The sequence below is a fragment of the Calliopsis andreniformis genome, chromosome 9 (assembly GCF_051401765.1).
Source record: "Calliopsis andreniformis isolate RMS-2024a chromosome 9, iyCalAndr_principal, whole genome shotgun sequence".
NCBI lineage: Eukaryota > Metazoa > Arthropoda > Insecta > Hymenoptera > Andrenidae > Calliopsis > Calliopsis andreniformis.
The window spans coordinates 1,094,355-1,228,007 of record NC_135070.1 but is presented as its reverse complement, the minus strand read 5'-3'; the positions used below and the strand labels follow the sequence as shown (position 1 = coordinate 1,228,007).

Here is a 133,653-nt window from a genome sequence, read left to right as displayed (position 1 = left end):
GCATTTTTTCTCGAAATAGGAACTGGAACTGAGACCAGACTCGATTCGCGACGCGACCATCGGTGAATAAAAACGTTGCGAAGTACGATTGAAGAGTACGTGGGAGAAATTGCAATTTTTTCGTAGAGACAGAAAGGTTGAACATTCGCGAACATTCTCGTTCTAGTATGAATAAAAATATGCTCTCGCAAAAAATGGAGAATTCTTTCTTATTTCTACTCGAACGAGGTTCTCATTGATTTCAATTTTTGAAGACGAAAATGAAAATCTTCTCCTCGCACTCTTCGAACTTGAACGAGGATAAATGGTATACACAGAAAGGGACAAAGAGGAACGCACTTATTAGCTTTTGTCCGACTCCTCGATCAACGAACGTACGCGGTTTTTCTTCGAAAAGGGGAAAAGCGAGGATTTTTTCGTAATTAAAATTAATGCAAGTAAAGCTTAACAAACGACGCGGCGTATTATAATAACTCTCAGTCGTGCGCGATACGACGCGTTAGAAATAAAAGGAAGACATCGAAAGCTATAAAAGACGCGCTAAAATTTTTAACAACCAATTCGTGATCAAATTGCGAAAATAATGAAAAGGACTGAGAATTTTGGCAATCGTTTGAAACGCGCTCATTCTACGTTCAGCTTCGCTCGTGTATAAATAAGTATCCTAAATAATATATAATATTTAACGAGTATAACTCTCTCTATATAAATCCATATATGTGCGTGTTCGTATGTACGTACACCTATATATTTATGTGTGTGTATATATATATATTTATATAAAAAAGAGAAAAGACTAAACAGAAAAAAAAGGAGAATCTCGAAACGTGGCTACTACTCTTTTACTACCTTGATCGATCATTTCGTCGATTCGCTTTACCTTTTTTCTTCCCGAAGATTACGATCGTATTTATGGCTTGAATGATTCGCGCGAACTTGGACTGAGGCCTTGTTCTATTTCTCTCGCATCTCTCTAAAAAATACGCTTTCAATTGCCTCGTAGCAATTTTCGTACGATTAACTAATCATTAATAACTAATAGTGATAATAGTAGCAATAATGATAATAATAATAGTAGTGATAATAGTAATAATAATAGCATTAACCGCGCGGTATAGCTCGGGCCATTCTTTGGATCCTCTCGACACTTTCTTTTCTATTTTCTAGTTTTCATATTTTCCATCAAATGGCAATACTTTTTTCCCTCATTCTTCCTTTGTAAAGGGATATGGGTTCAAGAAGACTTTTAAGAGAACAAATTACGATGAGAGGATCCGACAGACGCCTTCGCCAGGAAGTGTGGGTGGCAGACATTTTACAAAATGGAAAACAAAAGAACTCGGCGAAACAACAACAATAATGTCATCGAAGCTTTTGAAAGATTCATTCGCACCGTACATCCATTTTTTTGCGATTTTCGAAAGAGTGTCGTTTTTGCTCGTACAAGGATCGACCGCATTTTGGTCGACTTTTTTTGTTTATAACGAAAAGAGGCTACTTGTGCTTTGTCAACAACGCGGATATTTTCTCGTGTACGGTCCCGCGGGCCCATTTCCCCCTCATATTCGCTATCGATCGTCCGTTTCACGTAATTTTTCCTTCTTCGCCAATTTCGATCTCTACGATCGATTTCGATTCGACTTCCCTCTCTTTTTTTTGGTATTTTTTTCATTAAGCGTTAAATAAGTACCGATTTCGCCGACCGAATTGACTCTCGTTCGTCGTCGACTTTGTACCTTTTTTTGACTAGAATTGAATTTCGAATGGAAGGTCGGGGCAACGAGGAGTTCACTGTTGCTGGTCTTATTCGTGAGGGCCCGCTGAACCGGAAGTGCGTCGGTATAATTTGCCCAAAAGGGGACTTCGACCAAACTCAATCGATACCATTAAATCTGTGCACGCACATTTTCGTCGCATCGTGCTAGGTTGCCGTTTTACCACCAATTGCCTCGCGGTTTCTCTCGATTACGTTCGATCATCATGGGTTCTTCCTCATCGGAGACGATAGAAACGCGACGAAAACGGGCGCCGGAAATTAACAATAATCTGCGCTGTGTGTGTGTGTATGTTACTCGGTAATTAAATCGTACATAAAGAGTCTCTGAATATCTGAAACGGATTCCAATTAATTTCTTTTTAGAATGTTCGACGTCGGTCGCGTCCCGTCTAACTCCATTGATCGTCCACCTTCTTTTGAAATATGTGCCAAATATACCTACATCCTTTTGTTTCGAATTTTAGGTCAACTCGAGGGAGTTGTGTTTTTGACATGAGAATTGTTTGCAGCCGAACGAGTGAGATGAATTTCAGTAATTTTTCGAATGGTGAAACGTTCGAGTGTTGTAAGGGAAGGAACACGGGAAATAACCGACGTCGCGTGAAATCCATAATTGAGACATCGCGAACAAACTGGAAACAATGCGTACACGTGAAACTGTGGAGATAAAAGCTCTGAGAGGATTACCCGTGGGATGAGGATACGGTGGGTGGGTTGCTTTGTAGGGATGGGTGGCGGGGTATTTTTGTATTGTATCGAAAGCAACGTCATAAGTGAAGGAACTGAACGCTGCACTTGAAAGACTAATGAAATACGGGGGAAACCCAAACGCGCGTCGCTCCGCGTCTCTCTTTTTCTCTGCCGTTTTTTTTCTTTCCCTCTAACCACGCGTTTCAATCGCATCTCTATCCGCTGTTTTCCCTCTCGAATGCGAGAAGCTTCGAGGTGAGATTTCCGAAAGAATATTGAATGTTACTCGGGGTGTCGCGACGCTCGTTCAGGCACCCTCCGATCCGCGTCCGAGTCCCACAGTCCTTCGTTTCATTTCCGTAGTGAGTGCCTCCGCGATTTATATCGAATAAAGGCGACGCTGGGCGCGGTCGCTGCCTGTCCTTACATAGAGTCGAGTACGTTTAATTAATAATTATGCGTGTGTATGCGTGTTACGGTTAACTGTTAATTAACTTGACTTGACAAACGGTTACGGTACTGTAATTAATTAATTAATTATTATCTGTTAGTTTAAATATGCGACTGACTGACTTGACTGACTGACTGGTTGGTTGGTTCCACCGTGCAATCGTTTATCCCTCTCGCTCGCACTCTCGCTCTCTCGATCCCTTTCTCTCTCACCTACTTGGAGTGTATACAACGTACACGTTGCCTAAACTACGGACACTTAGTACACTTATTAGCATATTTATTCTGTTAAATACTGAACGGTCAGTTTTGGAAAGGAATCGTATGAATGGAAGGAGTGGGGGTGTGAACGGTGATCGGAACAAGTGGAGGGAAATTGGGAGTTTGCTATCCCTTTTTTTTCTTCCGAAAGTGAATTTTTTTCAGAGGTTATAATTGACCACGCGTTCATATGGATCTCGAAAAAATTCTTAACTCGAAGGTCGTTTGGGAATCGTAACATTTGATCGTCGGGAGGGACAATCTGGGACGAAGGAAATGGCATACGAAATGAATCCGGTCCTTCCGGTCGTTCCACTACGCGATTGGCGACGGTGTACGACGAGACTGTAAACACTGAAAAAGACCACGTGCTTCCTGTATACTTACTTAGTTAACTGTTTACTGCGGTACACTGTAATTACTGCTCTACCATAGTACTACTAGTTGTGAGTTATATTTGAGAACGTTTGTTTAACTGTAACGGAAAACCCTGACGAAGGCACCCACTCAACGGATTATTGATGTTTTCCATCGTTTCTGCTCGAATTTTCAATCATTTTCGTAAGTCGACCAACCTACAATTTCGTAATTAATATCGTATTTACTCATCTACTTTTCAAGCGTTCAATGCGACGATCCTGTCTGCTCGAAAGTTAGCTTATTCATTTGTGTTTATTATTATAGTTCCCGATCACAGATTTTTGGACTCGGTCTTTCACCTCGGACACGCATACGGGGGGTCGATAAATGGGCTAGGGAAAAGAAAACACATTCTCGTAAACAAAAGATTGGAGAATATTCTGAAAAGAGTATCGATTCGTCGCGAGATCCATAAGATCCATGAGAAGATCTCGAGGGTCTCAGGGACGAATCAGCGCGGTGGGTTCGCACGCTCGTCGCCGTCGATTGTTTTACGGATTTGCGTGTTTCGATTGATGATGAAATTCACGGCACGTTACTACTCTAGAGCTAGAGTTTCTTCCAATGGTTTGCAAATAGACTTCACCTTCTCGTCTTTCCTCTCGCAGCCGTTTTGCCGAACGCGTTTACCAAAGTGCCTGAAGGTCGTCAAACAATCGACTTTCAATAAAAATTGGACAAATTTTGCTCGTCGATTCGATTAATCGAATTTAAACTCGTTAAAAATTTCACCAAATAGGTTGATCAATTTGACTCGACTTTTGTATCGAAACGATCACTTTTTTCTGCTCGTAGAAAAGAACGCAAGAGATAGTCATCCTCTGAACTCCGGGGATGGTATCGCAGCCTCCATTTCTCGTACTTGTGATACGATTATATTCGTTTACGCTCGTCAGAAACGCGTCGAGGTCCGAAGCGGGACGAACGACTCGATAACGGCGAACGGAAACCCACCGCATCACCAGCTATGCCTCTTCATTTATATAGTGGACATTGAAACAACTTATTCCGGTTTTTAATCACGGAGGCTCGGTCAGGGACACCGCGTGAAAACGCGAATGCCGCCGAGGCGCTCGCACTGCTAGACTGTCGGTTTTATCATATGCTGCGCACTTACGATACACACTGCTACGAATATCCACATACGTGTCTCGTCTATGCATCTCGATATCTCTATCCTCGCCTCGCTCTTTCTCAATGCATCTCTCTATATCTCTCTATCTCTCGCGGATCGATCTGAGCGCGCGACCGTACGTGGTATATTCGTCGTGAGATTATTTCATTAAAAAATTAAAACCCGATCGAAAACAAATCAACGGTTTTTGCTTGTAAAGCCGCGAATTTGAACAACGGCTCTCTCCTAACGCCGTTGCTAACTGCTTAGGATGAATTATTTACGTTGGTTTGATCGCGTGCGACAGGCTGCTGTCCTTCCTTTCGATAAGGAGGAGGAGGAGGTGTGATAGTCTGACTCGTTTCACGTCTGTACTACCGTTCGGTTGTTTTTCACTTCGTTTCGAACGTTGGGGTTCGTTTCGCGTGTGTCACACCTCGCAGCCTGTCCACGTCGTCTTGACATCCTTCGACGAAGAGCATGTCGCGTCACTTTCGGGTGTGTCGGTGTCGTGTCCGGGATGCATGCTGACGCCCGCGCCGAGACGCGAGCGTCGTCTCATCATCGGTTTTGCATCCAAACGTATGCCAAAGGCCGCGAATTTTGCTCATTTATATCTCTTTTGGATCAATTGTTTTTGGCTCAACTTTGACCGTGAATCCTCGTTCACTGCCGCTCGAAACGATTCCTCTCCGCTTGAAAAGCGACAACGGACCGGGGTGCGTTCTTTTCAAACGGATCGGTAGTAAACGTTTTCCGCAACGCATTTAGAACGTTATCGTTTGTAAAAAAGTTAATAAACCGTGTCTGGCCGAATCATTTTTCTGGATTTTCGTATCGTCTGAAAGTCAGCTGTTTCTCTGCATTTTTTTCGACAATTTACAAAATCAATTGGCTTTACATATCCGTAGCATGTGTAGTTAAGTGTAATTAAGTGTAGAGAGTGTGTAGAGATGTGTTATTTGTGTATGTGTGTGTGCTTGCGCGAGCGCAAGAATGTAGGAGACGCGCCGCGACGAGGACGGACGCGCACCTGTGTATTGAGAAGTGTGTGAGCGCGCGGGGTTGCACGCTCGAGAACCAGGGCAACTTTGCTTTGACATTGTGCGTTGACCGGGACCGCGAACCCTCCGCGGCGAGACGTTTCTCATCGACGCCACGGTCGGGAGCAGCAGTCCAGGCTTTGTCTTATTCTGTGTGTGCTTGTCTGTGATATTTGTCGCTGTGCACTGTTGTGAACTGTTTGCTCCTTGGCGAGAATACCAATTCCACCGCGCGCCACCCCAGGAGGCAGTGGCCACGCGGATTTTGCGTTTAATTCGTGAGGTCGAGTCGTATTTGTGAGTGTGTATGCGCTGGGAGTATACACCAGCGCATCCGGGCTATGGCATTTTTTTAGATTATTTAAACATTTAGCAAATTTACATGAAAGAGATTAAGATTATGGGTAGTAGTAAGGGCTGGTTTTGCAGAACACGTGCTCCCCTCTGCTCGTAGATTTTCACGTAGCGATCTATTCGTCGCTGCCTCTTCTGTCAGCCGTTCCACACTGCCAACTCTCGTCCACTCGCCGCGCTACTCTTCTCCTGCGATCAGTATCGAAGACTCTCTCCGCGGTGTGCGCGTCGAGAGAGTCGAGCTCGGACGACGAGTATTCGATTGCCGTCTCTACCATTTGGTGGTCTTTCGAGTCGGACGACTTTGGACTCTCATGGGACTTTGTTTTTCTTCTTGTCATCTTCCACTTGCTGGTCCCGATGAGCATTCGTTGTATCGTTGCGTCGACAGTGGTGTGTGCGTAGTGGGTTGAAAATCCGGCGAAGGTAGACGCACTGCGCCACCGGCCCGCTTACGAGTTACGGGCATATGTAAATCAATATATTTGTAAATTATTTTTTTGTGCTTTTTTTTGTCGGCGCGCCTTGGACGGCGCGCGCGCCATTTTTTTATTTATTTATTTACGTATTTACTTCGTTATCTTCGCTTATCATTCTTCGATTACAGAGCATACACTACTAGAGCTATTGTAACTTGCTTGTGTGTTTTGTTTAATTTTTTTCTTGTTAAAATAATTATGGTACACGTTCGCGGGGCACGGGCCGGCGCCTCGGGAATGATTCCTCCTTCTCGCGCGGGGATGTGATGTGTGCGGGGAGTTCAGTCGGCTGCCCCTTGTATTCTACCGATTTCGAATCGTTTTCGAATCCTTTCCCTTCTCTTCTCTTCAAATTTGTACCTTTCAATAAAAAAGCAACCCTCGGCGCACGGCAGGATGCACCGGTGAAAAGCTGTCGTCTCGGAATCGTTTCATGACCGTCGTGAGTGGTGCTGTTACTAATCACCGTGTGTCATGAATGATCTCGACGCTGTGCTGATGCTGTTGGTAGTGCTTATTTGTATTGTTGTTGTTGTTAAAAAAGTTTCTTTTTGCTTTGCTTTCTGCTGATAACGGCGATAGTGACGGTGAAAAGTGATGTTGCTTTTTCAGATCGAACGATTTTTTTTCTCTCATATCATCTCCGCTCCTATATTCGTGCACCATTGACTTTTGATGATTTTTTGTTTTGTGGTTTGTTTATTCTTTGTGTTGTTTGTTTGTTTTGTCGAGGGACCGTAGAAAATCTTTTGCTTCTTCGTTTGTTTTCTTGCAAGGAAGATTTCTCGTTTGCCCAATTTTCTTCACCAATTTTTTACATTGTTTTTCTTTTTAAGATTTTTTATTTAAAATTCTTCGCGGTTTGCGTTTCATCGAATAAAACCTGATCTCTGCCTAATCTCGATTACTCGCACATTCACGCTCTTTCATTCAACGCACCTTTCCGCCCGATTGGAATCTCAGCGGTCGTTCGAGTAATGTCTGACCTTTACTTTTTCGTTCTACTTGAAATTTCGAGCTCGATAAACGCACCGCGGCCACATTTACAAAACAAACGAATTGTTCGCGCCGAAAACGTTGAATACCTCCAGAAGAAACTATTGTCATGTCCTCCTACAAATATATCTCCCGAATATAGCCGAATCGCGTGTATATCCGAAAGACGAAATCTCGCCAAACGTTTTTGGTCCCTGTCCTAATTTGGAGGTCAGTCGGTGCCGGTGGTGCGAGTGTGTGAAGAATTGTGTTTTTAGGCTTACTTATCTATCCTACATCGTAGCTGTACAATCCATCGCAATGCTGTGTGTAGGTGAGCGTGTTTGTGTAGTTGTGTAGGTGTATCAGTGTCGAGAAAAAAAAACTTCCCGATCAGCGACGCCTATTTTGGAGAACGCTCTTATGCAGAGACCCCTTTGGTCAAGGACTTTCGTTCGTTTCGCGAAATAGAATCACGTGCTCGCTGTTAAATGTGGTTCGCGATATTGAGGATGGTTGCATAAGGGCGATCGCCAACGATCAGGCGTACACCGACGACGAACAGAAGCACTGGTTCGATAAAAACGATTATCGTTGGTTGCGTGAACGAGGTGTATGCACTCGTCCAGCTTTAGGTATTTACATAGAAACTAACCCTATTTCGCATTATGTACTCGTTTTAAGTTTACCAGTAAATTCTCAGTTTATGCTTGTGATATCAAGGTGTATTTACATACTACTTAATCCGAGGAAAAAACGCCCTGTAACGCAAAAACTTGTTATAATAAGAACGATCAATGATCGACTCGCGTGCGCTGTGCCAGAACTCGAGGAGCGCCGCATCCCTTGTCCAACTCCGAAGCTTTCCCTTTTGTTTCTTTTCAATTGTTGCTCTTGTACCGCGATTAAAAAAAGTTTGATTTGGACATTAAATTAGCATCGTTTTTGACACGATTTTGAGCGCGGTGGGTGTTCCAAGAGCCGTCGAAAAAATACAGCGTGTCGCTCGAGTTCCAGCTACCAGGCGAGTACAATCGTTAAATGTAGCTTTGACGATGAATCCTTTAGCAATCTTTTCTTCTCTCGTTCCAGATGGTGAAAAAGCCTGGCTACCCGGCGGCTTCTCGGCGCGTGTCTTTTACGTTCAACGAAGATGACGACGTTAGGCTACTTTCGTAATTGGCGAACAAAGGGGTTAACAAGGGGGATCCCCTGAAGAGGAACGGAGAAATTGGGACGTAACACGGGGGCTACTGAATTTTTGTTTCGCGGCCGCCCGAGAAATTAAATCTTTTCTCTCTTTTCAATTTCGGTCGAAACTTTGATATCTTCTTTTAATCAACTTTTTTTCTTTAAATGAAAACACGTGGGTCGTAAGGGATGGGTGAGGGTTGGTATAGAAAATTTGACTTGGTTACCTCGGGACAGAATGAGGAAAATCTTAGAACCAAATTAAACGTGAATGGGTTACTGGAATGAGGAAAATTCGTACGAGCCGGTCACGGAACGAAAAGTCTCGTCGAGAATCTCCGAAGGGGGCAACAACAACAACAACAACAACGTGGTCGACGTACGATGTCACGGGGAAGAAAAAATTCGGCACGCTACCATTCGTTTTCCGCACTCTTCAGTCCGCGATTGCCAGTTGAAGAAACGAAGAAATCGAACGTATCGTAGGTATTTTGTTTTCTTTTTTTTCTCAACGAACTACTTTTTTGCTGGCCATTTTTTATTTACTTTTGACATGGACTGCTTCTAACATCACCGTTTTTTTGCTTCATTTTCTTTTGAGCTTTCGCGTTACTTTTTAGAAATAACCGTACGTTTTGGTGTCCGTTTTATCTGGCCGAGAATCGAGTTCCGAGAAAGAAGCGCGTTTTTTGTCCCGAAGTACGTGTGGTTACGGTGAACGTATTTTCGTTTCATCTCGTCTGGTCTCGTCGAAAGAAACCCCATCGAAAGTACGGACTATCCATGAGTCGTTTTATAAAAGGTCGGAAAAAGGGGGAATATATCGGGGTCGAGAGAGATTGATGGGGTATTACAAAGAGGTATTTAGGGGTTAAGGGGGCTGGCCCGAGTCTCTAAAGTTCGCTCCACGGTCAAACCTACGGACTTTCTCTATTCTTCTTCTTCTCCTCATCCTCGTCATCCTCATCTTCGTATCATCTTTTTTCGTTTTTCCTAATTGATCCACCTCTGTTCTGTTTCTCCTTCTTCTTCTTCTTCTTTCGTCTTCTTCTTCTTCTTTCTAAGTATTGCGAGAACGTAACGGTATATTGCAAGTAAAAGTTCGAAACGACGCAAGTATTTTTACGCGTTCAGATATATACCCGGAAATAAAAAAATATTTCGCTTATAACGATCACAGGACCTCAGATTACCTGAAGCACGCCACTCTAAGGTTTCTCACTCGCGCTCCATTCTCGCATTCTCTCCTCCTTGATGCTCACGAAGCATTCCCTTTCTCGCAGATCCCCATTCGCAACTCTCGCGTGCCCGTCCACGTACGCGACAATCCCAAGGTCGTTTCATTCACCAAAAATCTCTGGCACATTCTCCCTCACTTGCTCTCGATTCTTCCTCTCGCGCTCTCGTTCTCTCTCTCTCGCTCTCGCTGGCACCAGCAAACGGGCACCCCTTTTTCTCTTGCGTTTTCTCGGTCGACGTGGCTTGAGGCCGCGTACAACTAGCCGGGCACGCGCTCCGCATTCACACGAATATCTCTTTCGCCTAATTTATCCTAGTCTCATAGACCCTATATTTATTATTTATAATATTTATATATATAATATATATAATATTTAGCATTTAGTTTTTTATTTCTCTCTCTCTGCATCTTCATTTTTCGTCTTCATCTTCTCATCAACTTCATCTTTTTTGCATTACTTCTGGCGTGCTTTCGCTCACGAAAAATGCTCGTACACTCTCACGATTTCTTCTTCGAAAATGTGCATGTGTACATTGGGGAGGGGTCCGCGGGGCCAGTTCCTTGGCCTCCGCCCCCTCTCTATCGTTTTTTCGTTTCTTTGTATCCATCGTACACTCCAGACTCTCTGTATGTATATATAATATATATAATATAACTGTTTGTAATAATTATATTTTGTTTGTCCGCTTACGAGCTAATAGTTTCCGTGCTGACGACCAGCACAAATTGCGCGCATTTCTTTTTATATTCTTACATCTCGAGTAAGTTTCGCGTACGTGTGTGTGCGTGTGTGTGTTTGTGCGTGTATGTAGTATGACGCGTGTGTAATTATTGTATATATGCATTTGTCGTTTGTGTCTTCTCTCTGTTCTCTGTGTACATGTATCACTAACGCAACGATCCGCGACCGACCAGAATATCGTGTCGACGGATCGTCAATCAGACCGTCGGTCTTTTGTGATTTCGTTCCGCGTTCGTCCGATAAACGGGAAGGGGATGCTGCATCGATCCGATTAGTTGATCCACCTGACCGCGTTTACGCACGTCTCAGACGTGTGTGACTGCCTTAAACGTTACGGGAGCTAAGATTAAGGGGGAACCTTAAGTCGGTTTGCAGGTGCGTATAATATACAGATAGTTTAGTTTCTCGAGCCTCCGGACCGCCCGCCAGGGTTCCTCGGGTCCTAGGCTCGACCCTCCCGGCTAGATCGGCTCCATCGGCTCGATTCCCTTGTACTAAAAGAACCATAGTACCTGCGCCACCCGAGAACGTCCCTAGACGCAGGGACGACCGGGGACGCGTCAGTTAGCAGTTTCCTTGGATAATGTTATGGCACGTCTCGGGGGTGACTCCGATCAGCGACGGCGGCAACGCGTCCTGAGAATTCTGAAAGAGCGACTCGACGAAGCAAAAGACGTCGCGCGAAAGAGAAAACCGTCGCTGCCGAGCGACAGGCTTTTCTGTTTCGGCGACTAGTGTCGTTCTAGGAACTCTGAATCCAGGACCGAAGTAGGAACAATATGATGAACGCGATAGATCGCGTGCTTTACTAGAGGCCATTGCCACCGTAGCTGTCGTCACGCACCGTCTAACGGATTTCTAGATACGTATGACGTATGTTCTCTCTCTCTACCATTTTTCTCCCTTGGGAGACAAAAGTCTCACAGTTGGGTCGACCACGCCGATCTCACGGACCGTTGCGCGTCGATAATAAAAGTAGTAGGTAGACCCCGGAAGCAGTGTCGCTTCTGAGGCCCTTCAGTTTTAAATAATTCACTCGTACTGCTGAGACATTAGTGATTTCGCGGGTGACCACACTTGGACGCCTGTTTCAGAATCGACGTAGAAAACGATAAACGTTCTAACGGTTTATCGTCGATGTACGTCGTTCTTTACACGCTGTCAGAGTTACCGATCATGTCGTCGGCTTTCCTCTTGACGCCGCGGTCTTCGGTGAGCTGCTGCTGCTGCTGTTGCTGCTGCTGGTGCTGTTGTTGTTGCTGCTGCTGCTGCTGCTGCTGCTGATGGTGATGAAGACCGATGCTAGACGATGCTTGCTGCTGCTGCTCGCCGAGAGACGCTGGTCGCTCGGTGGCTTGTAGCGATTGCTGGTTTAAGCGTTCAGCTTGCTGCTGCAGGCTCGTCTGCTCCGACGTCCAAGGGGTCCACTCGTCTCAGTAGTAACTGAATTTTCAGGGTTGCTGATTGTTCTGCTGGTTGACTACGTGCTGGAGAGTGAAACTCAAGGCGCGAGGATCACCGTGGAGCCTCAGGGCCTGCTCTAGCCGCTGCTCTTGCAGTCGCAGGGCTTCCCCTGTGGAACGGAAGTCGTTATGATTTGTTGTACATTTGGGGTTTGGTGGGAATTGTCTATTACTTTCATTTTTGAGCTTCAAGTAACATTACAGTAGCTTTTTTTAGATAGTTCATGTATTGACTGTTTTGTAATAATTAATGCTGTGGGACTTCTTGTCAGTATTGTAGCTTTTTTCATAAATACGTGTTCGTAAGGCAAAACAATGAAAATCATGTATTTATATTTTTGGGATATGGATATTTAAGATTTTGAATATTAGTTCTGTATTATGAATCCACATTTTTTTATGTTGTAATTTTGAAGGGACAAGTTCCTTTAATTTAATCCGCTTCTGCTAGAGATATAAATTTGATCTCGCTGACTTTAGTTAAAGTATAAACTTAATTTTGTTCAGAATGTAACTTATTTCGTATTGCTTCATAGCTATGAAATTAATGTTTGAAGTAAGTGCCACTATAGCGTTTTCCTTTAGACAATTGTTTCTTGGAGTCGATTTCTTATTTTTGAATACTGTGGAAATTAAATGTTACTACAGATAGCTAGCTCTAAATAATCTTGTAGGACGAAATACAACTATACAAGATGTTTGACAACAGGTGTCAGAAATTTTAAGGAGTGATTCTATGTGTGAAAATGGGATGAAAATGAAGAATAACGTAATTCAGTTTGTACACGTCGAATGTATCTGATCTGGGGCTTATTCTACTGCCTGCAGGCATTAGTTAGGACAGGCACAGCAAAGTCAGTAGAGTAAATCCCGAGTCAGACACATTTCACGCGTATTTTAAGAGTTTCCTGAATAAGTAACAAGTTGGAAACAAAGTCCAATTTCGTCTATCTTCATTTTTCTCTTATTTTAGCATGTAAAATCACTTCTTAAAATTTCTAACACCTATCGTCGAATACCCTGTATTAGTGGTGTTTTTAAAATCAGTATCCTGGTAGCAAAGATCATTATAATAGCTTTCCTCAGTGTTATATAATCAGTATTATAGGATCAAGTGTCAGTATAGTGATTGTCTCTAAGAAACCAAACGTTACTATAGCAGCTTGTTTCTAGAAATAGTATTTTAGAAGCATGTAGTACAATGATGGCTGTCTTATACACAATTACTGTTATAGGATTAAGTATTCTTATAGTTACCATTTCCTAAACAATATTCTAGTATCATTATAATCACTGTTGTAGAACGAAATGCTATCATAATTAATTTTCTCTAAATAATGTTCTAGAATCAAATACCACAATAATAATGATTCTTTTAGTATCAATATTGTGAAACCAAACGCCACTACAGTAGCTTTTGTATTTTTTTTTATCCGCCCAACAGCTGATCTGTGCATCTCATAACTGAGCTCAACTCCAACTTCATGTGCAGTCCCCTGATACTCAGAGTGCTAAAGACTGACTCGAGGAAAGCTTTTACATATTTCATTTTTTAACTGAACCCTTTTAAGGAACCGAACTCACCAAGGTCCGGTGGTAAGGTGTCTTGCTGAGACATCTGTTGGTTCGTGTGATGTCCAGGCATGCCGGAAGCGCTGCCTCCGTTATGCTGTCCCAAGTGATGCCTCACGTCTCCGCCAACCGCGGAACTTGCCGCTGCTGCTGCCGCCTGCGATACCTGTCGGCAATATTAATTCGTATAATCGTAAATCCAACTCTTACATTTCAAAAGTAGCAATTGTATAAGTGATCTAGAAGACAGTGAAATTTTTGCAGCAACTAAAGGGAGAAATTTGTACTTACAGCCAGTCTCAACGCGGCTTCGGCTTGAGAGCGCAGCAAGGCTTCTGCTTGATGCATTCTTAGCGTCTGTTCTGGTCCGGTTGCTTGCACTCCTTGTTGCTGCGGTCCTGTGGATCCTTGCGCTCCTCCGCTCATGTCACCATTGTTTCCCATCCTCATCGCCGCTGCCAGGGACGCCATGTCCACCGGCGACAGATTCGGCGACACCGAATTTTGCAAACCTGTCGATATAAAATAAGTGTTTCATTTTGAATGATACCATCCGTTATCTCTCGTGATTAGAAATAACTATGCGTTAACGTCGTTATAGACGGATTTGTTTGCGAGTTTGGATCGGGCACCCGGTCTATAGATAAGAGGAATGCTCGTCGCGGAAAAACAATAATAAGTGTACATGGAGCTTTATCGAAAGTAATTAGAACGAATCGGTTGTATCTGTTCTCTCGGACGAAATCGCACGCGTTTCGATAAGTGATATCGGCGTCCTTGAACGGACGCTCGCGAGTATCGCGACGATTCTGTTGTCCGATCGATTCGTGAAAACGGAGCCAGAGAAGAGAGAATTCTTACCCGCTGACACGGCGGCGGCCATCACTGCCATGCGTTGTTGTTGCGACTGCATCTCGTCGTGGTACTGTTGCGCAGAGCCCGGCTGACTTCCCGCCCGAAGCATCTCGCTGAGCTTGTTACCGCTTGGCCCCGGCGACGCCATATTGTTGTTATTGTTGTTGTTGTTGTTGTTGAGCAGACCGGTACCTGCGCAGAAGTCTGCTCTCGTTAGTACACTCGACGAAGGGCGACGAGATGGTGTGAAGTTGCGCTACTACTGGCTACGTACTATGATCTAACATCGGTTGAAAGTCGAGTATAAAACGGAACGAGAGTGAGCCGAGCGTTCGTACGACGAAATTACTCACACAAGAATTCGTAGATGCTTTATTTTACTCTCAGTTGTATCAAGTGTAAATAATGGTTTACTACAATATAACTGTCGCTGCTTTATCGAAGCTTGGGGTGGGTAAGTTGGCTTAATTTGTGTGTCTGTGCGTGTGTACTTCCATTTATGATACATTTTCAGCGAGCTCAGGTTACGAGAGAAAGGTCGCCGCTTCTTAAGATGTTACGTATAGCCGTTAACTTTAAAATATACGCTATAGTCACGGACACTCTAACGATCATTCCAGACGACCATTTTGCAAGAAGACGAGGAACAAGATCGGGGAGCGTACCAGGTTCACTACCGGCCGACGATAGTCTTCCGTTTCCACTGCTGCTGTCCGAGTGAGCCGATGGCGAAGGACACATCGGTGGTTGTTGCAAATTTTGAGGTCCGCCTGTTTGGCTTCCCAACACTCCCAAACCCGCACCTGGACACGAGAATCGCATATGTATCGTTATGAACATTGCTTCTTCTATCTGGTTGATGACGAGTCTAAAAGACTGTGGGTAACTTTCATACCTAAACTCGAGGACGCGAGAATTTCTCTCTCCCGCCTCTCGGCGGCCGCGCGGCTTAAAACATACTGCGCCGCGAACTGGTGTTTTGGGTCCATTCTCATGTGCTCCATATGACTCAACAAACCTTAACAGTAAAGCAGAGTGATCTCGATAGAGTTTTTAGGTCGATTTTATATGCTAAGATGAACGAACGAACGGAAAATTGATAATGTAAGATACTGGTCGAAACGAAACAAGTATAAGGTATGGTACGCGAGACCCGTAAGAACGAAAAAGTAAGGATATATTAATACATACATATTAGGACTAATGGTACTTTGCACGTTTGTTTCATTAGAAGGACTATACTTACCGCTCTCATGAGTGAAGACGGCTTGGCACACCGAGCACGGCCACATCCTGAGGCTTGTGCTAAGTTGACTGGTCTCAGGATGGCAGGCCAGGTGCTTCCTGAGACTACCCTCGTTGACGTAGTGTTTTCCGCACACTGGACACGGGTGGTTGGCGGTCCGTCGCTTCGCTAGGTAAACCCCGGCAACGGAGGTTGTGCAGTCAGCGGAGGGAACAATAGGGCGACACAATTTCAAGGTCAATGCTAAGCAGGATAAAGCTTCCCAAGGAACGAAAGCCACCCTCCTCCATCATCATATCATCATCATTATCATCATCATCATCATCATTATCATCACCATTTTCATCACCGTTATCATCATTATCATCCTTGTTCGTTCTTTCTTTTATTATCATTATCATCACCATCATCTTCATCATCATCACCACCATCATCCTCCACCTCCTCCTCCTTCTCCTCCTCCACCACCTTATTTCTCACGCATTCGCGTGTACACAGGCGCGTACGTACGTCAGCATTCCGGTCGACCTCGAAGGCGAAGGGAGAATCCTTGCAGACACGGATAGCCGAGGACCAGGAGAGCACTGACCTCGGACGCACCGCGCGCTGCCTCTGGCCGCTGCTGGTTCCCTTTCACGAGCGAGGTCGTCGGCCCAAAAACTAAGATGCACACGCACGTACGCGCGCGTTTCCACGCTTATAGACGCACAAAGAAAAGCTCGACGAATCTCTCTTTCTTTGACTTTTTTCTGCTTTCTGTCGCAGTTTTTTTCTCTTTTTCCTTTCACTCGGTATTTTTTTTTTTTTTTTTCGTTTTTCTTCCGCTTGTCTCCCTCCGTCTCTCCGTTTCTCTCTCACAGACCCTTTAAATCGCCGCTCCTGTCTCCGAAGAGATCTCTCAGAGATCATCTCGAATCATGCATTCGAACGACGGGTCGCCTACTTACTTACGTCTCTGTTCGGTCACTCTACGAACGACGTCAAGTCGACACTTGGTACGCACCATTTGCCGTTTTACTTGGAAGATGATGGAGGAATCGAGACGACGCGTTGGAAAAACGGAACACGCGGGCTTTCGCAAAGAGATTCTTTCTATGATTCTCGCGCACGGCCGCGCTTGTCGATTCTTCTTCTCTGTACGTCTATCTGTACTTTCTTTCTACTCTTTTTTTAAATCTTTATGTAACTATGCCCACACACTTGACAGAACACGCACAAAAGTCGAACGAGACACCCTTTGAAGCACCGGTTTTATATTAGCGAAGTAGTTACGCAAGTATTAGTCGGTGAGTGCGCTCTAAGTGTGCTACACCCCCTTTTCCGTTCTAGCGAACAGTACGAAGAAGTGACAGGACAATGTGTGCATATCGCCCGCGCCAAAGCAAGTTTCTTGGGTGGGGGATGTGAAACGTACTTAAAGACTATAAGGACGAACAACCCCTCGTTCGTGTCTCTCGACGAGCGGTCGTCGTTCCACTCTTCTCTTTCGCTCTCACCCTTTCTCACTCCCTCTCACACTCACTCCCCCTCTCTTTCTTTTTAGGCGTACTTGCAATTAAGGCACCCTCGTTACGTCTATCGCCGTTCTTTCTTTCTCCTTGAAGGAATCCCCGCAAGAAACCCCCTTTCGTTAGCTGTTAGGTGTTAGCCAGGTTGGACGGTATAGTCAGCAAAAGTAAGAGGCCACGAGGAGGAATCACTCTTCTTAACTCTATTATCTTTTATTCTATACGTCTACTATTTATTTGGCTTTAATAATATAGAATATTTCTATGCTATTTGTTCCTCTTCGCGGTGGCTCGAAGTCAAAGCCCAAGAGATTACCGATCGTTACGTCGATCGTGCGTTAGTAAACGGAAACAGTGTACCGGCATTAGTGTGTAAAGCATACTGGACAGAAGCAAGGAGAAAGAAAGAGCGACACGGACGAGATGCCGAGGGTGCTAGATTATCGGTAGATACTTACTGGCAACGCCGGAGGCATTCGGGTCCTTGTGGGTGTGTTTCATGTGCTCCATTAGAGCTTCGCCGCCGAGGAAGAGTTTGTGGCAGACAGGGCAGCTGGTTGCGTTCGGGCCGCCGATCAGGGCGGCGTGTTGCTGGAACACAACACGCTGTTGCAACTCCTTTTTTGGGGGCCGGAAGAAGAGGAACCGGAAGCAGGCACACGCGGCGCACCGGCAGAGAGCAGCCGACCCACAGAATACCACCACAGAGTCGCGAACCAGAAGCGCAGGACAGGCAGCGCACAGAACAGAACGATTGACCAGTGAGAGTTAGGGCACCGATTTGCCCCCGCCACCACGGACTGATTTCTTTTGCAAAGGGAATTCACCTCGAGTGTCTGGCAAAGGACTATCCGGACAGGTCGTCTTTTTCTCAGCTCTACGATCGTGACTTTGTTTCCTTGTCAAGGATTCTGGCAGTGAAGCTGAGGTGGTCGGGACTCGGGCTCAGGATCGATGGGAGACTTACTATTCGGAAGGTTGCAGGTGTTGCAGGACAATGATAGGGACGGAAGAACGTTTGAGGATGGGGAATGGAAGGAGAAAGCAAAGCCCAGACAGACGAATGTATGAAAGCGTGAGATCCAGAGGGCGATCGAAGGCAGAGGATATCTAAGAAATTATCTGTTTCGACAGCAAACCAAGAAATGTAACAACTTGTTTAAGTTATAACTCGTCTTCGATCAATCTCCTACGACCTCACCGATAAACGGGAACGCAAAGCATAGATTATCACAAACGACTAGCTACTACGACACAATTACGATGACCCCTGTTGTAGTCTCGATCATCGATTCGCGATTCTACGTTGCTTCATTTTTAGCTGATCTAATGCGCAGTCAACAGAGGTCATCCTTGGAATAGATAAACATGAAGTGATGAACGAAATTCGACGTCCTCATTGCAAGTATCTGTCTTCGTCATTCGCAGTGACCTCGTGTTAAGGAACAATTTCGCGCTCGTATAGTGGTTTGGATCGATTTCTTTTTTTTTTCAAGTGTTTCTCTTTCATCTGTTTCTCTCTCGCACACGCGAAGGTCGGTTGTACGCACACACGAGGCGGTAGGAGCACGCGGTGAGGAAAAACATGGTGGCCAACCTTGCTCGAAAGAGTGCTTAAAATGGAGAGAAAAAGAGGATGGAGAAGAAGGAAAGAAGGAGGAGACGATGGGGCGGAAGGACGGAAAGGCTAAAACGAGACCAGACGGCAATGACCCCAAAGTTTTGGGGTCTCGACTCGCCTCGTTCCTTTCTTCCTGCCCACTCCCCGCCCCCGATTTCGATGCAACGCATCCTTCTTCTCCTCCCTCTGCTTCTTCTTTCATTCCTCCTTGTCTTTTTTCGCATTCTTACTTTCCTTTTTCATTGCGCCGAGTCGTCCTTCTCTCCCTATCTCTCTCGTTCTTTCTTTCCCCCTTTCCCTACCTATCCTCGATACAACAACCCGTACCCTTCTTTCTTCCCGAACCTGGGACAACCGCGACCGAGTTGAGGCGATCAGCGAACGGAGGAGAGCCGAATCTCGGGTAGGACCAGCTTAAAATAGGACCAGACGTCGTCGACCTTAGTCAGCCAATTCCCTCTTCTTTCGATTCACTTTTCTTACATCCAAACTCCCCCTCTCCGTATCCCTCCCCTATCGCAAAGAATTTCGTTCGATTATTTGTCTCGAACTCTCTGTCTTGACTCTCTCGAACGTTCCTTTTTCTCGGTTCCATTTCGAGTCCCCAATAACTCTTCCGGGCCCACAGAGGCCCACGGTTGCAATAGGACCTTGAGGTTATCCCGTGCCTCTTTCTTTCTGTCACCAGAGCCTCTTCGTTTCAAGGCTCTGTTTCTTTTTTTGCGAGTAGCCTCGCTTTCGTCGCATCCTTCGCCCGCAAACTTCCTTGACCTCCCTCTTTTAGAGGGTCTTTGCCCTCATCGCAGCTTCTATTTTTTCCTCTTTCTTTGTTACGTGCTGCTAGTCGCGAACGCCCACGCACCTCGACCCCTGAGTTCTTTCTTCCTTGTCTTTTTGTTCTTGTTCTTTGAGGATAGGCGATATTCTTTCCAAGGCACGCCTCCTCCTGGTTGTTTTCGTCGAGCCAGAGGCATCGACGTCCTTCTCTGTTCCCGGACCTGGAGCAAGCTCGGGCCGGTTGATCCGACACCGCGGAGGAGACTCTGGCCGTCGACGTCTTCGGCGATGCTGCCGCTGCTGCTGCATGCAAGTTATTCTCGGAGGGAGGCTGCGGTCCGTAGGTTCGACGCCCTGACCTGGCCCAACTGGAAAAAACCGGTTTCTTCGTTGCGCTGTTCCTTTTTTGCCTGCATCCTCGCTTTTTGCACCGCGAATACCTCCGCTCTCCCCTTGCTCTCTCTCTTACTCCCTGGTCTCTTTCTTCTCTTCTCCATAGCTCTGTCGCGCTCTCTCAACTTTCGTCTCTCTATCTCCTCTCTCGGTGCATGCTACGTTCCAGAAAGAGAAAGGGAATGGATGCAGCGTGGGCGAATCCCGAAGGGACTTTATGATTCGCCGTGACCAGATTCATCTCTTGTGCTTAAGCTGGCTCCAAGAACCGCCTCTATTCCCAATTCCGCGCTTCCGGGTCCTTTCTCCTAGACTCCATGCGTTCCTCGGCCCCACATGGTATCACTGACCCTGACTGTGGGAGAATCTGAACGCTCCTGCGTGAGCTTCTCGCGCTGGCTCCCTCTTGTCACATAGATCTTCCTTGATCCTTTTCTGCGTGTACCCGATTTTTACCATTCGACTATCTGCTCGAATCTCCGCGGTGTCTTTAAGCAGGTTCGGACCAGGGAGTGGCGTAAAAAGGAAGTGGGTGTGAGCACGCGCTTAGCGATGCGTGACGATGGGCAAGATGGAGCCATTTTGTGCCCGCGGAAAAGGGACCATCTTTAATCGAGCTAAAGTTTTTCTCAGCGAAAGAAAACGTTTGCTTTCTGAGGCTCCAAAGCTTGATCGACTTCCCTGTCTGTATTTTTCGCCTTCGGAGAAGCGGTCACTGTTCGTCCGGATAAAACTTGAGCAAAAATTAACGCAGGGTCTGAACGGGCGTTCCTCTCCTCCGAGCAGATAAAATCCGAAGGCCATTCTCGCGGCGCAATTCTTTTCGCGTCATTTCTCTCTTTTTTTTCACCATCGCCGTCTCCTTTCCTTGGCTCTTTTAGCCACAACGAGGCCGCGAGCCTCGCCGGCAGACAACCTTCGCGCGAATACAGCGACGAATCAAGTCTGCCTGAGACGTTTGTATTTCTCTTTTACTCGTGGTTGCTCTCTCGAGAACGTACATTCTTTTTCGTAACGAATAATGTCTAATTCCATCCCTTTTTTATGTTGCTCGTGAAAAAGTGTTACTATTTCAGTGACTGGCTTCGTCTGTGTGCAAGCTGGTCCAAAGAGCGTGGAAAATTGAATGGAGTAGAAATAATCCGCGGCGGGACACGCGTGATTTCTTTCATTAAGACCACTGTTTGATTTCTCGCGCCTTTATCCCTCCCTTCCTCTTTCTCTCTCTCTCTCTCTCTCCCATCTCTCCCTCGCTCTTCGCCCCTCGAACTCTTTGTGCTACTTGTCGCGCATTATTCCGGTCCCTGGCGTTTTTTCGCGTATCACGCGCTGGTAATCCACGCGCTATGCGTGTCCAATCATCCCCGAGGCGCGAGAGGAAAAGGCGACCAGGGGAAAAAAGTAGCTACTGGGAAAGGATTGAGGCCGCGACTCTCCCCCCGCATGTTGTGCCAATAGCAGCCTGGACGAGGGACCCACTAACGCGCGTGTTCGTTCGTCGTAGGAGAGCGAAAAAACGATGGGGTATCGCACAATAGTCAGAAATCTCCCACCCCAACGGAATCGGCGCGGGAATGATTTCATTAGTACTCGACTGGCGATCGGGATAGTATGAGCTGTAGCTAGAGTGAGAGAGGAGGAAAGGGGCCCGCAGAGGCGGAGCCTGGGGAAAAAAATTAATATCGAAGGGGACGCGGGAGAAAAAAATGTCGGAAGGGTGTGAACGACGGAGAGAAACGAAGGACGTTGCTTTCGAACGTTGCTTATTAGTACGTCGCGTATTAAGAGCAGCGAAAAATGGAGATGCCGATCAGAGAGTATTCATTTACTCAGTCGAAAAAGAAGTTTTGGAAAAGCGGGTCCGATTTACGAGGCGTACCGTCACGAAAAGCTCTGTCCCACTTTTCTATTTTAACGCCGCGAAAGAGACGAAGAGCAAAGTCCTTCTGGAGTGCCGCCAGACGACGATGTTTGCCCAGGAGGGAGGTTCGCGCGGAGACGCGTGACCGGGGGGCAGAGGATTACTTTTAAACGAGGGGAAATCGTGTTTAATTGGGAAGCGCGACGGAGGGAAAAATCGCGTGCATCCGGGCTTCTGTTCGACTCACGCCGATCGAAGGACGACTCTTTGAGCTGCAGTTTGCGACGTCGTAAATAATGCGAGGCGTGACGTTTGTGCGGCGATAAGGTCGAGAAACACGGAATCGTTAGATAACGGAATCGTTAGAGGATGGAAGGGACGTAATTAATTAACGAATGCCAGATACCAGGCACGCGGGGCACGCGTGCCTTTCAAATTTTCCTCTGAATTTCGTCCAATTTCGGCTGGAAACTGATCGAAAGAGCAGCCGTGTCGCGGTTTGCCGATTATTATCATCATAGAAAATGAGAGAGAGGTGAAACTTTGCAAGCGAATTGAAATTACACCCGAAAGGAATTCCCATGGGCTCCGTCGTTATTGACCCGATCGTTTTACCTTTAATCGTTGCCATGGGTACTTGGAACACTGCGACAAAGAGAGACCAGCATGAAATGGAGATCAATTCACATTAATTCGAGGCAATTAAATATCGTTGAGAATCAGATGCAATTTCTTTTTTTTTTTTAATCTTTTTGTTCCAATAACCAACGTCCTTCGCTCGGCACAGAGAGTAACAGGAAGCGTTTCGTGTACGTAACTCGATCGACGGTGTTCGCGCGCGAATTTGGAGAATTCGAACAACTCGCGTCGCGATTTTTCTCCCTTTCGGAGAGATCGAAACGGTGTAAAACGAAGAAGGCAGTGCACGGTTTTTAGAACACAGAACGAATCCCCGTGGCGAGGAAAAATAAATCTAATGGCTAACGAGTTTTTACCGAGCTCCGCGCTTGGGCAATTAAGAAGAGGGTAGAGGGGCTCGATGGGAGAGCCCGGAGGTGAGTCGGAAGAAGGTCGAAGGTACGAGAAAGTACGCTAGCAGAAGGGGTTGTGTATCGTGTTGCACGACATTCAACCCTTGTATCGTTAAACTACAGATAAATACGGAGGCACCGCGCGCCACGCGAAACTGGGTAAGAAGCGGCGACGAAGCACCGAAGAAAAAACGACCACCCACGAATTAGCGCCGCTCCGATATTTTCCTCCTTTTCCGTGGAATTTCCTCCTTCCACTCTTTGTTATTTATCTACCAAATTGGATCGTGTAAAGAGTGTTCAAATCTATTGAATTATTTCAATTGGAGCAACAAATAAAAGAGTAGTTTCGTACAGTGGCGGATAAAAGAAAAGCTTAATAGATAAGCGCAATATTTACCAAAATGTGGCTTTTTATAGGAAAATGCTATTCACCATTTTTGAAACAGTAATTTCTTGTTATTTTTGCTCCGTTTTATATTTTTTTAAAAATAGGGTAGCAAGGCTTGACCACAAAATATAGCTGTGAGTTTTGCGAGAAAACAAGTTTAGAAGCTATTGGTTAAGCGAATTAAAAAACTACCACAATTTTACATGAAAAAGCTAAGGAATATCTACTTCATATTCAATGAAGAGATATGCCAGGAGAAATGTGTTACCAATATAAAATAAAGTATCTAAGTAAGTATTATGAAAGGTATTAATATTCTATATAAATGCCAATTTTTAAGTTTCTTTTGTCTGCCACTGTATGTACCGACCAATTGTTAGAAGATTCTCCAATTTTTCAAGTATGATACAATGAACCTTTAAATCGATGTCTATTATTTATCGGCGCGAAAGTTCTGAACGTATGTAAGGCCAGGCAGAATTCGAAGAAGCGTCAGACCGTTCGAGACAAAGGAAGGGGTAACAGTTCGTAAGACGCACGGAGGGAATTGCGCACGGGGAGGAGATGCGAATTTCTATGGCCGGCTACCGATCGTTCTCTATAATACATTTACGCTCCGACCTATTATAATATTGTGCTCGGAGTGTATTGTCTTTCTCAGTCGGGATAATGTTTCGCCGACACGCCAGGCCTCGACCCACAACGTATAACTCTTTCGTTTCCCCTTTCTGTGGCGCTTCCTTTGTCAACGTTCATCTCTCTCTCTCTCTCTCTCTCTTTCTCTCTCTTTCTCTTTTGCTTCTTCTCGTTCTCGTTGTTTTTTTGCCTTTTTAAACAACGATCCATTAGCTATCAGGGCGGCCGACGAGAAGGGACGGGGCTAGCAGATAGCCTGGAATAGCGAAAACAATTTCAAGAAATCTGCCCCGGCGAAAATTCGATTAGCCGCGCGCAAGATGGGCTCTACCTCCCTCTCCCCCTTCATTTGTTTCGTTTCGTTTTATTTTATTTCCACTGAGCGGACGGGACTCTGTTTCTGTCGCGCTGGCGGCTTTTAATTACTTCTCCGCGCGCTCAGGATCTTCTCGACGAGTTGTGTTTTCGCGTTCCATCTACTACTTCCTCTTCTTCTTCTTCTTCTTCTTCTTCTCCTCCTTCTTCTTTTTCTTCTGCTGCTGCTGCTTCTTCTACCCTTCCTCTGCTTCTTTTTATCTCCCTACTTGATCGCGCTACAAAGATGCGCTTGAAGCTCCTTTCAACTCGCACGTTTTTCTCTTCTCCTCGACGCGATGCGTCTCTCGTTATTCCATTAAACCTTTCTAAGTAGTAACTTTTTGGTCTGCTTTGTCGACGTAGGTGGAAGGTTGGATGCCTGGCAAGAACCCCGAGATTTATCAGGGTTTAAGGGGGAACAGAACGCCTCAGCCATGGATTAGCTTTCAATTAAAGGATCCTGATGAGCGGAGCGCCGAAAGAAGAATATTTATTACCCACGGCGCCGTCTTCGGATGCACCTGACTCCTCGTCGATTCTTCCTCCAAGACCTCGATCCCTCGTATGTAGCGGAGATTAATTAAATTTGACGTTATCATAGGCGACGTAATTAGACGAACGTTAACGCCGATCGTCATCGGAACACAGCCGGTCCGCGTGTTTATCGTCCTGCTAATGGATAATCCGTGAAGTTTTATCGCTTCCTCTTTTCGAGTATTCGAGAGAAAGAAAGGGGAGACGGTAGTTTACGACTGGTTACGCAACATGCCTGGTCTAATTGGCTGAGGTAAAAAGAAACCGATATGGGTTTTTCATCGCGGCGAAAGAAGCGCGAGAAGAGCGCGAGGAGAAACAAGAAGAAAGATCGAGTCACGGACGACTCGACAGATGCCTTCCCACGTTTTTTCGTCAAGACATGTGCCTGGCGCGGCGAAAGGGTTGAGAAATTCAGTTGGTTGGCCGAGCTCGAGCAAAAAAGCACCCCACGGTACAAGATTCCTCTGGTAATCGCTACGTGCCGCGATTCACCGTCAGGGGTGAATTCGATTAAGTCTCCGAGGGGACTATGAGCGATCTCTTTCCCAGATCGGCCGATTTTTTCCCTTCTGAGTACGGTCCGTGATTCGGACAGTGTTACTGGCTCTCCTCTCCCTTGACGCTAGTTTCAGGTTTGTACTCCATGGGGAAACGAGTCAATGAGCACCGATTGTCGCTACTCGTCCCCGTTGCTTCAAGCTCTCGAAGATCTTTGAGTCATCGTGGCTCGTGGCGTCTCGTAACGAACTGACTCCAACCATGTTCGTTCCTCCCTCGGTGATCTTAAGCGAGGTCGAGATACGCTGACCGATAGTACTAGTCGTCGTTGGTGTCGTGTCGTCATCGTCGTTGTTGCGGTCTAACGTTTATCAACGATTGGCAATGGGCGATCGAATGAAGGTGCGAAGGCTGGCCCGTATCGCTCTGCAAACTTCCATTGAAGTTCGAGGCGGCCGGTATCGGTGAGAAACCACAACCAAAGCAGTCCCAAGCGTTACGAAGAACCCAGCAGAACGATCTAAGCTACCGTTAGGATCTCTGTCCATTGTTACGATACACGAGCAGCACACGGGGACTGTTGTGTGCGAAGTTACGTGGTACTTGCGGATCGGGAGCGAAACTCTTTGCACGGTCTAACGCGGTGAACGTGCATACGTTCATTCACTACTCATTCCTTTTTTCTCATTTTTCTTTCACGTTTCCACGTTTCCACGATTCCATGAAAACCAAGAAAAGAAAGTAATGCTGTCCGAAGCGACCTTGAAATGTCGTACCGTGCACCGAGCTGTCCTCCCGTCAAGATACCGAGACACGGTTAGTTGCCGATTTTCTCGACGGTTCCTACTGTTTAGCGAAGCTATATCGCGAATGAGACCGAGAAGAGGCTGAAAAAGGAACCTATCATAGAGATGGAGTAAGTCGATAGATCGTCTAGATAAAAGCGTGACCCGCCACCATGTGTGCATTCAGAGAAACGCGTTCCGGTATCGCCGAAGGGAAAAATGTATAACATAGGCGTTTATCGTTCGATTAGAAGAGAGCGTTCAGCGGATTGATAATGTACACATATAGAGACATATGTACGAGTTATATCACACGTGTACAACCGTCTGATCAATACTAGACTCGATTCTCCGTGATCGTTCCGACCGTGGTTCGATTATTATCGTGTGCGAGCACCGCGTTAAATAGCCAAAATGCCTGTTGTTGTTGTTGTTGTTCTTGTTGTTGGTGGTGGTGGTGTTGTTGTTGGACGTCGGATTTGGTACATACATGACTGACCTTCGACGTGTGGGTACGAAGGCTGGATTCTGTGGCGAAGCCTTTGCCGCAGATGTTGCAATGGAATGGCCGGTTCTTCGCCCGTTCCACTTGAGCATCATGATTCCGAAGGTGTTGTTGCAAATTCGATAGCTGAATGAACGCCCGCCCACAGTCCGGTAGATGGCACTTGTACGGTCGTTCACCTGCAATCAGAAAATCGTCCCGTGCCTTGTCAACAAATTGTCGAATTTGTGTGTTCTTTCATTTACACAATGAACGAACTTATAAATATGTACTCAATTTGTTCCAAAGATACTTTCGTATTCTCTGAAACTGTCAAATGGGCACGTTTTGTGTTCCATGGGGCATCAATGGTTTATGATATATCACGAATTTCTTAACAAAAAGAACTATAAAAATCACAAATTTTGAAAAAATTTTATATTGTACTCCTTTGTATTTCTTTATAATTATTGACTCTGTTGTACGTATTCTGGTACATGCTTTACAGGTCTAATTCGCTAAGACTTTGAGACACTATTCACCTTTCTTCATACACGCCTTTTATACTCAACATACACACTCTCACGCACACATACACATTCTACTACATGTTAGACTTACATATACTTATATTTAGTATTACATCTCCCCCTTGAAATCTTTTTTTTCCAGAATTTCTGCATTCCTTCTGCTATCAGCCTAATCCCTCCCTTACTGTGTATTATGTACGATTTCGAAATCTTATATCTAATAATTATTTTGCCTGGTTATCATTTATTTTTATCATATATGTATGTATATATCTTCACCCTCCTGAAATGTTATTTTCTTTTTAGCTGATTTATCATACTTTTCTTCAATTTTCTGCTGTCTGTTATGTAAGAATTGTTTGATACTTTTCACATTAAATTTTAACGGTACCATTGGTCTTGGTAGTGGTGTTCGTATCATTCTGTTCATTAACATTCCAGCTGAGCTCTATGGAAGAATCGCTATTGGAGCATTTCTATAAGTTAATAAACCTAACTGTACATCTGTTTTGTTCATTTTACGTTTCTTTAATATTTATTTTGCTATGTTACTACATGATTTTCTATGTTACTACATATATTATTACATCATATATTACTATATGGTCTTTTATCGCCCCTGTTATTCCTGGCCAATATACTAAACCACGAGCCCTAGACTTCATTTTAGCCATTCCGATGTGTCCCTCATATAACTTGTACAGTATTTCACTTCTCATACTACTTTGTTTACTCATTGTTTACTTGCAAATTATATTGCTTATGTTTTAATATAGACAGTTTTTTACTTAATCGTTTTCTTTTGTTCGGCTACTCAGTTTTACTTACTGTTGTACTTGAATTAATGTTGCGTCACTTTTTGTTTCCTTTATTTTTTCTAAATATTCATTACTGACAGCTATACAAGTATCTTTGATGCTATGTATTATTCCTCTTAACACTACTCAAGCCTGGATTAAGGGGGACTAGGTGGGGGACTGTGGTCCCAGTCCTCACCCTTCATGGGGGGTTTCATTTCTTAATATATTAAAGTAAATTTCTGTAAAAAAGTTATTTTCGATTTATGAATGTCTTTCTTCAAAAGTCACTTTTAATTGAAAACATTTTTTACAAAATTCAGTTTACTTTGGACCTAGTATTGAAAACAGTTATGCTATTAATTTTAGTTCTTAAAACAATTACGAGGAATCTTTATTGCAAATAGTTGTTGTAAGGAACCACTAATTATATCAGTTTCGATAGCGGTTCTAGAATCGTTAGTTTTTGGTTCTACATTAATGTTAAAATGTTTTGAAATCAATTTCCGTATTATAACTGTAAACGCTAGATACACTATTACGGTTGGAGATTATTTTGTACAAACACACCTTTCATAAAATCATTGTGAAAAACAATACAAACTCTTTAAAATAATTGTACACATTATTAATTTGTAAAACGAGATACGTCTTGCAATATAAATGCTTTGTTCGAAAGAGTTTATTTAATGCATCAAATTTGTATTATAACGTTAATTTTTTTTTTTTGTAATAATATCGGGTCTTTTTGATTTTCGAATGATATGCGATGTCCCTATTATGTAGCTTGCAACATAATAATTTTTCGTGATCCTTATGTACACAATCAGTTTTCTATCGCTTGAGCATTGTTACGATATGTATTGACAATACGGTGTATTGTATTTGATATAATATAGGATTTCAGAAATAAGGCCGGAAGATTCTAAAGTTATGAAGAATGTACACAATTTAATTATAATTAATTAATACAATTAATTTAATTACAACACAAATATTACTAAAATATAATACAATATAAAAATAATTATAATATAATAAAATCAAAATTTTTACTTGTTTAGTTCCTAAACGCGTCTTTACTATAGTTTCTAAAACCATTCGCGAAAAATTTGTGAATTTAATGGCAAAAAAATCATAAAACATCAAAAATAAAATTAGCGGCCAAATATTGGGGGCTTATTGTAGATTCTATACCTGATATTTTTCACAGTGATCAGTTATCTGTTATATTACGGTATTACTTAAATGACCACGTTTACGAACGTTCTTTTTGTCTTTTACAAATTAAAACTCATACAGGCCAATCAATGGCTACAGAAATAATGGCTACAAATAATTACCTATAGAAAAATATTACAAATACTCAAGAAATAGGACATAGATATAGCTAACTATTAAGCACAAATGTATGACAATGTTAGTGACATATCAGACAAATGTATCTGTCTCCACGTTACAACCATGCTTAAAAGAAAAAAGTAATTTGGCTTTCTATTTCTCATGTATTGGACATTCCTTAGATTTAGTCGGAGAATGCTATATCAATGAGTGTACCTATGCTATAAATTTTTTTGGCTTTTTGCAACATCTTTATGCTTTGTTTTGTACTTCTACACCAATGATGCTCAAATACTTTCGAGGCAAGCGTTAGAGTCCGAAAATGTCCAGAATCACTCGCAAGCGGTTTCAAGGCTACTTTGTCAGCCGAGTGGGGAGCCATCGAAACTACTCTAAGGCCGTTTCTCAAGGAGTGGGGGAATCAATTGCTTGCGATTTCGGGCATTGTCAGGTGCCTACGGGCATGTTTCCTGAACATCATTGAGCCAAACAAATTCTGAGACTTCCATCCGATTTCTCTCTGATAACGAGATTGCTTACCCAAGTTACTAGATGAACGCATGCCTTAATAATAACTCTTTCTTGTAATTCATCCAAATATGACTTTAGTTTATTCCTTATAATATTTAGAATGCTACAGGTTAGTTTTGCCATTGGTTCTTTATTTAGTTTGATACCAATTTGAATTTCACCCGAAAACTGTACTATGTCTGTTAATATTTCTTTCTTATCTTTTATAAATTTTTCAGTCTCTTTATTTTTGTACTCTCTTATTTGATATATCCTTTTAATTAATCCTAATTGCATAGTTGTTACTAACCCGAATGTTAGTTCAGATGTATTTTTAATTACTATAAACTTTATCTTGTACTCTCTATTTTAAAACCTGATATTGAATGTGATGGTTTCTGTAGTTTTTACTTCAAATTCTACATACGTGATTAGCTTAATTCTCCCTCTTTTAATCTTACTATCTACATTTCTTTTCTTATACAATTTATAAGAAACAATATTTGCATCTGCATTAGTATCAATCTTAAAGCTAATTTCCTTTCATCTCTATTTTCTCTTTCCAACTAGTTTTTTTCTGTAATCCAGTTTTGGCTGGATCTATTTTTAACATGTTAATTGAAAAATCACTGTTATCATCTGTATTACTATTATCTGTACACTTTATATTACTAATTCTATCCTTATTTAAATTTTCTGGTTCACACATTCTTGCGTAATAATTATATTTTAAGCAAATCTTGCATTTTTTTTATAGGCTGGAGACTGATATGGTTTATGATACTGGTTGCTTCTTGTACATAGCCCCTTTTGTTGCCTGAAACATGATTCACTTCTTTTTTCTCTTGAAGATCCTCTTTCTGTTCTTCCAGTTGTTATGTCTTTTGATTTGCTTTAATGTTGCGATCCCTCATCTCTGATTTTCTAAGTTTGTGGCTTTACTGCTTGTACTTTGTAGTCCATGCCTTGACCTTCTCTTATCTTTGATGTTTGTACTTTATCCACTTCATGAGCTTTTATATGCTTTATCAAGTCTTCCAATTTTAGATCTTGCATTCTGAGTATATTTTATTATAACATTTAATAATTTGATCTTTAGATATTGTATTATGTTATCTTTAATGAGAGAGTCTTCTAGTGTATCATAATTACAGTATATTGCCATTTTCTTTAGCTTTGCAACATAGTGATCAAATAATTCTTCTTCTTGTTTTCTATTATTGAATATGAACCTGTTGAACATCTCATTGTGATAGGGTTTTGTACATTCTTTTAAAGCTGCTATGATCTTTCCCAGATTTTCTCTATTTTCTGTTTCCAAAGTAGGCGTTTCTAACATTTCGAGGGCTTTCTCGTTCAGTAAATTCAATAACGTTGTCGCTTGCACATATTTTGTTATTGTTTTTCTTCCTAAAGCTATCATGAATATTTCGTAGCTGTGTTTAAATTTTCTCCAATTTTCTAAAAGGTTCCCCCTCTAATTTCAGCGTATCCGGCTTGTTATAAATACCATCCATGGCTTCAATTTCCATACACGCTTACTGGGATAATTTTTAGGTTAGCTGTGCATGTGTACTTCTCAAGTCTTGTTTTTCTTCTTAGGCACTTGACCAATTTCGACTTGCCCTTCTTTGCTTGACTTCCCCATTTTCTTCTTTTTAGCTAACTGCGCCATGTATTGTATTCTCTTGTATTTCTTTATAACTGTGACTTTATTGCACGTATTCTGATACACGCTTCACAGGTTCTGCTTCGCTGAAACGCTATTTAACTCTCTTCACACACGCCCTCTACACACATGCATACACATTCTCAGACGCATATGCACATAATAAAGACGATAGATATGATGGCAATAATAATAGTAAAAATTAGAAATCAAGCTATGAATTACGGTATTCCGTCGGAAGTGGAATTTTCATCGAAGATTTAAGGTAGTTGCTTCCATACAATCGTAGTAGAAAGTTAATTACACACAGCTTTATTATTCAAGACTATTTCGTTTCTAAGGGTACGACAAAACTTTTCGATGCGTCTGTACGCCTTTTATCCACCGTTTACACAAGTACTCGTAATTACTCTCTATGCATATACAGAAACATTGACATTGACAAGAGAAAATAACGATATGGTAAAGCTGCTATGGCACTATACTTCGGAAATTCTTCGGAATTTTGCGAAATTATAAATTTTACATTGTTGTAATTCAGTAACTAAACGGTAAACTGTTTAATTTTTATTTATTACATTTTTATGGATGTTATGCATCATACATTACTTTTTTAACAAGTTCCGAAAAATGTTACTTCAGCGAAATCTCGGCATAGGAATTACGTATTAAAAGTTTAAACCTTGAAGGCAAATAACACGAATTTGGAATGGTGAAATTCTTTAAAATTTTAAATCTCTAACGAGACTTATATTAAGAGGTGATTAAAATTGCAAAGCATTCCTAAGAAACTCGATTTCGGCAACCACTACCTTAAATTTTGTTTTTCAATTTAAAGTTAGAGTAAAGTCTAAGCATATTTAAAGGTTAAAATTATATAATATACAACAAAATTATTTTCTATATTTTAATAGCAGCTATTTCTCAATATTTCTAAAAGCCCCAGTGAGAATCTAGAATCCCATTACTACACTACTATAATGAAAATCTAGAATCTATGCTTATTAATGTTTTTTCATCAAACTAGCAATTATAGTTTTTATGTCCACGGTTAAATAGTTCTATTGTTAGAGTTTCTGAATACTCATTCGCCTAGACATTAGCCATATCTATCGCAGCTTAATTTAGCTAATCAAAGTCGGAATAAGCTCCTCACGAATACTACTTGCTCATAGTAATCGATTGCAACGTAACTTTCCAGGTATTAAACTTATGAAAGTTACGTCGAAACGCGGGGAATCGATTAATCCGTAATTACGATTTTTAGTTAAATAAAGTGGCTGCCGGGGACGGCGATGGTTCGAGATACGGGAATACGGCAGATACTTTTTTCCGGGGCAAGCAACAGGTATCAGTGAGCAGATTTAGGGGTGAGCGTAAAAAATGCCACTCGTTGTAAAGCGGCCATTAGAGCCTCTGTTTTAACAACGCGTAACCTTGCACCCTGATTTAAAACGATGAAAGCGTATTTGTTCCTTCTGGTTCACGTATTAATAATCTGCAACAGTGTGTTTTTTTCCCCCGACAAGCTTAACGATCGTTTTCATGGAAATTTATGGCCTCGACGTTGTACAGTTTACTCGATTCCGTTCGACAGCTGTCCTGATTTGCAAAACTTCCAGCCAGCGCGTCGTTGATCCCTTGCGATAAGAGTATCGCGCGGTTTTAATTACTCGTACTCGTACGTGGTGCGAAATATTCATGTAAACGCCTTCGTGATTATTTCACGACGCGATTAATGTTAGAGGTATGTGAACGGTAGCAAGCGTAATATCTTCGAAAGCTTTTAATCAATTCCATCCATTCACGTCGAAAAAGCGGGACTTCTGTGATCGTTGAAATTTTTATTGCATTCCTTTTGCGTCGAGCAGACTCTATTTCAATTTCCATCGGCGTTTGGTTCAATTTAACTTTTATTAATATCGACATTCTTCCTTGATCCTTTATACCCTTACTACTTGGTCTTTTTCTTTCCTTCGTCTTCCCTCACCTTCTTCTCTGACCATTTCCTTCTTTCCCATTTGCCGAACTTCATGTTTTATTCAGATCGATCGAAGATTTAATAAAAATAGCTCTGAAATGTCCGTCGCTGCGGGATATTAGCCTCCAAGATATCGGGGAAATAAAATTTTTATGTCGTGAGAAATCATGGATGTTAGCTATAGGTACAAGTCAGTGATTGGGGACTCGGGAATTATGCGAAATTACGAGACTTCTTAACAAACTTGACTCCTTGCTTTTTGACTTCCCCTATGCTGCATACATTAGGGGTACTTTAAACCAATTTTCTACGTAAAAATATATGTATAAATTAATTGATTGGGAAGTACATGACGAACCAGTAGCTACTCAAAGATTTCATACTCCCTTATTACAATTAAATTAGATGGTGTTATATCTGTTCCAACATTTGAAACATAATTCACCCCGCGAAGAAAGTGTAACAAGTAAAAATTTTCAATTTTCATTTAATTCTGTGGAATATCTTCTAATACATCATAGTTTTATCATTATTTTTAATTTTAAACAATAGATTTTTAAACAAATTCTAGCTAATCATAGTGTTGTAATTAAGTAATTTTTAACGAAAAATGTTTTTTTTTATATTCTCAAGAATTCTTTGTTTTTGGCTTGTGATAATTTTCTTTGATGTACATACTTTGTATTAGGAGTATAAACCGTTTTCAACCTCGTTACTCGTACCCGTGATTTTAATCTCGTTACTCGTTTCTACGGCGAATTAACGCCATCGAGAACGAGGAGCATAAAAGTTATTTATTGCACTGTGTCACAGAATAAATACTCAAATGCAAAGTGTCCCTTTTATCGATGATCAGAAAGTAAGACGAAGACTTCAGGATGAAAAAGAAGCGACGTGAGGTCAGGAGGCACGGTGCAACGCGTAACAAAAGTTATAGCCAATACGTAAACTATTACTTTTACGAGCTTTACTTTATCATTTTTACAAGCGCCACCAGACACCCGTTTTATGATTGGCGTTTATTTAGGTGGCTCGTGTACGCGCGTAAAATTTTATCGTGTTTGTATTTACTTGAAACCCGCGTACCCATGCGTGTCCTGCACTGTGTATCGCAGTTAATGAATTCGTCAATGACGTTGTCTTTGAATAAGGCAGAGAACATTAAATTATAACCATATTATAGGACGCATTCGTAAAACAATATCGCAATAATGCAATGCACTAATATATTGTATTTTCCTTACGACGGGGCTCGAAATTTGTTGAGTTCGAGATTTTAGTATCGATTGACACTTTACGATAAGATAAAGCGTATAGTGCTTCTATACAACTCTTACTCCAGTTGGAAGTTGCTAACTCGGCTTAAAATGGTCCATTAACGTCATCGTACAACTGACTTCCGATCAGATTGATGTAGCGTGCTTCTTGGATATATGTACAGCTTTAAAGACTTTATATTTATGTGTTGCTACTTCTTTTTACAGAGACGTAAAAGTTAACGACGATTAATTGCCCTCAATTTGATTAACGGGGCGAGTGATGATTCCACGTTTCTTTATGGAGAGTGACGAGAGCCTCTTTGAACGGATCGATGCGTTTTACTGCATATATTCTCTTTTTATTCCCCTCGGTTTAATGCCTTTTCGTGTATTTCTCGTGGCGACACTAAACATGCATCGACATTAAATTTTGCTCGACGACCGTAATTCGCCGGCCGGCGCATAACGTCATTACATTCATCACCTACACTGCCTCGGAATATCAAATGAGAGCGGCGATATATTTGATTATTTGTCAGCGGGCGGCGGTTTCACAGCCGCGTCCACTTGCCTTCAGCACGCCCACCCTCTCGTTCGGGGAAAATCCTCGACGTGTTTTTCCGCTTCTCGGGCCGCGCTGGTCGCGGGCGCGTGCACTTTTTCCGCTCTCTCGCGTGGACGCCTCGTCGTCCACTCGTCAAAATCACCGGCTCGGCTTGTAAAAGTAGGTAGAAATCCCGGAAAGAAGTGGCACGTGGTTGGACGTGCGAGTACGAGGTAGCACGGATATGCCTCTCTCCCTCGCTCTCGCCTTTTCTATCTCCCTACGCCCTTCTCCGACTCTCTCTGGTTCTCCCTCTAGTTCTCTTCGATGCTCGTGCACACCCCCTCTCTGTGCAACCCTCTTGCCTCGTCCGTGGAAACGGCGACCACCCAGCGGCCCTCCACGGCCCACTACACGTCCACGGCAGAAAATTAATGTCCCCTGCAATCCATGTATAATGCATTCGCATTTCGTTGAACGAACAAATGAACGCACCGCTAGAAAATTTACGTCCTCCCTCTTTCTCTCTCGCTCTCGCCCTGCCGAGCCTTCCGCCCTTTTCTCCCTCCGCCTCTTTCGCCGCTGTTTCTCTCTATCCTCTCCCCCTTGGCCGACTCTCTTTCCCCCGTTCGTTGGGTCTCTCCCTCGATTTCTCTCTCCTCTTCTTTGTTTCTCTAGCGACGATTTTGCGCGTGTGCAACAAACCGGCCCTGACCAACCCGTCGTTGCACACACGTCGCGCCGGCCCTCTCTCTCCCTGTTTTCCCTCCCCAGCCGCCGTCATCGAAATTCCGGCTCGAAATCATTAAAGTGCATGCACTCACACGCACGTGTGTTCTGCGTTTGCTGCGATGACCTCGTCCTTCTCTATCCCTCTTCGTTTCTCTCTTCCACTGCTATTCTCTACTCCCTTCGTCGTTTCTCACTCTGTGCCACTCGTCGAGCTATTCATACATGCGATACTTTGAATTTTGTGAGCTGGGGGTGGGCAAATACATAGTTGCCGAGTAAAAATCGGGGATGAGAATGCTAAGCCCGAGCGGCTGGAACGTGTTTGTGTATCGTGATGATATTTGTCGAGCGCACCATCCACCCGCTGTCCACCCTCCCAGTCTTTCTCTCTCTTCCTGCTACCCTATCTGCGCTCGATGATGATTTTTTTCGTTTCATCGGATAACGCGCTCCGCGCCGGCAGAATCCAGGAGAAATAAATTGTTTCCGGAATTCGCGTGCGCTTGTGGTGCAATTACCCTCTGGATACCCTTCGAACTCGGGATTTTGCATTCGCGGAATTTGGTAGAATTTTCGCGTCGGACTCCATGGAACGGGAAGCGGTCATCGAGCTTGCAGAGGTCTGTCGATCGTGCAAACTTCATGTTGCAACGTTGACGGAGCGACGACAACTCTGCCCCAATGGAAAATATACTGGCGTATTTTTTAAAAAATAGCCAATCCCACTTCCGTGATTATTAAAGCACACTCATTCGGGATTGGTTCGAACAGAACGACACGGTTGAAGAGTAATTAAACTTGGAACGCGCATTAAATACAGTACCGCGACAGTGATCTCTGATAGATTCTATTAATTTCCGTCCGCGAAATTATCGGTACCCTGATCGGCTGTTACCGGTGCTACTAACCACGCTGAAGAGGCAATCACTTAAAGCGATATAAAAAGACATCGATCAGTCTTTAACGACGATGAGCGGTCCGTCGATTTTATTCGGCATGCATTAATTAGTGGTACGATTACAACAAATCGTTCCAGGAACCAAATGGACACCTTCCTACGGTTATTAATACAATTCGTGAGAGTGTAATCGACTCGGATCGATCTGCCGCGCTAACGAGTCGACTCGCTTTTACACCGGTTTTATTGTCGCAATCACCGAGCGATTCACCCAACGAGGGACGCTCTCTTTATTATTTTCCCGTAGTTTTCGAGCTAATCTGTTCTTTATCGCACGACTGTTGCGCTTGTTATCAAACCACACCCACTGTGCGCTTCGATTTCGATATCTTTTTCGGAATAGTGGAAATTTGTCGCTGAGAGTGGCGCGACGCGAGATTTCCGACCCCGAGCGAGACATCGGTGACGCCACGCGGCAATCGCGATCGGGAAATCGTAGGAAATTTATCGAAAGAAGGATGAGCATTACGGGTTGGATGGGAGCAGAATTTATAGGGTTCGAAATTACCATGAAAGCAGCGTTAGCGCTGTGCGTTCGGTGCGAAGCGTGTGTATCGCGCTAGGAGAACGCGTTACCAGGCACACACATACACTGGGAAAGAGAGAGAGTGAGAGAGGGAGAGGAGAGAGAGAGAGAGCGCGGGAGAGAGAGAGAACATCCCTTTCCCGAGCGATGCAGCCGAGCGTTTCACGCATGCATGGAAATCATTAAAATAAAATGGCCGATAACAAATGACTGTTGCAAAGAGGGGAGCTCTCTCGGTTGGCGGCCATCTTGGTTCACGTGACCGTCATCCGGGCAACCACGGGCACGCCACGCCCCTTTAATGATTTCTACCCCCTGGCGAATGTACCGCACGTATGTACGTGCGAAATTTCACGAGTATGTGTGCCTATATCCCTCGCGTATACGGGGAGTACAGTCATCATCAGTAGTCTAGGCGAAATCACCCCGATACATCCTCTTCAAAACCTAACCATGGCAACGGGCATCCCACCCTTCCGAGGGGTTGATTTTTTTGAACAGCCGCGTCGCAAAATTTTCAATTTTTCAACCCGCCGTTGGTTAGATTGGAAAGTTCCGATTGGCAATTCCATAGCAAATAGCGAACAAAGGTTCGGTAACAACTCGTGCAAAAAGCCATTGACGTTGATGACGATACGATGACAGAACTGCATTAACCCACTGATGTATTCGCTCAGGAAGGTGACTTGGTAGTCGCGTCAAAGAGACGGGATCGGTCCGATTGACTGCCTTCGAATCGGATATGGAATGATCCCAAAGGTGAATGACTTCGATTAGAGGGCTGTAGTTGGTGCGGTCTCGGGGCGTTTTCGTCGGGCCACGTTCCTACTCAATGCCATTTATACTAGGCTAAGGGAGTCGGCTCGAGGCGGATAGCAAGGTCTGGCAATCTAGTTTCCCAGATATCTCTGCGGACGACGATGGACAAACGTGCCGAGAGTGTTTGAGAATCATCGAGTGGCAGACGTTCAGCTCAATGATCGATATTCTTGCGACAGCTTCCAGTTTCGGTTGTTCCATGCCAGTCTCGATACTTTGCGCTGCGAGTCATCGCGGCAAAACACACACGTCCCTTTTGACGCGACGGTCGTAACGCGGTCATCGTTCCCAGCCGAAAAGTGTCTGGGAAGCTCGGCTCTCGGTCACGATGATGGGCAACAAACTCGTTGCGTCGGTTGGTCGAATCGTACGCGGGTGGAACATTATTCGGGCATATGGTAGCTTCCTCCATCTCGCTCGCTCCTACCCTCTCGATCGGTTTCACCTGCCTCGTCCGAAACTCTTTATCGCTTTTTTTTCTCCTTTTCGACCGATACCTTCGGCTTTTTTCAGACCGCCCAGAGGGAGCGTGTCAGGTTCGCTGACCTCGTAGGAACCCTTTCTTTCCTGTGGCTCGTTTCTTCCCCGGCCAGGCCGACGAACCCATTTTCACCGATTTGTTGTTTCGGGCTCGTCCTGTCCCGCGCGTACACTTCTGCGAGAATTGTCGAGTCGAATGCCTAAATACAACCTGCCAAGATCGTTCTTCTTTGGAGAAGCATTAATTAGTGAGAATTGTAGGAACGATCCAGCCGGAAGTATGTAGCTTTTCGTTGACTTTTTTCCCTCCGCTCCTCGCGAATGAACCGGCGAGCAGCGGCACTAATTTCAGAGCTTGGTCATTTTTCTGGCGGATTTACCCGAGCATAATTTATTCCCGATGCCTGATGAGACCCATTGTTGCGGCGTGGCTGCTCCTCCGCTTGAAGGGGGTGAAAACGAGCCAAGGGGGTCGTAGGAGGAAGGGTTGGAGAGCGGAGAAAAACGGACGAGAAATTATGTAAGACACCGGAAGGAAGGAGTGTACACGGCACACCAGTCCCCCTTGTTCTAGCATATCCGTCCGAATGGTAACGATCGTCCTTGGATGCAGGACAAGATTTTGAACCGTTTCCCAACGACGGCGACGACGACGATCCTCGCCACTTAACGGGCATTTCGTCGAGACCTTTTTTCTTCTCCTTCGTTTTCCCCTGCCTCTGTCGTCTTTCTAGAAGAGGCAGCGCGGCGGACTCCGGGTCATTAGGCAGATGGGGGTAAAAAGGGGTAAAAATTAATGTCTCAGAACGAACGTTCGGCCTGTCGAGTGGCCGGAGCTAAGTCCTGCTGATGGCCCTCGTGTCTTTACGATTTTTCATCGCGAGCCATTTGTTCGAGAGAGATTTCGAAAGGCCGTCAACCCCTTTTTCGTTCCTCAGAGTTATACCTTTGATGGGCCTGTTACACGAACTCGTGCACTGGTCAAACAAAGAAGACGATTGGGATTGAATCTGTTAAGAGACCTACTTAAAAATAAGCATATAAAATAGAGTCGCAGACGCGAAACAGGTCACCAGATAATGAGCAACGATTGGGGTAGAAGATGAATGAAATGTAGCACCTGTTATTGACAGGACTGCCGAGCTTTCCATTTGTTTCGAAGACTCTTTCGTTTCCGGTTTAGTGACGTTCAAAGAAACCCCAGATCGAAGCTTTCTTTCGCCCTGCTCGAGTTTTCGTTGCGAAGGGTTACGAGGCACAGGAGGGTGCTAACGTTCCCCTTTGGTTATTTTTATTCTTGCCATCTTAATCGTGTATTCAATCGTTCTCGATGTTCGTCAACTGCTTTATCTGAATCGTGGAACAGACGTAATAGAAGAATTTGAATAGTTACACAAAAGCGTGAATGAGAGCGTGTGTCAGTATTTATGTCCACGCAATTATCCGGGTAATTGATGAAATTACGTATCTTCTTGATGGTTCGCAAAGACGGATGTTTCTAAATGCGTGTGAATTTCATTTATGATGACGTTAATTGAAGGAAAGACGATCTTTAAACATCAGGATTCCAGTTGTAGAATGTTTGCATTTATAGTAATAGCAAGTCCAATAATCATCAAAGTATAGAACTTCAATTAACTTATGTCTAGGTTTATTGAGTGTGCACGTTTAACATTTTATGGAAAGTGATAGAGACGTCTATATTATCATTTATTTAGATCCAGTAGAATGTATAGGTACTATCAGCCAAAAGGTCGGAGTCACATGGTAATTTTCATTAAAGTTACACTGAATGGCAAAGTACTTTTAACTAAAGATTAACACTTTCAGCAATAATTACTATGCTTTTTTATTTTAATACCTATTACGCTACTTAAGTTATATGCTTAAAAAATATCTAACTTTGTATTTTTCGTAACATAGAAAATACTTCCAAACTTTCAGTCAATAGCTTCGCTCAACTTAGAAAGGGATGAGTTGTGCTTTTTATTGAGAAACTCTTCTTTTATTGCTATATTTATTTTTCAATATATCAATTGTTTATAAAGCTTATCATTCCACATTGTAGTAATGTCAATCTCGTTGTTTTAAATATTTAAGTAGCCGAGTGTCTTTAAGCTTGTTACACGATGAAGGTGTATCGGTGTATATGTATATGTAAGTCGCGCGCGTGTGTAAGGTATAACTCGAGCAGTGCACACAAGGCTGCGCCCAAAGTTTCTAACGAAAGACGCCGGAGCTGTTCTCGTATGCCGTATGGCGTTCTGCGTTACCTCCCACACATGCCGTGTAGAAAGTTTACTAGATGGAAATCTATATCTTATTTTACGACCGCTCGTGCTCAATATTCTTGACCCGCCGGCCCGACTGCTCGATATAAATGGTCCGCGTAAATCTTCCTCTCTCAACTATCGTATTCCAGGTGAAAAAAAATTTTTTTTGTTAGTGCAGCGATATAACGGAAAACGTAATGAGTAGCTTTGAAAGGTACTAGGTTTGTTTCTAGTATAGTTAGAAGAATTTTAACAATTATCCAACGCAATATTTTGAAGCACTAATGTCGAGTATGTTGGCTCAGTTCTGAGCTAGATATTTGAAGTTCAAGTTTAACGTGTTAACCGGAGAAGAAGAGTTTATTCATGAAGGAGCTTCCGTATATTGAATACAGCAGATTGAGTTGTGAAGATTTAATCTTCATATTGGTATGGAGAAGACACGGCTTTCCTACTAATTTACGTTTAATATTATGTATAAAAAATATTCATGAATAACCTACAAAAATTGGTAAATTAAGAAATTATATTTTGTGTGCTATCGTAAATCGTTTTTCTCATGGAAAAACAATCATAGCATCATAGTATATGATAGTACGGATAGTATTCCAATTAAAGAATATCTCATGGAAGACCGAACTACTGAATAAGTCGAATATGATTACTAAATAAATTAATAAATAAATACAGATACCTAGTTATTTCCCTTAATCGCAATCACTTTTTGTCACAGAAACAGATCATTACTGATCTACAAAAGTTCCTGCATGAAGAAGCAAAACTTTGAAATTTTGTGAACATCTATTTTTAGTTAACCTTAGCTTCCTAACATTCGTATATCTGGACCACGAGGAAGTAGGCATATGCTATAGAGCAATTCATTGAACGCATCAAAGTAAATTCACCATTCGATCTGAAAATTTTTTTGACGAAAAGCAGATTTTGGCGAATCCTATCTGTGTGTCTCTGGCACACTGACACGGTCACAAAAAAGGAAACACTTTAAAGATTCTCGAGCGAAATTAGTTTATGCGAAATTATTGCATCGGTGGCGAAGGAGCATGCGAGGTATCCTTAACCTACAGACCGGTTCTGCGGCCGAAGCGTGATCGTGCAGTCTCCGTTGAAGATCGTACCCGATTTTGAGCAAAAAGTCGCTTGCTTTCGTGCCAGCTTTAGAAAGTCAATCTAGATTTTGTAGACCGTTTACCGCATGCGAGTGTGCGGTAGATAGAGAACTGGTATGAAGCGAGATTACCACCTTCTGGTGCTACGCTTACACATATCGCGCGTGTATCTTGTCCTTACGGGCGAAATACTTTTCCTTGCTCGCTGTTCGTTCACGTCTTTTTAACGAATGCATGCAGACATTTTTCAGTCGTTTGTCTGTCCCCGTTTCTCAGCGAGACGGCACCGAGGAGATCGCTTTCCCGCGAAGCGGCGAAGTTATTGCGTCGTGTTTCCGTCTCTAAAGTAAAGGGTTGCCCGAAAGTAAGTCAGTAATGCAAGGGGGTTGAAGTTTCGTCGATTCTAAGGGTGGGAAAGAGTCGCGTCTCTTTAAGAATTTTAAAAGATCCGTTCGTTCCCGATGCAGGAAGCCCTACCGTTGAAATAATAATCGTTATTCGTTTGATCCGAGCCACTCTGAAGGTTTCATTAAGAATCGGTGCTCGTTGAATCAACGCAGCTGAAAAGTGCACATGGTTTTTGCTTTTTACAGCTTAAAGAACACTTATTGCTTGCGACTGCATCTCGGATTCTATTCTATATCAGTAACGCGCGATAAGATAACTCGTAGAAAAAAATCACTCTCATGGCAACAATCTGAGGACACAGCGAAGATTTACGCGCTTTTGAAAAACTAATAGAATCGCGAATATAGCTGGACAAATATTTCCTAAAACTTTATAGAAAAAGGTTGTATTCTTTTACGTGACATTTTTTCCTCAACAATCGAAATAATTCTGATCATTCTTGTTGAACGTTCGCAGAATTTTAAGAGGATCTCGACTCTTGTCGAGGTCGTGGAAGATTCCATTCTTTTATTGTGCCACGATCTATCGCGCCAATAGGAAAATTTGCGATTCCGAACCTCTTTGAATTTTAACAAGATCTTCCTTGAAAATATTTAAAAGCGATGGATACGAATCGGTGTTGAGAAAAGTTCAAAGTACAGCCCTTTTCGTTTCGATTGAAAGTTGGGTTCGAATAGACCACCGTCCGTTCCTCGTGCGAATCTATCAACAAGATTCCGAGCAAACATTGCGGAAAGAGAGAGATTACTTATCTGGGATCACAAACGTTGCACAGAGTGACAATGACGCGCTCGCGATCGTTGAAAGGTGACCTTAAAAAATGACGTGGCGTTTTCGCGTGCCGCCGAATGCATATTCACTGTGCCGCGACCTTCTATGCCGCGGGAAGAGTTGAATCCCACCCCGGAGGAAGAAAAAACCGAGCACATTGTGGGTACAAAAAATCGACAATCGTTCCTCATCGTCCAAAAGGGTTTCGTTCGACAAGAAACAAAAAAACACGAAAGAAGAAAGAAAGAATGAAAGGAGAGTAGGTCGACGAGAAAAAAAGCGTAGGCGTATTACCGAACCATCCCCCAGAAGCGTGTGTAGCGTGTAGAGAGGCAGCGACCCTATTCAAATTAACCCTCACGGAAAAAATGCAGCGGCCGTGGAAGGGTTCGTAGAAAATTAGAATAGACTCGTTTGCTCAGCGGCCTATGCATACGCTGCATGACTACGTTAATTTTCTGGCAGGCCATACGGTATCTTCGACTTTTAATTATCCTTACCTTTTACCTTTTAACGATTTAATTGCCTTTCTCTTCGCTATCGGGGAATGCGATGCTCTGACCGTTACACCTCGTCTCTCTATTCTCGCTTCGCTGTATACACGTGTGCATATGTGCAAGTAGAGAAGAAGTTTTTGCTTCTGATTTTCGCCGCGAAATCAATTTACTCGAACATTCTTGGTTCGATACGACACAGTCAAACAAGGTTTCAAGAAGAAAATTCGGGAAAAGTTCTCGCTTACTCTTTAGAAGAAACAACTGTGATAAGTTCTGATACGACTAAAAAATCAGTTGAAATATATTTCAAAAGAAAAAGGACTTGGTGCAATGAATGCGGTTTGTGTTTAAAATCTTTCTTCGTTGGAAATTGAGCCGATTCTGATATTGATTATGATTTTGATATATGAGACATTTACGGTGCTGGCGCGTAAACCAATATTAGGATTAATATCGACCATTAAAATATTTACAATGGGAGGTATGGGGAAGTTGATTAGCCCGTATCGTGCGAATTAATTAAGCAGCGTTGCCGACAACGGTATCGCGTTCGCTCGGTCAATCGATCTCTAGCCTCGATGAAAAAATAATCGACGAGTAATCGCGATCGTGGAATCCGTTCAACTTGCAACGCTCTTCTCGCGAGAAACTGGGAAAGGCGAAATTGTCTCGCGGCAAACGAGACGTTTTACGTTTGCTATTTCCATCTACTCACCCTACAAAGTTTTTCCAGACGCGTAAAACGTTGCCGCTTTTGTTTAATCTTTCATTTCGCGTCATTCGTGATAAAGGGCTGGCGTCGTTCTTTCCGTTGCGCCGCTTTGATTTTTCTCGAGACGTCTGGCGAGACATTCCGTCGCATAAATTCTTAACTGAGCGAAATTAGCGAATTAAAAGTAGGAGAGGGAGGGAAAAAGACTGAACGAGGACGGCAAAAGAAGCACTCGGCTCTCCGTCAGGAGGTCACCGTCGACTGGCAAAGGAAACCGGAAGAGCGACGAGGGAAGAAGGAGAGAATCATGGCTCTCGATCCTCGAAAGTAAGTTCGACCTTTTTTCGGCTGCTGGCAACCCCCGTTAGCTCGTAAATACGAATATGCAGCCCGGAGTCGACGTGTCTAGCCACCTTCCTCAAAGGGGAGCCCCGAGGAACAACTTAATTTTTATTCATGCACCGACGATACGGCAATTTTTCGCAGTCTTAAGTGGACTTTAAAATTATCCGGTCAATTTCGCTCGGCGGACGTGCTCCTTTTTTCAAACGCGACCATCGCCTTGCTCGAAAGGGGTGACTTTTCTCCAGGCCCGTTTGTATCGGTATTAATGGACTCGACTCGCTAACATTCTTCTTTCAACGAGGAGCCATTACTGCTCTATTGACTTTTAATAGGAGATCTCCGTTATGTGGACAGTATTTCCCATCTCCGAGATGTTCGACCGTTTAAATACATAAGATTGTTCATCTCAGTTGTCTACTCTGATGGATACTATATCGCAAAGTTATCTCATTTCTCACGGGTGATTATTTGCCTCTAATTGCACGTCGCCAAAGAATCATAAGCCCTTGCGCCTCCATCCTGGAATCACCTATGCTTCCAAAAGCTAACACGATCGCCGCTAGCTGGTCCAGGAAAACCGATTAATTCCGTGCGCGTGGGGTGACCGATCATTAGATTTCGCCCCACGAAAATTGAGTTTTCCTCGTTGCCGAAGGGATAATCTTTGGCGTAGCCTCTGGCCCGCTGCGTACGGGAACAACTCTGTCATCCATCCGCTAACACGCTCGCGAGTGCGTACCGCTATTTATTAGGCTGCTGCGTATCCGTTCTCGCGTGTATCGGTGCATGCGTGTGGATGCAATGCAATGCAATACAGGGCAACGCAATGCGATGCAGCGGTAACGCGTGGTGATGGTTTCTATGTGGTGTGTACGTGTACGCGGGCGACAGTGGCGGCGCGCAACTTCGGTTCCATTATTGAGCGATCGGGCGATCGAAAAATTCCCGCGCTTTTTCGCGCGCGACCCACGAGTGGGGCGAGCCGACCTCCCATTGGCTGCACACCCAGTCACCCTCGTATGCCCGCCACCATGGAGGGGAGGATGGACTCTATACACCCTCGGCAGGTATTTGTCTAGGCTGCTGCAGCTATTGACCAGCTATCGATATCGCGGACACTCACCGATATTATATTCGCTGTCCTTCGTTTCTGCCACCCTCGCCTGCATTTCACACCCCCATGCCTCCGCCTCCTCTCCCCCCACCCCTCATTTCTCGCTTTGCCTGGTCGCGTAGCTGCCTGAGTTTCGTTGAATTTCGGTTAATGAATTATATGCGTACAACGTTGCAAATTTTATAGGCGTGTGAGCGCGCGGGCCAATATACAATATATATATATGTATATATATATATACTTTAGGCAAGAGAAATTGTAACCCAGCCTGTCACGCTACATGGACCGGGTGAGGGGGTGGGGGCGACGATACAGCAGTAAATTCCCGCCGTTTTTTGACTTTGACCGGCCAATCGGCGGCAGGCAGCGAGATCTCGTTGCGAAACGGGAAATCAATATGGCATGCAAATGCTGCGCGCGGCATCGTTAGGGAAAACAACAAGCGGCTGCGGGGGAATTTGGGAGGAATTTCGGCTGCGAGCACCGCGATTTTTGAGTCGCGAGAAATTGCCGTGACGGCTGCTCGAAAATGGGAAATATTCCTGGTGGTGGGTTCGAATATCGAATCTAACTATAACGAGCGAGGGCATCGACAAGTGGAATTCCTGTTTCGATTTTTCTGCCCTCGGGGGGGCCGTGCGTTCGTTCAAACTGTTTTAACAGGAAGGACACGGCAACTTGAAGTTGTGCATGCAATGGATGCGCGTACACTAACATCGGCTGAAGTACCAACCGCGGCGAAGTAGAGTGGGAGAACGTGGGAAGGGTGATTATTAATGTAAGGGGTGGCTAAGCAGTAGTTACTTGCTCGTTGGTAGTCGTCGAAAAGGACGAAGGGGTGAAACGAGCGCGGTGAAATCAATGTCGACCCTTTTTTCCTCGTTGAACACGATCAGGGAGCACTTCCAAACTCTGCTCCTTTTTTTTTTTTTTCATATTCCACGGTGGCTTATCGAGGTAACTCCGGAAAATTGCTTTCTCCCGGGTATTGATGATTTCAAAGGAATGTTTTCTTAAGAATCCATCGTCTCGCGTTATCCTCGCGCGAGCAGCGTTGGAGATAGAGCTCGTCGGACGTTTCGATTAAATAGCTCGCATACCGACGAGGTTTTGTTTTTTCTTCTCGTCCGGAAGCAGATCTTGGACGAGACGAGCGGCGAGACTTTTCCGAGGGTTGGTCCAGCCAGTCATACGCGGCGCTGACCGTTCGCCGTTTGCTTCTCGAGGCTAATACCTTCCGATTGACTACGCTCATCCCTTAATGAAATTCTTTCTAGCCGGGCGCGACCCGTTCGCTGACTGGCTCGCTGGCCAGCTTTGCTGTTGAATTTTCTCATTATTACGGGTCCCTCGTCCGTGCTCCGTCTCTCTCTCCGTCACTGCTATTCTTAGTCGAGAGCGGCGGTCGCTCGATGAATTCGATCGTTCGCCCCGCGTAAATCGAACTTGTCCGCAGATACGCGGGCCCATGTGCATACCGAACGACAACGTGCTCAGTCAACGGTGTCTTGGAAACCACGCTCGGGCTCTGGCGTGGCCGCGACGCGCATTGAGCAATCTCGCAGCATGCCGCATTAAAATTAGCTACAATCGGAACGCACGATCGCTCGTACAGATTATAATAGTATATTAATTTATTGATTATCGACCGGCCGAACGGCCCCGATGCAATGCGGTATTCATAGAATTTACTATCAGCGCCCGGGATACTGAATGCATGCATTAAGCCTGCAGGCTCGTCGACTTTGCTGCGCGATCAGGAAAAATTGATCAACTGTTTCTTTTTCATGGTAATGTGCCGAGGAATCGCGGTGAAATCCTACTCGTCGTTGCTTGATAAGTTTGATCTTTTAGTATAGAAGGTCAAGATTCATACGATTTCCAAAATTCAGATATTCTTCAGTACGCTGGGATTTCAGATTTTCGTTGGTATCGTAAATGTTACAGTATCTAATCATAAGGAAATAGTACTTGTGTGACATTTTTTATGTCTTCAACTTTTTTTTCGCTATTGATTGAGTTTCAACTGACGTTGCGATAAAAGTTCCACTTAAGATAAATATTGAGTCACCTTTAGGAAAAAGCCCATATAACGTACAGTAGCTCAAAGTGTCAAGATCATCTAAAATCATCTTTCGTCATCTCTTTATCTTCGAGAGATCAGTATCTAGAAATTCTTGTATTTTAAAAAATGTACAGAAGATTCTGTTTCCCAACTTGATTCACAGAATTAACATCTTCTCTGGCAGTGCAATTTCAAATTTTCAGTACGATTTCAAAGACTACACTGTGTACTCATAAAAAAGTGGTAGTTGTATACAAGTTTTCAGATTATCAACCTTTTTTTATAAATAATAATGAAAAGTTTCCGTTCCGGTAAATATTGCGACATCACTACCAAAGTGCCCATGGAACGAACAATAGCTAACGAATTTCTATAACTCGAGCTCCGAATTTGTGAGAACCTACTCTCAAGAAGGCAAAGTGTTTTGTAGGAGATTGCCACGATTATTTTTAACGGTAATTGTTTTTATCCAAAAGTTTCTCGTGTAGATTTTCAGTAAATAGCTATTGCAATATTGTACTAACAGTTGCAGGATTGATTTTGCATAACTGAAAGGCCTGATACAAAATTTTAATTACTTAAGAGGCAAGTACAACCATCATCTTGAATAGTAAGTTCATTCAATATTATATTAAAAATCTATTCGGAGGCATCTAGCTTTAGCGTATTTTATTTACCCTGTCAGAAGTGCCTTTTTATACAAATACGGGAGAAATTTTTGTACCCGATTTAACTTTTTACGAAAAAGGGTTACGACTCAGAAACAATGTTCTAAAATCCTGTAAAATCGTCTAAAACGATCTATCACAATTTCCCATTTATTTCCGAGAAATCAGTATCTAAGCATAAACGTGAAATCGGCGCTCGATCGATCACGTCCAATTCCTCTATGGGGGGAGCGAAAAATGTTGGCATTCCTCGAGATCAGGATCGGCAAGGTATTAACAGAGGGCAGATACTCACCCGTATGTAGGCGCGTGTGTTGCTGTACGTGGCTGAGCTGCTTGAACCTGCGGTCGCAATAGCTGCATTTGTACGGTTTCTCGCCGGTGTGGACCCTGATGTGCTGCACGAGCTGGTGGTTGCTGGAGAATGACTTGAGGCATTGCTGGCACTGGTGCGGCTTTACCTCGTTGCCGGCGATCATGCCACCCGGACCGACGCCGATCGGACCGAGGCCCGCCAGTCCACCCGCCACACCGCCGCCGGGTCGAGCCGTCAGTGCACCCGCCGCGCCCAGCTCCCTCGCGTGCATCTGCATCGCGCTCTTGTGCATGAAGATCTGCGAGAAGAACTGCCGGAGTTAGTTGGTACACTGCACTTTTGGTCGAGCAACGGAGGATGGCAAATCGACGCAAGAACTGACCGCTGTATTCTTACGCGATCACCATCGCCTCCTGGACTTGGAGGACTCGGCTGAAGTGTTCTACCTGTGCCTTTTTCATTGTTAATACATATCAGAGAGAATTATTCCAAATTTGAGATCTTTTTAGTGGTATTCGTGAGAAATCTATAGGTGTTTCAGGTATACGGAGTCGTGTTTTCTGGAGGCAAATTTGGAATGTTTCGAATGTATAGGCACAGGTATAGACGCTCAGCTCCGTCCATTTTCATTATACGTTGACGGTTCGAGCGATCCTCATGATTTTCTCATGCAATTATAGGATGACGAGAGTGGGAAACTACGAGCTGGTAGGCCGTGGTCGCGTATCGTTTGCTCTTTGCGTTATTCATCGGCGAACTCTGTTGCCTGTTGTGCTCCGCGTTTCTACGCGGTCTAGCGGGTGCTGTGCCGCCGTTCACTCCCGCGATTTCACGTCCAGGTCGAACGCGATCTATTAATTAAAAGTTCACGCGAGGTGACGCAATTTGGTCGGTACTTACACGGACTCGTTCGATAGATCATTGCGACGGTTTACTGGGCCGATTTAGTCAACGTACTTATGTCTAATGAACTTTCCTTCCACCAAATTCTACAACTTCGAACGACTTGTAAAAGTCGAATCCTCGTCAGTTTGCGCGGGAGAATTGAAATCCTGGGAAGTTGGATCGCGCGAATATCGATTACTATCAATTCTCCATAGAACGTTCTCCGCGAATTTAATAGGTAGCGAGTAACAGCTGGCCGCAAAGGGGGTCAACGACCATCCTGTAGTGGTTTTCGGAAGTAACCGGCCGATCAATGTTTTTCGAATCGCACGTGTACACATACGAAGCGCAAGTTGCCCACTCGGCCGGGCACTTGCTCGGTGTTCCTCGACGCGATGAGGAGGAACGCGAAACTGCTGGAAGGGCCGAGCAAGCACACGAGCGGGTGGAACACGACGGGGAACGCTTGATTTCGGGTTTTCGTTGAGGGAACAGGTGTTACTCCCGTCCTCGTCCCGGTGTGGGTGTAGGTGAACGAACGAAAGGGTTAACGTTGAAACGGACGTACCGTTCGTGGCAAAAGTCGGGGGATCCGGTATCGGGAGCTCGGCGGAATTAAAGAAGGGAACGGTCACTGTTCCGCGCGGAAGGACGGCTGAAGGAGGAGGATTTTATTAAAATATGTTAAAACTGTAATTAAAATCGAAAAATCTCGCGAGAAGTTTTAAGAATCTTAGGCTGCCGCCACCCTCCTCGCCACGGCGCGACAAAGACAGCTCGAGAAGACGTCGAGCAACGATGAGCGGAGCAAAGACGGAGAAAAAGGCGGAGAGAGAATTGAAATTGTCACCGAGGGTTCTCAAGTTTCCGCGACTTTCAACCCTTTCTTTCTGGGACGACGCGTCGGCGGATATTTGACGGGCGACCTTCGACACTGGGCATCCCTGATTCTTAATCCTCGTGAGAGAGGGAGAGCCTGTGACTCGATTTTATTCCTCGTTTTTTCTCCTCAGACGCATTTCTTTCGCCCGGAGACGAATCAATCCGAATCCTGTTTCGCGTCGATTTGAATAAAATGCCTCGTGTTACGAGTCACCCTCTTGGACTACAAATATCACTTCTTGAATTCGAGGGGGATTCGTAAACTCGTCTCCTATTTATTCATCTCTTTTAAACTATAGCATTTACCTCTTATAGACCCGACCCTATTTCCCTTGTTTCTTGACATTACTCTCGCGATTATTTTTACGTTAACGTTGAAGGAGACAAGAGTAAATTATTAACTTTATCAGGTCCTTCTCCAAAACCTTAGGTATGTGAAACTACATTTATTATCAGCATGTTATTATGAGTGCACTTAAACGATTGAATCGAAAAAAGATTTCAACGACGTACCAGAGTTAATGTATGAATTCATCTTGGAAAAATAATTATCTATTTTGTACAAATTCGTTCCTGGTAACAAGTCATGAGATTATATGGAGCTTCACAAAAATTTCATACTTTTTTCAAATTCTCTTTAAATCTCTCTCGGCGAGTACGATCTTGGTAACGAGATGCGTTCACGACGATTAATATAGAGAAGGGCCGTCAAGAGGGCAAACGACGATTCAACGAAGTCGAGTTGTGAATTTTTAACGACCGTCTCGAGTGAGCAATTGGAAATTTTTCCGTAACTTCTGACGCGAATGTCGATTCGATGAAAGAATCCACGATCCCTTTTTCTTTCGCTCCAGACAGCAGCTTCCTCTTGCGATTTTTGAGCAAATGCTAATTAAGCCGCGTCGCCACCAATAAAGACTCCCTTGCCTCCGACTCGAAGACCATACGTCCATTCATCAAATTTTTATCTCCTAGCAGACGGAAAATTGCGTTCCGTCGCCCGGCTATACCGACGCACGGAATCTTTTTTTCTGATTTATCGTCGTCGCTAGTGCGGAAAAAAAGGAGAGAGCGCAAAAGAAACGACCCGGTTTGTGGCGAGGAACGAAAAGAGGAGGAGGGAAACGGAAAGAGTTACTTGCTGCGGTCCGCCAGCTTAATGTCCTTAATAATGGAAAAATATATCAAGCGGCACCCAGTGTATTTCCTAAAGAGCATCCCTCATCGCGGTTTCTCGCCCTCGCCTTCGTCTTCAGATTTTTCGTCCGGCCATTCAGTCTTTACTTCATAGCGTCACAGTTTCGTCGGGGCCCTGTCCCTTTAACTTCCTATTACCCAAAGCAACAGTCGATCAACGCGAGGCATAATTTTCAAGCTACAGCGGGATTCTTTCGCTCGAATCGATTCTTCGGCGAACGGAATTAGTCTGGGACACGTTGGCCCCGTTTTTCGAAAGGGATCCCAAGGATCCGAGCGACGCAACCCTTTGTCTCTCCCCCGGCGCAGTAAATTACGCCGGAATAACATTGGTCACTGGAAGTAGGCTACTTTATACACACTTGGAACACAAAGCAAAGGTCTCACCTGCTGACCATATGCCTTTTCTCCATGGCACACATACGTACCTAACGTGTTCCGTCCACCCACGCACGCCGGCCATCTAGCACTTCGCATGTGCTATTAACTGGAAGGTATGTGTGCCTCTCCATACGTGTGGCACGAGCGCTCGCGCGCTCCTACTACACCGTGCGCGCGTGTGTGTCCGCGCGGAGACAACGTCCAATCTAACCTACCTAGCGTTGCCTGACTCATTCTCCTACCAACCCACCTATCTGTCTAAACTGCGGCCGCGAATAGTGCCGTAATATAAAGGAAAAGGTGGACCCTCTGCTTCTCTCTTTCTCTCTACTTCTCTCCCTTCTCCTATAATTGACGGCTTTAATCCGCCTGAATCGCGGCACTGTGATCTGCTGCTCCAATCGGAGTTTTTGGTTTTAAGGCAACATGACGATTACGCGTCTTTTGGGATACTTTCCTGGGTCTACCTGATTACGGGATTCGCGAATATGATGGCGCCTGTTTGCCCTCGTCCGCCGACCCTGAAATTTCGAGTCACCTGATGTAAGCGATCGCGATCCGTTTCGTAGGCGTGAGCCCCAAGCGTAGGAAGTCGATTACGAATTTCGCTTCTAAGTCTGAGTTTCCGCGTGTCGCGTCGCTTTTTGCGGTCCAAGAAACGTGGGATGATCGCGAATCGCGTGGGAGACCTTGGTTGGACGTTTTTGCGACTTTGTTGTTGAGGTGCAGTAGTAACGTCTCGCGCGAAATGTGATTTATGCCAAATGTGTTGTTTTCTTAGCGATTCCGCAACAGTCGGATCAACGATAATGATCTTTTCGAGCGAAAGGTGTCGGTAAATTGTTTCGTCGATAGTTGAACAGACAGGGAGAGAGTCGGGAAAGTGTTCGTAGTCAGCGACAAGTTCGCTTTGTCATTCCTGACGATGCAATAATCGAGAGATTAATCTTCGATGCGGATGCGCGTCAATCAACGGTACCTGAGAAAGATTCGGTGTTTCTTCGAATATTCTCAAGCGTTAGAGACTCGTCGATGGACAGTCGATCGAGGCTAGTGTCAAAATAGCACGCTGGAAACGGTATAATAATCATGAATCCTCATCCCGTGGACGTTATACCCTCCATGCACGTGATTGCACACCAGAGCCTACGATGGGAAGCAAACTTGTGCTACAAGCAGTTAAAGTCATCGTTGTAGGTTTCCCTTAGGATATTAATCATGCGTTCGCCTTGCCGTGTAGCCACAGAGTAACAATCTCTAATCCTCGATCAAACGGCGCTCGATTAGTCCAATAAGAGAGCAACGACAAACGTTTTACACGCTTCGTCTCGCTTTCTACTTACTCCGCAGTTCCTTAAACGATCAGTGTCTAGCTCATCGTCTGAGCTTCTAATTGCGCGTTAAATCGCTGAGGTTTTTTAGATAAAAGGGTCAGAGGTCCCGAATAACGTTCCAAAGTTCCTGGGTAATAATATTCAGTCGACTGTGAGCATATTCAAAACCGGTCGTTCCGTCTCTAAGAAACCTGGATCTTCTTGGAGCCACTGGCAGGAACCTTACGTAACCTCCAGTTCCATAACAAATCTTATACCTGGAACAGGCTCCCCATGGGTTGTAATTTTCGGAAGGGTCTGCTCTGACACACCTAATTAAGAGCGTGAATCGCGAAGGAAGACTCTGTTCTATATACATAGTTGACGTGCCGTTGGCTAAGCTACGCGGGGAGGAGCGAGACGAGGTCGCAAGCGCGTTCGAGGGCAAATAGCCCTGTGAGCTGCGGTCTCAGGCCATCGAGTTTGGAAAGATTCTTGGAGTTGCAGGGAAGACAGTTGGCTCGAACGGACTGTAGGATATCGTCAATAATTACCTCGGGCGGCAAGTGGTGATGAGGATGCTGATACGGCGGCGGTACGTACGGCGGGTGGCTCGGATGATTGTGGGGGTGAGGTCGGGGATGGTTTTGATGCTGGGCTTGCGGCGGGAGCGGTTGGGGCGCAGGAGGAGGCGGTGTCCAAGGCCCGTGGTTCGGCCCGTGGCTTTCATTGGTGCCATACATCTTCACGGAAGAATGTCGAGCACGCGACCTGAAGAGTCCCTCCCGCCCTCCACGCACGGTGATACGAAAGTCTCCGATACCGACATGGCTACCCTTATTCCAGGTCGCGCCGGCGACACGCTCGAATCCGACCAGTCCTTTGGCGAGATGCTATCTGCATCGCCGCTACGTCTGCGCATCGATCGTCCTTCCTTCGCTCTTTCCACTGGCTACTGCGCTTTTTTCCACTCTTTCTCTCGCGGAGCTAGCCGGTCTCGTTGATATTTAGAGTCCGCTGCTTTCTCATTTCAACCGAATCCCCCTCGATCTTTGCGCAACGAGCCTCGCCGGGAGAAACCGTTGCGTGAGAATAAGACACTCTCCTGGCGAGCACATCTGCGAACGCGAGGGCGTGATTCTTCTTTTGTCCGCTGCGAGTATCCTGCCGTGTGAGAACAATATCGTTCCACTTTCACGCGTTTAGTTTTTGAGAGGCCAGTAGCGATATTAGAACTCGCAATTTTCGCGAATTACGGAGATCCCCGGTTTCCTTTGGTCAGCTTCAGGGTCAATCTTCGACCACTCACCCCGCCTGTTTCATCACCTTTCGCGCAATGGAAATTTATAGAGAATTGCATAAGTGCGCGTTACGAGAGAGAAGTCCTCGATTAAAGTATCCTTGAGAATCTGTTGCTGCGATGAAAGATAAAATTGTGGAGAGGTTCAACCCTACTGGTTCTTCTGGTTCTTCCGCTTGGGGGGAGAGACTCGGATCGAGAGGATGGATCGTTCGAAGCTTCCCGCGAGACGTCTTTGGTGCAGTTTCCGTTTGGACAGAATAGGGAAGACTTTGTTCACGAATACTAAAACGAACACACACGGTGGACGAATCCGTAAATAAATGCACTGGTTACATAGCACTGCCGACGCGAGTGCTTTTCCGCCGTTGGATCACTGGCGGTACCGCTTCCCCCTTGAAATCGAAGCGCTAGCGACGAGATCGGTAGCCGAACCGCGCGAAGAAAAGGGGCACGCACATCGGTCGAACGTGTCACCGCGGTAACTATCACTGCAGCGATCGCGCGCGCCTTTTTTCCGCGTTTTTTACGAAAATTCGCGGGGGTAGCTGGCGCGTCCGTGTATAGAAAAGCGCGGACGCAGCGCTGTGCGCCAGCGTGTGGCGTCTCTGGCGAACTAAGCCGGTCGAAGGGGGGGACAGAGCGATTTCTTGGTCTCCGGCGCGGTGCGTGTGCTAAACGGGGGAAGAAAAAAAGGTGGAAAGGCGCTGATAACGCGCCGCGACGAAAAATCGCTGGCTACTCGAAGAGATATCGATTGAAATAACACGATTCCGGGGAACGCGAGCCAATCGGCACCGCTGACACGGCGGAAGGGGCCAATCGTGCCCGGTTCTATCTCTCTTTCACAACCTCCCTCGCTCTCTCCCCTACTTCTTCTCGTCATACGCGTCCTCCGCCGGGTCCCCCTTTCTCTCCTACTCCTCACTCCGTGTGTCCGTGTTCCTCCACTCTACTCCTCATCGTGTGCATGCCGTGCAGCTTGCGCTACTGCCACCGCCGCACAGCCTTCCTTCTTGCTTTCCTCTTCCTCCACCCTCGTTGGCCGCGGACCCCGACTCGCGGCGTCGAAGAGGACCGTCCAGTGGGGTAGGAAAGATGATACGAACGCGATGTAACGCTCAGGACTTACCGAAAATGCGTCATCCTCGAAATGGATTTTTCCACTCGAATGTGCTTTCCCGCCTTAAATCGTTCACGAGACGAGTTACTGATCGGAGCGGATGAAGTTTTAAGCTGAAGGGTAGGGTGAGAGGAGGAGACAGTTGGTCAAGTTTAATGTGGAGAGTATTTCCAGAAAATATATTGTTGTATCCAAACCAGCTCGCAGCTTAAAATCAATTAGAATTTTATAGATTGTAAGACACTCATTTTTAAAATTAGTTGCAGTAGTCATTTGAATTTGTCTGCTCATAAATTTAGACCAGATACAGTGAAATTAATATTTCAAGAGACATGAGTGTACTATCGAACTTGTATCGACATAATACAGTGTTGTCTCGATGCAAGCTCAATGTTGTTTCCTTAATAGGTACTATTCTTTCACTTTACTTGCCCTTTGCTTTTGAAAACACAAATTCAATTTGTTAATTGTGCAATTGAGTTTTAGGAACGAGTTCTTTATATTCTTTAAGATTCCAAAAAGGTTTTAAGTCGTGAGCTAGTATCGAGATAGAAGTATATCTTGAAATTATTTGGAACGAATGAAGTTTGCGTATTATGATATAGATTGTCACCCATACTTGGTAAGACTACACTGTGACTAGTACACAAATGAATTTCAGAAACGCGTGTTTTACTGCAAAGTTGTCAGTGAACCGTGAAGTTATTAAAAAAAACAATGTACATTGTTATTACTGATACTAAATAACGTCTGTCTCAGTCAATATTAGAATGTTTTCTCTCTATAAATTCGTGATTCGGTACACGTAACGAGTGACGAGAGAATAGAATATACCTTTCTAAGACTAATTTATACGACCATAACTCATTTCCATATAAGCTTCAGCAAGACTGAAAGAAACTGTGAGAATAATTTTAAAAAACATGAGGAATACCGTCGAGTTTGTAACAAGGAAACATTGCATTCCTCAGATTTCGTATTTTGATTGTTAAATCTCGGTGAAAACCCATCTGCTCCAAACAATAACTCAACCCCAGCCCATTCTCGAAACCCAGAAGCCTGACTAGGTGAACTCCCCGAAGAACGTAGAAGGTTTAAATAAATTTCTATGGGAATGGCATTAGAAAATTACAACTCTATAGAAGGTGACATTTTTCAAAGTTACTGTTGGTATTAACCGGAGCAATTGTTATGTTCTCGCGTCAGCAAATTTCGCTGGCGGACGTGTCCGGTTATGTAACTATAGACGTTGCGTAGTTTTATAAAAGGAACGCAAGTAAGCTCCGATTGAAAAAGTAGTGTGGTATAAACGGCGAGGCAAGCCACGTTTCTTCGAAACGTTCGCCATCTTTCTTTCTTGGCTTGTACAAATTATTTTGGGCGTGGAGCGCGCTCGGCGAAGGTTAGTGCCATAGTCGAGAGCGTGCGCGCGCTAAAAGTATGTCCGGCTAGAGGCAGAGAGAGGAAAAAATAGGGCGGGGTCTCTTTACGAGCAGACTTTGCCTATCCATCATGGCCGCTTTATCAATGACGTCACGATAAGACGTTCACGCACAGACACGCGGATATCACTCGCGCGAGTCGGACGAGAGCGCGGAAGATCGGGACCATCGATTCTACTCACTTTTACCTGCCTAACTTTTCCCGAACCTGTTCCCGCTTTTTCTTCCGAAAAAGAGAGAAAAGAAGTTTGATTTTCATCGGAGCTCGATGGTTGCCTCCCGCGACCGAACGAAAACTTTCCAATCGGATTAACGGGCTGTGGAAGACCCCTTTCCCTCTAGAGAGGTTCCGGTTTCACGGAGCAACGGGAAAAGTAAACGTTTTCAAAAATAAATGAGACCCCGCCAGCTGCGCTCGACCGACTGTATTTCGCGCGAGGTAAGTCGCCGTGATGTATCGTGAAAATGCAAAGAAGCGCGCCGTGATGGCGAATCGAGCGCGCGACGTCGCGCTGCATCGCGGCTACGGAGAAAGTGTATCGAGCGATATCGGGCAATACAGGACAATCGAGATACCGCATTCAAAGTCCGCCCGCAGCGTTGACCGAGCCACTAAAGGTCGCGCAAAAATAACGCTATCCCCCTCCCTCGCTCCCCTGTCTGTCCTTTTTCCTCGACCGTCCCTTAGATATTCCCAATACGTAGCTAGATTCCGGAACAAGATTGCCTCAAGGAAAACGCGACTCGTGCATCGGACAGTTATGATAATTGCCAGTGGTTCCGCGTCATTATTCGTCGCGATTACTCGAGCTCGTCGGTCTTAAGACTGAACACGCGAGAGATGCTAGAAATATGGCGAGTTCGAGAGAATCGAGATAGGGAACTGTTTGAGTAGTTCAAGAATTTGTTGTTATCGAGTGGTAGTTGGTGGGAGTGTAACGAAAAGTATTTCAAGTGGTGATGCTTGTCGTGGAAGAATCGTCTGTACGAGAAGGTCTTGATCTACTGTATCTTAATCTACTGAAGCTATTTTCTGAATATGGGTTACAGTTGAAGGGAGACGTCGTCGTCATTGGAATTCTTGAAAACTGATCGGGTTATAATTTGGTCTGTAAAGCATGACAAAGTAGAATCATTCTTTTGGTATTATGCAATCCTTCAGAATAGACGTTGGTCACGTAAATTTTCGTTCTTCTTTGATGAATTCTCAGTTGATGAATGGATGGACTACTTTGATCTACTAAGAACTTGTGTAGCGTTAGTCAAACATTTCACATGCAACTTTTTAAGAATTTTCTCTTCGCCATTTTTCAACTACCTAAGTGCGACAATTTTGTCAAGAATAAATAACTGTATGTAGGTATACAAAGGTGGTATTACCTATTTCACAGTTTAGTTCCTAACAGATTGAATACAGAAAAATTTATAGCCTGTTATTAGCTACGATTGAAAATTTAGTAAATTTATGGGCTGCAGCTGGTGTGTTAATAGTGTAAATAAAAATTAATAGTGTTGGCAAGAATGTGACACATTTATTGATACATGTAAATTCCTAAGTAATCGCAAAAAAGCTCTATTAGGAAAAGTAGTTAACTCTAAATCTTATTTAAAATTATAAGTTAATTCCAATAGATTCCAAACTCTACAAGTATGCCGACCGCAGAGCACTTTTCTCCAAGTATTTATCGCGCTCCCTTTTAACACCACGTTTTTCCCAATTTTCCCCTTCTTTCACGGTTCAACCGCATCCAGCTCACGCCTCGGCCGTTCCCGCGTTCGCCGAGCCGCGCGCGCGAGGGATAATCCCGCGAGCAAATAAAGCAGCGAAAAAAGACGGCAAGAAAGAAGGAGGCAAGGGAAAAAGAGTATCTGGCGAAGGCCGTGACGCGCATTCTCGTCGCCATCCCTCTTCGAAAGTACTGACCACGGACAATTCTTGCGCGAGGGGGAGAAAGAACGAAATACGACGAGAGAAAGAGGAGGCGGAAAAAAGGACGAAAAGAACCGAAGAGGGAAAGAGTGGAAAGGCTCCGTGCGGCGCGAGGGGGATGAGAGGGATGAGGGGATGAGGGGCGAGAGTGGGCGAGGGGGAGAGGAGATCGTAATAAAAATAAACCGCTAACTCCGGCCAGCGTGTGTAGGAGCGTATACGTGCCGGCGAGGGGGCTGAAAGGCCAGCGCAGTTGCGTGGCTCTCCGCTGTTCAGAAGAAGCAGAGCAGCGAAAGAAGAAGGTGCCGCTGCTGAAGGCGGGCAGGGAAATAAGAGGAATAACGAAAGAAGCAAATAAGAGTCTTGGTGTGCCTCTTCCTCTTTCTCCTCCTCCACGTTTTCCCCACCACACACCGACGCAGTCTCTCCTCTTTCTCTCACGGCTGTAGGTTAGCCCCGATAGAAGGGGGAGGCAATGAACAAGAAGGCGAGAACGGGACCCGCGGAGAGGGAAATCCTACCATCGACAGAGAAAGAGACATGCCGCACCGCGGGAGAAAGATGGTCGAACGGCGACGAAGACGGAGTCCAACTTGCGAGAGCGAGACGGAAGAAGAAGAAAAACCGTGGACCAGACGGAGAGAAAAAGAGAGAGAGAGAGAGAGAGAGAGAGAGAGAGAGAGAGAGAGAGAGAGAGAGAAAAGTCTGACAGGCCTTGGCTGCTGCAGTCGTTTGCAAGCCGCGTTGCCAAGTCTCATTTGTTTATCATAGTTCGCCGGCCTGGTCTTTGCTATCTTGAAAAAATTGTGTACCAATTTTTTATCCCTCGAAAAGTCGCGTTTTCGTGGTGGAAGACTGGCTTTTTCCGACCGCGATATTTTAATCTCCGAGCACGGTATCTTTTCTTCTTCTGAAATTTTGGAGCACAAATCTCTGGCCAGAAAATTATTTTCAGTAGTCTTGAATATTTTCGTCCCAAGACTAGTTCTAATTTTAAAGCGGCTGCTAATCGGCCAATTTCAATCTCGCGTTTTAATCGCCGACCGAATAAGAAAGTGGAGAAAAAGTATAATCGGCGAGATTTCGGCTTCTTCCTTCTTGCCGTTTCGTCTTCGCCCTCATCTTTTTCTTCATTGTCGCGTGGACTCGTTTCTGAGTCATCGTGCGTGCACGCATGCACTCTCGCGCGCGCATGCGTGTTTAACGTGCACGCGTTCGTGTTTCACACTCTGCACGCGTATAAATATGTATACGCGTACGTGTCGCGTACAACCGACGCTGGCAGCGTGCGTTTACACTCTGCCACGCTCTTCCTCCTCTCCCCTGCCCCTCGCTAAAGCACATTACAATCGATTTGCATACAAATATACCGGGCATCTCGATGGGTGGTATGCTTATTAGCGGATCCACGTGGAAATTCTGCCGTCTTATTCATGCCCCGCTATTTTTCCAAGTGAAACACTCGTCCACCGTGTTCCTCCCCAGGAAACGAAGAACAACCGTGAACGAATCGAGGAGCTAGCGAATCTAAAATCTTGGAAGTGTAAGGTAAGAAAGTGTCTGTGTCGAGCCTCGCGGTTTGTGCTTATAATTCATCGACGGTCTGAGTATCATTCTTGAAGATTTATTGCATCCACCAAGGTGCCATCGTCTGCTAGTTATCCCTTCGTAAAACATATCCAGTCAGAGAATGTTCAATTGTATAAGCAGAGTAGAAATTGTGCTCGTTTCCTATGCACCTTATATATCCAATCGAGTTTTTGTAAAACAAAGTAGATTTGTTTGGCCATAAAAATTAAGAAGCTCAGACAGTTCCTCGCCAGCATACGAAACACGAAATGCCTTTAACAGCATTTCCGCATTCCCGCAAATTACGGGCGAAGAGGATCGTCGCGCGGCAGGCAACGGGTACGCCGTCACATCCTGCGTCATCCAGTTTTGCATACGACTCGAGCGGCCAGGATCCTTTCCCGTCTAACGGTTTCCATTGACTCCGACGATCGGTCGTTCTCTCTAGGCCGCGCAGTTATCTTAATCGGTTGAGATGATCGGAGATCGATCAGACGGCCGCGGGTCGCCGAGTAATTATCGATCGAAAGAATTGAAGGGGCCGCGATGCGCGTGGCAAAAAGCACGCGTGTATTGAATTTAAGATCCAGCTGCATCCATGTAAGAACGTGTCGGATTACGCGCTAGTTCTGTCCACTACCTCTCTTCTCTCTCCTCTCTTCTCTCTTTCTCTCCTTTCATCCCGCTGTGTTTCCTCCTCTTCTCCACTGTTCTTTTTGCACTCTTTAGGTCGCGCCACTCCGACGGCCTGTTGCAGAACCACAATCTCGGGGACTCGGGAACCGAACGAGCCGCTATAAACGCGCCCACGATATTAATTGAGTCGATTCTCGCAGACGATTCTATGTTTAATACACTTTCTCGAGACCCTTCGACCATCCTCTACGTTTCACCTTTAGGTTCCGACAACTTTGAGATCTAATTCCGGTTCAGGATCGAGATCACTTTTAGCAAACAGGACCCTTAAAATTTCAAAATCGAAACTTTAGTCTTTCTTTTGTTTAACTCTCCGAGAAGATGGGCGATGAATATCCTCGTTTTCGGAGATTACAAAAGAACTTTGATACATTTGCAAGAGTGAAAGAAACCTCTTTCGTGCTGAAGCTATCGTCAGAGACGCTGGCTGGCTTGGTGGGGTGGTGCGTATCACCGCCATGTGGCAGTAACCTTGCGCCCGCGTCAGAGTATTTTTTTTTTATCATATCATATGTGTGTTAAGAGTCGACACGCCGACGCGCAGACACGGAGACTCAGCCGCGGCTGCGGCAAGGTAAGACAATATGAACGGGTTTGCCCGTGGTCAGTTCTGCCGCACACTCCGTGGAATACAATTTCTTTCGCTCTTCTGGCTCTCTTTTCGTCGGACATCGCGTGTCTAGGCTCGCATAATAAACAATGCTTTTAAGCTTTGTAAAACCTACGCGTTTCTACCTGGGTCGCTCTCATTCAGAGACAGAAGTTGAAGATTTTTCAGAGATATTAAACAGATCCTATCACTATACTCCCATAAAATCTAGACTCCAAAACGAGTTGCTTTCGCTCCTACCAATAAAACGACTCAAGTCCAATTACCTATGACTACAGAGTTCTTTGACCCGACAAACCTCTCCCTTATCGGCACCGATATCACCCTCCAGCGGTCAGTGCTGCTGCGCAAACGAATCCAAAGAATTTTCAACAGCAATGGCCAGAGTACCGCGGTCGAACGAAAACATTCCAGTTAACACGAGCAAAAAGCTTGTCCACCGCCGCCGCAGGACGTTTGCACAGTGGATCAGTGAGGTATTAACGTGCCGATAATCGTGCAACCTTGACCGAGTGCACGACCGATTGCTGGATCCTCAACACCGGCACGACCCTGAAGCATTCGCGTAACAGCGTACAAATCATGGTCGAAGGACAAAGAGAAGTTGATGTCCTTCAACGCGGCCAGCGCCGCGAACTTCTCGCGAAATTTCGTCGTTCTGCTTTTTCGCTCGTACCGTGCAGCGTTAAGCAACGAAGAAGTAGACCGTCGAAAGTAGAGTTGTATCGAAAGAAAGGGCCGCGAGGGTCCCTCGCGATCTTTAATTTATTTTAATAACCAGCACGCGATGAGCGGCGCGGCGAGCGAGAGAAAGAGGGAGCGAGTGGTTCGCGCGCGGAGGCTTGGACGGAATGTCGGCGACGTCGGCGTGTATTGTCGGAGGTCAGGTTCAGCAGCCACGATGCGCTCGTTCCCTCTCTTCTGCCTTCGTCCCTCGCGCAGCCAGCCACGGTCGGAGATAAAAGAAAGGGGTTCGAAGCCGAAAATATCGAGCCGCTCCAAGTGCAGTGGGATCGTTTGGCCGCGCGAAAAATCTGCTAAACACGTGTCAACGACCCGGTTTCCCTGTTAAAAGTGTAACGAGCTGAATAGCGCGATGAGCTTTATAAATATGCGATATCTGGATACGGGAGCTCGATTTGTTTCATTGAAGAATCTAGAATCGATGGAACTAGAAAACAATCGAAATTGATATCCAAGTAGGGGTTAGCTATTGCGCTTCGATTCGATCTCAGGAATGATCCACGCGACACACCCCACGTTTTGGGAACACGATAAATATCGATCACCGTGAAACGCATCGTTCGAGGGAAATCAGCGGCACGGCGATTCGAAGTGGAGTCGCGTCTGCTGACGGTTACGTCGTGCAACGTTCGCGACGCTCCTAGAAGAGAAGGCTCGGATGCTGCTCGCTGCATCCTGCATATATGTATGTTTTATGTCAGCGTGCATTCTGCATTCGCGCCGTTGCCACGTCTGGTGGCTCTCCTCGACTCTCTCTTGTTCTCTCTCTCCTCCCCCCTCACGCTCTCCCTCGTCTTCCTTTTTCCATCTGCGTTCGACTCTCTTTCTCTCTTCGTATTCGTCTCCGCTCGCCCTCTTCCCATGGCTCCCGCCGTACAGCGCTGCTCGCTGCATTTCTTGACATTTCTCAAACCCGTGTCCCGTCTCGCGTGGCCAGCCGTGGCAGCGAGAGTCGTTGAACTCGAAAAAAGCGTCGCGAACTCGATTGGGAAAACAGCTCGTCGCGAAATGGATTTCGGTCGATCGGGAGACTCAGGGTGAGCCCGATTCGAAACGCTCCCCTCAAGCGCGCCCGGTGAAATTTCCCACCGCTTCGGCGAAGGGTCGAGTTTTTGCCTCCGAAGGAATTTTTCTTCAAGCTCTCTCCGCCGCGATCTGCATACGCGCCGCTATCTCTCTCCGTTTATCTAGTCGCTTCCTTCTCCCTACCTCACTCACTACCTCTTTCTGTCGACCCCTCCTTCTAACCCTTCTGTTTCTCTGCGTCACATGTAAATGTTGTTTCCCTCCATCTTAGAACCGCCTGCCTCGTCTTACTGTGGCTCGCTAAGAAAAATGCTACAACGCAAGCTTCATCAAACTGTAGGAAAGGGCTCGTCGACTGGCAAGCAGGCCTCCGAGCCTTATCGCTCCCTCGGTTGGAGTAGGTCGTGGCTCGACCGATGCTCCGCGACTGAACCAGTACAACCAAAAAAGAAACGCTGTCTGATTCTCAGAGATCGTCGGAATGGATTCTAATCGAATGCCCGTCTGTCATTTATAGACGAGGTGTTCTATTCGCGTGGAGAAATTAGGGGAACCGTTTAGCTATGCTATTACGATTGCCAAAATCTCATAGATCGCTTCGGAACGGAGTATAAAAATGGAGGGACACTCGAAGAAGATTTTCAATATATGTAAAACACTGAAGAAGAACGGAGAAGCCGCAAAATCAAGCGTCGAAAGATGAACGAATATCTCTGACCAACCTCACAGATAAACACTTTCTTTAAACGCTCGGTGCACAGCCGAGAGTTCGATTTCGAGAGAATGGCTGCGTGGAAGGTGTCGCGAATGCGAGACGCGTACGTATGCAAGTTTCTCCCGCTGGGGGAGCCGAAAGGATCTTTCTCCGAGAGATACAGCGAGTTCGAGCCGATCCAGTTGGCGGTGTTTCGCGCTCGAAGGAGCGCGGCGTCCTCGTTCTGGAATGCGTCAGCCGCAGTACACGGTTCCGCGGAAGGACGGTACCATCGAAATCGGTCGTTGTCAACCAAGGAGAGACTCCCTGACGTTTCCACGCGGGGGCGGCGCACGTAGATGGCGGACGACTCCTCTGATTAGCCGAAAATTCGTTCACCGAAGAGATCGCAGGCCGAGCGGAAAGAAAACGCGCGGAGTCGACGCGAAACAGCGATCGCGCCCGCGCCGCCATCCGTCTCGCGTTTCGGCTCGGGCTAGTAGTAGTAGTAGCGCGTAGTTGGCGGTGGTGGTTAGAAGTAGAAGAGTATGTATCTTCTTACCTCTGTCCTGCGCGGTTCTCTAGAGTAGGTGGATCACAGTTAAAACGCGGTGGTAGGAGCTAGGTAAAAAGATCACAAAATATGGCACACTGTTGCCCGAGTTCATCGTTCGGCACTTCGCGGCGCGGTCGCTCGTTACTGGTGGGGGCGGCGAAGTGCGGGTGGAGGAGAACAGCGAAGAAAATGTATAGAAGCGAAAAGGGAGGCGCGCGGATAGAGCAGGAAAGGAGCACTCTCGTCGCGGGGACACTGCGCGAAGAGGAGACACGGAGAGAGATCACAAGGAAAGGAGTGTGAAGCTGTGCACAGAGGAGAGACGGAGAGAATTGCTCGGCCGCGCGCGCTGTCAGCTGTCAATGCCGCGCACGTTGTCACTCATCCTCGGTGGTTTTTCCCCGCGACGTTAGATCCACCTCCTCCTCCTCGAGGCTCGCCGCGAGATCGACCCCCTTAGATCCAGATCGACATCTGTCCCGGTCCTTGCGTTGGGCCTCTCCCCACAGAGTCCTCTGCGCCTCCAATCGCCGATCGAATCTCCACGTTTTACGAGGTCTCCCGGTGTCGTCGTTCTCTTCGGTTCTCGCGGTTCGTCGCCGGTAAAAATACAGTGTCGACGGGGGGAGAGGAGAAAAGACGATGGGACGGCGAGGGAGAGGAGGAAATGGAAAACGTTGTTTCTGTCAGCGGTCGTCGTCGTTGTCGTTGTCGTTGTCGTCGTCGTCGTCGGCGTCGTCGTCGTCGTCGTAGTCGTAGTCGTCGTAGTCGTCGTCGTCGTCGTCGTCGTCGTCGTGGTCGTCGTGGTCTTCGTCGCACTCTCGCCTCCCCGTGTGCGTGTGACGCGGTGCGCGCGTGGTGTCGCGTGAAGTTGGTCGTGCGTGCGCACCTTGTGCTTCGTTAAAGAGTCTTTTCCGTATAAAATGCTGGGGCGCCGGCGAGAATCGGCCTGGCCGCCGCCGCGTAGGCTTCACGCCGGCGTCCTCGCGGCCGATTGGCCGGGTACCAGCCGGTGGGGGGCACTGGCGCGAAGGTCCGAAGGTAGAATACTCGCCTCGAGAAGCTACCAGAGCGGATCCACGAGAGTACGGGGTGGGGTTGCGCCTTTGCTATCCAGCTAACGCGAATCGCGTATGTCTTACCTACGACAGCCCTAATCTATCAAGGATGACGAGCCTGGGCCTACGCGACCTACGGGAACGTTTGGGGCACGGGCCAGTTCGATGACGCTCGACCGGTGCAATCGCTCGGCGATCGGCCGTCGACGTCGAGGTCGACGAAAGTGGGTGATCCGCTTCCAATAGTCCCGAGGTATTCGAAACGTTGCGAGTTCAAGGGCTCGAAATCTCGAGGCGCTGTCGATGTTGCGGAAGCGGGACGAAGAAGAAACGAAAATTCAGTGGTTTCGTGCTCTGATAGTCAGCCGTCTTTCTCGCTCCCCGTGGCTCCTCCTCGACCCCCTCTGCAACGCGAATCGCGTTGTCTCTCTTTTATCGCGAGGACTCGCTGTTCTGTTCTCTCGGCTCACTCGCCTTCTCCCTCTATCTCTGTTCCCTTTCGAGGTTCTCCCGTCTCTCTGATGCTCGAAACCGGCCAGGCTATTCACCCACGCATGCACGAGATGACGATGACGATGACGCCGGCCGCTCGCTGCTGCAACGTGCACATTCTAAGCGCTCTTTGCTCTTTCGTTCGCTTTATGGGATGAATGTGCTGGAGAAAAAACTCTGTTCAGCGTAATTCCTCTATATATTTTACTTTCTGAGTGGGAGACTTTTTTTTTAATTCAATGATTACTTTCATGAGATGCATACACTTTGATCCATCTTCTTCTTCTTCTTCTTTTTGTTTTATTAGGCGCTTCTACTTTTCGAAATCCTTAGTTTCAAAGGATTCACATCCAACTGCTGAATTTTTCACTGTTCGTAATTTCGTTGGCCTTGCTCCTACGCGCCTGACATTGGCACATTGCGATTGCACAGCCCCGCTGACCTAGATTCCAGCTCGGTTATTTTTTCCACGCGGTCGGATTTTTTTTATCTCTGTCGTTTCGCGCATCGTTCTCAGTCTCCGCCAGTCCCGTCCCTCTGATGTTACATTCCCCTCGCAATCAGTTATTCATCTTCGCTTTTTAAATACAATTTCTTCGCAATTGAATTTGACCTTTCCTTGCCTGAAGTCATTAATATTTCAGAAATTGACTAACTCGCATGTCTAAACTGCATTCGATTCCATTATCATTTTGAATTAAAATTTGTTATACTTAGAAATTCTATAAGCAAAAAGAATTTCAAATTGTTTTTTCCCTCTCACTGTCTATGGCTCACAGTTTCCAATAAAATAGGAGAAAATGTTACTATGAATGATTCATAGTTTTTTTTGTTAGAAGTCTAACAATCTACAGCATCTCATTTCGCAAGTCCCATTTCGCGTATGAAGAAGAAAACATCCACATCCGTGTTTATTTGGTTCATAGGGGTCTGGGATCACGGTTCGTTTCCCGTTGGCTCGGAGTGGCCGTGGCGGGACCAAATCTTGACCTACGACTACGTTCAAGGGAGCAGGCGAATTTTGTCCGAAAGTCATCGCGAACGAAAGAGCGGATTCGCAGGCCTTCGAGGTCACGGAGCGGGAACAGTGGGGATCGACGTTGGAGGGAGCTGAAGAGGGGGCCAGAAGGAGGTGGTGGATATGGGCTCGTATTCGAGAGAGTAGGAGAGAGCAGCCGATGGAGGATACGCTCTGGCGGAGGAGGACCAAGCAACACGCTAGAACGAGGAGCGCGAGAGCACCAGCGTGCAGCCAGCGGCAGAAGAAGAAGAAGAAGAAGAAGGGAAGAAGCGAAGAAGAAGAAGAAGAAGGGGGCTGATCTACCGGCAATATACACACAGAGCCGCACAGACCACGGCAAAACTCTGCAGTTTTGCTGTTCGATTTTGCAAACTTATATTTAGAAGGGCAACGATCTTTTGCCGCGGCAGCTCCAACCGGAGGAGAGGAAAGGCTCTCTCGGATACGCGCGCTCGCGGTCTCTCTCGTGACCGGCCGCTGAGATTTCTCAACTTCGCTCGAATCTACCGAGTTGCATGTTTTCCGACTCTTTTCTTCGCGTTTCCTCAGCTTCCGCCTGTTTCTATTCCGATCCGAGCTCTTTCTCTCGAGCTTTTGTGGGTGATCCCGCCTTCGAACACAGCGAGCGGTTAATGGCTGCCGTCTGCGCGTCGCGACTCCAGTTTGCGATAATTACTGGTTACACGTAGAGTAACGGTATATGAAAGAATCTGCGGTCCCTAGTGCGTCGCTTTGTCGTCGACAACGGAGGAATCGAGATACTAGTGAATATCGAAGTAGGTCAGAGCTTGAAATGCTACTCGTCTGCTTTCTTGGGTTCGTGGTACATAAAACAAAGGCTACAACCCTCGCTCATGGAACAATTCATATAATTGGTTTCAAACGCTTCTTTTAAGTATACCTATAGGTGCAAAAATTCATTTCGAGTGCTTAAGGTTGTCCTTAGAAACTTCGGGACGGTCAGAAAGGGGGTTAACAACTTTTAAACTAATTTTTCTATTACTCGAACATTCCATTTTGCATAAAATAGTAATCGTGTTTAAGAGATGTAACCTATTTATTTCTTCTTCAATTACTCTTTGTCTTAAACCTCCCCATAGTTTATACTGTCTCCGGGTAACTCGATCAATGGAGTCATTCAGGGACCATTTGAATTTCACATACGCAAAGTCTCGAGAAAGAAAAAGCTCGGCGAGGTTGGCGATCGTGCGCTGGAGTACGACCGCCCCTGCGAGCGTAATCTTATCGACTCGAGAGCGATGCGGTGAGCGCGTTCTCTGCGGCCGCAGAACGCGAGCCGTGGAGTCAACGAACGATAAAAAAAAGCGCGTAGCCATACGCGCGACACAAAGAATAAACTCTGTGCGCCTCGCCCTCCCTTTTTCCTCGGCCATAGGCCGCGTTCCGTCCTGCTCTTTCGCTGGCCCGAGAGCGGCTCCTCGCTCCTTGGTCATCCGCGTTGCAACTTCGCAGCCGTGTGTGGGCGCGTGAGTTCTCCTCCTCCGCCTCCTCCTCTCTTTCTCCCGTTTTCCCGCTCGCTGCTGCGCTGCCTCCTCCTCCATCGTCTCCCGCTCCCTCCCCCGCTCTCTTCCCTTTTCTCCTTCTTTTTCTCGTCGACCGCTTGGGGTAGGTCATGGCGGAACCGCGCGCGAGCGAACGACGGAGAAGTAGGAAAAAGAAGAGGAAGAAAGAACCGTACGCCGCTGCGCGTACAGAACGTTTCGCCGGCACACGACTTTGTAACGTGGGTTTCACCATCTTTGTCTTTCTCTCACTCTCTTCGCACTTTTGACGAGTTATTCATCACGGCGAATCGTTCTGTCAATCGATGTCGTTATTGTGAGATTCCTGCCATTCCATCGGCTATTTCATGTACTTGAGAGAGAGAGAAAGATAGGTTCTCGTATGGTCCATTTCCTTCCGTATTTGGGAGGGGATACGCGGTTCTCCCGGAAATTTACACTCCTAGGTGATTTTCGTTTGCCAAGAGCTCGGACAGCGTGGCAACGATTTCCCACCGAAGATCGAACAATTCGATTAGGAGGATCTTAACAGTCGGCACAGGGTCGCGGCGTTATTGTTAGCGATCATGCGATCTGAAAATCATAGAAAATTACTGAAAAGCCAGGAAACCTCGTCTCGGTACGCTACAGCTAGGGCAGAAGGTATGGTGGTTGCCCCTGGACTGAGATATCGTAATTTTGCTTTCGCCATAACGACTACGTGGCACGGAAGTCCCTTCCTCTATCCCCCTTTTGCCCTGCGATCTTTCATCCTCCAGGTTTTCTTCTTCGACTCGAAACAGAAAGCTCTCACCCCTCCTTCCTCCGCCCGCCCTACCCTTCTTCGTAATAGAAGAAGGGTTAGTGAAACAATGGCACGCGCGCGAACACCGTTATTTAAATAATACGATGGAACCACTGCAGGGTCGAAGGTAAAAAAATTACGCTCAAGGGGATGCAATCGTGAGAAAGACGCGTCTAGGCGTGCCCTCCGCATGAGGAATCTGTGCACATAGTTTTGTTCGATCACTTTATGTTTTTGCGTGAGTATTATCTTCCAATTTTTTCGAAATATTCGTTACGCTAGAACTGAAGTCTTAAGAAAGCAACGATTGAGAAGTGTTAGATTCGGAATGGCATTAATATTCAGGTGCCCCAATTTGTTTTGTTGTGCTATACTTGGTACGTTCAGTTTTAATACGTCCAGGATGGCCATGTAATTTTCAAAATATTTGTTACTGTCGACACTTGTTTAAAATTTGATGGCTATATTCTGCTGATAAGGTCGCTGATATTAATGCTTTTAGTTGCTAATTTGTGGTTTTAGGAACTCGTTTCAGAACAAATGTTCATGGACAACACATAGAGATTGTTAAATTGAAAAATTGTGAATTGTTTGTATAAATATTAATATAAAGAATTAACATTATTTTTTCTAAATAGCAATGAAATAACCATATTATGGCATAATACTAATACCACATTAGCCTAGTGGTCAAATAAATGGCAAACTACTTTCCGCGTATAAACGTGTGACCGGTAATTGCTTATTAGAGTTACTTTCTAATTGTCACTGTAGCCTTAATGTAGTCTAATCTGACTATAATTTGGAAAAAAAGTAAGGTTTAGATCTGTAGCACCTCACTTGACCAGTAAGCGTTAACATTAAATGTATTTTCTTTGCCAATTTTTTACTGATTAAATATAGGTGTGTCTTTTTAAAATTACATTAGTTTATTTTGTCATATTGTATATTTGTCTTGTGGGGACGTATTCAATTCACATTCATAAATATAGATATTGTAGAACATCATACAGTTATTCACCGATAGATTATACCATCTTGAACGTATTAATAACATCTCAATTCTCTCGTCTCTCCTACAGCTCTCTCACAATTCATGGCCACATGTTTTGATTGTTCACATCTATAGCACCGAAGATTGGAGCAGCATCGATCTCAAGGGTTAGAGCTTTCTTCGCCGTCCCCCTTTCTCCATCGTCTTCCTTTTTTCCCCGTGTACCGTAGTTCCGGTACTGGCAGCTGTCGTCAATTCAAGATCGGGACTTTACGGATCGGTCAAGGGTAGAGGCTTGTAGTTGTGTAATGTTACCGCTTCGGCGTTGAACCGGTTTAAAGAGCGGGGTGCAAGAGAGATTTAGAGGGAAAGAGTTACGGCAAAAAATTCATTTGAATCGCCGTAGGGGCGAGCAGAGGCGTTGAAATAATTGGATTTTAATTTTCGAGCTCGCGAAAGAACAAAAACCGCTCCTCTCTTCTCTGTTCGTCGCACCCCGATCGGGTACCATGAGAACCTCTCGGCGACGAGTGTTTACACAACGCCGCGTCGCATAATGTTTTCAGGACTTTTCATCTTCTTTCGCGCCCTTTTGTTTTCCCACGGCTAAAACGGTCGTTCCAACGCGCGCGATCGCGGTCGCCCGATCTATCTCTTTTTTTTTCCCGAAACGAACCGTCCCAGAACAGTCGAGTGTTCCTGCGAAATAATAAAGTCGATCGAGGGCTCGTCGCTCGTAACACTTTGTCCCTCTCGATGGAGATTCGCGGTCGGTGCGCCACAAAGGAGGCGAACGATTTAATTAAATCTCGGGAAAACGCGAAAACTTCGCCATCGCGCGGCGTTTTTGCGATTTTCCGAAAGTTTCGCCTCGTCGTTCCTGCTGCCTCGCTTTCAAGGTGGCGATGGACGACGGGGGCGGTTCCACCCCCATCCACCGCCTCGTTTCCACCTTTCCATTCATCCCCCCTTCCTCTCCCGCAGTTAGCGGTAATAAAAGAAGTCGCAAAAACAAAAGACGGGCACGGCTACTTAGCGAAACAAATTGTTGCTTCGTACTCGGAACGAGAATTTAAAAGTTTTCCACGGGCTGCTTCTCTTTTTGCTCCTCGTCTTGTTTCCCCTTCTTTCCCCCCCTTTCACCAGTCTGTCTCTGTCCCCGCGGCCGGTTACGTCTCTCGCTCCTTTCCCCGGCTTTCCGCGGTCGTCTCTCGTTCCTTCGAGTCGAACGATAGCTCGACTCGATTCACGGCTCGTTAGCGGTGCTTCCTTTCCCTTTATTTCGGTCTTGGCTCGTAAAAGGACAGCGCCATATACGCGGAGACGCGTGTACTATCGATCGTGACGGACTGTCCCATTAAATCGGTTGCGTCGTGCGTGGAATACGCGCGTGCGGAACAATTAAACGCCGTATTGTCCAGCGAGGCAAGATGTACCGTTCGTCGAGGCGTCCGATGTCTACTCGTCGACCGACTCATCCGCAAAAATTCTGTACGCTTCAATCTCATGACAAGTAGGATCGATCTCGAATCGTCACGGCGGTCAACGGTGTCCGCGATCGAGACTAGAGCACGGCTAGCTCGATCGTCGTTGGTGGCGCAGCAACCAGCTGCTCCTTATGCTAAGAGTACACAAATCATACAGAAGCAGATGCACGCAAGTAGAACATGCCAGCGGTGAGGAAAATCAAAACGAAAATATGAAAAGAAATCAACGAAGACGCTAAACGCTCCCTCGTTCGAGGGAAAACGAAAATGAGAACTACTGTCGAAACCAAGGATCGCTACGGAAAAAAACGTCAACGGTTGCTTGTTGTGTGAACGTGCAGGTGGAATGTGAACAAAGAAGGGAAGATGCACAAAAAAAGAGCCTGTACGAATCGGTGAAAGAAAAAGTGATAAGTTACAGGAAGCGCTGTGCGACGAGAAGTATGTAATAATAAGGGGATCTTGAACGGGCTGAGTGTTCAACTCACTCGTTGCAGGGTGGACCAGCATTCCTCGAGGGTGCGCTCGCTGATGTTGCCCATTCCTCCGCCTCCACCGGCGCCTCCCGCACCTCCGAGTCCCGCCGCAGAGGCACGAGACTATCGGGCAAGACAGGAGGCTCGTGTTAGTTTACTTTTCGCTGCCCTTTATGCTAACCAGCATTGCTACAAAATCGCTATCTCGTCTACCGGTCACAGGACACTAGCTCACGGTTGCTCGTGATGCTACTTCGCGTTGTGAAACTCCGATTCGACCTTACAAATGATCGCCTATATTTTTTATACGAGAGAAGCTCGTGATTTTAGCGTATAAGGTGATTCTAGAAACTGGGGGGAATTAGTATTAAAGATTGATAAAGAGGAAGGTTAAGACTCAACAAATCCTAATTTTATGAGTTCTGTTATGAGATAAAAATTAGTTCTTTGAGATTCAAGAATTTTTGTATACGTAATGCATTCTACGAATTTGAGTTCCAACATACAAAGGATTGAAGAAGACTTATGAATCATGACTAAATTACCTAACCTTTTTCGCATTGTGACTCCTATCCATTATTAAAAAGTATTTTCGAAATATAAAAGAGATGCATTAAAAGTAGGTTTTTGAAAATATAATCGTGCCTCAATATTTATATATTATTTATCAAGATTGTTATACTTCTTTTATCACACTTTTCATTTATACCCGAAATCAATATTATAACTAGATATTCGTAGAATAATGCGTTAAAATAAGTAAGTGTTGAAAATCTTTCTGATGAAATTTTCTATGAAGTTAAATGCAACTAAAAGTAACCGTAGCGAACCCGTAGAAAATACTTGACGATCCCCTTGGGGATCGTGTCCCACAGGTTGAGAACCCAAGTATTAACATAAAGAAGACAGTTTGTAGTAGCGGTTCAAGAGTCAATGCGTCTTTCTGAAAAAAAATTAAAGTACATATCGCATTCTCGAGAGAAATCTGTCATAGTCAAACCTTTTTATTTTCTTTGAATTGCGTGGCGTGTTTCACAATAATTAAGTTTCTCATCATTTTTAATTTTAACGCTTTGGATGTCATGAAATTCTTAGGGCATCCATTAGGTATTTTCATTTATTTAAATATATCTATCTTTCTTTAAAAAAACAACATTTTCTAGTTCAATTATGCATTTGGTATTTTACTTATGGACATTAAAGTCGATTGGAAATTTATAAATGTGAGGATTTACTTATTACAAAGTGTCTAATCTAATCTAAAGTGTCTATCACTGTTGATCACCAAACATTCGCCGTGTTAAACAATACATTTCTGTAATCCGTAACTCAGCAAACAGAAATTTTGTTTCCGCTCTTTTCAAGAATCTCATGTTCCTGACTTATGACAGTTTTCTCGCAGGGGTGCGACACAACTAATAAACTAGTGAATCCATTTCCAAACTACTCCAGTTTACAGAATCACCCGCTGCAGAAAGTTTCGCTAGAAAACGCCTCGGAACGGCTGTCCTAGACGGTTGCCGTAACAAAAAAAGAGGAAAGAAAAGGATCGGATTCCTATTAGCGACGAGGCCGACGCGGATCCGCGCGGGGATATATTTACTTAGTTTCCTCGTATCGAAGCTCGCGGCTGTGCGGCATCGCACAAGCACGCCGCGATATTTTCTCGAGAACATCTTCTCGGCGTACCGTATGACGTATGCGTATAGTATTATCTGTGTTGCGCGGGTCAAGAACCCCGAGAGACGACGTATCTGCATCTCGTCGCATCGGTGTGCGTGGGCCGCGTTTGCATTTGTGGCCCCGTGACTCTAATGTGTGCGTGCCAGCCAGCCTGCCTGCCTGCTCGCTTGTCCGCCTAGCTGCTCGCTCGCTTGCTCGTTCACCGGCTAGCGCGCGCGCTCGCTCGCGTCCATGTTCACTCTTTCCTGCTCGCTCACTCTCCCTCTCTTGCTCGCCCTACCGTCTGCGTGTGTAGCGCGCGCGCGCACATGTACGTACACGCGTGTTGCAAAGTACGCGACGCGGTAAGTCAACGTATTCTCCGATGTGCGTGAACCATGGTCAGTGTATCTCGGTACAGTCGCAGATTCAAACAGTCTGCGAAATTGTCGACGATGTAGCGCAATTTATTGAAAGTCATCCTGTTAAGCCGACACGGGCGTTCTCGATCGCGAAGAGCCCCGACGCGGCCCTATTTTTCTGTCACAGGATCGATGAGGTCCTGTAGGCTAGAGACAATAGAGAACTGAGCGGATCGATATCGCGATAAGGAGGCAAAAGATACTACCGATTTTTATAGCCGAGCTGAAAAATATCATCTAAGGAGTCGTTATTCAAGTCGAAACGAGCGAGTAGAGCGAGTTCGAGGTTTCGCGAGATATTTTTCTCCGTTGGCATAAACTGTTTGAAAATATTGTCCGGCGTCAGTCGGCCCAAGTGAATGACCCTATTTATCGACGCATTATGCACTTTTATCGCGGTTGCCTCGTCCCAGTTATTTATCTCTTCTCTCCGGGGCTACAGGCGAGCCGTCTAACCGAGATCGAGAGAATAAAAGCGAGAGGAAAAAAGAGGCGGAAGGTAACTTGTATTTCTCGCGGATGTATTAGGAATGGGTGCTCACCTGCAGCTCGTTGACGAGCTTCTCCGTCAGGCTGGCGTCGTGGGAGTCCTGGCTGGTTCCGCCTGGACTCAGCATGGAGTTCTGAGAGTTCTGTTGCTGGTTCGCCGACATGTTCATTCCGGCTAGAGCACCGTTCTGAGCGATGCTGCCCGCCATGTTCAGCGCCTGTTGCTGCAGGTTCTGTGTCAGGTTTTGGGCCTGCTGTTGCAGATTCTGCGTCAGATTTTGCGCCTGTTGTTGTAGCGCCTGTTGACTCAGGTTCTGGCCGAGGTTCTGTGTCAGGTTTTGCGCCTGCTGTTGCAGCGTCTGCGACAAATTTTGCGCCTGGCTCTGGATGTTCTGTTGGAGACTCTGACTGGCCTGACTGAGGTTTTGAGGTTGATTGAGCAGCTGCTGTTGTTGCTGCGGCGATAAGCTCGGCGTCAGGCTTTGCGCGAGATTGTGCTGCAATGTTTGACCTAGGTTTTGTTGCATGTTTTGTGTCAGGGCTTGGGTCAGCGCCTGTCCCAAGTTCTGGTTTAGCGCCTGAGCCGCCTGGACCGCTTGTACGGCCAGCGACGGACTTGACGCCTGAGACATGCTTTGCTGCGCTTGAGCCAGATTGTGCAGACTCTGGGCCATGCTGGAGGCGATGGCACTCTGGTGATCTGCCTGCGGCGACGGTGTTGTCGGTGCCGGGGAAGACTGATGCTGCGATCCCTGGGCCGTTTGTTGCCCCATGGACATGGCGTGTTGTTGTTGCTGCTGCATCTGTTGTTGCGGGCTGGCGGTCTGTCCTAATCCTGAGTTAGTGGTCTGCTGCACCTGCGAGACGCCCGTCTGCTGCTGCTGCTGCTGCTGCTGTTGTTGTTGTTGTTGCTGCTGCTGCTGCTGGCCAAGCGGACTATGCATTTGCTGCACTTGCTGCTGGTGTTGCTGCTGTTGAGTCGAGTTGGAGATAGGGCTGTGCTGTATCCCCGGCGAATGCTGAGGCGGCCCCCGTTGCGGTTGTTGCCAGTAATCGGACATCTTGAAGACATGTTGGCGTAATGCGTGAAGGTTAGCAGCCGCCGCTGTGACGGCCGAAGCCTGCACCTCCATGGGCTCCGGCTCGTTCTCGAGGTCCGGTTCCGGCGAGCTGCAGGGATCTTCGTCCTCCTCCTCGTCCTCCCTCTCGGTGATGTCCTCGTCGTCTTCGTCGTGAATTCTAACGGATCTGTCCGGCTCCGACCCGACCGTGCCTCCTCCAGCAACACCAGCAACACCACCGCCACTTCCACCGCCGCCACTTCCGCCGCCGCCACCGCCACCTCCACCGGCTCCACCGCCACCTCCTCCACCTCCTATCCCACCCCCCGAATCGCCAGAGTGGAGATGATTCCCGGGGTGATGCTGATGATGATGATGATGCTGTTGAAGGTGATGGTGTGGACGCGACTCGGGATTTTGGCCCTGCTGCTGCTGATGTTGCTGCGGCTGCGGCTGTTGATGTTGCTGCTGCTGTTGTTGTTGCTGCTGCTGTTGATGGTGATGTTGCTGCTGGTGGTGGTCCAAGCCAAAGTCGGGTTGGGCTTGCGTCTGGGCACGTAGGTCCAGGGCCGCCGTCGCGTCCGAAATTTTGAGGCCTTCGCGAGAAGCCCGGGCTACCCCCTTCCGGCGCAGCTTGCCCGCTTTTTCGCACCCCTTCCGGTAAGCAGCTCGACGGCCGGCACACTTCCGCGCTCGCCGCCGTTCCTTCCTATCTTCTTATCCGCTGTATCGCGCTCTCTTTAGCCCAGGATCGTCCTAAGGACAACGATCCTCGCTCGACGTGGGCGGCGGGCAACGTCAGTTACTCGCCACCTGCCTCGACTTCCCGGGTCCGCTGCTGCTGCTGCTGCTGCTGCTGCTGCTGCTGCTGCTGCCGCCTCCCGCTACTTGGCTCATGAAACTCTTTCCCTCGATACAGCTCTCGGTTCTACTCTCACCGCGTCTCTTCGTCTCCTTCCTGCTTTCCTGCTTCACTCTGTTGTCGAGCTTCTGCCCGGCCTCTGTGCTTTCTCTTGTCGATTTATCCTTGGTCCGTTTCGTGAACACCACCGATCGGTTCTTTTGTACGCGACCGATAGACCTTCCACCTTGTTCGATCTTTGGAACGTAGTCTCCCGTAGCGATCCTAGATCTATCTTCGAAACTGTCACTGATCAGGCGCGTGCGTCTTCGCGGTCCGACGTTTCGACTTGTTTCTCTTCTTCTATCTTTCTTCAACTGCTTTTATTTCTGGTCTGCATTTGCTTTGATGCGTCTGAGTTTGTTATGATTGCGTGTTTGTGGTATGTATGTAGTGTATAGATGTACAGGTGTGTGTGTTCGATGCGCGCGCGAATGGAGGTCCTCCGACACTGTGGAGAACACCCTATTTCTTTGTTCTATCTAACTTAAAGTCTATCATACACTTAAGTTCAGGTTAAAATTCAGGATTGCCCAGCCCGGACGGTGTAAACGAGAAGGACAGTCCGTGCAGACGCGAATCTTCCGTCTGGTCGATGTAGAATCGTCGTGGCCCTTGTGCTGCCGGGTGAGAAATCGCACTCGCGGATGATACTGCTCGTCCCGTTTTGCCCTGAGTAGTTCTTAAGCCCCGTTATGTGAATGTGGTACGTGTGTGTGCGTGTGGGTGCGAACGTGCAAGCCCTTGGTTCGTTCGAAGCGTAAAAAGGGACTCGCCCGTCCAACGTGTAGATACGTCGTGTGTGTGATCTCTTCGTACCGGGACGGCAGTCGTTATCCTCTGTCGCGGGATTTCGATGTCACTCGGTCCGCACAGTGCGTTGAGGTTGTTGCTGCTCCTTACTTCCGCCGCTACACTTCCTCTTTCGTCACGACTCTTCTTCGTCCTTGCTCCTCGCGTCTGTTCACGACTCCTCCTCGAAATGCGACTCTAGGGTTTTTAACTCTTTAAAAGGAATTCTATTCGATTATCGATTAACCGCTCGTCGTTACCGATAAATCGTCGATGGTAGTTGTGGTTGCTTCTTATTATCGTTTAGGTTTAATAATATTGCACTTAGGTACACACGTTTTTTTGAACACACTGAAATATATATGTATGCGGCGCGAGGTTCTCTCTAGCGAGCTTCCTTCTTCCTTTCTCTCTTCCTTTCTTTTCGTCCTATTCTTCCACCAGTTTTCCACTAGCTTCTTTTCTCCAGATCTTGCTTTTCTTCTGTATCTCACTCTCACTTTCTCTCGCCTTTCTTCTTCTTGGCTACTCGAAGTCACTTTCGTCGCAACCCCGCTTCTACGCGTCTCGCTTTCGCTCTTCTTTTGCTCTTGTGTTCCTCCGCTTCTTCTGCTTTGCTCGTCTTATTCTGCTTCTTCCGCTTTGTCCAGTCTTCCTCTCCTGCGCGGGAATCTCTTGCTGCAATGCGTCTCCCGCTCGAAGCTGTAAAGAAGAAAAGAAAACGCTATTTTTATGCCGGTTCTTGCACACCACGTCACCTCTGGGACTTGCACTAATTTTCACTCGAATTTTCGTTAAAACAAGCTCAAAACATGCAATAGGCTATCGTCTAATAGTCGATGGGTCACAGGGCTCCGGCAACTTTGCACTGAATCGAATGTTTCTATACAACGATCTCGAGACACGTTGCCACTCACTGAGAAAACTCAACTACTTTCCATTTTTCGATTTCAGTTCTGAAACGACAGCTCAAAAATTTTAAAGGCTTCAGCTCGCGCAAGGAGTTCCTACACGGAAATCAAGCAGGAATATGTAAGAGGGATGGAGAGGAAAATATTTGTCTCGCATTTTTCAAGGATTGATTGTGCCGCGACGAATGTTAATTTTGGAGAAACAAATTCAGAGAAGTAAGACTAAAATAAAACAGTTGTATTTCATGTTAGGGGATGAACAAATCGTTTTCTGCACTGCCCGAGTTTTGCGTTTTCCATCACGATTTCTCATGCTTGAGGAAGAGAAATTATTCCGCAAGAGTTGCTTCTTGAGAGCACGTGAGCTAAGAATCAATCTACCGTCGCGTCACGCTCAGCCAGAAAGTGACGAACTGCATTAGTAAAAGTCATGAAAATTTGACAGAAGTACGGCTCCAATTATCGTTTGATAGACTCCATGATAAGGAAAGCAGCAATAAAGTCGGCAGCCACCTATTATTATCACTAACTCCGATGAGTTCATTTTAAATCGTGTTTCCCGCAAGCACACCAGTTTCCGCCAATGTAATCCATGAACACTGAATTTTTTGGCAGCCGAAAAGGCTCTCGAAGGTTATCGAAAACTCAGTTAATGTTTTGTGTGTACGATCCTCTCATTCAAGGGAATTATCGTTGGATGAAAACGATTTGCACACAATTCGACGGAAACTATCGAAATTTTTTGCCACGATTTTACTCTACCAAGCGCGCGAAATCACACACTGAACTTCGACGAGATCTGAGAATACTGAGGAACAAACTTGGTCTCGTCGTTCAAAATAAAACGTCCATCGTCACCTTCTAAAAGAGTTATCCCCATCGTTTGTGACATCGACAGAATTTTCGAACACGTTCACTCGTGGCTGAATAATTCGCGATTTTCGCAAACGAATTAGTGAAGGTTTTCTACGGCGATCCCCCGACGAACGACTGGATAACCCCTGATCCTGATAATTCCTCATTGCGACTCTTTTCGGTCATTCTCTCGTATCTTATGAAGGCACTCCATTTCCGGGTTGCTTGCGGGATTAAGAAAGGATCGAACCGTCCACGATCGCGACGAAACACTGCTGACGACGATGACGTGTACCGGGCATGTCAGGGAAGTGGGATGGAGGGGATGGATCAGCGGTGGTTGGCCGAAAGAGGGGAAAACTGACCAAAATCAGCGGTGGAAAAAAGAAACAATCGAAGACGGAGCGTCCATCCGCTATCTGGTTAGCATTCGTCCACGAGAACAGGGTGACGGTCCGTTTGAGTCAAAGTCCCGCGGCGGGTCGAAGCACTGCGAGGGAAGAACACGCGCGGGTAAGAAAGCGTGAAATCGGCGAAAAATCCAGGACACCCTTACGTTTCGATCGGATCGAAGGATCTCTGTTGCCGATAGAGAGTGAGAAGCGTTGGATCGAGGAGGCGATGAACGCGCGTAAACCCACTTGGTCGACTTCTCTTGACAGAGTCGAAGTGGAGTGCGTCCGTCAGTGACAAGACGTTGTTCCAGTATCCCGTTGCAGTCGCGAAGACGAAGGAGCACGACGGCGACGACGACTACGACAACGACGCGTGTACGATAGATCGAGGAAAAAGCTCTCTCCTCTTCCGCGTTCTCGAGTCCTTGACGGAGGAGGAACCGAAACTGACTCGGGTCTGCGGCTCGCGAGAAACGCTAAGTCCTTCTCCGTCGGCGGGGGCCGGTGGTGGCGCGCTTCTCAGACCGCGTGCGTCTGACTAAAAGCCACCCCCTCGTGCCTTAAAGAACGCGTGTTCGGGTAGGGGCGTTGTCTTAGGTGGTGCGCGGTCGCGAAATTTCTGGCTGCCTCCGACTACCTTCGCCGGCTCGGTTTTCCACTTGAGAAGCTCGCCAGCCAGGGTCCGAAGGACCTGGGCCCCGGCCCAGGCTACCCTCGACCGACGTCCGACCTTAGCCAGGTCCTCCCACGACCAAAATCTACCTCCGAGAGGACGAAAAACTGAGCCTGCCCTAGGACAGCAGTTTTCAAGCCACCCCTCTTTTCCTTTGCCCCCACCAGAAGCCTACGTCGAGGCGCGCGCTCTGTCTCCCCCTTTTCCTCAACGTTCGCCCACCCCTCTCGCCCTTCCGCTCCTTTTACCACCGAGCTGCTCCCGAGAGTGGGTGGGGGACTCTCCGCTGCCGACTCCGCCGACGTCTCCGACGGGGATAGCCGTCGTAAGGGGTGAGAAAGAGAGTGGGGCGTTCTCTCTGTCACCCTTTCTCGCTTTTTCTCTTTCCTCTCTCTTCTCCGTGGCCGTCTCTTTCCCTCGATTCGTTTTCCTCCACCCACCCCCTATCCTCCTGCTCGAGAAAACCTTTCGAAAAGGCAGGGTGCAAGAACTCCGATCATCCTTATTCCGTGTACCTGGATCGTCGATGCCACCCTCCGCCTCAGACTTTAACGGTGCTAACGCGAATATAAACACCCTCGCGGATTTTTCCTCCCGTCTTTGGTCTTCCAACGTCGCCCTTGAAAATTCCCCACGATCGTGGTCAGCTCGAAGACGCGGTCTACGCGCGAAACTCTAAGTTCTGCCATTCAAGATCTCGTGGGTTCTTTGTGGATTTCGTAACACGGAACGCTATACGTGCGAACGTCCCGAACCGACGAATTCGACTGACCGAAAAATTGCTGTCGGCCTCTCTACTAAGGGGGTGGTGTAAGCGGTAGTCTGAGGTACGAATAAAAAGAAGGGGACCGTCGTATAAAAATGGCCTCCTCCCTTATGCTCCGTATGGCCACACACGCGTGACTAACTAAAACGAGGGGGAGTGGGACGCGCTTTCTTTTTTATCCCTTCCCACAACAGTTCGACCCTTCGAATCGAACTTTTTTCGACAACCACGATTTTCTACGCAACGATAGCTCTTGGGCATGGATACTAGATTTTAGGATTGTGAACTTTTTAGATTTCATTTTCGAGTCTGCTAAAACTTCCTTGAGATCTCGATAGATCGTCGACATCGAGGCCGTCGACTTTTCAACAGAGACGCTGTTCATTTCATAGCCAGGGGTGGTCGATGGTCATCCTGCTCGTCTTACGCACCCTCCTCATCAAATAGACGACCCCTTCTCTCCTTACCACCCCTCTTCGCGGCCGTCTAACGTGCCAACCCCACCATCGCCTAAGCTTTCCATCCCTCTCCGACGCGGCAACGTCTTTCCCCTTTACTCGTTCTTCTACTATCCCTCTCTTTCCCTTTTCTAGCTGTCACCTACTCCCGCTCGTGAGCTACCCTCCACCTTCGGGGAGAGTCTCCCTCTTTCCCTCTGCTCGCTTTTCCCTTGCTTCGTTCGGCCGCTTCCACCCCCACCAACGCGCTGCGACCCCCACGCGCTACTTTTTTACGTTGGCCTCGTCCTTTTTTCCACGTGTACACCACGTGGAAGTGTGAGTCTGGAGGGCGGAGAAGCGCGCCGCTTTTTTTCGTTTCAACCCCCACCGCGACTGCACGCAGTATCCACCCTTCGTGACTACCTGCCACGAGGCCATCTCCACGCTTCAGGTTGACGAATTCTTGCAAGAAACTGGCTTTTAAAGTTCTCGAAAAATGTGTTGTCTTGGTTTACTTGGTATTTCTTTGAGCGAAGTCAAGGTTAGTTCGTAAATTGATGCAACGTTTTATCGGGCGAAGGTAAAGAGATAAACGACGTTCGATAGAGTTTCGACATAAAACTCGATGTAAGTATCAGCCGGCGAATCTGACAGATGTCTGTAACCGTACGAGCATTTTTCGGCATGCACCCATCTGCATAAACACGCGAAACGGCGGCGCGGGGGAGTGCACGAAATGAACGGCCCCTGTACCACGATCGCGATCGAACTTCCGGCCGCGACAGGCTGTTACCGAGGTAGGAATTTGCGGAGGAGAAAGTACGCGCTTCCTTCATTCCCATGGCGAGCCGTATGTCTCGCGATTTCTGTCTCGTGTTCCTCAGAGTAAAGATCTAAAAGTCAACCAGCCAAAAAATAGATAAATTCTCATCGCCTGAAGCTCAATAATTTCTAACCCACTAAAGCGTATCTACGATCGGACATTAAAGTAATATCGAGTCGCCCGAAGTTATTTCTCGAATAGGCTACAACTTTTACGAGAGGGGACGAAAATACGCAGAAATTTATGGATCGGGGCGATAAGTGGTCGGTGGTAGGGGGGACGCATTGGGCAATCGAGGCTCGTTTTAAATTACAAATGAACCGGCAGGGTGAAAACAGGTGAGAGCCGAGTCGGTCCTTCGCGAAGGGTGGGTGGATCGCGAGCTGTGGCGCAGAGATGCACCGGCCAGCGAGCGTACAGACCCGACCGCCAACGACCAATTGCACCTACATACGAGCACACGTTCATGTAGCATTTTAGATCCCAATCCCGATCTCGAATCCCCCGATCCCGATCGGCAGCTGGAGCCTCGACGAGCCAACCGACACAGGAGGATACCGAGTCAGGTCGAGCCGAGTCGAGCTGAGTCGAGTCGGTGCACACAACATGCACGTACACTTGCATCTTGGCGGCCAGTTGTGCCACCGCGACGCTGCTTTCCCCGTCCCTCCCTCACCCTCTCTCTCTTCTCCTTTCGCACTCTTTCTCTCCGTGAATCGACTCGATCGACTCCCCTGATAGAACGCACGGCTCTGCGTAGGAAGACATTTGTCTTCCGTCCCTGATCTTGCCTTCTTTCTTCCGATTGTCCGACTTCCCAACCGAAAGGAGACCCTCGACCTATTCTCTCTCTCTCTTTTTCTGTCTTTTCAGCCGTCGCCGACGCGAACGTTTTCTCGATACCTTTTGAACAGTCTTCGTGATCGAGCCTCTGCTTCCTGCTGAGGGTACAGAATATTGCGGCAGGCGGTGGTGTAATTTTTTTCGGTTATGAAGTCTTCTTTGTGGCTCGCTTCTTTCGGTAGATCAGACAGTTTCGATGCAAGTATTTAAGTAGTTTGAGGTTTGCAAGAGGAACGAGTAAGTTTGTGTGGAGCAGCGCGCCTCTCGTGTTCGCTGAGCCAAATTTTCGCTCGCTGGTCGTGTGAAGCCGCCTCGCCGATTCATCCCTTTGTAAGAAAACCACCCCGTGGAGAGGTGACGCCTGGTGGCGAGGCAGGGAACAAGGGTTGAACGAGTGCAGAAAAGGGTGACTCGTTCCTTAGGTTTCTGTCCGTGCTAAGCGTGATGGGGAATATCGATCGGCTGTGAGCGATGGGATCCTTCTCTTATTCGATGACGTGCGGGAGGAAGACGCGCGAAACAAGTTCTTGATGGCACATGATCTTTCCTGTTTTTTGTTTTTTGATAGGAAATTGTCTGTCCACCTACAAACACGTCTCGAATACCGCGTTAAGTTGTACTTCCTCGATTACGAACCGGAACCACGAATCAGAGGGACGAACGTCACACGGACTATCGAAACTGCAATCCGGATTAAGAATTCTAACGGTAGGAGTGCTCGACAGTAGGATGAAATGAGCGACGCGTCCGGTACATTACGCAATGAAAGAAACAAATGAAGCTTAATAGAAAAACTGCCCGCGCTAGAAAAACCGTTTCATCGTGCGCTTAGTACAGTTGCTGCAGAAAGTGCATGTGTATACTCGATCATTCTACCCTTCTTCCTATTACGATACTGTGTAAAATTGTAATCAAAATTCAAAAATAATCTGCAAATTCGTTTTAATAGAATTTGAAGTCTCTTTTGAAATAATAAAAAATCGAAACATAAAATCGTTTTACAGCGGATGGAAGCGACTCAAACATTTCAATTCGCTCTGCTGATTCAAATTTCTATCACGTAGATACAAATGCAATGTCACGAATTTAATAGAACTGTTTATCCCACTCTTTGTTGACAATGATCAACAAAATTCGCGCAAACGATGCACCAACTGTTCGTTTGGTAAACATGTGTACCATCTACAAACTCTGTGGTGAAGCTACGAATTTAATCAAAAGTACTTAATAGATCGAAATCAAGCAGGATCTATAGATTACAGTGTCTCGAGATTGACTTCTTGCGACTAAGAAAGACCGAAAGAGTCTAAAGGCTCGATTTCTAATGAACTCATTCTAACTGAAAATCGGGAGTCAGTTGTACACGTGTCCTCGGTGTCGCAGATATCGGAGATCAAAGTGTCGGCGAAACTTGTCCGCGCGACGAGACCGTGGAACACTCGGTTCGCTCGCATTTTTCCCGACTGTACTACCACCGTCGTCGTCGTCTCTGTGGCTATGTCAATAGGAGCCAATCTAAGTACATATGCACACACAAATGCAACGCAGCGCGCGGTGCACTCTGTGGAGACCGTGATGCAATCGTGCCTCGTGCCTCGTGCAGTTTCGACATTCTCTTTGCCCCGCGTCGCGCCTCGTGTACAAAGCGCGGCAACGAGTGCCACGGGAGAAAATTGATGCGCTTCGATTAGGAGACGGGCACAATCGTGTCCCTACGTTTGTCCTCCGTCTCTTCTCTTTCGACTTCCCCTTTTCCGCGTCCTCGATCAATCGATTTCGAATCACGATCCAGCCAAGGAAAGACAGACGCTGCCACGGTTATATTCGTCGGTATTTTTCACGACTCGTTGCAAGCCTCGAGATAAGATAAGGAGACGCGTATCCAGGATCAAGGTGACCAAGATAGCAGCTCGGCTAAAGATTGAATCATGTCACGAGTCTGTCGACTAACTGTTATTGTCACAGACAAAGGCGAGAAGTCGAAGCAGAAGTTCCATGGAGAATCGTGGTTTCACCACGGTCAACGACACCGTTAATGATTCGAACGCGCATGGGAGTGCAGCGAGGCGATTCTTTGGTCGTAGGTCCTCCGATGGCCGTTATTCCGCGAGGGTGGAATAAAAGAGGGTGGCTGGGGGTGGGATGGGGGGGTCGTTAATCGCGGCAAATGCGAACGGTCTGGACGGAAATAACCGGGCAGGCTGGCGAGCGATCGTCGAAAGTTGGGCGGTTTTTTGAGGGGCGAAGCGCAGCTCGCCGGCAGGGTAGGGGAATTTTCCGTGGAAATCATCGACGTGTCCCGGGTCATCGACGAGCTCGAACCCGGAACACGAAACAGACACGCGTGCAAACGGCGTGTGCACGTACTAGTGGCGGCAGGAAGGTGGTAGGCCGGTGTGTCTCGTATATATCGGGGTGGTGGTTCCCGCATAGAACGCCGTGCGACGGCCTCTCATTGGCCGGTCCGGGGGTGGCTCGCTGCAGTCATCGATTCAGGCAGTCATTGGCTGACTCGGCCCCGGCCGCCATTTTGAATGACTCCAGGATCAATACGCGGGGTGTGGAAAAAAAATGCATGCAGGCCCGCCACCCTCCTTCTCTCGCTCCCTCTCGCTTCCTCTCGCTCACCCTAGTTCATGCTACCACCGACACCGAGTTGCATCGCCTCCTCTTTCCACCGAGGGGCACCCTAACGCCTTTCCGCTCCTGTCCACCACCCCCTGCTGGTATTCCCGGCGCAACGACGCCGACCATCGACGAACCCAGCCAAATGGGATGATAGACTCGCTCGTTCGCGCGCGTTTCTACACGAAAACCATGCGCCCGTTCCTCGTACGTTCGCGTGTGTGGAACGCGCACCACCCCCTCGCTTGAAAATCATCGAAAAAATGCCGGACGAAGACGCGCTGTTGCCGGTGCCCCGTGCAACCATCGCCCACCCACGAGCCCCCCGTATCCGTTTCACCCTCGTCCTCTCGTCATTCTCGCTCGAACGTAACGCTCGCGTGTTGCGCGTCGCCTCGTTGCATGCGGCGGCCGGTTTTCAAACCAGACATTTGCTCGCGAAAGAGGAAATTTCTGATCGAACTCCAGCACACTCTCTTCCTCCGTCCCTTTCTCTTTTCTTCCCTCGCGCTGCGCGAGTCACCCCCCGATCATCGACTCGGCTCCCGGGAGCTGGCAACGCTGCGTCATCGTGAAATAAAATGATTTTCGACCGGCCGAATCTTGTTGCGCAATTTTTCTCTCTCCCACCTCCCCCTGCCACTATGTGCCTCCCTCTAACTCCCTCCATCTGTCGCCGATTTTTTCCCTGCTCGTTTCGACGCGCCCTGTTCTGCCCGATCAATTCTACCATATCGAAATCCGCTGATCCCGTGTTGCAACGATGGCGATTTGGAATCCACCCCTCGAATGAATTTTCCCTTGCACGCTTTGGACTCGTTCCACTACCATTTTGTAAAATTCATTCCCTTTTGCGAATGTTTCATGATCGAAACTGGAGAATAATTCTGTTCGTAATGATTTACGAGCAGGCATACGTACAGGTCTTTATGAAAAACGAAATTTTATGTACTTCGTAGGGTACTAGCTGGTTAGTTCATGCAACGTTTACTTAATTTCGGTATTGGATTCTGGGTATTTGTAACAATTCTACAGTAGCTGCATGTGCAACAAATCGTCGCGGGGTATCCGTCAGGACATTGCGTACCGCTTAATAATCTGCGAATTATAATGATAATGCTGGTAATGGCAATAGTATGGAGCGACGGTAGTGATTACGGTGTAGTTGCTATGATTACGGATACTCTCGCGTTTAAACGATTTACTGTAATAAGTGTTGCAGCTGTAGCAAGCGCGGTACTGTACACACGAAAGTGTACAATTACGAGAGGCAACTTTTGCGGCGCTCGTTGCTAGGTGTGCCGTTCCGTAAACGGATCTGTTATTATTACGATTCGTAAAACGATTCGAGAACAGGGATCGCGTTCATGTGATTCATGCGGTTGGAAGTTGGTTTTTTCGCGGAAGATCGAGGGAGGAAGATCGCGAGTATGCGAGATCGGTGGGAACTTTTCGTACGAGTGGATGGGTTGGAAGAATGAGTATCTTCTCGAGTGAAAAGAAGTGATAAGAACATGCAGCATGCCATGCAAATGTTCGTTTCAGTTGATTGAGTTACTTACGTTTGGAACCGAACTAATTGAAACAAGGACATAAGGCTTCTCTTGGTAGCAACGACTTTTAGATCACATTTTTAGTTATTAAGAATTTTATCGCTTTTTTTCATTTTTCGCGTTTAAAATTTACGTTTAAAATCTAAAGTTTCTCAAAACTTGTTAAAAATATACTTTAGTCATATCTTTACAATTTACTTTGTTAGGCGTCTAAAGTGTTTTTTTTGTATTTTTTTTCCTTAATTTAATCTTTTCCCCCCTGTTTCTCTTGCTTGTTCCTTCGACAGTGTAGGTATACTCTTCCTCTTCTTAAGGCAATGCTTTTCTTTTTTAATTTCGTTTCTTCTCTTTTTTTGTGCTTTTTTGATATTTTTTTTCTTTCCCTTGGTTTCCTATATCTCTTTTCCTTTTCTTCTTTTTCTTCCGTTTCTTCGTCGTCTTTATCTTACTTGTTGTAATTTCGAAATGAGGAACGCTCGAAACAAAGCTTGTGTTCTATTAAGAAATCGAGTCCGGTTTCGGCAGAAACTTAAGAGGAGTTGTTCAGACTTTGTGTTTCACAGACAGAAATCGGTGCTGGTTTCGAAAACGGTGAAATTAATTTTTCAATGAAATAACTATGACAACACATAACAACACAGTGCGACGCGTCTGAAACAGAAAGAAAACGGGGGGGTCGTCGAAGACTTGTATACCTGTTCCAAAATCGATTCGAATAACGATTTACGTGTTTCGACGGATTTCGCGGCGTTTAATCGAAGGACCGAGAATTGTCAACGAATCACACGCAGACCGGAAATTTTACAGATCGAAAGAAGTCGAGCTCCGCCTTGGCGATGATTCGAAAAATTTCAAAATTCCCACCTAATTCTAAGTCCCGAGGAATAAAATAAAAATAAAATATAAATGAAAATTTGGAAAAAGGTGAATCTAGAATCCGGCATTATTGATAGAGGGAAATCATGGCGTCCAGTATCGAACGAGGGTCTCACCCCCTGGGCTGCCCCGCAGGGGGTAAGCAGGCGGGTATAAGAGGTTCGAATTTCCCGCGGGACGAAAGGAAAAACCTCGGTTATAAGAAGAGGCCCACGTGACTCGAGGAACGAATGAGCGTCTTTGCCACCCCCGCCGCGGCCACCCCCTCGCCGCCCCCTCCAGCTCCTAGGTTCCCCTTCTAGGGAGGCGCGCGGCGTCGTTCCTTGTGCGTCGTGGTAAGACGCGTCGGGACGCTGGCTCCGTCCTTCTCTTTCCCGCATCGGTCCTCGCTCCTAGCCTCTTTCTCTTTCTCGCTCCTCGTGCTTTCCCGGACTTTTCTCCCCCACGTGCTTCTCGCGACTCGCCAGTGTCTGCTGGCACGTCGCGGGACGGTGATCTTGGTAGAAAGCAGAGCCTCCTTCTTCCTTCTCGCCCATTCCTCCTTCGGCTCTTCGGCTCTTCCTCTCTCCTCCTTCTCCCTCTCCTTCGTCCTTTCTATTTCTCCTGGGGGCTTTCACCTTGTCCCGCGCCCTCGTTCCCTTCGCGACGATATCACCAAGACGAGAACCGACCCGCGATCAACCGGCCCGCGCTTCTCGGTCCTTCTTTCCCTTCGACTCAGTACGCGCGACGCGCCCCCGCGATCCCCCTCAGGACACCCCCGAGGAGCCGGTCCCGTCTTCGACTCTCCCCTCATCTAGGAACACCTCGCGCGCACCCGACACGATTTTTTCGGCGATCGCGAAACGGAAACCGTTCGTTTTAGGAAAATTTCGGTAACCTTTGATAGAGGCATTGCGAGCATCCCCGTGTCTGAGTAGCAACTGCGCCGTGGCCCCGTGCCGGGCACCCCCACCTCACCTCCTCGTCGACTCTATCGCACCAACGAGCCACCAACCCTCTCTTGGACGCGCGCCCCTCGCCCTCCCCAGCACACCGCGGCCCTCCTGCCCTCTCGCTCGCCCCAGCGTAGCCCTCTCTGCCGGACCTTGTCCTGCTCGAAGCCCGCCCGATCGCCCCCTCGGCCACCCTCGCAGCCAGCGCTGCTGCCCCATGCGCTGAAGCGGCTCTCTCTGCGCTCTCCTGCGTTTGCGTTTTGCGCTGCGCAAACCCGACACCCCGCCAACTGGACGACGACCACTCGACGCCTACGCCGATCATCTCGAATCCTATCTTCCCTCCATCCCTTTCTCTTCGCCTATCGTCTTTGGTCAACAATCGACCTCGTCCTCGATCAGCTTTCCTTCAGGAAATCGGTCATCCTTTGTCCCAAATCGAAAGAATCACGATTTGGTCTTTGAAGGCGCCAGTAGCTATACACCCACGCCTTTTCCTCCCCCTTCCAATGGCGTTTGCTCTTTCGAGCCTTATCCAAGCGCCACGGCTACGTTCGTTTTATCGATTGTTTCGATTGGTACGCCGGTGATTCGGTTCGCACGTTTTACGACCACCCGTAATTCGGTGCGGGTGGCAGGAGGCCTGGGCGTTTCGCGACAGATATGCACTATCGTATATAATTTTCGGTTTATAGGCTTCGGTTATTCGATTTCGATGCGAAGGGTAATAGGTTTTTTAGGAGACGAGGTAGACGGAGGGTTAGATAACATATGCGAATATAGGGTTGCACAGTTGGATTAGCGTTTAACTAATTTAGATTATGTTACTGTTTATTCTGCTATTCTACTTCATTAGAAAAACGAATGCTTCCTAAAGCATTCAGCTCATCGAAGTTTATATTTGAAATTGCATTTTGCCACCAGTCGATGCTCGAATAAAGCAGTGGCAAGTCCTTCTATACGAGTACAAAAAGGGTTCGCCTGGCGACGAAGCTCGACGCCATGCTATTGTTGACCCGCCTCCGTTGTTTAAACTGCCACCGTTATCGGCCTCTCCCCATGAGTTTACACCCCTCGGAAAGAAATCGTCAAAGAAAACAATATTTTTCGAAATTTGCGCTCACAGGGGTATCAAAGAATTTCGCGGCAATTCTCCAATCTCCGACTTTCTGACTGTTTACGATGTCTCAAATCCACGACAGAGCAGTCTGTAAACGATGAGGGGTTGCCTCTCTATCACACCCAATAACGATTCGGAGGCGTTATCGCGGCTTTACATCCCTTTGGCCCCGGCGTGACAGTAAGGTTAGCACGCCGTTGTTGCGTACACGCCAGAATGAACCTCACGTTCACCATCGTGTGTATTTCGAATACCGGCGTCGACCACAGCTTGCCTCCTCTCCGCTTTATGAGCGACAGACTCTCTTCTCGAAAAACGCCGGAGTCGAATTGTCGATTGCGTTTTGTATGAAAGCTGAGACGAAAAAGGGCGAATCGGGTGTCGACTTCTTCGTCCACTTCGTAGCAATTAGTCTTATTGTGTTTATTAGAGTTGAATTACTGTATACATATATAACGTAAAGTTTAATATAGGTTTATGATTCACTAAAAAGTTTATAGCGAGGGACACTTTTCTAAGGTTAGTGCTTGCTCGTGGTAACTCGCGTTGGTGGTATTAAAATTGTAAGGAATCGGATGATATGTAAATGGATAAAAAACTATTAGTTCAGAATGTATTTTAGTCATAATATTACAAAGTGCTACTAACATTCATGTTAATACTCTGTTTTGAAATAATACTGAACGATGTCAACTTGGACGAGTTTTCGTATCACTTTGCAATATTGTGATCAAAATGTTTCCTAAACTAATGGCTTTTTGACATATATATGTTACTAGTTTTCTACAAGCAATGACTACTTGCATCGATTGTTGCAGTAAAATTATATAATGTCATATTAAAAAATGTATGTGATTCTTATGCGTTTTTCAGATGTTCACCTACGAAAAAGGTAATTATATTTAATATAATATATTAAAAACATTTAATTCCACATTAACCATTTATTCCTAGAGGCAGTAATCTAGGAATAATTTGCAATAATAAATTAAAGTGAGACACCATCCGAAACGATAAATTGGACTTCGTTTTCTTCATAAAGGCTACATTAGGGCTATTTAACGATTTCAATTCCTATTTTCTCAATTTCATTCAAGAAATTCAAAAATTTTCAGGGAATTCAACAAATAAATCAACGTTATTCAACGTTTGCCTATTATGGCTACCTACTATAGACTACCTATAACCATCTCTCCGTTTGCTAATGAACTGTGGGCTTTAATAAAATCTATAAAAATATTTGACTTACAGTTTTAAATTTGCTCTGAAATTTGTATCTCTTCAAATTTGAAATTACTACGATTACAATTGCTCTGCAACACAATTTCTCGCTTCTTACTGAAAAACTCGAGCGAGAGTTGACTCATTTTGAATGAATTCATGAGATATTTTTATGAATGCCATCGTGTTACGGAAGCTTTCGTCGGGTTGTCGTGGCAAATAGCGATTGGGGGGTGTCAGGACGACGCTACGTGCCTTGCCACCATCCCAACGATAACGTTAACATAACATCGTTGCGTACGCGACGTAACAGAGTACGTAGAGCGTCGTATTTCGAATCCTAGCGGTGACCGCAACTCGCTCCATCGCGTTTCCACGGGGGTTGATCGACAACCCCCAGAACGGCGTGCCTCGCCTCTGGAAATTCTCGAGCGGCATTCCCTATCGCGAGCCTTTCGTCGATAGACCAAGTCTTATTACGATTGCTGCCCTATGTTGCATACCTGCAAATCGTTATGCAACTGCGAATCTCTAACTTCCCTTCGCAAATTATGCTTTAAAATTCGACGATACCTTTTTTCGTATGCTCACGAAAAATTAATAAATTTCTACAAACCATAAATTAATTTTAAAAAAGTGAGATTGAAATATGAACCGCTAAGTTGCTAATTCAATGAACCTCAAAAACCAAAAATATTTATATTTATTTTAAATACTTAATTTAAAAACTTATAAAAGTGGAGTTAATCGTTTTCGTCTGGGAATGGTTCATATTTGTATCAGTCACATAAGATCGTTGTAGAAACGTAATTTGTGTTTGTTTTCATTTCGAAGAAGATTGAAACGTCTCATTTGTTCAAAAGCTCTTCGCCATCATCTTTTTCGCGTCACAGAAATAAGAGTACCCTCGGTCGAGAGGGAAACTCGAGGAGGGGTGGCCACTGACAGAAAAGAGGGATTTCAGTGGCGACCCTCGTATTTCGTCTTCCCAGCGTCGATGGCAGTTCCTCGTAATTGTATCGATTGTCTTAGAACGACACTGTTCCCGACCGTTGAACGTATCCCAAAAGGTGAATGCTGCTTCCCTCCTCTTGGTCTCCCTTCGTAAACCCCTCGTAGTATTCTCCTTCGGGCCGACGCGACGTGTCTGGGTTTGACCCCCCTTTTGTTGTTTCGTTCATCAAAAAATAAAAATTTCTAACCGGATGAAAGTTTGACCTGGATCTTTTTGTCGACCAGGAGGATGGGCAGGGGACGCAGGGGGATACAATAGCCCGGTTAAATTTGCATATGCGGACAAGCGGCAACGTGACACGTGGTACATCCCAGAAACCGCGTCTCTTTCATCGACGACTACGATTATCTTCATCGTGTCCTCAATGACGAGACGCTTTCCTCTCAAGAAAGTAGGAGAAAAAATCGATGAGTTTCGTCGTTGATACCCTCCGAATGTCCATCGAGCAACGAGCGTCTGTCACAGAAGAAAACTGGCCTCAGAGATGCACGTAACGGGGATGATGGAACCATTCGACTCTCCCCTTCGACGACCCTTCGCTAGGACAATCGTAATAAGGACAGAAGGACCGGTTGACCAGCGGATAGAGCCGCTAGGGACGATAAAACAATCGAGGCTGATTTTTTGTCAGGCCAGCTGCAGCAGACTTTCATTCCTGAATCGACGGATTCCACCCCGTCAACGGACCATCCGAATTCTTTTTGCACATTCCCTTTCACGCGTCCATCCGATTGTTCCCGTTACCCTTCGTCAAGGATAACGATCGGCAGCGGACCATATAGCACGGGTGACTATTCGCGGAGGAAAGTGGACTGTTTCACAGAGGAGGATTAAACGAACCTGGAGGAGAATATTAATTGGATATCGAGTCTTCTATCTCTACTGTCCTCCGACTCGAACAATAGTTCCGCAGCGTTATTTAAAAGAGAGAAAAGGAGCGAGTCGCTGAGGACATCCTTTTGGCTGGTGGCCTAATGATCGGCGGACAAGACGGAGGGAAAAGATGAGGAGGAGAGCTCGATAGCTGGCTGGTCCTGGGTAATTAGTAAAAACAAAGGAGCTGGCCGCGAGAAGGATCCCAGGGACGGCTGTCTAAGAAGAACATAAGAAAACCGGCGAGCGACAGAGTCAGATAAAATCTAAATGAGAAAATAATCCCTGTAAGTTGCGGCGAAGGAGCGATGGGCGACGAGGATGGAGAACGAAGTGAAGAGGTGAGACGCGGGAGAAAAAGGTGGAGGAGGAGACGAAGAAACATTTTGGCCACGCGACTCCGTTCTCGCGGTAGGTCATGGCACCTGGATTCTCGCGTGGTCTTCCCCGATGTAAACACCTAGCGTGCGATGTGACCTAGCAGCGCTATCGGGCTAAGCGCGAGCTTAACCTAACCCAACCTAGCGCGTCGACACACGGCCACGCGCGCACACACCATGGAGACGGTTGTTCGCTGGTGAAGTATATACGTGTGGGTAGCCCCTATCGATTCCAGCCCGTGAAAATAACAGAATCTCGTGGCGGGCTTTCGCTAACTTCCGCGCACCCTCTACGTTGCTAACCAGCCGTTTTCCATTCCCTCCGGTGGAACGGCGGAGTCACGCCGGCAGGGCGAGTTGAGGTAATCAAATGAAAACAAAAATCACGAGCTAACCTCGACGCAGAAGAAAGTTACGCGGGCAACTTTTACCTTTTTCGCCGCAATTTGCGGCCAATTCATCCGTGAGCCACCCCCGGCCCACCCCTGCCTGTTCTCGGGCTATTCTTCCGCTACTTCTTCCTCCAACCACTCGACATTTCCTTCGAAGATGGTGGAATGGAGATAGAACGAATTTTCTTTTTTCCTTTCGCCGAGCTCTGAGCGATTCTTGTTACGCCATAATAGTGAAACTTGGGGGTGGTTGTTAGAAGAATTTGAAATTTTTTGTTGACTAGAGTTGACAAGTTTTTCTTTTCTACGAAGTACCTCATCTATTTTGTCCTATGTTGTATTTTATTCCTGACGCTTACCACTTGTGGTTTCGATTGATTAATTACGATTTTATATGTATAGTCTTTACCTAATAAAATTGTAAATAATTGAAGACATCTTCTCGAGATTAATTTATATATTAGTAATTCATTTGTGTCTCATTAAATGCAAAAATAAGAGAAAATATGAAATGTTTGAAGAACTAAGGTGAATAGTTATCCAGATTGCTGAAATCGTCACTGGCTAAGAATAAACACATTCGCATTTGTCAGCATCTGACACAATCAATCATGAACCTTTTCGACAAACTGTAGACGATGGAAAGAAGCTATTTCTCTCAATTTTACTTAACTCTCCAATTTGCTGATTCTATTAGTATAAGGAAGTGTTCCTTTTCAAGCACAAATCAAAGCCTTACGAAAAAACTCACAAGCAAACAAATTTCAATTTTCAATTAATTGCGTGACAATATATAGATTTACCATTATTTTTAATTTTAAACAAGAGGTTATTGGATAAAATTTCTATGAAATTATTTCTACTGAAATAAAATAGGTAGTTTGACAAATAGAAATTTTCTTTTTTCTCTTTTTAAGAATTTTACATTTTCAATTTCTGGCAATTCTCTCAGAGGCATGTGATATCTGGTTCATACGATGTCGTTCTACATACAAACAAATCTCTACACATTCCTGATGTTATCTACACTCGAATTGCGATTAACTTAAAATTTCGATTCTCAGGTAAGTTCGCAGCGATCTTTGAAACCCTGTATCCTATTGTAAGAGAGACAATTGAGCAAGTAATCCTGTAAACACCGCGGGCAGGCCAGATGTCCATTTTCTCCAAGGTATACGCGTAGCATGTGGATAATATAATCGGAAGAACACCGCCGACCACGGAGCATATGCCGCTACCTCCAACAACAGCTGCACTTTTCGCCGTCGAAGCAGCGTGATTACGCGATGTAATCCCATCGAATTGAGTCCGGAAGGGAAGCGTGTTATCATCTTCCCTTCAGATTTCACCAACTCCGTATCTGTTCGTGATTTTTCTACCTTTCGAGTAAACCATGGTCGACTAGCCACATTTCATCTCGAGGTCGTTCTGTCGCCCGAGGCCTCATTGTTCCCAGCCTCTTCCATTTGTGCTCGCGTGTCTGCGCCGTTCTTGCCGAGGAACAAAAGGGAAGGAAGAGAGAAAAAAGAAACCGGAGGACCTAAGGCTCCCATTGTCCCCCCCGAATCTGCGAAAAGTGTGCGGTGACTAATTTCTTGGCCCCTGTTCTCTTGTTCCTCCACCCATCGCGATTCAGAATGTTCCTTGAAATTTTCTCACCAGCTTCGCGCATTTTCGCTGTTTCTTCGAAGAGAAGCTGCGCGATCTTATCTGCCCCATTCGGCTATCTTTTCTTAAGTTCAGCTATTAGAGTTTATCCTCCTAAGCCCGTTCGGAAGACCTCGAGCAAACTTTTCCATCTTGGACGCGGAAGAATCGCGACCCTGATTGCAGCCCCTCGCTTCGCGGGTTGCGCAGTTTTTCCTCGGCAGATCGCGCAGTTGGCAATTCGTGGACGATATTTTGGCGTCAAGTTCGCAACATGTTAACTTTGTTTATCTATAAGACGGCGGTCGCGTTGATTAAGTCGCGGAAAAGTCGCGGCCGAAACAGAAGGCAGGGAAGGGTCGTGGTGAAATCCACGGTCATATTTCAAAAGGCCGCGATGTAAGGCGAGCAAACGCGCGTCGGGCAAGTTGGCGAGTCGTCTTATCGCCACGGCGAAAGAGCCGCGACGCTTATAATGAAATTTCCGCGGCGAAGTAAGTTTTAAAAGTGCAAAAGCGTCCACGGACAAAGGCGTCGGCCAAGGGAGGGACCGTCGAGATTTAGGAGGATCATAAATCGAGACGACGTTCTCTTGTCGCGAGAATCTCGTGGAGATTAGAGAGCCACTCTCCCTTTCTCTGCTACTCTCTCGAATCGAGTGACAAGATTCGGGGAAAGCGCCGAGAACGAACCGTTTGTACGGATGCACTAGAAATTTTTCAAAAAATTTATAGAGAAGTTGAAAAATCAAAAGCGTTCCGTTCTAGCTCGTAATAATATCCATTTATTGAATATTTCTATTAATGATCATCCAGCATAGTAACCTCTGCTTTCTTTGGATTTCTTTGCTCGTAGGTATGTTATTTTAAATTAAGAGTTCTTTCAGGTCACTCAATAACATCGATATAATACGGTTCGATTCAATCGACAAGATGGTATTTGGTCGCGTCGAAATAGAGAAATCGAGAAAGAGTGAGCTACGGCGTTTCGGTTTTTAATTGAAAGTAAAGTCTGTAGATTTTTAATTAAGAAAATTCAAGATCGACCTACACCCGTCCATCTACCTATCCATCCATCGGGTACTGGCTCCTCCTCAGAGTCTCCTCAAACAGTTTTATAATTGATTTCATTTTCATTTATTTTCACGCGAACCACCCCGTCTTCTTCTCCGCTTCTCCAACCCCCCAGTTCGCCCTCCGTTCTCTCTTTTTCTCCAACTCCGTCTCTCGTTTCGTTCCGTCCCGCTTGAAGAAGACGGTGCCCCCTCGTCGTCCTCGACCTTACGCCGCAATCAATTTAATGTTTTAATTAAGAGAGTATCCGTGAAAAATTAGATTTTAATCGGATCGCGCTTCTCCATCGACGATGCTCTGAGTTCACTCTGTTTACTTCCCACCGGTGTCTTTTAATAAATAATTGTAATTGCCTGGGACGTGTTCGAAAGGGTTCGACGGGTCGGAAAATCTTTCGATTGGCCACCGTCGCGTTTTTCTTCGAGAGGTGGTTCGCCACTGAGGCCCACGCGCGTCTATGTTTCGCAACGCGCGACACATCGGCGTTTGGCTAAAGATGCGCTTCTAATACATCCTTCGCTCGAGCCCTCCAAAAAATACCCGACATTTCGCGTGTGCTATTTTTGAGCGGTCTCCGGGTTGCGCAACACGCGATCGCGGATCGAAATCGCGGTTATAGAGCGTCTCGGGTGCAGAGTCTCGACCCTGTTCGCCTGACTCATGTCTAACGTTTCGGTGTCTTACGTTTGAAAAATTGCTTTCTGTGAAAAATCGTTCATGTCCAACCTCGTGTAAGACGTAGAATCTCGGAGACAACAAATCGAGATAGATCGGGAAAATAGAATAATTAGTGACCCTCACTAGACATCGCTCTTTCGGGAGGTAAATTTAAAGGCGAGAGATTAGTATCCTCCCAGCGTCCAATTACCGATTATTAACGAGCGCAGACTTTAAATTTAATCCGCGTTTTGTGCACTGATGTAGTGGAAAATGAATCTGCTATAGTTGCACAGAGTAGGGGGGACGCGCAGAGAGTTCCCGGTATTGAGACGTAAAACGGCTGGCGTAGACTAAAAAAGAAAAAGCTAGCCACGAGAGAAGGTCCACCATTTTCCGAAGCTATTCTAGAGTGTTATGCAACGGCCGGCCAATGCATTTGGCCGGGCAGAGCTTTATGGCCGAACCTCGCACGCGCAAAAATGTTTGTTTTAACTCGCTGCCGCTTGCCCTACCTCTACTTCCTCTCGTCCACCTTCTAGTCGCAACCGCAGCCTTGAATTATTCGGAATGTGTGAATACTTGTAAAATTAGATCTTCCGCTTTTCCGAATCTAAACTGACAGTGTTCTCTTCGACCATTGTCACGTTTTGGTCGACGATATAATTTTCTATCGGCAGAGAAAGTCATTGGTTCCATTACGCCCTTAAAGATCTCCCAATTTCCTATTATTATACTAGTTTAATCAAGTTCGATTTAGGTATATTTTGTGGTATCTAGCAGAGAAATACACTACCAAGGGTTAAAAATCGAGTTCGAATAGAATAACAACAAAAAATTTTACTGTGCTTCAGTCCTATTTAGAAACGAAAAATGCAATCATCGCTGAAAATGTTAACTTTGTATGAGGGAAAACTTTGTCATACAGTATTTTAGTCAAAGTTGGCAAGTGATTTCGAACATGCAGCCAATGAAAATATTTGCAACTCATTCGAATAGAAAGGCTATTTTTCAATTTAGCACCATAAATAGAGTAATTCTGTATCGATGCAAATATGTCTCAGTTTTTTCAGTTAAAGAATGTTTAGCCTGAAACCCTTCCGCTCGATGAACAGTCACGCGGGTTCTTAAGGAGATTTCCATTTGTAAATCGTAAGATAGGACAACCAACAGCGTCCCTTCCTCAACGCAGTCGCTAATGGAAGATGTCTTAAAAAGTTGCGGTGCGCCTCGGGGATGCAAAATTTTGAAACGCTCCTCTGGATGCTGTATTCCCACTGGAACGTCCAGAACGAAGCGCTATGAGAGGTGAACGGGGGTGGGGATCTCCGAGATCCCATCCCTCTCGTATTTTTCACCCTCCATTTTTACGCCATCTTTTCCCGTTGTCGGTCCACCCTCCCTCTGTAGCTCTGTCCCATTCTGGGTCTCCGTGATTCTTTCTCTGTCGATTGTTCATCGCGTATCCCTCAAACGTCGCACTACAGACAGAACTCTCTTCAATTGTTTTAATCAATAATGCTCGAGTAAATCAGCGACTAATTCTTTTTTATTTTTACTTCTTTAGACAAAGCGCGGTATGCCTAATAAGTGATTAAGTAAAACAATTGAAAACCAAAAATATCTATATAGAATTTATATTATTTGTAATTTGTAACGTTTAAAATTGAGAGCGTTAAATTTTACTAAGAGTAGGATTTTCAATTTTCTTATAAGAATTAAGGGATGAAATTGGCCTTTTTTGGAGCAGGGGTAGGAGCGTCTGACGGCGAGGCTGTGATTCGGAACTTTTATAGGTAATTCAGTGATAAGAAAATGGGAGAGAAGTTTTTGTCGCTTAAAAAGGAGCGAGGAGATCCAATTTCCGGGTAATGATTGGCCGATTCAATCAGTCGTCGTGATAATGAAATTCTTTCGGAGTATTTTTCCGTTTTTTTTTTCACACAAATTGGAAAGTCATTGTTTTTATGAATCGATACTCAGCTAGGGTTCCTTAAATCAGATCTCAAAGGGTAAATCTCTGTTCACTTGACCACGTAGCTGACTTAAACCAAGGAAAATCCAACCCTCTGCGAGTCCCATAGGTGGCAATTAATCTTTCCCCTTTAAACGCTAAAGAATTTAAGACGACCCAGGGTTTTTTATCCTTGTCAAAATATTTCATTCCGATCCCACAGTTATTCCCGCGGTTCCGACCATTCTTTCATTCGCGGCGCTGGGGTAGTAATTATTTTTCCGGCCCGTCATCCTTACGACGTTCTACCCTCTTTCCACCCTTCTCGCGCCCCCTTGAGATTTTTAACGTCTCGTGAACCCTTTAACGTCTCTTCCTCTCCTTTCTTGTCTTACCGCGGCGCGAGAGGAAGTACGGGGGTTGCAACCCCTGCAGCAAGCTCGCGCGCGCGACCGCTCCAAACGGAAGAAAAGAAATTAGCGAAATTAAACGAGCCGATACGCCGTTCGCATTTTTGGGTTGAAGGGGTGGCTCGCCCCAGCTTTCATGGAAAACAGCATTATTTACGATTAATTATTTGCACGACGCGCTACGATTGGCTTGGCAAACAAGGGTGGAACCGATTGGTTCGGCAGCGTTCGAATTTTCTGCTAGAACCAACGGTGTGTTAATTCAACCAGGTCCTGGCCTTTCATTTCACTTTGATCCGAGCGAAAATTAGAATTTCATGTCCCGATAAAGTGGAGAAGACGAGTAAAAAAACTCAGGCTCGGCTGCTTACTCGAGAAAAGTTTTCCTTTCGGAACCGCGACATTGTCTCGTAAATTTGTTAAATACACATAGCATATTCATGAAGCTAGGAGTAACGGTGAAACGGCGATTGAAAAACAAAAAAGTGAAAAGAGTAGAAAAAAGAAAAAAGCGACTATTTAATATTTCGGTTCGCCTGTCTCGCGGACCACATATTTGTTAAAACCTTGCTCGTGAAAAGCAGCAGGGCTCGGTGGAAATGAAATTAATCTGTCGATGCGTACCGTGCACCCATTTAATATCCATCACGCGTTCATCACTGCAGAAGCAATCCAGCGGTGGTTCTCGTGTCGCGCTGTTTTTCTTCCCTTCTCTCTCGCGCTCTTCCTTTGGCCATTTCACGTTCGTTCCTCTCCATCGAGGATTCGTTGCGGGGGTGCTGACGCTCACGTTTTAGGAACCAAAAAAAAACAAAACAGCCACGCACGAGTTCGCGGGCGAGCGAATTTTTTCACGCGACGAGACACGACGACACGAGGTCGATGAGAAATTTTGAGCGAAGCATCTTAATGCGCCGCGCGCCCGTCGAAAACTGACCCCGCAGCTGGCCGCCTTAAAAAAGGGGGGTGGAACGGGGCCCAGAGGGGAAGGGCGAGCCCATCCGTGATGCCCCGTGTCCAAAAGTGGGGGTATCCGAGGGGCGACTGATCACCATTCTCGAATTATTCCATTCCTTGTCCCGGTTCTTCTTCTTTTCTTATTCTTACGAGATTTCTACCCTCTGGATCGGCAGCTCGTTCGCGCACCCTTGCCAGAGCATTATCTCGTTACTCGGTGGAACGCAAACGCGTTTCGAGGTGTCGTTGGGCAGGACCTGTTTAAGGGTTTAATTCGAGGGTAGCCGTTGGGAGAGGCAAGCGAGGGGAGGATCGAATACGTGACGCGTGAATCGCAATATTGTCGCCTTTCCAGCCAGGTAAATTTAATTGTAATGCGAGTGGGTAACGCTCGCCATTCTATCTTTTCATTTTTTGGGAGCAAGGTTGTGTTAAATAGGCAAACAGTTCCGAGATTCGGAAGCACTCGGATGCTGTATTATAGTCGAGTGGAAAGGTGACGCCAAAGGGGCAATACAACGGTTCGAGTGGTCAGACGCGAGCCTCGGCTCGTATTTTATTCAATTTTTATTTGATAATGCACAATACACATACCCGTGCGTTGTTTACTAGCGCGCAGCGCGCCACTTCACTCTTCCCAGACGATATACACTTTATTTGTCCTTTATTATTTATCGCCAGCGAAATTCTGCGCATTGTTTTCCAAAACACTGCAACTAATCATCCCGCTCCACTCCTCCTCTTCCTGTTTTCCACATAACTCCCTCCTTGCACCATCTATTCGATCGATCGTTTCGCGAAAGCTGGGCATAGCTTCGTAGTCGATCTTCGATAGTTTTGCCGCTGTTATCGAGCAAAACGTGCACGATCTTCCGTGCAAGATTATTCTCATTTATTTATTCTTTCCGGGGTCAGTGGAGAGTGAGGGGAGGCAGGAGTGAAGCGTGCGTCTCGCGAGATCAGCGAAGCAACGAAGAAAGCAGCTACGACACGAAGCCGGGAAAAACGAGCAGGAACGGGAGCGACGTGAGTCTTGGGAGCTTGGTCCGCACCAGCCATTTTCCTCCAATCCGCGTGCTTTCGGTTTGTTAGTTTTGCGGCTAAAGCGTACCGGTCAGAGTTCTGCAAGCAAGGAATATTAATAGTTGTTAGATTGTAGAACGAAAGAGATGCCTGGAGGGACCTCTCGGAGGCCAGTTAAAAAATCAAGAAAAGATTAGTATCGTAGAGATTAGAGCAGACTCGATTATTCAACTCTAATCGCGAGCGGGTCCCTCCAGCGTCAAAGACAGCACGAAGCCATTAGCCAAAGTCTCGTCGTTCGATCGTAACACAGTTTTACCTGAATTCGCCAGCGCTCGTCGATCCACTCTCTACCAGGCTCTCGTTATCATCGTCTTCTTCGGGCTCGTAATCACGGTGGCGGCGGTGGTGGTCGTCGTTGTCGTCGTCTTCGTCACCATCCTCTTCCACTTGGTGCAGCCCGTGCGTCCAGTTCATCCGACACTATTTCGCGAAACCGACCGGTCCTGATTCTCTCACTCACTCGTGCGCGACTAATCACCGCCGAAAAAGCTCGAATCGTCAACGACGAAACGCGGAAGTACACCTCTCTCAGCGTGCACGCGCCTTTCCTTATCGACGCGACTCGCGCGAACAATCGCTCGTACCCCGGCGACCAAGCCGCACCGCGCCGGGATTCTTCCCACTTTCTCCCGTTTTCTTTCAAAGATGCATCAACGCTCGAGCGGCGTTAATCTCTGTGTGCATCGCTCCGACCGCTGGTCCGCGGTTCCGTTGCCTCGAAAACGACACTGCGTGTGCCCGATGGACAGTCGACAGTTGAACTCCTTAGTGTCTGCTAGTGAAAAAATACACGTGCTTGCCGGCGAGAAGGTGCACGCAAAATGTCTCGATCTTCGTTGTCCCGAAGTTTTGAAATCCTTCCCTGACAATTTCTTCTTGATTTACTTCGCACGTGTCGTAAGGAGAGGAAGCTTTCAGGTTCGTTAGGCTTTCGGTATTTCTTAATTTTGCTTCAGTCGAGCTGTAGAGAGTTCCAAAGGCGATCACTTCAGGGTGCACAGCTCCGAGAGCTTCGCGACGTTACGATTTTCAGCGCACTGAAATCCGCGGCACGGAGCCCACAAGTGGGAGGGACTGGTTCGCACGTGACTCGGTGCGTCGTATTCTTTTCTTCCTCCTTCGAGATGCTCTCGCATCTGCGGCAGCCCTTTCCCGTGGATATTACGCGCGGCCACGATGAGACTCGCGCGGTCGACTCACTGAACGCGTAACCTTTGTCACTTCCTGCCCGGTGAGCCACGGCCGTGGATTATGGCTTTGAGCCTCACGATTACGTGTCCGTCTCGATTAGCGCGATAGTCGGATTTTTTCACCTGTCCCGATCGGGAAAGTGGGATCTACTTGAATCGATCAACCCTTGCCCCCACCGCAGCAATGCCAAGGAGAGGGATTCGCGTCCAAAGACGTCACCAGGCTCGCACGTGCGTATGCTGGAACGCGTGTGCAGACTGTCAGGAAAGCCGATCTCTCTGAAGAAATGCCCAACGCTGCGATCCTTCCTCCCCCGGGATCTTCTTCTCCAAAGAGAGGAATCTTCTCTTCCTCGACCAGTAGGCTAAGGTGTCTCTAGGAAAGTCGACCAGGCAGAGCGTGGCTCCGTTTTCCGGTGCTACTCAGCCGGCTTCTCTGCGCCTCCTTATCGTTGCAATCCGTTTTGGTCCCCGGTGGATGATCGCCTCGTCGTGATCTTCGATCGTCGAGTGTCACTCAGCCACGGTGTTTCGGTGATCTCGGGGCCAGCGCGGGGCTTCTCGACTTCGATATTTCTGCGATTTATTGCGGCGCGACTTAGAAATGCATCTAATGCGGTGCACGCCGCATAGAATGCATGCATGCACCTTGGCGGCGGGGAGGGCGAGCCACGGAGACCCGAGGAGAACGAGGGCCGAGGCGAGTCGAGTCGAGTCGCGGCGCGGCGCGCAACCGCGTCTGCGCATGCGCCCACGATCGGACCGTGTGTACTCTACTCGCGCGCGCGGCTAGGCGAGCGCGAGCTCTAGCGAATATGAGCGAGCGTAGCGACCCGCTGCCGCCACCGCCGCCGCCACCGCCGCGGAGTATCTTCGCTACGTCATTCATTGGCGTGGAGAGTGAAAATCAGAGCTCTGTGCAGACTCCGTGCATCTACACCGGGATGATCTACGGACCCGACATGTTGCTTCTTTGTCGCAATCACGATTCGCGGATCGCGCGGTGGCTGGAATGTTGCAATTTTCGAGTGAAACGCTCAGGATGTGATGCTATTATCTTTCGAACAAATTGGAAACTGTCTTGGACAGTGGTGGGAGGAGGAGATTTAGAATTTGCTACTATTAGAACGCAATATTTCTGGAGCAATATTGTTTATTAGCTTAGTCGTTATCTATAACTGTACCATAAATGAGGATCACTAGTTAATAGCATAATATTCAGAGAAAGATTCTGCGATGCAACCAAAACTGAGAAATACGCAGCTTACTGTTAGATCAAAACTCATTAGTTTATACAACTTGTCAAATTGATTACATTAATGCCATTTTTTAAAGGCATATGGACAATAACTTAAGAAATGTAGAATGCTTTGTTTTAGACTTGTCGTTAAGTTTGCTAAAGTTTGAAATTGATTAGAGTAAATGTTAAGACCCAATGAGCACAAGTCAACGTTGAAAACATGCTTCTCTCCGAATTCAGCAGTTAGCAGTGAACTATAGGTATCTATCGAGAAAATACTGTAGTAGTAATTCATGCCAGTCATATTTTTTGAAAAGATTCAGAAACTGACAAATTTACAAGTTTAGAGATATTTCAGGAAGTTAAATTGCCGAAAAAAATTTAATTACTAATTTTTCCTCAATTATCAGACTAAATGGTCCGATAAGTAGATATTGACGTATTCGACTCGACGAGTTTCGCAAATCTATAAAATTTCACGAAAAAGTCTGCGTTACACTTAGAAAGCATCTCTCATCCTATATTTCACACCCATTATTTTCTATATTTTATCATTCATCAATTCTTCCAGTTATTTAAGAAACTTCTTTCTCAAGAAACAGTCACGTTTCCATCTCCGCTTTCAAATAGGAAGCTTCAACCTGTCCAAGTCGCCCCAGAGTTTGCGTGTTTTGCTATAAACAAACGCGGATGAATACAGCATCTGCTAATCGTTTACCCTTTACTGAAACGTACACTTGCTGCAAAAATCGATGGATTCGGAGTCGCAGAAGCTAACGTGTCTACAGTTGTTTAGCATCATTGCTGTGATACTGGTTCATTAATTCCTGATACGGTATCGGCGTCGCAATTAACGAAAGCTCTGAAATATCTTTTTCCTCGTGCGGGCGCGAGAACTTCCTGCCCGAGCGCAGTTACCGGCGGTAAATTCTCGCGGGACGGCTGGACGTGGCAGACGGAGACTCGCGCGAGCGCGAGCGCATTGCTCGTACGGCGATGCAACGCGCGCCACAGTTCGCGCGCCCCTGCATCTGTCTGCGTGCGTGTGCACATTCTGCTGTTTCCACGTTGAAGCTAAACCGCGTGGCCTATCCTAGAGCCCCTTGGCGAACGGAGCGAAGCGGAGCGCCGCGCAGAGAGGAACGCTCGCTCTCTCCCGGTGTCGTTTCCTTCTCATTCTCTCGCGGGTTTATTCCCGCGGCGCTCTCCACTGGCTTCCCTTTCCTCTTTGGCCCGCGCGGTGGGTGGGAGACAGGGCCCCCCGCTAGGTACGACACTGCATGATTTTTTGACGACCGATGAAAGTTACTCGCGAGATATTCTATTTTAAACTTTCGGCCGACAGCCGCTCGCGGCCACCTCCACCCCCACCACGCCGACGGAGACTTCCTACATCGCGATAATTCCTGAAAAGGAGGAAGCCATTTTGCGCGGCTCGAACAGTCACTCTACTGTGCCCTCGTCCCGTCCACTCAATGCCGCTTTTTCTCGCTGTTGTGATGGAAAAATCAAGAGAGCCTAGGAACTTATTATTTTTCAAATCTTCAATTTCTCTTTGACTACTGCATTGCCTCTGCGCCGATTCGTTATGGACGTTCATTCTGTCGCAGAGTATTCAACAATTTCACTGGAAGCTTTCACGGGAACCAACGAAATCTCGTTCGGCCGACTTAAATATGTAAAAGCATGAAAAATGTAGGGAAAATCGTCTGTACGAGCGCGCGCGGGACAGCAACGCTTCCAGAGGCGGGCAGGCACGCACACGCGCGCGAATCATCCGTCGGCTGGTCCCGCGGTGCCTTTTTCTTTTTTTTCCCCCTCTCGACCACCCCGGCACACTCCCACCCCATTGGCCGGCACGACTACCCCGTTCCGTTCCATGGACGTAGCTGGTCGCGTCGTTGCTCCGCTGGCCTTTGTTTTCCTCTATTTTCCGGTTTTTCCGAGCGGGCCGCGCGCCGGCCGCCGCCACGCCGCGCAACAAGTAGCAGATTATAAAAATCACTCGCCGGCTCGGGGGCGTTCCGGGAGGAAAAAACGGAGGGAAAAAAGAGCACTGCTATCGTCCCTGTGCGAGCGTGGTCGCGGTGCGAGAGGGAAACAGTGGGGCGAGGGAGACCGAGAGAGCGCGAGGAGAGAGGAAGTAGAAGCGATCGAAGGCGTGCACAGCACGACAGGGATGGAGCTGGATCGAAAAAGAGAGCCGACCGCCGAACGGGATGGAAGTATTCAGCGATAGTGGTGTGGGAGGGAGGAAGAGAGAGCGAGAGAGCGGCAAGGGGGAGAAAGGGGGAGTCGCGGGCGTAGGTGCACGTTTACCTCTACATGCGTGTGTGTCTCTCTGACCCTCTCCTCGCTCTCTCGCTCCTGACACCCCGTCCCACCCCCTCCTGCTCCGCGTTCCTCGTTCTCTCCCTCTTCCCGGGCCCTCTCGCGCCCTAGAGCATCCCTCTCCCTCTCGTGCGCGCGGCCCGTGCGTGGCGATTTACATTAAACGCTGGTCCGTTGCCTCCCGTTCCGCAGAGACGCGCGAGCGTTACCGAGGGGCGAGCAGAGGAGCAAAGGGGGTGGGAGAGAGAGAGCAGCTCCCTTTCTCTTTCCCGCGCTGTGGACAGAGGAGAAAATCGTCCGAAAATACGCGGATACGAAACGCGGCGAGCCAATACGCGCGGGCACTGGGCGCGACAAAAAAGATTTCTCGATCCCCGGGCTTCGATCGCGACCTCTCGTGCACCTTCGCGGCCTCTCGGACCTGCGGTGCACATATCGCACTCGCGAACCAACGCCTCGGACCGAGTGGAGTTTCTCTTACATTTTTTGACAGATGATTCCTGGATCGATGGCAGAACGTTACGTTCGCGTGCGTTTGTTTATTCTAGGCTTTCATAGATGAGTCTACTGCTTCTATCGGCGGAACGTTATTGTCGAAGGAATAATCATAATTGGCTGTGTAGCTGAGCTGCTGTACACCGTCAAAGAAGTCTAACGCTGTGCAACAAACATTTGCTGGTTTCCATATCCTAATAACGCGATCGGTCCACTCGTATTTGAAGGCAAACTAATTTTGTTTGAAGTAGAGCATGCGTTGCGTTCTTCGGTCAGGTTAATCAATGGGATAACAGTGAATATTTTCTTACATATAGATTGTTTCTTGAAAGAGAGTTTAAATATAAACATTCTAGTCCTTTGGAGTATTTAGGACTATAAAATATTTCAGTGACTGTTCTGCATTTTTTATTTTATTGATTTTCTAATTCTCTTCATTTTTAATATCCTTAATGATTATTTCTCTTTCATTTGCTTTTTTGGCCGAAAGAATTTCGTTTACTTCATGAATAAATATTTTTATTTGGAATAAACACTTGAAACTGCAGGTTTTTGTATTAATTTCCCCGCATTTTTTTTCACGTTCATCCGATTCTTCCAACACCATGCAATTTTCATCGCTGGATGAAAACGTATCTTGTGCTCCTTTAATAACGAGATTGCAATTTCTACCAGTTGACCCTCGTCCTTTCTGATCTCGGGTCGATCGATTTTCCGCGAGGTCATTGACCCTCCTTTCGCTCCCCTCGCATGAAACGCAGAAGAAACGAAATGTATCCACTTTTGCCGATAGCCATATACCGTTGGACACTATTTCGCCATATTTATCGACATATTAGAATACACTAGGACACGCGCTAGTGCGAACTATATGTTTACTACGAAACGATCAATACTCACAATTCTGATGGGACTGTGCATGCACGCATTATCTGTGCGATGGTTCAGGCAGCGTGTGCCGAACGCGCGTGTTATTTACACAATGCGTTAAATAAATTTTCCACGCCGCTGCTTCCTGCCCCTTGAAATATATCGAATTGAATATTTTCGCTGACTCCCCGCGCCGCGCCTCCCCATTGTATTTCGCTAGCAGATTTCGAACCTCGATTGGTCGTGAAAAATGAAACGAACGTCAGGGAATGTAAATCGCGGTACGTGGAAAAGCCGTGGAAAAGCCGTGGAAAATGTGTGGTCGATACGACAGCGATGTAACGACCGATCGGAGACAGTCGCTATAGCGATTCTGCATCTCTGCCAAGACTGTAGTGGAAAAATTCGTCCACGATGACTAATGCATGCAACGGCCGTCAAAAATTGCAACTTGTCTCTCGGCTGGCGTTCGGACAGTGGCAATATACCTCGCTCAATATTTTTCGTAGTCAGGCGTAAGAATAAATTCGCGGGGCGCGCAGGCGATCGCCACCCGACCGCGGTTGCCAAGACCCGGAAAAAGGAGAGGCGGGTTTTCTAGAACGGCCAAAAATAGCGAGTGCACTCGTGAAAATAAAATGGCAGGCCGCGCGCGAGCGGTGGCAGAAGAAGAAGAAGACGAAAGGCAGCGGCGACGGCCGTCGCGGCTGAACCTGGCTCCGTGGAGGAAGCAACGGTGAAAAAAGAAGAAGGCAAAGCATCTAAAATTGGCGGGACCGCGTTTGCCAATACATCGCGATGCTGGCTGTTCTCTATGGCGAAGCAGCGAGAGAGGAGAGGTTCTCGTCTCGCGTAGAGAGTGGCACGCGAGAGGGAACAGGCATCGGGAGGAAATACCGGGGAATGCACCCGAAATCGCGACCGCCACGAACAACGAAAGTACTAGCGAACAGCATCGCATATTATTAGACTATCGATATTCTCGAGACTTACGCAATTCGTAATCGCGAGTAATAAGCGCAAGGAACTGGGCCTCGTTAGGATACGCTGCCGTATGATGCATCATCCCCTTCGCTGTAGAGGGAATTGATGCATCGCCCCTCGTTGAAGGGTGAATTCTGAAGCATCTGATCGGGAAGGAGTGCACGAGATTCGGGGGACAATTTCATTTAGGCGAATGCAATTATTCTGTACTTCGGAAATGCAGACTTTGAAATTTCTCGCTTTTTTCCTTCCAAACCTGCAAATAGGATGTTTTAGTGCGAAAAAAGTAATTTTTTGCGCTTCGTTGTCTTTATCTAATTTATAAAATAAATTAGGCATATACTGTATAGTTACTATGTGGTAATAACAATTAAATTGTAAGATACATTCATCATTATCTGTAGTAACGTTTACTTTGAAAATATGGTTATAATGATTTGTATACTAATGAGATTTTCCCGTATACACAAACAAATAAATAAATAAATAAATTTCTGAAGACTGACTAGAGTGCAAAAGTACCGGCAGTATAATGTTCTTCAATGATCAAGAAAAATGGTCCTCAGTCCTACTTGGAATATGTAGATATTTATAAAATTGTAAATATTTAATTTGATTGCTTATAGAGAGTTCTCAATATTGTAAAATATAGTAATTACGAGAATATAGTTTTAATAGTAAAAAAAAATAGTTAGCTCAAGTGCCATATATTCGCATTACTCGCAGCAATAATGACATAACTGAAAAACTAACTGCTTTTAAATTATTATTATAAAAAACTAGTTTTTTGCATGGAATGAAGTTATATTTTCATGTGTTGTACAACTCATTTAAATGAGTTGTATGTACCTATAGCGTGAAAAATTGAGGATACAATGAAAATGAGAAAAATACAAAATATCTTCAGAACGACTGAAACGCAGTAATAGATAGATTGTTTGGAAGCAAAAAGTAGAATATTATAGAAGTGCATTAAATAAGGAACATAAGTTTTTTTATTGCTACAGATTCTGGCAAACAGATCGCAATCGCGTAGATCACATATATGTGTGGGCATCTGTGTATATAAGTAAAAACAAAATAAGTTTAAAATCAATCCTGAATAAATGTTTAATAGCTAATTACTTTGACAAAATTATGAAAAGTTATTTTTGAATACGTATTTTGTCATGAATGAGTACTAAATGAACAAAGTTTTTTTCATTAAATCGGGCAGCTGGATACTTTTGCGACAAACTGTACATAAATTCTGGATTTTTAATTGGAGCACTGTGATTAGTATTCGCGTTTTGTATGCTATCTATTTGTGATTCGAATTTTGTACTTTATGAACGACAAACTTTTAGCCACTTAATTCTGAATCGTTCAATTTAATGTAATATTTTTATCTAACAGTCTAACAATAAGTAAATTTGATTATGTTTCGTCTGCTCGGGAACTGACTAAGTTGTTTCGATTTTAAAATAATCCATCTGAGTGTATTTATAATGAGAACACCGCAAGACAACAAGGATATCTCACCCGCGAGAAAGGAGTCTCACCCAAGCGTGGGTGGTTTGGGGGCAGGATCGAACAATCCTCTTAGATTAGACGAGATCCACGAGCGATCTCATTTTACCGACTCGGCGCTTTGGGCTCTGGATCGAGGTGACCTGTGGCGCCTCCGCTACCAACTGATGATTGCCGAACTACGGTTCTAGAACCGTATCTGCTCTCGTAGGTTTGTTTCTGGGCTATCCTCCCTTCCCAAAATGAAATTATTTTGTTATCAATTAAAACAACAATTTTTCTATGAACAGTTTAATACAAAAATGTAACAAAATCACACAAATATCTTTGAAAAATTGTATAGACAATTTTTAACTTCCTGACATTAGTTCTTCAACAATGGTACCAGAAACTCATTCAAGAGGTTACGAGTTAATTTGAAATACGCAACATTGACAGTATTTCAATATTTCTTTCAGCTCGAGTTTCGTGACTCGTCAAATAGCGCGAAATAGGCGTCGTTTAAATTCGTCGTCGTGTTTCCCCAGCGAATGGGTTTTTACTATCATCAGTCAACAGCCGGATGTGCGAGATTTTATATTTACCGAACATTTTGAACGTGCGCATGCATCCGCGTAGATAAATCATCATCGTCTGGCCAGCGTACCATATAAATATAAACACGCCGACCTGTCGTCACTACACACCAGCCAGGGGGTGAACGCTTTTTTGCGTGCAGTGCGTTACCTGACTCTGTACCGCTTCGGGAGGGTGAAAAAAACTGTCGGCAAAAAAGGTCGATTAGAGGGTACCCCGAAAAAAGGCGGTGGTATGTACAGTGTTTAGGGTTAGATCGTCACCCCTGTTTTCCAACCGTGATTTTTTGTCCACCTGTTCAAAAGAAATCTGGGGTGAGACCACGTGGGGTGCCTCATTTTCGGGTGATCATCCCTCTACCTGTCGGGGATCTCGTTTTTTACCTACGTTGAAGGGATAGCGACGGATGGTTTCTGTTTCCAAGTTTTTTTTAGAGGTAGTTCTTTCTTTTCTGTTTGTAGAGGGTTGAATTGTTTCAGGCACAAATAATATGATACGAACGTTCGAATTTTCGCAATTAGTAAATATTGGGTGTATTTTGGCTTTAGTAAAACGTCTTCAAATGCGTAAAGAACTTTTATGTACACAATGTGTCTTTTGTTTTAATTTTTCTTTTAAAGGACACATTTTCTGAAGCATGTCTGATAGCAGAGGGTCGTCTTATCGTCCACTCAGTACACTGAAATTTCAGAACTACTCGGGTAGCCCTGTCCCCGTTGTCGCGTACTTTGCAAATTAAATAACATTGCAATGGGTTAACGAAGTATAGACTTCGTCGCTCGGACGCCTATCGGGACACCCTCCCTCGGCCTCCGGTTCCTCCGAGCCCCTTCGCCCCTCGATCTAACCATCTAAGTGTCGCCCTCTCGCCCCCACCTCGCGGTCTATTTTACCCCACTTTCACGTCTTTTCCCCTCTTTCGCTTCGAACTGGCCATCCCACTCACCCTACCGCCTTTGCGACTTATCCCCACCCTTAACTCTCACCCTCCTGGAAAAATAAGCCGCCGGACACTTTGCCTGCTGGCCCTCTCGTCCAGCCTACCATTGGCTCTCCTTAAGCCGCGACTAACTTGGACTTTGGTTCGTCCACGGAAAATACGATGTTCAAAATGGTACCTCTTTTGGTTGAATTGCCTCGAAAATTCAGGGTCGTCGATGTTTTACCTTGGAAGATATTTTGAGGACAGGATGTCATACGAATAGAGTAGCTGAAGTTTCTCCTTTGGGAACTACTTGCTTGTAATTACATTCATACCATTAACTCTTGTCTGATATGGTGGAATCACAATATTTATAGTAGGTAACTCCAATTTTAATGTTTGATGTAAAATATATTGATGGATAACTAACTGGCATTAAAAATTGAATAATTGAGAATTTTTTGGATACCACTAGGTAGGTATTAATAATTGTCGATAATAGAATCGTAGTGATTCCATTATATCACCCTACACAAAAAGTGACCGTAAGTTGAAGATATAAAATTCTTCAAAACAACGAAAAGAACATTTTTTAAAAAATTGAAGTATTACTTAATTACATTATAAAATTACAGCTAAAATGTAATTAAAAATCTATTGAAACTAAGATTAAAAATGATACATAGTTTATGTATTAGGAAATATTCCAGACAAAGGAATGAACCTTAAAAATCTTCAGTTGCAATACTTTTCTTGCACTATACTATACTAATTAGAGTTAATATATCTATAACTGGGTACTTGTCCACATTTTTATGCCCGTACCTAATTCTGTATCTTCGAATTAAAATTATCACAAAAAAAATTTTATAAGTGCATAAACCTAGGAAATATTATTTTATTTAAATTTACTCGTTAACATAGAAATTTAAAAAAGATTTAAAAATATTTTAAGGTAAAACTGATTTAATCTCTCAACGTGGGAGCAGTCTGCCGAAGAGCGTATCGTGCTGCGTCAAATTTTCAATTGGTGGAAAAGTTGGACCCTCCTTCGAGACCGTTACTACGTAGTCAGTTGGGGAAAGTATTGGCATATTTCAGTACTAGTGTCGATCTGGGAAAGTATTGTCACATTTGAGAACCATTAGTCATCTCACTGGAAAAATAAATCTGCAGGCGGAGTCAAAATACATATGTCTTGTTCCAATAAATGTTATGCCCGACTGCTTTCGCTATGTCTCCGCTAGAAATGTTTTCACGAGGATTCGTCAACCATGCCCGGAGCCTCTTTTTCTGTAATAAGTAAGACTCGTTAATCTACGTTGATGGGTTACCCTACCTCTAGAACACATCAGAATTATTTTACAATAAACATATTACCATTATTATTATCATGATATTTACGCTGTTTCTGGTTCTATCTAGAACGCAAAGTAAGTATTAATTTTCTTTTTCCAGACGAGATTACAGAACAAATGCTATGCCATCAAATATGTTCGATCAAATGTTTATTGCCCGAAAGAGGACATAGAAATGCGCCGCAGATTTATCAAGTGCTAATTATCCAGTCGTTGGTGACGAGCAACAAAATGCAAACTGTTTGTTGTTTTCAGTGCTTAACAGTTCACGATACGTGCCATTCGTTTAATCATTCATGGTCACCCTTGGCAAACGCACCTATTTGCGTATCTTTGAGTCTCCTCCCTCGACGCTCGATTTTTCGCCGGACGATAATTTGTAGAACGAAAATCGGGACGAGGTCCGCGTCCCGTTTCCACATGGATTCGCAAGTCTTGGCCTGGCTGGCACGCGATAAAGAAGCGACTGGTGGCAGGAGAATCGAAATGCAAATGTCCCGAGGCTGGACTGGGACCGCTTTAAATCTCCGCCGCGCGCGTTTACCGGGTCGAGTCGCTTGTTTATTTTTTAATTAAAGTCTTCTGCGGGCACAGGTTCTCCTGGAAACGGTGGCGGGATTAAAAAAGGTCCCCTGAAGTTATTAAGCTAATAATGTGTCCCGTGGCGCGCGTCGCACGGCTCGGCAGCAACAGGAAGGAAAAAAGGTGGCCGAGGAAAAGGTCCAGCCGAGGGGACTAGTGACGGACGGAAAGAGGGCTGGAAGAGGGAAGAGGATCGCGCGCGAAAAGGGGCTGAGGACGCAAAAAATCACTTGGCCACGTGTACGCCACCGCCTCCGATTCTCTCTCATTGATTCTCACCCTCTCGGGCCTCTCGATCGCCGCGGAAGTTTGCGGGGGAAAAAGACGACTTGGCTTTTAAAGCGAACGCGCGGTCGTGTAGTTTACCGCGCGTACTAATGAACCTCCTCCCTTTGGCCACCCCCGGTTCGATTAAACCCAGGAAAAAAGATGAATGGAACCGCTGCGGCTTCGGCTACCTGCCTCCAGCATGGGGTGAATCTGTTTGAGTTTTAGTCGGTGAACGGGGTCGCGATTAACGCGTTGCTGGAAAAAAAGACGACGTACAGTTGACATCTAAATGCTACGGGATAAAAGGAGCCCCACGTGAAAATCCGCGAACCTACCAAGTACAACCAATATGGATACAATATACATATACCTATCTGAAAGTTCTCGACGTTACTATTTCAGATTATGTTATCCTACCGCGAAATTGAACGTCAGTCCTATTCTTGCCAGCGAACAAAGAAGGGAGGTATTTAAGGGTAGTATTCATCGGCGTCGAGCAGAATCGCCATACCAACTCCTTTAGAGCTTAACTAAACCTCTGTCGAAAAAGTGAAAATCGTATAAGACTAGAAGAACTTATCGATACTTGTAAAAAAATACCCCTCGTCACTGAGTGACGTAGACATTGGAGAAAACGAGCGATGGCCAGAAAAGAAGACGGAAGAGGGAGGCGTCGGAGGGTGAAGCGGCTGCAAAGAATGGCTGGAGGCTGTGGAAGGATGGAGGAAGGAAGGTCCGCTCTGCTCACCCCCTTAGAACCATCCCCCGCTTTCCCCGTGCTGTTCGTGCAGGCACCCTCCTGCCTCTTCCTGGCCGTCATCTCCTGGGCGATTTTCCACGGCACCTAAGAGAAGGGGCCAATGAGACGCTGGGCGTCGGTATTGATCCGAGGCGTCGTCCAGGAGACGCCCGCTCCAAGACGCCCGGCTTGCCCGGCGCGAGAGAGCGGCACCGCAGTTCCAGATAAAAGGACGAAAGCCGTTCCTAGAGACGAACCGCGGGACCATCCGCCATCCGCGTTCTATAACATTCATGAGACTTTCTAGCATTTACGTGAAACTTTTTGATGAGTTTGCAACGGGCAGTATCTTTTCTGTATGGACATCCTTCGGTGTACGACTGACATTGATAATCGAATCATATTTAACGTAGGAAAGTTAGTTTCATCACGAATATTGTTATTTTAGTGCAGGAATATTTAGAATACCGTGAATAACTAAGGATTACTAAGGTCTGTTACATACATTTATTTATATGTAATACATATTGAATCAACTTCGACTTTGTTGATGTTCATTTTAATGTTCCTTTGTTGCTTATGAACATTGCAAGGTATATTGGCTTCATCGCGGAAGTATACCTAAAATCGATACGAATATAACTAAATTTTTATAATATAGAATTTAGAACTTGAATGAAGAATACAAATGCACACTTCCTTTGGTGCGATCGCTGATGTACTTTGTTGTAAATTTGCAACCTTTTTGATGCGGTTGTTTTTTGCGAAGTTGCGTTTCCCGTACTGAGATTCGTTCAAAGTTAATTACTCGTTGTATTATCAATCAGCGACTGTAGTCTTTCTTCGTCTCTTGTCCTGCTGCAAGCCGATTCGTTGTTCTCTTTTTCCTATGCAGATGGTCCAAGTAAACTGCGACACAGAACCAGAAATCATCCCAGCTTCCAATCGAGCCTTCCAACTGCTATGTCCGGTCCCTGGTTCTTCAGCTTTGTTTTACGCTCATCATAAACCCTTGAAATTAGTCTCGCAGGGTTTTTACATCAATCGACGTGCAGTATGTCAGCTGAACCGTGAATTATTGAACAGACTTCAGTGCCCAGTCATTTCCTGTTGAGGAGGAAAACAGCACCCTCGGATGGCATTTTTTCGATCGAACACTGTTTAAATATTTCTTTACTGTACTATCATATTTAATGTAAAGAAGCATGCCAGAAGCACAGTGAGGATAGAAATCAGTTCAGGGCTGTGGGAAACCAAGAAACTTGAAGGGGTGGGCGTCAGTCGCGGCTTGAACGACATGGATATTAGAACGCTTCTCCTTTTATTTTCCTTCAATTTCCTTCCTTTCAGCCTTCCCATCAGCCTTTCCATTAATATTAAAACGGTAGCGTGGCCTCGTGAGGGCTGTTTCAAAGAGGGGTGCCAGTGTATACCGAACCGGGTTTGCTCCTCTAGAGGTGCGGCACACGGGGGTGGCAGTTGAAGGACCATACTAGCAAAGGAGTGAGGAGTGTTTAGCTCGTTTTTCATCTTGATCTTCTAGAGTTACCAATTTGAACCCGCTAGGTCTTCTCTCTTCCTCCTTAATCCCGTCTGAAACAAGCTTTGCGATAGCACGGTTCACTGTTTGGAAGAGATCGGCGATTAAGTACTTAGAATTTTCTTCGCACGAATATAATATGTATGGTCCGACATTCGGCTCGCTAGAAATATTCTAGTTTAAAGAAAAATAATTTGAGTAAAGGTCACCGAAGAAGTTGGATCATGCGATCGAGAGGAAGGGGTGGCATCTGCTTGAGGAAAGCGGTTTGAAGCTCGCAATTTGCCAAGAAAAATCCAACGGTTCCACTCGTGGGAAATCCTGCCCGCTTCTTGAACGACAGTCGGCCTTTTTATCGTGACCTGGTCCTTTCTCGCGCGACCCTATTCGCCGCGAGCAACCCTTCAGGGTCGGCCAACGGTCAGCGAACCCTCGGCTTTCGGCTTTATGGGAACCGGTTTTTCGGACGCGTAGAATGCCCGGAATTTTTCTACCGAATTTTTATCGCGAACCCGTCCGACCGGTCAGTCAAACGTACGTCCAGGTGGTCACTTCCTGACCACCCTGTTTCGGGTCACTTTTCTGCCTCCCCCCGCGTACTCAACCCCCCTTTGTGTCCAACAGTCGTCGCTCCTTAATTCTGTGACACGCGGCTACAATCGTATTTCATTGGATCACTTTACGATTACAACCACTAAACGGGGGTAGGTAAATCGTAAACTTCTACTCTGGTGGTGAACTTTTTGTTGTGAAATATATTTTTTAAGAATTAATCCATGTTGCTTGCACTTATCAACAGTTTAATTTCCTGGGAAGGATTTTACGCGTTTTTGGCTATGCAATGGTGGTACGTTTTACTTTGAGGTTGATAGATAATATCTAGTATATATTTTAAAAAATATAATTTTTTGTTTCAATTATACATTTAGTATTATATATTATTCTTCTTGATATTAATCCATTCAAAACCTATGACGAACCGTTGCATTTTACGATACTTTTCTCCTTTGGCCGAAGATTAAACATAGTTTATACAGTATTAAGGAGTTTATAAATATTAAGGTTTGCTTATAATAATTGTTTTAAAACACTGCTGCAAATTTAAAGTAGCACTCTTAAGGTAATTCTTGCAGCATTCAACGTACTAAAAGTTTAATATGTTAGTATTGTCAATTATCAGGAATAAAAGTTTCAGTCAGAAAACAAGTGGTGCCATGGTGGTCATTATCGGCAGTCAACGTACTAACCCGTCAGTCACCGCCTCCGTATTTCATACAGACCCCCAGTCGTTCCTACATCATTTTCAAGTACCTATAATATGTACCTTTCATATTAAGGGTCTATTCAAGAAAATTTTTCTAAATAATTGTCCATTGATTATAAAATATGTACGAATCGTTTAATTCAGAAAACACAAGGTTTCATTTTCATCTATACAGTGCGAAACTTTTCCAGGCAAAAATGCGCCATAATTGGAGGGTTAAAGAATCCAATCTTTAGTTCTTCTTCTCTGTGGATATTCGCCATTCTACATATCGTAGAGAACTATTTTGTTCGCGAAACAAACTATGCTTGCACAATCCATCTCAGAACGATTAATCTTAGCCCCCCCAAGTAATTCACGATGGTTTTTGCGGTTTGAATAAACGCGCGACATCGGTCGTCGCAGCGTTGAAGGAGTTCAGCTCTCCTCTTCAGTGTTTTACATTTGCATTCGATGGCAAGTCACCATCGGGCGAGGGGGAGGAACAGCGGGGGGAGGCAGGGAACGCGGGGGTGATGTTTTGCAAGATCTGCTCGAGAGACCATTCGTCTTAGTATCTGCCTCAGGGGGCGGTGAAATATAAGCTAGATCTACGGGAAAGATAAATGAATCCATCCTCTTGCCCCCGCCGCCGTCGCCGCTCTCTCCTCAGCTTCGCATCTTCCACCACCACCCCTGTAACAGCGAGAGAAGAGAAAATCAGCCGCAACAAGAATAGAGACTCCGCGGGTTTCCGGAGACTCCGTAAAACCTCACGAAAAGAAGCAACCAGTCTGAAGCTGGCTTTATTCTTCATTCGATTATCCTCGTTCAAGAATTAATTATTGCAATAACTCGGTTGCATCGGTCGTTATACCGTTATACCGTACTGCTATTTTCAATCGATCCGTGTTTCATTTATATTTTACATTCAACTCTTTTCTTGTTGAGAAGTCTTCATGTTTTAATAAACGACTTGGATTGTCATTAATTAAGCTATGTTGCGTAAAATAGACGAAATTCACTTGTCAATTAATGGATATACAAGAATCGTTTCGAGTATCGTTTTAAATTAACTCTTGTTATCGAGGATAATTTTGGTAGCCCGTGCTTGAATTAAAATATAATAGACGTTGGAAGGTGCGACAGGTAAATAGTTCCAAATCGTAGTTTCATTACTTTTCCAAAAATGCTGATGTTCTAGTACCAAAAGGTTCCTTTATCATCGATCGACATAAATAAGTGTGCGACTATAGCCGTATCAAGGAACAAGAGGTAGTCGCGTGCAGAAACGTCACGCAAGGTGCGCAGCGGATTCGTCGCGGAAGAAAAGGGGGCAAGATTAAGAGGGAACGCGGAACGACAGAAAAGAATAAACAAGGCGGTGGAGGACGGAACGGGGGAGGACGACGACATCTGCAAAGTCGGCACCTCCTCTCTTTCTGCTCCGCTGGATAAGCATCGCTTTGCATACGATCGCCATTTTGCGGGGAGCATAATTTAAATTTCGTTCCATTGTTTTGTCGCTCTTCTTACGCCCCCCTCCTGGCCCGCCTCGGTAAAAGAGCCTTCGTGTCGCCGACTCGGGGGGCCACCCTCGCCCCACCCTCGTCACGCAACCCTCTCTGTACTCGCTCACGGTCCCCCCTCTCCCGATCGGCCCGGTGCCCCGGCACAGGCGGCCATTTGCATGAAATTAGAATCAGAATTTTCTTGCTGGAGAATTAGCCTCTCGCCGCCCACCGTCTCGACTCGTGCCTGCGAAAATTTTAATTAATTCACGGAGCCCTCAGCGTACGCGGGGGGTTGAGAGTTAAGAGTTAAGATCGAGGAACCAGGGGATTCTCGGCAGGCGTGAAACGATTCTCGCCGATGATGGCGCGATCGGAGGTGACATTTTTCTTTGCTGTGGACGCGAGCAGAAAGATCGCGTATCGCAGCCTAAGGACCGCGAGGGTTGCGACGCGATGCGACCCGCTGTCCTTTGAATTCTTCAAAGCGGCGCCACTCACGCACGGGAGCTGCGCGGAGCCGCGCGGAACGCAGGAGCCACCACTTTCTATAAATGGGATTTGTTAATTTGAAACGATGCACAGGCATAATTACACAAGCTCGCGATACTTATGGCTGTAAGTATTTCATCGTCGTATTAAGCTCGTAAGCTCGTTATCTCCGCAAAAGGTACGATAGACCCTTGGCTCCTGCGAGAGGCAATGTACGGCTTGGTAGGAGGACCCGCGGAGCGTTTCATAGCGTTTAGTCTTTATGGCGTGTGGTTCTGCAGCCATCTCGAGGTAGCTCTTCTCTCTACATTACCTTCCTCCCCCAACCCACCCCCTCGCCCGCTACTCCTTCCCCCTCGCCGTCCCTGCTTCTCTCACTCTCTCTCTGACAAGCCAAGCAACCTCGCAGCCTGACTCCGCGCTACGGCGAAACAATGGACCGAAATAAATAGCCCGTCTTTCGTCTTTTGTTTCTTGGGGGCCCATTGTTGCCGCCGTAGATAAGAAAACAAGAGACTCTGTCGCTGTGTGTTTACGAGCCCCGGCCGAGGCTTCTGGATGCTGCGGCCCCCTTTTTGCCTCGTTCGCCGACCCACCTTCTTCTCACCCCTGTCTTCCAGCCCCCTTCCTCCGCCCTCGTCCACCTCTCGTTCTTCTTCGTCTCGATTAATCCCTCTCGCGCCGTCTCGCGTTCCATGGAATCCTCGTCACGCGCGAGCCACACCGCCCTTCCGTTTCAGCGCTGGCCACCGATAAACTCTGAGACAAGAACTCAATCGTCTCCGACTCTTCTTTCTCACTTCGTATATCCTGCGAACCAGACATTTGTATGACTTCCAGTTTATATCCATGGGCTGTATACTAATCGTAGCCCCCGGACAATTCACGAAAATCGAACTTCACGGGGCAACCGTCTCGGGACTTGCAGTAGAATGGTCCGTGAGCGTCCAACCGTGGCCCGTATAAATTTGGACGGGTCTCCTTGGCGCGCGACAATGGGAACACACAGAAGAACCGGTCGCAGGCTCGACGTTGTTGCGTCTTATTGAGGGACACGCGGCGGCCAGCCGGCGGCACTGGGGCTAGCGCTCACCCCTTGGACGCTGGACAGCGGCCAGCCGAGGTGTCCCGTTCGCCAGGGGAGCCTAATTTCGAAAACGGCAAACTGGTTTGTCCAGTTTCCGTCTTTAGTCCACTGCAAGGGGTTGGCCGGCCTCGCGTATCGCCGACCGGACCCAAAAAGAGGAGGTCCATGTGTCCCCAGAGGGGGGTGGGGGGCATGCATCGCGTCGGTCACTTTTTCGAAGAGGGTCCAGTGTGCCAGTTGTCGACGATCGCGTCATGCTGGACAGTCGTTTTCGCGGTTGCCTTGGTTCGCTGTACTTTCGCGCGAAATATCGTCACGCGGTCCTCAGTTTTATTGACGCAAGATTTGAATTGATGGTCGGAGGAAAAGGCGAGAAAGGTAGTTGCAAAGTAAGAAGGAAAAGACCTCGAGGAATTCCAAGCTCCTTGAGTTGCTCGTTGCGTCACTCTGCACCCTTCTCAGAGCTGCTCCGTCCGTCCCAAGAAACTCGGTGTAATTCAAATTCGGTTAATTCCGGTGATTTTTCAAAGTTTCATTAGAGCGGGCGGGCGCGGCGAAGGGCCAGGGAAAAGGGAAGCCCCCGCGGGTGAAGTATGGCCCCATACTTTACTCTGCGGTCGGCAAGGCGTCTTAGGCAACTGGAATCCTGGAATAACAGGACTCACGAGTATGAGGACGAGGCTGACGGAGAAGGAGGCGAGACAGAGCGGCGAAGGGAATACAAGGGTGCCCGTGCAACAGGGCAAAGGATTGCTGCGGAAAGAGAAAAGGAGACGAGCGAGCCCCGAACGAGATCTGAAATTGAGCACGGCTCGATTTAGATTGGACGAATTTATATCACCACCCCCTGGCTTCCTCCGGGAAGGAAAGCGAGCTGTGCGATCGACGAGTCTATGGGAATTATGTTGCTGGTGAAGTGTCTCTGTGGATATATTCCTTATGATAATACTTGCCTATTATCTGTCAATTGATATTATTCCTACTCGAGTATTCTACTTTGAATGCTTACGGTTCGTTACTCCATTTGTCTGTATTTTGCTGTTATGTACCTTGAAGATGGACTTAGACCACGTGGCAGATATTGGTACATTCTAATTTATGTGTATGTTATTAGAAATTGGAAAATGGTCACATCGAGTGATTTTAAAATGCTAAAAATATAACTGAAGAATGAGTTACAGTTGTAAAATATCAGTGACACAAAGCAGAAAAGAAATGCTTAGTAGAAATAAGGACTGAGTGGACATTAACGTCAAGATGAAGAAAAAGGTTTTAAGAAAACTATTTAGAGATTTGCTGATTAAGTCCAATATTAGCTTTCAATTACCTCACCAAATTTATATAACTAACATAATCAAGTGTATATTTGCAATATTTACTAACTCCATATTTTAACATTGACTATATTATTTTGAATTTGCCTAATAGGTTAAACAGTTTTATACATTTATAGAATGAAGTTGTAAAATCTGCAAACTTCTAAAGAAGGTCATCGCAAAAAAGCAAGACGTGTTTACCATGTCGTAACATGGTTGTTTTTAGGCCAAGCAATGTAATTCGTTAAGGAGGAGTCCATCTGACGCGGCATCTGGCTAGCCACAGTGCATCGTGATTTTTTCAACAGTTCTTAAACCTTTTAGAGGGACGATCCACCTTCTTCCGGCCCACATACGCTCTGTCTCGTGCCTTTCCCTTAATGTCACGTGTTGCGACTCTCAGTGTGAATAAGTCACGATGGAGAAAGCGATTCTGCAATTTTCTCCCGCAGACGGAGGGTGGTATCCCTGTGGCGTTTGTCGCTATGAGGGAGGATCCTCTCGCGTGTCACCCTTGCTCGTTTCGCCATTTTTACCGAGGAGAATATTGGAGTTCGTCGACTAACTGGTTATTTTCTTCCCCGCGGAGACTCCATTTTCTATGAAATTGCCGGCATGCTGGTTTCTTGCCCAGCATTTATCGTCCCACCCCCTTGATTGCGCGACTGAAGGGGAGCCTGGGACAGGACGACCATTGGGCAATCTTATATTCTCGTACATAAATATCATGCTGACTTCTTTAGTAAATTATGCGATATTCTCTTGGAGTGATCTCGAAGTTTCGAAGAGTACCGAATCTTGCTTCATTAAGGAGCCTGCTCGTAATTCCTGTGCCCTTTTTAATCGAACCACTTCCCCATGGAAAGAATCTCCTGAAGGATCACTCAGAGGATGGAATTCTCGTCTTTGTCGGGGAGTCCTTGGCGAGGGATGGTTTTAATGATTTTTGGGGGCTGCCAGAAAAGGCAGGCTTCCTCATGGCGGGCGAAGGAGGGCGCGGAGGGGCATTTTTAAGCCCTTACTTTCGCCAGAGACCCTTCGTGCTCTCGCGAGCTCTCCTCGCAGCTTTTACCCCTGGCGAAATACTGCTGGTCGGGGGTGGTTTGTTTCGGCTCGGGTGTACGACGAGAGAAAGAGATACGGCAAGGGGAAAGAAAAGCTAGTAGAACGAGGGTGGGTTAGTCGGCCTTGTGCGAAAGATGGCTGGCAAAATGGAGGGATCTCTTTCTATTATGTCTGGACCCTCGGCGTTTCCCTACGCTTCGAAGAACTCCCTTATCGATCTTCGAAAAACGGGACATCCGACGGAGAAAACGGTTGTTTGCTAGGCTCTTTGATCGTCGACTTGGTGAACGATTCCATGATCCAGGTGTATTTTTCTTGTCGTCTATAGTTTTCCATTCTTATCGTTTTAATCCATTCAAAAGGTTATGAATTATGTTAGTCATGGACCATTCGAAATGGAAGTGGTATAAGTCCACAAATTCGAGTTAGTTTTTGCCCATAAACTGTTTTAGAATATACATTGGTGATCAAAAGTATGTTTAAATCGTAGTACCTAAACGTGTGAATATTACTAACCGATAAATCATGATCTATTCTTAACTTCTTGGGTTATGATTTAATTTCGAGATGTTAGATGAAAATCAACAATTTAATTTCACTAAGCAACGGGCGAAAATAAACGGACTCATTATAGTCAATTTTGGCACCGAAACTCGATGACGACTTTGGGTCGTCATTTTAACCTAGGAGTTTAAGTAGTCGTATAATTAATCCACACTGGACAATAACCTAAAAAGTAAAAATGGGTTTAATGATCTCATACTTTTGGCTAATAGTGTTTTTATAAATAAATTGCGAAATACAATTTTTTCTACGCACACAAAAAGTGCATAATTTTAAGAAATTAACGAAATCGACTTATACTACTTGAAAATCAGACAATCCACCGTCTCGAGTTAGTTTTCAATTTCCACATTTTAAAGAACATTTCAAGGATAAAACATGGTATTCCTCGTTATGAGTCCTGTTTCTATATTCATTACACATCGAGTTATTCTACACAGAATGAGTTTTTCTCGCATGCACAAATTCTCATGTTTTTGATAAGACCAACGTGGACTACCAGGCATGAGTTATTTGCAGAAACATGTCTCTCGTTATAAATTGGTCAAATAACTATGAGTCTTCATCAAGAAATCACTGTAATGATCAATGTAAAGAATTCCAGTGGATTCCAGACGTTAAATGTGAACGCAAAAAACAATTGTCTTGGGAGTTGTACCTCGCTTACAGATCGAAGCAAAATACCGAGAGAGACCACTTCCTTTCAAACCATAGTCGCAGAAAATAGATCGGAAAGAAAGTCATCTAGCTAAACGAAGACTGCGACGCTAGAGAACGGAACGAGGGTGTCTCGTGCCGAGACAAGAGCGTATTGAAACGGAAAACGCGCAGGAAAAACGCATTTCCTCTGATGCGAGCTGAGTCTTTCTCTCCGAGCAGGCGATGCGGTACTCTATTGAAACACGACGTCCGCGAAAAAAGAGGATACTCGAGAAAAGTCCGGTCCATAGCGAGAACGATGAAACGCGCGGAAAACTACCGTTGGGGAAAACCGTAGCGCGATTTTCCCTCTTCTCTTCTCACGGTCTCTGCTGCAACATCGGTGCGTCGAGGGACGACGCTGCAGGGAGAGGGAGGAAGGGAAGTCGCCTTCATTAGTAAACTTTCGTTTAAAATTTCTGCCGTTTCCCGGCGGCCGGGGGTCGACGCCGAACAAAAACAAACGCCCGCACGCGAGCTACCCCCGCACGCCCCCAAACTCGATTTTAACTTTCGAGATATAATTAATTTTTCGAGACCGTGCGCTCGCGCCCAGACCTTCCCCTCTGTGTATCATCGCCGAGAAAAAGAGGAAACGAAAGGAAGGACTCGTTATTATCTCGAGATATCCTCGCTTTCCCGCCACCCCCTGCCGAGCCAGCGGTTGATTTTAAACGAGATTGCTGCTGCTCCAAGAATGCTTCCTTTTACGCCTCTGCTGTTTCGTAATGAAAAGCTGCCTCTTCTAATTATTTTTCATCACTGTTTTATGGTATTATCTCCTTTTTTTTCAAACATTAACTTCTTGTTTTATCATCCTTTTAGATTATACCTAAGTATTAGAGATTATTTAACCCCTTGACTAATGATCCTTTTTGAGTTGTACAAATCAGATTTAATTCAAATGAAAAAAGGTATAAGTTAACCGATTGATCGGTGAGTAATAATTAATTAGAAATTAAGTGAGAATACCATTAGTTTTTCAGCAGTTTTGAAATTTCTTCACTAATTTTAAAAGCTGTGCAACATAAAATATTGGTATAAAAATGTCTATTTTATGATTTGGAACATAAACAATATTACAGGTGTTACTGTTTATTATTAGATAAGAGGTTAAATATAAGAAAGATATATAAACTGATTATTTAAAATTGATTATTTAAACAAGCTTTAGAGTATCTACCACTAGGTATTCAACAATTTTGCAATTTCTCCATATCTGTTGAAGTTAGACGGTGAGCAGATTTTGTTGTTACTAGCCAGGGGGTTAAAAAATGTTACTATAAGCTTTTAAATAACTTCTAGATCCATAATATTGATTAGATTTAATCAAAAGAAGTCGAAACAAATAAAAATTTTCAAATTACTAATTTCATTTGAAGAGCTTCCTTTGCTTTTTGCCCGAGTTGCTAATACACTAGCTTGGGTTGTCTCGTCCTCGAAGTGATCTCGCATAGGGTGTGTGTCACGAAATAAATAGTAACGGAATCCCGTACGCGGCAGCCACCCCCTACGACCAGCGGCCTCGTTGCAGCACGACGCGAGAACCCATAAACCAGGAATAACAAGCTCCGAGACGAGAAACCAGCGGAGCTTCTCGGGTATACCGGATTTCAGTATGGGAAAAACCATCGTCAGTATTTGCTCGACTAACCAAGGGTAGAAATGCAAAGATCTCAGTGAATAATAAAATCTAGGTTCCTTTACGATTTGTCTTTTTCATGAAAACGATGAACTGTTTTTCGATCTCCTCTGTGAGTAGAAACTGAGCAAACGTTTGCATTGGCAAGATTATTTGTCGAGCAAAGTTCTCTGATCCTGTTGGATCGTTAAATATTGGCGGAATTTCTTCGCGCCCTCTTTGCGAGAGCCTCGATTTCGTTCATCGTCGCGCTACGATTTTGAAGGACGATCAATTCCAAAAATCGTTGTCTATTTCTGCTGCTGGCACATTGAGATATGTATGAGTCAGGCTCCTCGCGATTCAACCAGGAAATTCAATTATTATTGACGATTCTTCAACGGCGTTACGTTCCTCCCGCTTCTTCGTCGTTTCTTTTCTGTTGCCTCACGCTGACTTTGCTTGCCATTTACTGGAAGCGCGCACTGAATTATTCACTGGGATGAAATAATGTTACAGTGCGGATGGTGTGCAAGTTTAATCCTTTGCAAAGTCTATCACGCTGCGACTGTTATATTCTTCGCTTCCTCTTCTCATTGATTTCGTGCCTTATCTTTGATTTCGATGCAGAGTAATTTCTTGAAAAAGTTAGATTTTCTAAAGAGAAATACAGATAATGTCTAATCCTCTTTTAGAATTGCGTACTTTCAAGTGTGTAAATCATTTTGGTACTTGTAGATTTCTTCATTTCTACTCAGTACCTACCACCTATTTCAAATTTAAACATTTTTTCGATTTATAGTAATTTTATAGAAACATTATGTCAAGTTATATGTATACAGGTAAATGTTATGCAATCCATAAATAATGTTTGAATTTTCTTTGCGAAGATATCGAAATTACAGACGTAATATCGTAAATTAGGTAATGTAGGTATGAAGTTTAGAATAAAACTGTTTATAAGCTCTCGAACTTAGATTTTTATGAAGATTCAAATTCGACTGATATTAGGACTTCAAAAAATCTTTCATTTGTTACAAAATATGTTTATTTCATAACATATCTTATAATTTGTTTTAGAATATGGTTTCTTTCATTATTACATAATTGTAATTTCCTGCTTAGATATTTGTTAACCCATTCGTATGCATAGGTATCTGACAGCAAGGTGAGGGTGATAAGTTTAATAATAATAAGAGTCATAAGACATTAACTTAATTTTAAAAGAAAATTTAAATGAAGTTTAATATTTTGAATAGAAGTTGAAATAAACTTGAAAACTGTAGGTAATATCAATTTTATACACTTACATTCTTATAAAAAGTTGGTTCCATACATATCATGAATATTCCTGAATACGATTATGTTCAAGTATAATCGATGATGAGTCGAATTTCCCATACTACTCGCACGTATTTGGACTCAGTTAGCCTCGTACTCATGCGCCTTAACGGGTACTTCAGACTGCACAAAACCACCACTTTTCCATAGCATGTTCTATAGCAGCTTAAAATGAACTTAATATTTACATAAGAAGATGCTATATTCAAACAATAGTAAAATCAAGAAAATGAACGAACGAAGTTAATCTGTTTGTGCCATTTTTATACAAAGTAGGTAATTCTGAATCAAACAACAAAACAATGAATATCTTTCTAGTATTTCTAATATTTTAATACCACAGTCCATCAAATCTTTACTAAACTAAGACCAAAATTCTTCACTCCTCTCAAGAACTCATAGTTCACAGAACTCATAACAACCCTTCTTCAATTTTTTTTCATCATCTCCATGAAACGGCAACATGGAAGATCGACTTCGCGGTTAGACGCTGTTACTATTAGCGCACAAAGGCAGAGTGGCACAATGCGAAACGAGAAAACGATGAACGGAGACGAGAGAGGCGTGTAAGCGGCGCGGAAAGAGCGTAAGACAGGAGGGGCGGGAGGGACGAGAGCAGGATGCACTGTACGCACCGCGCGCGCTAGCGAGCGAGCTTTCTGCGGGCCTTCGCATTAAAACGAGAGGCGAATTCGAGTCTGGCAAAGTTTTAAATGATTTTCGCCGAAGTTGCCTCGCGAGTTGGTTTATTAGGAAAAGTCAATTTGCCCAGAGAGCCAGGCGAACGGGCGCGAGGGGAACGGAGAAAGAGAGAAAAGGGGAGGGAAAGGGGCGACTACGTCGAGCTGCAGCTCTGAAAAGTCCTAGAAAATTACGACGCTGCTTTTCTCCATTTACCTTGCGCCAGTATCGACCGATCAGACCACCTTTCTTAAATTTCCGCAAACAGCCCCATTTTCGTTAGAAAATATTCACCGAATGTGTCGCCACAGTTTACGCCGAGGACTGGGGAAGTTTTGCAGTCCACTTTGCCTATTTCAGGGTAAAGTGGAATACGATATACGGCAGAGCTTTTTAAGTGAACTCGTTTTATATTTGACGACGCATCAGCGGCGAGTAAACACACACCTGCCGACCGGAGAGAGTCGTGTGTCGGCAACGTAAACAGCCGTGCCGGAAAAAGTGGTTGAAACCACTTTTCCCTCCGTAAACTCGGCTACTCTTACGAGATCAGCTAACGGTAGAGAGCCAGAAAGTCCGTGAGTCAATTTGACCACCCCCGCAGGTCGACCCTCTAGCAAACGTAAACGTGGCCTGGGAGGTCGGTGGAGATGGTACGCAACGGATACACGCGTAAACGAAAAATGGTAGCCGGCAATTACGCGCTCGTTTCAATCCGACAACCTGAAAAACCCGTTGGCTGGCCTTTAATAACCGAGGTAAACTTTGCGTGGCCACGGGGCTTGTTACTTTTTAATCGCGGGTAAATATTGACCGGTAGCCCAGATTCTTTGAGACTCATGGGATACATGTGTACCTACACGTACTGACCGTGACTGACATTCTGAGCAAATCGATTGAGAGAAAAAGAAAAATTCAAGACTGTTTTACAAACTGCAAAGCCTCGCAACGTGTGTGCGATCGATGAGACCTTGAGAAAGGGGACAAAAGGTTAAGCCTAGGTGATGGAGATCGTGAGTTCTCATATATAAAAATAATACTATAAATCGACTAAAAAAGAAAGGAATTGAAAAGTGTTTTAGGAAAGACGAAGCCTCGGAAAATGTGCATGGCTGAAGGAACCTTAAGAATGGTGTGAAAAGGTTGAGTCCAAGTGACACAAGTTACGAGTGCTATTGTATAAAAGTAATGTGATATGATGGTCAAATGACTTAAGCAAGGAAAGAATTCTGAAATCTATTTCGAGAAAGATAAAGCTTAGAAAACGTGCACGGTTGAAGAGTGCTCGGGAAGGGGAAGAAAAGGTCGAGCGCAAGCGACGGAGATCGCGAGTCCTCGTTCGTAAAAGGCGCAGACTGACGCGGGGACAAAGAGGGAAGGCCGAGAAGGAGAGAAGTCCAGGAGCGGGTCCACCAGGCTTTTGCTCCTCCGTGAGGGTGGCTCCTCTGAATCAATAAGAACTGTTTCCCCCGCGAATTCCCCCTCGTTCGTCGCTGTTCGTTCGTTCGCTTGGTCGTGGCACCCTTACAGGCCAACCTACCACCTTCGACTCTGCTCCTCAGTTTTCTCCCCTTTTTCCTTTTATTACCGTGAGGAGCAAGGTAGCTCTGCCGGGTGGCTCGGCCCCGGAGGCACGAGCGGCCATCTTTATTTCTCTCCTACCCTTCACCTCGACCCTCTCCTCCTCCTACGACCTCTCCTTTCGTCTCCTCCATCTCCTCCGGGCTAGGTCCTACGACCTCCATCCGTCTTGCCTCGCCGAGCTCACCCTCTCCCTGTCCTCCCTCTCCCCTTTCTTTCTCAGCTCTCGTCCTCCTGCCACCCTCTTGCTTTCGCGCACGTGGAAGCTCGACCTTTAGGAAACGAGTACCCTCCAACCCTGTCTTTCCACGTCTTCTTATTCTTGCCGCCACCCTTCGCTACTTCTTCCATCCGCTTCTCCATCCAACCGCTCTCCTTTTCTCTTCTATTTGCTATTTCAACGGCCTCGGCGTGTACCGCCGACCCATCAGAGCTTATTATGATAGGGGAAATAACGTGCAGGGAGTCTCCTGATGGCTCAGGCCTTCCTCGAACATGATCAACCACTTTTCGTCCTTCGAAACCATTGATTGCTCGACCGTTCTTGTGGTCAACGAACATCTTCGAGGCTGTGTCCAAACCCCTAATTCGAAATGTCTTTAATCAGGGGTTATGAACAACTATTTTAAGGGTAATATCAATTCACCAAAGTAAAAAATCGACTTCGGTCTTACGTCTAGGAAGCTCGACAGAAAATTTGAAGGCAAGGTCCTACTACTGTAACCGCGCATCGTTCTGATTTAGATTGTTTGGAATGCTAAAAAGGTGATACAAGTAAGAAAAGTAAATTTTTCAAATAATTTGTTCGAGAATTTGAATCATTTTACCACTTACCTAGGAATAGAAAAGATTTCATTTCTTTCTATTATTCAGTTAACAGTCTTTGGCACTTGGGAGTTTTAATTTATATGTGGTCTAAGAAATATCGTAATGTAACGCGTTAAACAAGAGGACAACGCATAAATTAACAGACTAAATAATAGCGTGGAAAGAGGACGTGGAATTCAAACTGAAACTGTACCTGCTTTAAGAAACGCAATTTCCGCGTGGATCGTCGATCACGATCACCACTAGTTCTCGAGATTCGAGATAAAATCGTTGTAGAGGGTCAAGATCCTCGAGGACGTACCACAGGTGTCCGCGTGGCCAGAACGAGAACGAGAGGATGCGGTGGCGGTTACCGATGGCGGCGATGCTGGGAAAGGGGAGAGAGAGATCGAAGGAGGAGAGGAGAGAAAGAGAGAGCGTGGGCGTAGGGCTAGAGAGAGTGTTGGAGACAGTTGCCGCGGTGTTGCCGGATCAATTTCGGTGGACCGCAGACACAAACTGTTTCAGTGGACTCAATCGAGCGGTTCTATCTCCAACTCCTTTCTCTTCGGTCTCTTTCTCTCTCTCTATCTTTCACACACACGTACATACTCTCTCTCCTTCTCCCTTATCTATTCAGCAACGTCCCCCGCTTGTTCTTTCTCGCGGACCAATCTGTGCGCTTCAATCGCCCGGAAATGTTTTCAGACACGGCTATTTTCTGCTGTCGCGGTTCCTTTGTGCCCCAACGAAACATCGCTTCGATTCCTATGCTGGAAGGAGTCCAACAATTGGCTATCGAATTTGGATCATCTGTATTTTACGTAGAACACATGAAGATAGGTTTTTGCATTACTAATAGGAGAAATATATTATACTTGTGTCGAAAATCTGAAACACGGGCCGAATGATCCGTCGTCTCAGGCCGACAAAAATTCTCGCCTAAAACTGTAAGAAGCACGTGCCGGGACAGACAGGTTCCCTGAAGGCAGCCAAGCGAAAATCAGGGTAATCAACCATCCTTTATTTCGGGAGCAAACACACACCGCTTTGCGCTATACGCAGACACACAGCCACCCATGTGGATTGTCACAAATAGGGGGTGTCGACGCGTCGCTCGACGCGCAGTCCAGTGCTTTTAATTAAGCTCCTAATTTTTCCTCCCTCAGGATTTTTTCCCATCCTCCGCTGCGGATCTCCCGGGAAAGCCCGAGGAACCATCTTCTTCGAACTCGTCTCGCGTTCGTCTTCTATCGATTTTGCAATTAGGAAGAAAGTAACGCGACCCCATATCCCCTTCTGCCCTTAAGCCCTCTGTGGAGATAATCGACGTACCGAGAAAAGCGCCGCTAATTGAGAACTTTCAACGACATGAATTCAGGGGCAGATTTTTCCTTCGGTTGTGTTAGTGGAAGAAACCTGGAAAAGATTGGTGTTCTGGGAGCGATGGGTTTCGTTTAATATGCATCCATCTGTCTTCTCGTGCAGAAGACAACGATTATTGGATTATCGGCTCTGCTAGAAGTCACGGGGATGGCGCGAGAGACCAGTTCCTCTCTCGCGAAAGAGAACGGAGGGGACTAAGAAGGGCGAGAGAATGGTAGCAAAGGAGCGGGATGGATGAAGGGGGTAACTGAGGGGGGAGGGCTCTTGAAATTCTAATTAAAATTTTCTTCTCTAAAAACAGAAGACACTGGCAGGATGAATAGATAAAACGAAGCGACTCGGGGACGGAGGTGGAATGGTGGAGTCGAGGGTGGCTCGCTCGGAAGGGGTACCCCCGTGGATGGAAGTAGTTGCTCGCGAGGGGCGGCTGAACGTAATTAAAGAAGGGGGCGTAGCGCACAGTCTTGCAA

At 45.8% G+C, this 133,653-nt stretch overlaps 3 protein-coding genes across 7 annotated transcripts; all 3 read right to left on the bottom strand.

The window, feature by feature from the left end:
• Nucleotides 1–12,044: 12,044 nt before the first annotated feature.
• On the bottom strand, nucleotides 12,045–77,270 carry Dati (zinc finger protein datilografo). Of its 5 annotated transcripts, XM_076384716.1 has the most exons (13): nucleotides 76,003–77,270; nucleotides 73,389–73,499; nucleotides 49,173–49,503; nucleotides 26,767–26,951; nucleotides 22,648–22,677; nucleotides 17,839–17,998; nucleotides 15,873–16,085; nucleotides 15,522–15,644; nucleotides 15,292–15,429; nucleotides 14,633–14,830; nucleotides 14,063–14,283; nucleotides 13,784–13,937; nucleotides 12,045–12,309 (listed from the first exon to the last, which is right to left on the bottom strand). In XM_076384716.1, exons 1-13 carry the CDS (start codon nucleotides 77,080–77,082, stop codon nucleotides 12,188–12,190), a joined length of 3,066 nt encoding a protein of 1,021 aa, XP_076240831.1. In that variant the 5' UTR covers nucleotides 77,083–77,270; the 3' UTR covers nucleotides 12,045–12,187. The 5 variants fall into 5 exon arrangements, with proteins under 5 accessions (XP_076240831.1, XP_076240827.1, XP_076240828.1 ...); XM_076384712.1 differs by lacking the exons at nucleotides 15,292–15,429; nucleotides 15,522–15,644; nucleotides 15,873–16,085; XM_076384713.1 differs by lacking the exons at nucleotides 15,292–15,429; nucleotides 15,522–15,644; nucleotides 15,873–16,085 and having other exon boundaries at nucleotides 49,173–49,491.
• Nucleotides 19,702–20,505, bottom strand: LOC143183217 (uncharacterized). The gene is made up of 2 exons (XM_076384718.1): nucleotides 20,486–20,505; nucleotides 19,702–19,999 (listed from the first exon to the last, which is right to left on the bottom strand). The coding sequence occupies exons 1-2, from the start codon at nucleotides 20,488–20,490 to the stop codon at nucleotides 19,702–19,704; spliced, it is 303 nt and encodes a 100-aa protein (XP_076240833.1). The 5' UTR covers nucleotides 20,491–20,505.
• A 25,349-nt stretch (nucleotides 77,271–102,619) lies between the features above and the next one.
• On the bottom strand, nucleotides 102,620–103,702 carry LOC143183687 (uncharacterized). The gene is made up of 2 exons (XM_076385358.1): nucleotides 103,440–103,702; nucleotides 102,620–102,966 (listed from the first exon to the last, which is right to left on the bottom strand). The coding sequence occupies exons 1-2, from the start codon at nucleotides 103,595–103,597 to the stop codon at nucleotides 102,765–102,767; spliced, it is 360 nt and encodes a 119-aa protein (XP_076241473.1). The 5' UTR covers nucleotides 103,598–103,702; the 3' UTR covers nucleotides 102,620–102,764.
• Nucleotides 103,703–133,653: the final 29,951 nt, after the last annotated feature.

Excerpts from the sequence above, each read along its gene's own strand:
- Dati (XM_076384716.1), bottom strand. The coding sequence starts at position 77,082 with ATGGAGGTGCAGGCTTCGGCCGTCACAGCGGCGGCTGCTAACCTTCAC. Across the intron at positions 73,500-76,002 it reads AGCTCGTCAACGAGCTGCAG|TCTCGTGCCTCTGCGGCGGG; the intron begins GTGAGCACCCAT and ends CTTGCCCGATAG. Across the intron at positions 17,999-22,647 it reads ACCCATGGCAACGATTAAAG|GAGTTGCAACAGCGTGTTGT; the intron begins GTAAAACGATCG and ends CCCCCAAAAAAG.
- LOC143183687 (XM_076385358.1), bottom strand. The coding sequence starts at position 103,597 with ATGAACTGGACGCACGGGCTGCACCAAGTGGAAGAGGATGGTGACGAA. Across the intron at positions 102,967-103,439 it reads ACGAGCGCTGGCGAATTCAG|ATCGTGCACGTTTTGCTCGA; the intron begins GTAAAACTGTGT and ends CTTGCACGGAAG.